Here is a 144,179-nt window from a genome sequence, read left to right on the forward strand (position 1 = left end):
ACTGGCAACACAAATGAAACTAAACATGAAAACACAAGTACAATGAATGAAACTGTAATAACCACTAGTGACAAATCATCGATACAAAGTATAAGCGAGGATATATTATCAGAACTTATGGTTCCTAGTGATAAAAATCACAATTTCACCACAACAAGCAATACAACTAATGAAAGTATTACCAACATTGAAACAACTACTGCAAACTACAATGAAACTTACAACTCTAATGATTATTCAAATGAAACATACCCAAACGCTTGGTACGATAATGGTTTAGTTGATAAAATAAGACTAACAACTCCGTACGAGGAATCTTCGTCCAACAATGATGGATGGCATTTAGAGACAAGTATAAATTCCGTGTCGGGATTTCGTCCTTTAGCCGGGCTGTACTATGATGGATTCTTAGATAAACCTGTCACGAAAAGATCAGGATTCGCACCCATTAAAAGTAAAGTGGATTCGCCATTTTAACATTGAAATAAAGTTATATTTCTGCGTTTTCTGGGTTTTGTTTCCGGTGTGGTACCAGGTAAGTTAATTTGCAATTTTAGTATTTATTACACAAGTTACAACTTCTCAATATGTTACTATAAATATATTGTGTATGTTCGTTTAGCGAATAGCCATTCTATTAAATTACATTAATTACATACTATCGAGTTACATAATTTTACAAAAATGTATTTTAAATCAATATTTACAATAACAAGCTACACCCTTAGAAACTCGTATGCGTTGAGATAAAATTTTATCTATTTCTATTTTCTCGAAAAGACTTGAAAACGGAACGAGTTTATATCTATCGATCACATTTCTAATGTTCCACGCAGCCGTAAATCTGAACAATATCTGTTATAGAACTAGCACTGATCTGGAGATATTTATCAGGTTATAAAATGAATATTATCTATATATATAAAAATGGATTTTCAATTGTGTTAGTAACGCTAAAACTCGAAAACGGCCAAACGGATTGGACTAATTTTAGTCTTAAAATATTCGTAGAAGTCCAGGGAAGGTTTTAAAGTGACACGAAGTTCACCAGGACAGCTAGTATCTTATAAAAATGTTATAGTGTCCTATTAGATAAGTATCGCAACATTTAAATAGATAAAGTTTTTACGTTATGATTTAGACCTTAGAAATAACATTTTGATGTTTTTTTAAATAGCCAGTTAAAAAATACTTTCTTGCTTCAAAATATTTCGTAACCGTATCACGTTTTTTTGGATCAAACTTTTTATTTTCTGAAATATATGTGTCTTAACTATATAGCGTGTCAAAGAAATATGCATGTAACATGTTCACAGTACTTGAAATACACACACTCGAAAAACATAGCCCTCTTAACACAGTTGGTAAAAAATCTTCTTTTATCTTTTTCTATACGAATAACCATCCAGTTTTACATAGATCAGTGGGAGGCGTAACTTTGTATAGCTCTTCAACTCTTCAATTGTCAGTATTCTCGTTAACCAGACGCGCTTTGTGTGTCATACGCGTACAATGTGGATCGCATAGAGTAGGCTGTTGAGTAGAGGACCCCGGTTTTATACCTACGTACGGATAAAATCCATTCACAAAACAAAAAATACGGAATACCATTTGAATTGTATGAGGTAGGTTAGTGGATAAGACGAAATTCTAAAGTTTATAAGAGGTTTTCCGATGAATCTATAATTATAGTCCTATCTCTTTATAAGAGTTTTGTTTCTTTCTTATGTTAACTTAATATATTTCGAGCATTATTCACATAGCTGCTGGACTAGAGGTCAATGACCGCCGATGCCATCTTAATTTATTTTGACTTTATTTTAAATACTGTTTTAAGTATTTCCATAACGAGTAGAATATAAAGACTGTGCGTATTGTATAGTTTTAAATTTATCTATTTTATTATAAACTAATTTGGAATAATTATAATTATATTGTGATATAATAATAATAATAAAAATTATTTATTTGCACATTAAAACATAACTCAATACAAATATTATAAAAATAAAGGACTTGCGCAAATTGGCGGTCTTACCGCTGCTAGCGGTTTCTAGGTTACAACTTATAATCTAAATAGGAAGTCCAAGCATCAGTACAGTGGACATAGATCTGGTGTCACGGTAGTGCATCCACCGAGACGAGCCAAGCGAAGCGCAAGGGCACCTTTTCTCGAAGTATTTCGTCGTTTTCTTGAAGTCTCATAGATTTGGTTGCCGATGTACCAGATAGTTCAGATTCTTTGGATATGATGTCAATAGTAGATTTATTAAACATACAAAGTCTCAATCATTGTATTCAATAAAATCTGAAGTATAAGATATATTGCTCTTATACTTCAGATTTTATCGATATCTAAAATAAGAGCTTAACATAAGAGTTTATACGGGACTGTAAACTATAACTAAAAAAACCTATAAAAATAGTTACAAGAACACTCTGTGCTAGACACCCTCAAAGTCTAATACTTTAAGAAAGTTTAAGGGTGGAAAGAAACTGTCAACAATGTCCGGCACTAGAAGACGAGATTCCTCCACTTACCGCGAATAAAATAAGCTATGAAATTGAGCTTTACTCCTTCTCGAAGATCAGGTAGACCTTCACAACTGGATACCCCCTAAAGTAACCGCGACAGAAACTCCATAGTTGCTGGTCGTTCTTACCTCTGTAAAGAACACAAACAGGACGTAAACTTTCAGCTTTAAGAAACGAAGGAAGGTCTGGCCCTCGTGGGCTCTTGGTCCACTATGCTCATAAGGAATAAACATTCATGGACCTTGAACTGTTGAAATCATAACAATAATATGCTTCTTCTGTTAACATCTTTATTCTGTGGCCGAATCGTTACTAAATGAAGAGAGGTATAATACGACGCCCCATTGATGGTAACATTATATTTGACAATTGACAAGCGCTCAACAGGAATACACCGTTTATATCGGGCTTACGGAACAAAATCACACCAAAAATATTTCTTGTAAAATGTTGCCGAGACGATCACATAAGGTTTACCCTGTGAAAAAGATAATATGAGATCTCTTGTAGAGCCAATCTTTTGAATCTACACGGCCTAAATCTACTGACCCTAACTTAAAAAAAATACTTAACAAATTTATTTACTAGAATATTCATTGGACCTCGCGGCTTGAAAAAATATTCATTGGACCCACTTACCGTCTTTAAATGTCCGTCAAAAAAGTTTCTCAACTCCAAAAAAAAATTAACTATTTTGTCTAGTACTTGAGAGTATTTAATTCGGTCGGGCCTAGCAGATCCATGCATAGACGTGGATCTGTTTGACTCGGCCACCGGTATTTTTAGAAGTATGAAGGTACTATCAGAGAAGTTGATTCCTAGGCAGATGGGGGTCCTACGTAGTTTGGTCGCGTTACGTCAAACCCAGCCGACAGATCACAAATTCACATTGAATTGACATGATCCGACCAAATGACGTTGATCTACCTAGGAATCAATTTCCTCGATGGTACATTTTTGCGTTATCGTTACAGGAGGCCTACAGCGAAATCATTAGGATGCGGCATTCTCGTCCGATTGTTTGAGTCTCAAGACGGTTTCGTGGTTCGGCGACTGGTTAGGATTAAAACTCATGAAACACTAAAATAGACGATTCTGAGCACCGCAAAACCCATCTGAAGTACCTGGAAGCTAGACTTCTAACACGTCTATAATGTATAGATCTCCAGACCAGTTTAGCGAACTCGTAACAAGTTACCAAAGTTAGTCCGTCTTGGCGCTGCGGTGTGTCTAGTTATCTGAGCTTCTTCGGCCATTGATTGACTTCATTTTCTATGTGCTGATTGTGATGAAAAGGATTGAACTTTGATTGGAAATGTTGAATGGGGTGATGCGAGTTTAGATAAAAGTAGTAATGATGAAGTTGAAATGTAAAAGTTTATAATAGACTAGCTATCCCGGCAAACGTTTCTTTCCAATATAAAATATTTCGCCCATATTATTTTATTGAAGTGACTAAATAAGTATGTCACCATGGCAACTTCCATCGCTATCCTTTCGCACAAGTGGCCGTAAATCTCGAATTGTAATAATTTACTATTATTCAACAAATGCAATTATCAATATAAAAAGTAGCCAGTAGCCGATTCTCAGACCCACTGAATATGCATATAAAATTTGATAAAAATCAGTAAAGTCGTTTCAGAGGAGTACGGTAACTAACATTGTGACAATACGAATATAAACATATTTAAGAATATAATATTAAAATTATTTAATCAATAACACGAACGACGAATTAAATAAATGCCATTTTCATAATCCCATAATTTTATTGTCGTTTTTACATTTCTGTTATCATAAAAATGGAATAGGACCCAAAACTGGAACGGAAACGGATATTAACGGTCATTTTGACTACGATTCGCATGAAGAGTTTCCAATAGAAATGACCCAAAGGATTATAATGGTATATTATACTTGGGTAAAGCTTATGACAGTAGATAGTCAACCTAATTGGTAGATTGCGATTATGCTAATAGAATCGGGACTCTTAAGGATTACTTACATTTACCGAGTAGAGTTGCGAGACACTGCACTCGGCCGAGTACATTTAAATAAATAAAAATAAATAAATAAACTTTTATTCAGTAACCTGGACATTAGACAAAGTTCTGCGGGGCTAAAATGGTCACTTTGAAGAATCATGATATGAATCATAATATAAATGATTCATTTTTCTAAAATCGCAAAATGCAACTCTGCTTGCAATTCATTTCTGTATTTTTGTACTGATTTGACATTTGTCAGTTTGACAGTTTTGACAATTCATTTGCTGAATTGATTGAGAGGAATTGCTAAATGTGACCATTTTAGCCCCGCAGTACATTTAAATTTTAAGGTACCACACCTTACAAGTATCAGAAACACACAAACAAATGCGCCAGGAAAGAAAAGGCGCCAGATACAAATTGGTAGGTGGTGTAATGCCCAAACTATTGAAGTGGAATCCACTCAGGTTCATGACTGCGGGCTCCACAGTCCCTGATATTCCGTGGACCCATTTTGGACGCGTTGGACAGACCACGTCTTGAGGCACACAGTAAACAATAATAATATCAAGTGTAATAAATGGTTGTGTATAAGATAATTAATAATTATTATAATAAAACATAAATAAAATAGATAGCATTGATGTTAAATAATGATATTAGCAATATATAATATACGATTATACATAATAATATAATTTGTGTGTGTAATTAAAGTAGAACAAAAAGAAATAATACTTAATAAAAAAATATTATATTATAGTACACTTATAGCTGATAGACTATTGATACTGGTGGTGATTTACTACATGACATTTTAATGTTGTTTTCCCGCAGTAAAATGGTTCTAGTAGTACAATAGATTTGTGAAGTATTTTTTTTATTTAAATCCATACTTCCATACTAATATTATAAATGCGAAAGTGTGTCTGTCTGTCTGTCTGTCTGTTACCTCTTCACGCCCAAACCGCTGAACCGATATTGCTGAAATTTGGTATGGACATACGTTGAGTCCCGGTAAAGGACATAGGAGACTTTTTGTCCTGGAAAAATGTACGGCTACCGCGCGATAAACGAGTTTTGGCGCAACGGAGTTGCGGGCGTCATCTAGTCATTAATAAAATTCGGCGGGGTCATTTCCGCTCGCGCCTATGGTTAAAGTTGCATAAAGTTGCCAACGTACGTCATACAAAATACTTTTTATTTTCAAAAAATAACTTGCATGATTTGATAGTACTTTTATAGGTAAACTAGCTGTCCCGGCAAACGTTGTTTTGCCATATAAATAATTTTTGGTATGAAAAATAGATGTTGGCCGATTCTCAGACCTACTCAATATGCTCACAAAATTTCATGAGAATCGATCAAGCCGTTTTGGAGGAGTATGGCAACGAAAACTGTGACACGAGAATTTTATATATTTGATCGTTCTGCTGCGGGAAAAAGGCCACAAAAAGTCGTATACATACCGAGTGCACGGCCGAGGGCACTGTCTCGACTCTCGGCACTCTCGCCCCAAGAGCCAACGGCAGCTAGACTTTCGTCATTTTATAAAAGCTGAAAATTTTCCTGTATATTATATACAACTGTATGTAACTCTATAGAGGTAAGAATAGAATGACCAACTCTGAAGTTTAATACTTTAGGCGTGTCCTCCTGACTAGTCAAATCCTGACTTAACTAAGTATTCAGTTAACATTGTAACACATAATAAAAAAAAATATTTGAGATTTAACACATAATTTAAAAAAAATGAGATTCCAATTCGAATACAACAACCTAGATCCAACTTTACAAAGGCATTCATACTTTCAATAAAACTTTTAATAACAAAGAAAGTATTGCAACAAAATGGGAACTATAAAAAACGGCTCCGCGGTCCGGACTTATTTCTGTACGGTGAAAATCGAGTTTAGACTGTAGCGTCAGCATATTGCCACTAACCACAGACATAGATTATAAGATGATGAAGCATTTTTTAACAGAAACAGTCACCATTATTATTACGGTATTCTAGAAAAATGCGTATGGCCGTCCCCCGAGCAAACGAACTTGGCCATACATTTGCCGCGTTGCCGAGATCGCACCGAAACCCTATTTTTTTTACTTAACTTAGTTCAAAATTGTCCTAAAAAAATGTTAAACGGGGAATATGTAGTATATGATATTGTCGATCTATTGGCGTGTGTTTCAAATAAAAGTAATTTGTAAATACTAAGGAGATGCTGAATGTATGCTTGAATTTTGATAAATCGGTTTTACTTTGGAAGCTGATATCATGAGTATAATAAACAAAATTAGAAAATTTAAAACGGGGAAAGGAATGTTGATATACTGAAGATTATTGCTGTATTTTTGTTATAACTTTGTAGCTTTCAAATTCTGAGTTTATAAGGCTTTAAATACGGTAAATTACGGAATCTCCGTACGAGAAGACCCTTAATGTGAAAAGTGTATTTACTCATGAATCATGATAGATGTAAATTTTAATAGAAAAAAAAACTTTGTCTGTGGCGACATTTAAAATAATATATTCAGGGTTCTTATGCAATGGAAAATATTATAATGGCTGCATTATGATATTATGAGCATGGGTAGGTTTTTTGAAGTGAACACTTTAACAGCGTTGAACACTTTTTTGAAGTGGTTAAATTTTCTACAATGTTTCCTGATCAGAGATGATCAGGAAAAATCGTAATTTTAATATACTCGCTTTCTACCGTCCGTCGATAATATTATACTTCACTCACTATTTCATTTGCACTTCTGCTAGCAATCCCCGACTCCCGACGTGCAACCCATAATATATATTTTTAATGTTTTGTGTAAAATATTTTTCGTACGTTAGGCGTTGGCGAATCCGCTTTGATAATATGTATCTGTGGCTGCTCCACTCATATTATGAAGTTCTGTTTCACTGACATTTTTCATCACGGCCAACGATTGGATTTTTGAGATGTGTAAATTCGATAGAGGACATCACACAGTAGTCAGTTTGTACAGTCAGGGAATTGTTTAGCAGTTTATTTTCAGATTCGATGGTTCGTAATAGAGTTCGCATCTTTATCATCAGCCTACCACCATCTATATTACAGGCTTGGCCTAGTTTAGACTCCAGATCTCCCACAAGTTACAAAGTTATGTGTAAACAATTAGTTTTTAAGTACCTTTATATATCCTTGTAATGTGTCGAGATTAATAAAATGATTTATTATTATTATTATTATTATGGTTTTTTTTGGTTTTTATTCTCCTTTGCAGGGTTCTACTAAAGTTGCGGGCTTGTGGCCAAACAACTTCAGGTAATGTGATGAATTGATGATTAATTGTTAATGGCTAAAAACTTGCGGACGATGCGGCATGTGTTGAGGATGACAGCTTTTTGTAAGGTGATGTATGTGAGTGGATGTATGTTGAGTGTTTTGAGCGAGGTGTGTAGAGTTTTAGGTATAATGCCAGTGGTTGAAATGACTATGGGTATTGTTTTGACTGTGTTAACTTTCCATTGCGTTTTAATTTCTATTGTGAGGTCAGTGTATTTGGTTAGTTTATTAGTGTGTGTGGTTGTGAGGTTGTGTGAATTAGGTATAGCGATGTCAATGAGGTAAACTATTTTATTTTGTTTGTCATGCAGAGTTATATCTGGTCTATTGTGATGTACGGTCTTGTCTGTCAGTATAGTTCTGTCCCAGTATAATTTGTAGTCAGGTGAGTCCAGTATTATTTGTGGCGTGTATTTGTAATATGGGATTTTTTCTGTGATGAGGTTGTGCTTGAATGCGAGTATCTGGTGTATAATTGCTGCTACCTGGTCGTGTCTATGTTTGTAATCTGTTTGCGTGATGGATGAACAGGCTCCGGTGATATGTTGTATCGTTTCAGGTTGTCTATGGCAGTGTCTGCAGTGGTCGCTACCTGCTGTGTTATCCCGGATGATGTACTTTCTATAATTTTTTGTATCTATGACCTGGTCCTGAATAGCTATCATAAAGCCCTCGGTTTCTGGAAACAGCTCGCCTCTCTTTAACCAAGCGTTTGACGCTACTTTGTCAACGTTCATGTTGGTTAAATCCGTACGATGGCGGCCGTGCAGTGACTTCTGGGTCCATGCGTCTATTTTTTCTTGATTCGTAATGGTTGTGATTGGTTTGGTATGATCGGCTAGCAAGAGTGGTGTGAATGTATCTGACTGGCATATGACGTTATGTATTAAAGATTCCTTAGAGCGGTTGTAAAAGTATGATCGGAGAAGTATGATTTGTTTGTTGTGTAGATTTGTAATGTCTATCAGTCCTCTACCCCCTTCTATTTTAGGTAGTGTCAATCTCTGAATGCAGGCTCTTGGATGGTGTTTCCTATGCTTTGTCAATGCGGTATTGATGGTTGTTTGTAGGGATTTGAGATCAGTTTTAGTCCATTTGATTATTCCAAACGAGTAAGTAAGTATCGGTATAGCAAAAGTGTTGACTGCCTTAATGGTATTTTTCGAGTTTAAATGTGTATTTAATATTTTATGTATTCTATTCCGAAATTTTTCCCTTAATATTTTTTTTGTGTCTTTATGATGTATTGTTTGTGTTTGGTTATATCCCAGATATTTATAGCCTTCAGCTTCGTCTACTGGTCCTATGATTTCGTTATTATTTAATTTGTATGATGTAGTCTCTATTTTTCCCTTATTTACAGATTGGATCTTGCATTTGTCTACTCCGAATTCCATGCAGACATCGTTTGAAAAAGTTTGAGTTATATCAGCTAAGCGGTATAAATCGTTAATGCTATTTGCGAAAAGTTTAATGTCGTCCATATACATGAGATGGGTGAGTCGGGTTTGCAGGGAGTTGTGTTTTATTTTATATCCCATTTCATTAGAGTTAAGTAAAAAAGAGAGTGGATTGAGTGAAAGACAGAACCATAGAGGGCTTAGAGCATCGCCTTGAAATATCCCTCTTCTGATAGGGATAGCATCTGTTTCAACGGTCATGTTCTTATCTGTGCATATCTTTAATTTAGTGTTCCAGTGATTCATAGCTTTTTCCAGAAAGTTTATGATGAGGGGGTGTATTTTATAATGTTTTAGAATGAAAATGAGCCAAGAATGTGGTACGGAATCAAAGGCTTTTTTATAGTCTACAAACATGGTGTGTATATTTTTCTTATTTTTTAAAGCTTGGTTCGCAGCAACAGCGTCTATTGTTAACTGTTCCTTGCACCCTTGGCTATGTTTACGACAGCCTTTCTGTTCCTCTGCTAAGATGTTGTGATCTTGGGTGTGTTTGTATATTGATTCGCTGAGACATGATGTTATTATTTTGTAAATATTCTGTAGGCAAGTAATGGGTCTATATTTAGCTGGGTTTTCAGTATCTTTTATATCTTTGGGCAGCATGTATGTTATACCTTGGGTTATGTAGTTTGGCATATCTTCAGGTGATTGAATGAATCTGTTTATGTGATGGTGTAAAAGATGGTGAGTGCATGTGAGTTTCTTATACCAATAATTATGTATTTTATCTGATCCCGTTGCTTTCCAGTTATGTGTTTTAGCTATTACAGTTTTGAGTAGGGCTAATTCTATATTATCAAATTTCATGTCAGGTATGTTCTCGCAAATTTTATTCTTTTCTTTTTCAATCCATTGACTTTGTTTGTGTTCAATAGGAGAAGACCATATTTTAGACCAAAAATCATGCAGTGCTTGAGTGGTGGGTAAAGGTTTTCTTTCGCTGGAATCATTTTCCTGTTTAGATAATTTTCTATAGAATAGTTTTTCGTTACTGTAGAATTCCTTGTTCTGTTTCTTTCTGTCCGTTGTTTCTCTATACCTTCGTAATCTGTTAGCTAATAAATTTAATTTTTGTTTCAGGGTATCTAGGTAGTGTGAAATTTCCATATTTTGCGTTTCATGTTGTGAGTGTATTTTAAACTTTTGCTTTATGTTTTCTATGTGTTTCTCAAGTGCTGACGATCGAACTCCTCTTTCATATTCAGTGAGTCTCCCTATGTCTGCTCTTAAACTATTTATTCTTCTATCCAACCGTTGCTGCCACCAGGGAACTTCGCGTTTTGTATTTATTCTTACATCATCTTCAAATAGTTTTGCACCGCTAAATTTAGCTGTGGTATAAGCTGCACTATATATAATTAGCTGTAATGTTTGAAAGTCTGTATTTAAATTAATGAACTTTGGTATTGTGTTAGAATTTAAGTAATTTACGATAAGTGTCAATTTTTTCGATGTTCTTAATTTTGGTATATGTGGTCTATTTGTTGGTTCGGTTTCCCTAAATTTATCAATCGCTTCTGTAAACATGGCCTCCAGTTGTAGGATCATCTCAGGTGGTAGATTTAGAGTACGTCTGTTGTTACTATTGACATCTTCTTGCAGATCTTGAAGTTGATCGTCATTGTTAGTTGTTTGAATAGTGGGTAAGGCGGTAACTGCAGTTCCTGTGTATTCTACATTAATTTCAGATGTGATCTGCTCTAACTCCATTCTTACTTCTTCCTTGATGCTTCTCAGTCTGTCTATGGATAATAATTTATTATTTACAATAGTTCTACGTTGGTCGGCAATTCTTTGAATGGATAGGTTTGCGAGGTCCGGGCGTTTGGAAACAATTTCTTGGTGTAGTATTGGTCTGTATGTTGTGAGGTCAGTTTCTAACTTTGTAATTCTGTAGTAGCATTTCATAATGAGTTCGTTGAGTTCGGATGACCACTGCATTCTGTTATTCTGTGTGTGGAGGATACTAGTGTCTATTTGTGGTAAGTGTTGTTGATTTTGTAAATATTGTTTAGCTTCTTCTTTTATGTCTGTAATTTCTTGCTTTGACAGTAAGTTACGGTTTATAATTGCTCGTCTTTGATCGCCTATTCTTTGTCTACATGCTTCCATTTCTGGATATTCAGTGGTAAAAAGTGAATGGAGCGGTGTTAAATACGATCTGGTGTTTGTTTCAATATTGGTGAGAATGTAATAATGACGCAATATGAAAATATTCATGTCTCTTGTCCATGTTTTACGTATGCGTCTAGAGCCTCGGACGGGTGCAGTTATTTCAGCTGCTGGAGCCTTCTGCACAACATCAACGACTCGTGGTGGTGATGAAGAATTGGATGAGTTTGGCGAAGAAAGCGATTTATATGTATCAGCGAAAGATTGGGGTGATGATGTAACAGATGAGAATAATGATACTGTAGGTGATGAACTTGGCGAAGGATGATAGCATTGCACTGCAGCAGCACTAGGCTGGGCAGATTGCCGCGGCTCGTTGCCCCCCCCAGAATACGAGGGGCAGCCCGAGCCCGAAGGCTCGGGGCGGGATTCTCCGTCGCATTGCGCTTCGGTACCCGCCTGGGGTATGTTTCTGTTTCGTAGCCGCATTACATACATTCGTAGTTAAAATATAAACACTAAAGAAGAGTTAACCAAACCAGGAAATATAGTATAAGGAGAAACAAAAGTGATGAAAGACAGATAAAACATAAACCAAAAAGTGTACAAAAACAAGAGTTGTCTTATAAAAAGATGTTGAAAAGATAGTTAAGTAAAAGACAGAACCGATGATCAGCCACTTGAGTTCCTCACCCCACAGTGAAAGGGGGGGTGGCGAACCCAAGTGTTGCCCGGGGACACCAACTAGGAGGGACCGGCTTCACCCCCTTATTATTATTATTATTATTATTATTATTATCTACTGAATATATACCTTGGTATAGATGTCTATGAAACCTTTTTATACACGTCTACGCGAACGAAAGTTATTTATAGCAGATCGGACTAAGGAATCATGATGTCCCATACTAACTTTAGCCCCGTTCTTTACTCTATTAGGAAAGGAATTTTTTGAAAAATCCCTCCTTTATTCACGCTTACGTCACACGGAGAACACTCACTAAGGTGAACGTCACTTAAATTTCAAGTCTCTACGATCAGTAGTTTAGGCTGTACGGTGATTCCAGTTTCGTGTATGTCTTAAATAAAATCCTTTGTCCTAAATGAAGGACAAAGGATTTTATTTAATCACTAGCTGTTCCGGCAAATGTTGTTTTGCCTTAAGATAACATTTTAAACTTTCGCGTTGCATTATAACACGGCCGAAACGTCGAGAAAAAGTATGTACTCGTAGTAGCATTACTACTTAAATAAGTCGCGTGAAGTCCCGATTAAAAAGTTTAGTTGTTTTGCCTTAAAAAGTTTTTCACCCATATTATTTTATTGCAGTGACTTAATAAGTATGGCACCATGACAACGTCCATCGCCATCCCTTCGCACGAACAATGGTCGCCGTCAGTCTCGAGTTGTAATAATTTACTATTATTTATTCAACAAATTCACTTATCAATATAAGTATATCACTATAAGTAGCCGGTAGCCGATTCTCAGACCTACTGAATATGCGCATAGGTAAAAATCAGTAAAGCCGTTTCGGAGGAGTACGGTAACTAACATTGTTACACGAGAATTTTATACAGTGTGTTTGTGTAAACACCGTTATCCTTGAAACCATCAAATAAGACCGTCAAAATGAACAACTTTTTCTATGAGAACAATGCTGGGAACTCAAAAAAATCCGTCTTCATACCCATATAAACTGTCGATCCGGGCATCCGTATGGGTATGAAGACGGCATATTTTTTTGAGCATTGATCTCATAGAAATAGTTGTTCATTTTGTCGGTCTCATTTGATGGTTTCAAGGATAACGGTGTTTACACAAACACACTGTATATGTATAAGATATTAATTTATATTGACTTCACGGAAACGCGGTCGAACGGGATAAAAAGTAGGTATCCTATGTCCGTCTCCTGGTTCTAAGCTACCCCTCCACCAATTTTCAGCGAAATCGGTTCATCCGTCTTGAGTTATAAGTAATGTTACTAGCACCACTTTCTATATCTAAGATATTATATATTACAATTATGTAAATAAATATTTTTGAAGTAAATACAGTATGACATTATAAAGGATAAGGATGTAGAAATCTAGAAGACTAGAAATTCAAATGTCTTTTCTATCGCATGCATGCAACGTAACACGTGAACGTGCCCGCTTTACGGGCTTACAGCACAATATAAATATCATACAGTAGGGTAAATCAATTGTATTCCTGAAGTGAAATTTAAAAAAAAAAGAAAAAATGTCATTCGACGTGATAACGTGATAACACACTTTTTTGATACCTACTTCAACTTATCTGCTCTGATTATATATTTTTAAAATATATTTAAATATTATATATTTTTAAAACAACATCAATTCGGTACGTTTCTTGTTAAAACCAGTCTATTTACTATTTTTTTTAGCTAAATAGTATTTGCTACCGGGCTAGTTCCTGAACCAGCTGTAGGCATCACTTTAGACTTGGCATTAAAAAAATTGTACAATGTCAACTTTGAATTAGGCCATTGTAAAATAATATATTTTTAGGATATTTTTAGTTTTGAACTATCAAAATGCTATTGACGTTTGCTTGTAATTTCATACAAATACCATTTTGTTAAGCGACGACATGAACTAGATGAACCGCATTAGTGTTGCATTAAAAACAGAAAGGAGTACCAAAATGCGTCAGCTGACGAATGCATGACATGCAATACAACACAATGTAAGCTTGAACTACTGTATTTTATGTTCATATTATGTACATCGGATGCGATTTGTAGAAAACCGTTTTTGAATAATCAAACGCGCCTCAAACGGATTACAGGCTATGTAATAGAATATGCAGATTCCAAGCGTTTTTTGCTTGTAGCAAATATAAAGGACGCTTCGAGAATTCAAACAATTTTAGTAAAGAGTATTGGATGTTTTGATGAACGCACGGATCAATTAAAAACAAGATAGCCTTTGTTGTTACTGTAGACCAGTGTTTTTCAAACTTATTTATGACGCGACCCCTGACATGACAAAATATTTCACGATCCCCCATTGGCTCTTTTTATCATGTATGTATCATGGGTGTATTTTTGAAGATTTCCTTCTGTTAAATGGCATTTTCAATCTTTATTGTTTTCTTACTAAAATAGTCCTTTCAACCTTTGGCGACCCCCCTACAGAAGCTTTGCGACCCCCCAGGGGGTCGCGACCCACATTTTGAAAAACACTGCTGTAGACTTTTTTGCGCGCTTACGCACACAATATACTAAAAATGTATCATAATTCATAAGTCATTGTTGACTGCCATGTTCTGAGATGGCTAGCGTGTTAAGTTAGGTTAGGTTATGCATATGCATATTATGCAGGTGCTGGATTCATATGCAGCGGCCCAAACGTAAATACACAGGTTAACAAAACTAAGTTATAATACTGTAGGGTATAAATATTCGGTATAAATGTATCCCTTGTATAGAGTTTACTGTGAAAGTAGCAGCGCTAAAAGACCAATATTTTTTTTGGTTTGTTTGAGCAAGCGTCCCAGCGTGACCAGTTTCCCCGTACAAAAGTGAAAAAATTGCTCTTTCTTCGCTGCTACATTTACGGTGAACTCTATACACGGGACTCATCACCCTAAAGTAATATCACTTAGTTTTGTCACACCCTGTTTAATATTATAATTTATAACGATTTATTTAAATAGCGGCGCGATCGCGCGGTGTCACCGGCAAATCGCGCGATCGGGCGGACGCATATAAATCCAGTGTAATAGCGTTATAGTTTTCGTCACTAATAATAATTGAAAGACCAGCCCTAGTAGACAAGCAGCAAGCGATTATCGTAAACGCTAACAAAATATATGCGATTTGACATAAGTCATCGCTTCGCTAGCGAATACTAATGTCAAATCCCATACGTTTTGTGGCGTTGGCATTGGCGTTTACGATAATCGCTTGCCGCTTGTCTTAGGCCCTCTGACCCACTTTATTTTTAATTGAACTATTTTTACTCTGTATTTATATTTACTCGTTCTGAAAATAAACAAATTTATTGTTTAATGGACCTAAGATACATCTAAAAATCCTTTTGAAAACTATGTTTAAATACTTATTTCATAGTGAAACACGTGATGACGTGACCTTATTTTATTTTCGCACGGGTCGCTTTTAAGAGGTAACATATTTATGTCTAGTTAAATAAATGCTTACTTCAGAAAACAATCATCCCGAGTTACACATGAGTCTAAAAAAACAAAACTTACGATTATGCAAAACATAATCCATAAGTAAACAATAATAATGATTAACATAATTGTTTTTACGAAAAACGCGGTTACCTCATTTCGTATTCACCTAATTCTTTACGGGCGAAGAATTATAACGGCTTTTCCCTTTTTCCCGTAACTCAAAACAGCCTCAAATTGGCTTAAAATTAGAGCCAGTTCATAATTTTCTTTACCACACACAATGATATCAACGAAATAATAATTGTTTAGCAAAATCCGTAATTGAATTTAAATTTTAAACTTGAACAGGTATTATGACACAAAGCGATTTAAATTATTTCATTGCTGCATTAATTGCATGAAATGAAATGCCGATTTTACTATTTTAATGCTGAATTAATGTGGCATTAATGCAGCAGCGGGAGCAAAAGCGGAAGCGGGAGCTGGAGCGAAAGCGGTAGCGGGAGCGGGAGCAGGAGCAAAAGCAGCAGCGGGAGCGACAGCGGGAGCGGGAGCCGAAGCGAAAATAGAAGCGTAAGCGGGAGCGGAGAGAGTATTATAATACTCTCATATATTTTAGTATGTTGCCTACAAATTCATTGCTTCGGAAACGTATAATATTGTTTCTTGGATAAAAACTGTCCTGTCACCTTTTCCGACCTACCAAACATCAAAATACATACAAAGACATTTTGAAATTTACAAGGACATGATTTTAAATGTAAAAGACATGTCAACACAATATACCTCATATAGAAAAGTAGCTGACGATAATGATAAAAATTCCAACGTAAAAAACACTCTAAAATGTAAAAAATGTTTCCCCACTTTGTGAAGGTAGACTTAACATTGCTTTTAGTGAAAATTTAACTAGAGCATCTACTGTCAATAGTGAAATGTCTTTCTAAGCAGCACTCCGAGCTAATGAGCTGGTTCCATTAAGCTATTTCGTAATTAGGTGGTGCGATCGTGGAATAACCGCAGCCAGGAAAAACTTTCTTTTTTGATTTACCTTTTTATGGCTCTTTGTCGTCGTGTTAATATCTGCAAGTTTCGCTCGGATAAGTTTGATTTTGCGTACGCAAAAGATATAAGCCGCAATGACTGCAGACGTGTTTGCAGGTGTGTGTATGTATTAAGAAAAGACTGAAGAATATAGGTGGAGTACCATCGAAGAATCGATTCATTGGCAGATGACCTGTGTGATTTGGTCGGGTTATGTCAATTCAAATAGGATCATAGGCGTGATCTGTCGGCTGGGTTTGACCTTGTTTAACGTAATGCGCAATGTGACGAAATTACGTTGGTCCGCCATCTATATATTTTATTATATAAAAATGGATTTTCAATTGTGTTAGTAACGCTAAAACTCGAAAACGGCTGAACGGATTGGGCTAATTTTAGTCTTAAAATATTCGTAGAAGTCCAGGGAAGGTTTTAAAGCGACACGAAGTTCACCGGGACAGCTAGTTTACCTATAAATCAGCTTCCCTGATAGTACCTACAGTCTGTCTGCGTTAAGATTGCCAAAATAATCATTTTATGACCGCAAAAGTAATAAAAGTTGCCTGTTAAAAAAGTAGACATTAGCTTTTATTTATGCGATATTAGATAATAGTTACAAAATAAACCTATCTAACACACACGGCATTTTAATTCATAAACAAACTGTACGGTGATTAATCAAAACATTTTACAACAAAAACTTTCAATTTACAAAGGCCGTGCAGAAAATCAATGCCGTCCAGAGGACATCAAAACTCCATCAAGTAGAAAAGGGGTCCAGCATTGCTCGTGCAAAATAAAACGACCGCTTTTTGTGAAGTTTCGATGGATTTTGCGATCGATCGCAACTATAAATAGGAGATTTTATCGCGAATTTCGCTTTGAAGGGAACGGAGAAATAGGAAAAGTCTGTCTTTCGCCTTTGTAGCTCCTACTTATTGAACATTTAGTATGTGGTCAGTTAGTTTCATAGAAATGATACGAATCTTAATCAAAATATTGATATAATGTGATTCATTTATGTTACGATCAATATAATATGGGAGACAATGCATTTTTCCGTCAAAAAAAAACAACCCTTTGTACTTTTCCAGGATTGGAAATATTTCTGTATCAAATAGACTTAATAGGTTCAGACACAATTTCTATTTGTAGAATTTAATTAAATTCTACAAATAGAAATTGTGTCTGAACCTATTAAGTCTATTACCGCAAACACATACAAAATATGGATTTAATATATAAAACATGGATTTTATGTATATTTTAGTAACATGAAATCCATATTGTTTTGATTGAAAAATTTTTCGGTCCTAAAACCTCCATTTATGTAAAAAAAAATGAACGAATTCTTCCGGTACCTACTTCTCCGCTTACTTCCCAATAATTATTACTATCTAATTAGATAACAGTAAGAATCTAATTAGATAGTAATAATTATTGGGAAGTAAGCGGAGAAGTAGGTAGGTACCGAAAGAATTCGTTCATTTTTTTTTACATAAATGGAGGTTTTAGGACCGAAAAATTTTTATGCAATCAAAACAATATGGATTTCATGTTACTAAAATATACATAAAATCCATATTTTGTATATGTTTGCGGTCCTTAATTTATGTAGTTATTAAATATCACTTTCATTACTATAGAATCTGAATATTACAATAAAAACCTTTTTTGTAAGTATCATAAAAGTGATGATGATAAACGGAGAACATTTCTTGAAACATACACGGAGTTAATTGTAAATTACGACCTTCCAAGGAATTGTGAAGGTCTTAGAACTGCCAGGAGTAGTCTAATGCCTCCCTATCACGCTACTATACCGCTATAAAATATTATGGCTACTTGAACAGTTATATAAAATTAATTAGAAAACAATGATCATTATCACTGCATGCCAGGTTGTGACGAGGCGATGTATTCTGAATGAGCTATTCAAAACTGAACTTTATTCACTACATCATTAAGGGGCAGCTGACCCAAAAAATCAAATCTCCTTCTCTCTTCACACTCACGCCCGTCTTTCATATGCCAGGTGAAAAAGGACGACGCGGAATCATCACCAAGTTAGTTTGACTATGAATAAAAGACGAAACAACAAAAACAGTAACAATCTTTTAAATTTTATTACACATTCTCTGAGCCTTAGATTTGAATACTATAAAAATAGTCAATAATCATAATATGTTAAGCCTAATGTCCTAAAGTAATTGTTATAATGTAATTGTAAAATGTAACTCTTAAGCCGACTTAATCTTCAGGATGTAAGGCTTATAAGATAAATAAGATTTAAAAAAAAACGAAATATAATGATTATGAAAAAAGTATTTTGAGCAAATTTAGGTTTTATCAATGCCTTTTAGATATTAAAAAATATTAAAGAAAAAACAGCAACTTCGAAGATCCAAGGAAAAATGTGTCTAAAACAAGGTTTTTTGTAAAAAGGTTCTTTTTTACAAAAAACCTTGTTTTAGACACATTTTCACATCGAGATTTTTTTTCAATAAGTAATCGTGTTTTCATCTTGAGCATTTAATCTTCATGAACTGAAGCTCTTGTGTAAAAAAATAGTTTTCTAGACCTTACAGATTTTGAGATCTTGGTTTAAGTATGTATTCAAGTTGGGCTCAGGTGCATCCTTAAGATAGACAATGAATTTATAGACTTGCGTTGGGCGTTGGACTGCCTAGTGCCTATTCGATTTATTAATGCCTTGAATAAACAAAAAATCACAAAGTGAAAATAAACAGCAGGGCAGGCAGGTATAAAGATGACATATTACAAGGCCTTGCTAGTGGTATACTCTACATATTACGGATTCTCGGTCAGGTCACGATATCGGCGAAAGTTAAGAGGATACACCAGGGGCTAGAGAAATGAAAAAAGTACGTGTAATATCTATAGCTGTCTCCCTTACCCCAAGCCTATACCGCAGAACGTGATAGAGACAACTGCAGAAAATCAACGATTCGTTGTCCCCTGATTCCTTCTCCAAAACTTAACCGATTTAAGTACTTTTTTCATTAAAGATTAAAGAAAGGCTTGAGCTGTGTTCCTATGTTTTATTTTTTTGTATAATCTAGCCAAATCTGTTTTCTGGATGTTTGAACACAGCGGAAAATCTGGGCCATTTTTTTGGGTTTTTGAACGTTCATATCTTATTTAATCATTGAATTATGAAAAAAAGAAATCATAGGGACATCGTATTAGTGGCCGTAGATATTCAGGAAAAAAAATATAACTCTACTAGCATTATCCAGGGAGGAAACAGGGGACAACGTTTGTATGGAAAAAAGGGCGGTGTGGACTCCTCTTAAAAGTTTTACCCATCCCAAAAAGTGCATAACGCCGCTAAAGAAGTATTCAATTCGAAAACCTGAAGCGGCACAAATATGAGAACCTCGGTGGAGATCTCATATTTGAACCGTTTGGGGTGGAAACCCTAGGCGCATACAATTTTGTATGTAAATATTGTAATCGTTGATATTTTTGGTATGTAAATATTTTGCAGTGAATCTTTTTACAGGAGCCTAGGTAATTACTATCTTAAGCTGAATAATAACTCAAATATTCTCGTATGGGAAATGATCTTGGTATTACGTTTGTATGAGAATTGCGATGGCACCCGGACTCTTAAGACAGATATCTATGAAGCTTATTAAATCCACCCGAGACCCCAGAGCCGGGAGCTACCTGGCACAGCGGATAGCAATTGCCATCCAACGTGGCAATGCTGTCAGCTTGCTAGGCACTCTGCCAGATGGGGACGACGGGAAGTTTTTTTTAATAGTTTTATACTTTAAGTTTGTATATAATATTTGTATATTTTAGAAGCTAAAATTTAGTACGGATCAGATACTTTGAAAATTACATAGAATAATTTTATCCCGAAGAGAGGTTCTTTATTTCTATATCTATTTTTAAATCAGCTTACTACATGTAACACAATACTCTCAAATACATGTTTGTATGTTCCAAACTTCTATATTTCGCGCTGTTCAAACTTCTTTAAATTTATGAGGCGCGCCAAACTTTAGACATTTAAGTGTATCAACAAAATTTTGCGGTACAGTGGAGTAACGCTAGTTATGAATAAACTACGCTGCTAACTCAGAAATATCCTTAGAAATTACTTCTAAACTTTGACTTTGAAAAAGCAATGTGGCAACTTACCTTGTATCTTCACGGTAGGAGATGATTTTAAAGTAAAATTTGAGTATACAAAACTTGTCTTAGCTTTTTCCCGCGACTACGTTACTCCTAAGGGGGGGGCAAATTTTGATTTCGTATATTTTACACCGCCGGGTGTAATTTTGTAAAATAGATTTTTTGTGATACGTACATTTATTATTTTATATTGTAAAATAAACTTTTTTTTCTAAAACAATCTTCTTTCTTGTTTTTCTCCTATTCATCGCTCACGGTCTACTTCGTCTTTCAGGCTGTCAGCAGGCTGTAAAACAATATGGCAGATTAATTTTGTCACTCTGTCACTTTGTCTATTCTTCCGTAGAAAGAAACCTTTTCTATGGACTATGATAAGCATGATACGACTTAAACAATTCTAGTCATCTATAAAACGTGAACGCCAGTCGCCACCGCTTTTTACTTCAGAAATTAAACAATAATGTACACCAAAAAGCAATTTATCTACCCGCGGAATGTGAATAAAGTATAAAGTGGAGCACAGCGAAGTTCGTAGTTTGTTGCCGGGAATGTTCGTTTACATACAACCGATCAACTATTAGCTTTGTGTAATTGACTATTTCGATACTTAGGGCTTTCACTACTTCCTGATAAGTGCCGGATAGGCTATTTACAACTTTTTTTAAAGATTCTCCATACTTGATCTGTCAAGTTAATTGGTGGATAGCCTATTCTTCACTTATATCAGGAAATGGTGAAACAGTCCCTTAAAATAGTTTTTTTAAATCAGTTTTCTATTAAGGCCATCCCCTGAGAAAGCGACCTTGCCGAGATCGCACTAAAATTCAATTTTTTTACTTATCTTAGTTCAAAATTTACTTTAAAAAAATTCAAACGGAGAATGTTATGTAGTTAATGAAAGTGTCTATATATTGTCGTGTGTTTATGTATCTCGGTATATTTCAGAGCAGTTATATTTCAGAGTTTATCTAAATACATACTATATAATATACCGGAAAAATGTGTGTTTATTGGCACAATGGTTACGAGTACGCGGGCGTCATCTTGTTATTTTTTTTTTACAAAAGTTTATCTTATATCTTTAAACGAGCAATTCTTGTATATAATTGGAATCTCGGAATCGGCTCCAACGATTTTCATGAAATTTAGTATATAGGGGGTTTCGGGGGCGATAAATCGATCTAGCTAGAAATCATTCTCAGAAAATGTATTTTTATTCGTGTTTTATCGATAATCGATAGACTGAAAAATATGACTCTTCCTGACATCTATTGGCGAATAATAGTACTATTATGTGAGCAACTAATTGTTTTAACGACCAGCAGATGGCGTTATTAAGTAACACGAAGTCAATGAGTGTTTGCTATACCGAGCAAAGCTCGGTCGTCCAGGTACTTTCTATTTAATTAAATATTTTATAGACTGCCTAAATGGACTTCATTTTGGCTTTAACGGGTAAAAAATCCTAAACCCATATAACACTTCGTCGAACTATAAATCAAACTATATCATGCCGAGGAATCCGCGATTCATCATTTTTCTTCCCCCAATAAGTCCATTCTCCCCGAATCTCAAACAGTCATCTAAACTTTTATAATAAAAAGATGCGTGAGGCTGCTATTTAAGAAGATTTAGAATAATGTGCCTCCTCACGTTTTGTGGTTTTTGTTATGAAGTGGGTTTTATTTGAATACGTATAAAAAGCTCTTTAGGGCGCGTATAAAGGATGATCAAAATGCTTGTAAAAATATATAATACGATGGAAGTTTTAAACTGAGTACGCCAGAAGAGTTATGTTTTTAGAGTATGTATATTGTATACAAAAGAAAGTGATAATACTGGTGTGTACGTGTTCCTTGTAGAGAGTTCACTGTGAAAATAGCAGCGCTGAAAGACGATTTTTTCACTTTTGTATAGGCAAGGGCCTGAGCGTCACGAGTTTCCCCATACAAAAGTGAAAAAAATGTTGGTATTTCAGCGCTGCTACTTTCACAGTGAACTCTACTTTTCATGAATAAATATATCGAAAAAAAGAACCCTAAAGTATTATCGCTTATTTTTGTTACATCCTGTATAATTGTATACACTACACAGGATGTAACAAAAGAAAGTGATAATACTTTAGGGTGTGTTTGAATTCCCAGTATAGAGTTGACTGTCAAAGAAGCAGCGCTGAAATTGTGGCTTTTTTCTTAGTTTTTAGGGCTCCGTACCCAAAGGGTAAAAACGGGACCCTATTACTAAGACTTCGATGTCTGTCCGTCTGTCTGACTGTGTGTCTCCAGGCTGTAACTCAAAAACCGCTATAGCTAGACTTCTGAAAATTTCACACAATGAGTATGTCTGTTGCCGCTATAACAACAAATACTTAAAACAAAACAAAATCAATATTTAACGGGGGCTCTCATACAATAAACGTGATTATTTTACTTTTTTTGGCTCGATGTTAATAATAGCTTCAGCTAAGGACTTAACTTTCTTAAAATCCTATGTTATATTTGTACTTTAGTAATTGATAATAAAAATTTTATAAATATTTATATGTATTTAAGGGATTTATTTAAATAAATAATAAAAATCACAATTTTTGGGCTATTTTTGTTCTATAACGGTACGGAACCCTTCGTGCGCGAGTCCAACTCGCACTTGGCCGATTTTATTTCATTACCTGCAGGGTAAGCACGATAATTTATAAAAACGAAAAAATATACTAAAGCCTACGAATAATAAAAACTAGAAGCTAAAGGTTTAAATGTGACAAGTAAAAATAATTATTTCCAGTTCTCTGCAAATGCAATGAGTGATTGACAACTTTCATTGTGTCATCGAATCGTTAAATTCAAAATTGGAACTGCTTTAAAAATAGCATGATATCATGAAGTGGATAACAAGGGTGGTGTTTTGCTGACATTTCGAATGCTGTGCGCTCGGCTAAGCGATTACATAATTGGAATATACCCCCTGATTCTAACGGATTACTGGCTAGGGTGACTACCCCAAGACGTGGATACAGGGTGTCCAGAGCAAATAACAATACTAGTAATTATTCAGTAGCTGGTTAACGCGACCCTTTGTTATTGGAACGCATCAGGTTTCGAATGGTGAACGTTACGTAATTCATCCGAAATACATTTTTGATAATAATATGATGTAAATTACTCGTAGTTTGACAATGAATTTTTATAAGATGGGTATTTTTAGTAAGTAGACTGTAATTATAAAGCGATACTTTTTATCATAAAAAATACACGGCTCGCCCAGGATAGGTACTGTATTTACGTGGGTGTACTCACAGCGTCGATTAATATTCATTTCTTTCAAGACCAGTAACAAAACCGCTGACTTTAGTTACATTTTTTTTAGTAACACATAATATCATATTTTGTGATTAAAATAATATACTTAATTACTCTCCAAAGCTAGTTTCAATGTCAGAGTCAGAAATAAAAAGTTATCCATTTTTGATATAATAATACTAGATTTACTCTGGAATGGAGACCAAGCCTGGGAAATCGGGGTGTAGGTCGACCTCCAACTAGGTGGGACGACGATCTCCGCTTAGTTGCAGGCCCATGTTGGATGCGAGTAGCAGGAGATCGTTCATCTTGGCGTTCATTGAGAGAGGCCTATGTCCAGCAGTGGACGACTATAGGCTGATATGATGATGAATACTAGATTGATGTCGAAACTAAAGAATGCAGTATGACCAAGAACTTTGATGTCTTGTGGCTTTTGGCTGCTATATACGTAATTATTCGTCATAAAAAAAAATCATCTACTTTTTGCACACCCTGTACTTGACATTTGGTAATGTCACATGAACATTTGCGGACGTTAACAGGATAATTGATACTTTTGCCCACTCTTTGCCCACTCCTGTCCTCTGGGACGTAATTATGCTCGTCACGTTCCTTCCGCTGGGCCACTCGACCGTGTAAAGATCAAAAGACACGGGCATAGGTAAAGGAAATTGCTTAGTACTTGGGTGCTTATTATTCTTAGCTTTTAGATTATCCTTGAAGGAGTTATAGTTAGGGAGGGAAAGAGGGGATTTCGGGAGTAGCTCGAGCGTGTCAGATTAAGCTTGCATAGGCTTCCGACATGTGTCTACTGTCTAGTTATCATGGTATAGAAATCAGATTTCTCATGTGGTGAGTATTTTTTTTAATGTATAAAACCTACTAGGTCTCCATGACGCTCGAGTGACTACAAAAATAGCACCTTCCCCTCCTCTACTATTACTTTAAATGTTTTTGTGCGATAACAGTAAAGGATTTTGGCAGCTTATATCTAACCAGATGACGCCCGCTACTCCGTTGCGTCAAAATTAGTTTTTCGCGTTTTAAATGCACATTTTTCCGAGATAAAAAGTACCCTATGTCCTTTCACGGGACTCAAAGAATTTACATACCAGATTTGAGCTAAATCTGTTCAGTGGATTGGGCGTAAAGAGGTAACAAACAGACAGGCAGACAGACGGACAGAGGGCGAAAGTGATACGAAGTTTAAGTTTACAATCATCTAGTTAGGAATCAAACTTTGCACCAACTTAACGTACCTACTATAAATTGGCATTACAAGTTTAACTTTTCGCAATTTGTTTCCAAATTAATTTATTACGAATGGGTCAAAACTGCCAAGCAGTACCCTTAAATTTCCGCACCCAAAGTAGTCATTTATCACAATTCTAAAACAAACAGTCAACTTAAATATGCACCCTTAAAATATTGGCAAAGTAAAAATTTGCTACACGATTCCCCCATCTGCGCACATCCGAAACTTTTCAAGAAAACCACAATTTTTCTCCAATAAATTGATTCCTCTTGGCAGCTAAAATATCGTTAAAGCGGCTTAAAAAATGACTAGCCGAACGTAAAAAATGATTTCAACTAGACCAAGAAAGTGCCTGATTTATTCGCCTCCCTCATCGTCTAACTTTACTAATTAAGAACAAGAGTAATTTCCTTTTTCGCAAGAATAATGCCCGACCTTTACGAATTCGATATATTTTTATTGAACTGGATCGGAATGATCTATGGCCTCCGTTGCTAAAATTAAGTGCTTTATATTTCTATTTTTGATGAATATTATGTTATATTTTACATAATATTTTATTTTTATTTCAATCAAAACTTGGAATTATTTCTCACTGTGATCATATCGTAATTGTAACAGCATGTAACTATTGGTTTGTTTACAACAATTTTAAATGCAAAAGTTTGTTTGCATAAATAAAGGCGAAATAAAAATCAAATACATTTTTACGGTGTTGTTTTTATGAAATCGCTATTTTACAGACTTGAATATTTTTGAAGTTAAAAACTATTATGACCAATACGATTTAGCTATAAAATAATATCATAAACTCTATACCACTTTTACAATCTTAAGGCATGGCAGTGCCATCGTCGAATATAATATTACCTATAATATAGGTAACCTTTATTTCAAACCTTCTTTTAGTTTTTGTTTTACCTGCATCGAAGCTCAGTTTTTTTTTTTCAATTTACTTTTGAAGGTTTTCTATTTTTTTTTATTTGAAAACTTACAGCATAATTATAAACAATAACCTTAATTAGGTACATATATAAGAATTTTGAATGCCAATCACAAGTTTCCACTTATAAATAGAGATTTAAAGAAGCTGAGTGTGAATACATGGAAGAGCCATGCCTCGGCACGAATGGGCCGGCTCGACCGGAGAAATACCACGTTCTCACAGAAAACCGGCGTGAAACAGCGCTTGCGCTGTGTTTCGCCGAGTGAGTGAGTTTACCGGAGGCCTAATTCCCTACCCTATTCCCTTCCCTGCCCTCCTCTATTCCCTACCCTTCCCTACCTTCCCCTATTCCCTTCCCTTCCCTCCCTTATTACCCTATTCTCTCTTAAAAGGCCGGCAACGCACTTGCAGCCGTCCATGGGCGACGGATGTTGCTTTCCATCAGGTGACCCGTTTGCTCGTTTGCCCCCTTATTTCATAAAAAAAAATTACAATAATAATTATAATACATACCTATTTCTCTTATTATAACTACCCCAAAAAATATTGTTGAATATTTTAACTTTAGTTTTTTTTAATACACGGCAACCCTATTAAAAGCCCTATTATATTATAATAAAGAATCTTGTGTAAATCTTTTGCTGCTCCGCATGCAGCCTGCAGGTGAGGTACGAACATAACTGCATTGTGCAACTTTGCACCCATAAACAGCTGGAGGGTTAAATCTCAACACTATCAGGGTTCAATTATATTTAGCTTAAAGCTATATTATATTTAGCTTAATACGATCAAGTATTCGAATTTGGCGGTAAATTATCACGCCATAAGCTCATTTGGAGCCAAATATAAGCCCCGCTGTAGTTAGTTTCTCATTAAATACTGCCGTCTCTAAACAAAGCGCAGTGAGTTGTACATTAACGATTTGAATATTTTCTGAAATGTCTGTATCATGTTATCTTATCACTAAAATATAACGCTAAGCCACTGAGATAATAAACATAACATTATTACGATATAATGTAAGGTTAATTATCCATAAACATGTTTCCACACAAAGGAATTTTGAGGAAAACATTTCCAGCTTCAAAAAAAGAACCAAACTCTTATAGTTTTTATGTCAGAAATACGTACGATTCACGTCTATTATCTATACTAATATTACAAATGCGAAAGTGCGTCTGTCTGTCTGTCGTTACCTCTTGTCGCCTTAAGCGCTGAACCGATTGTTAGCAAATTTGATATGGAGGTACTTTGAGTCCTGAGAAAGGACATAGAATACTTTTTAGTTTGGAAAAATTGATGATAAGTAAACAAATTTTGGCGCAAAGGAGTTACGGGCATCTTGCAGTTATTAATATAGCCCACAATGTACAGCAATCGATTTAGTAAGACGAAACGAACTTGCACCAAGAAGTATTTTGGTGTTACATAATTATATAATATTATATTGTGTTCCCTCTTGTAACAGTTTGATTTTATGTTATATTAGCTTTTGCCCGCGGCTTTGCTCGCGTTAAAAAGTATAAGAATACTTAATTAGATATCAATTTAAAGTCTCAGCCCGATCGGTTTACAATTGAAAAAGTTTCATACAAACTTTCATCCCCTATTTTATCCCCTTAGGAGTAGAATTGATCAAAATCCTTTCTTAGCGGATGCCTACGTCATAACATATTATATCTGTATGCCTAGCCTGATCCGTCCACTGGCTTGGGCTGTGCGTTGATAGATCACTATGTCAGTCAGTCAGTCAGTCAGCCTTTGAGTTTTATATATTTAGATTAGTCATTTGTTACTTAGTATGTGGTATGGAAATAGTTTTCTATGTATTAGAATATAATTGTTTAATGCTGAAATTAATAAATAAAAAAAATCGTGAGACACTCGAAGGCTGCCGTGGTAATAAAAGCTATTACATACCATTTTTATGCAATGTAATTTGTGAACACATAAAACACACAAACACCGTGCCGATGTCTGCGGAACTGAAACGACGTTAGACGATGCACGGCAAAGCCGCACCGTCGAAGTAGGGGTGTTAGGTTTATTTTCGTTACGGAAATTCTTGATTCGGTCGCCGCACTCAAGCCCCGCGATAAAAGCTGTACAAAAGCATGAAAGTAAAAACTTGAGAGGTGTCAAGGGACACCCGAATGGAACGAAGTTATTTCTTATGTTCAAAAAATCTGTATACATAATTACATATTATTATACTTACACTCAAAAAAAATTTAAAGAAAAAAAACGTCAAATCTATTGACGCCCAGGAATACAAACATCACGTCGCTGTTTATTTAGAAAAAAAACTAGTTAACGCCAGGAATACTTACTAATAACGCCTTCTGCCACTAACATGCAGGTACTAATAAAAAAGTGTCGAGGTCAAATCAAGGTCAAATATCGTTCTGTCTAGCCTTCAGATTTACGCCGAACGCGCGATAAGGAACTACGTTTAAAAAAATTATACAAAACCTTATTAAGCAACTATGACTGTATACTTTTGTTATATTAATGTTGTAATGATTCAGTCACAATAAGCTCTAACATAATAGAAGTTCGCTTTAGATGGACCGATACGGTCCCCATTATGAAGCAATTTTGGTACTTCCTTGATGTTTCTATCCATCATTTTAGTTGTAATCATGTTTAAAGTGGTATAACTTATTGTACTTTTATTCACACAGAAAGTATTTTTATTTACTTAACTGTGAAGGTAAAAGGAAGGACAGTTTTGGCAGTATCTATCCGTTTGTTTAAACTATGTTATGAGTATTGCGTAAGTATGTGCCCAAAGGTCACACATAAGCTATCTTGGGATCCGCAAAAAAATTGTGTAAATGATTTGTGCACATATTGAGCTCAGTATGTTAAAAATATCATGGTGAAATTAGAAATATTAAGCACTTGCTGAATTGAAAAGAAGTAATAGATTTTGCAATCTATAATATTATATAACTTCGTTCATAAATTGACTATAAATATAGTCATAAAAATATGTAAGAACTATTATTAAAAGTAAAATGTACACTTCCAATCCATTTTATTCGCAATACATCTGTATTACTATTTCTACATCCACAAAAGACATTCGGTAAACGTTTTTGAATCTAAACTTTCCGTTTGTGAATAATTTATTTGACGTAATGCACAATACGTGTTCACTTTGGGCTTAATTGGGGGATCGCAGACGGGAATCAGGTACATTATTGATTTCTCATTAAAATGCCATAGACGCACCGAGTCTTTTGTTCGCAAGTTTTACAAAATGTTTAATTTTATAGTATCTGTATGGAAAGAAATATATTTTAATTCTACTCATATTGATAAATTCTAATAACTTATGAATTAAAGATATGAGAAGATATAACATGAACAATAATATAGGACACAAAGCTTTAAGATCGCTTAGCGTCTTCCAGGTATATTTTGTACTAGATGATGGAATTCGTTTATCACGCAGGAACTGTACATTATTTCGGAATAGGTAGCAAATGAAATGAAATGAAATATATTTATTGCGATAATGTAGTACATAACATAGGTCAAAATATTATTATTACGTTTTTTAGAGTTTCAAATATCATTCATGGTGGATGAATGATACTTATTTAATGATATTTACAATAACATTCAAGTTTAAAAACTCTATTCCACGCCAGAATAATACAAATAATCGACCAAGTCCGAGTCGGACTCACGTACGAAGGGTTCCGTACCGATATAGAGCAAAAATAGGCCACTGTTTTTAGTATGGGAGCCCCCTTAAATTTTTATTTCATTTAAATATTATTATAAATATTAAAGTACACAGAGAATAAAGGACTTTGTGAAAAATTGAAGTGCCTACCTGTTTCCATTATTGATATAGAGCCAAAAAAGACCGAAAAAATCACGTTTGTTATATGGGAGGCCCCCTTAAATATTTATTTTATTTCGTTTTTAGTACAGAAATACATAATCTGTGAAAATTTCAGAAGTCTAGCTATAGCGGTTCTTGAGATACAGCCTGGAGAAAGACAAATGGACAGACGGACAGACATCGAAGTCTCAGTAATAGGGTCCCGTTTTTACCCTTTGGGTACGGAACCCTAAAAATCTAGTTCTCTAAGCAAACAACAAAGAGTAAACTCACAATTAGACACAATAACATTTATTACCGAGAGAGTCTTGAGCAAAAGCACATCCAGGGCATGAAGATAATCAATACTTTCAATTAATACTGGTACAAGTGCAATTTGTAGACGTAGCTTCATAAAGAGATAACGGAAAAGACTCAAGTTCCCACCCAACTGAAATATTAAATTGGAATTGCAGTTTTTTCACTTATAATTTTAGATTGAAAAAGAAAACCAATTTTTCAAGCTTGGTAATTTCGTTGCTGTATATGCATATTAAATATATTAAAAATGATTGAAATAATACTAGCTGTCCCGGCAAACATTGTTTTGCCTTATAAAGTATTTCGATTTTCGCCCATATTTTTTTATTGAAGTGACGAAATAAGTATGTCACCATGGCAATACAAACAATGGTCGAAGTCAGTCGACTCTCGAGTTGTAATAATTTACTATTATTTATTCAACTAATGCACTTATCAATATAAAAAAATAGATGTTATCCGATTCTCAACCCTCGCCGATATGCTCGCTAAGATTCACTAAAATCGGTCGTGCCGTTTCAGAAGAGTTCAACCACGCACCCCGAGACGATTTTTGTAAATTACTAGATGTAAAAATTATCTACTCTAAAAGACTGACCGACAAGTGACTACTGCATACGATGGGGTTTAAGATATTTTATATTCTCTTATCTATATATATAAAAATGGATTTTTAAATGTGTTAGTAACGCTAAAACTAAAAAACAGCTGAACGGATTCGGCTAATTTTAGTTTTAAAGTGACACGAAGTTCACCGGGACAGCTAGTATAATATGAAATCCTCGTGTCACAATGTTAGGCCGCGTAATCCTCCGAAACGGCTTCACTGATTTTAACTAAATTTTATATGCATATTCAGTGGGTCTGAGAATCGGCTACTGGATACATTTTAATTTTTATATTGATAAGTGCATTAGTTGAATAAATAATACTAGGTAAATTATTACAACTCGAGAGTCGAGGCTGACGGCGACTATTGTTTGTGCGACGGGATAGCGATGGACGTTGCCATGGTGCCATACTTATTTAGTCACTTTCATCCCAATTTCATCACAATAAAATAATATGGATGAAAATGTACTTTATATGGCAAAACAACATTTGCCGGGACAGCTAGTCAACGCACAGCCTAAACCACTGGATTGATCGGGCTGAAATTTGTCATGCAGGTAGATGTTATGATTTTGATCAATTCTACCCCCAAGGGGTTAAAATAAGGGATGAAAGTTTGTATTATATAATAATACTTCTTAACGCAAGCGAAGCTGCGGGCAAAAGCTCGTATATAATAAAATACAAACACTGGCCCTAAGGGGCCAGGTACATAACACTTGCCTATATTTATGCGAGTTATAATTTTGATACAGATAAAAAAATCAAAGTTTTACGTACAACTATTATATAGTGCGACCGACATCCGAACTGAGAAGATTAAACGCCCATAATACGTTACAGATGTTCTCAATTTAAATTACATCAGTAACATACATTAAACTCTTTCGATGCGATAAACCAGCCCCTGATTTCCTGACGAAAGTTCCCTTATCTGAGTGAGGTCGTTACGTTAGGGTTGTCGACAGATAGTTCCTAGAGTTGGTTATAACCAGGTATAAATAATCGGAATGACGAGCCTAAGTGTAAAGTTTCATAAATTTTTTTACGACTTATGTGAAACTTTTCGATTCGCCATTTAAACTTTAAAGAAAGTAAACTAAAAACCAGCTTTATTTAGTCATACTAAGGGTCAAAACCGAACGCGACGCGTGGATGCATTTATAAATTTGTACTGAATTGACATATTTTAATTGCGTGAGACGTCTTGCGAATCTGTCAAATCCATACAAATCTACGCGTCGCATTTCGGTCTGAATTGACCCTGAAACCACTCAAATTCTCACAGTAAAAGCAAGTGCCAAAATTTGAAATAAAAAACCAGGTTTTTCATTGCCAAATTAATCTTAATAAAACAAGTCTACAGCTTGTAATTTGTAATATGTTGACTCTTCTATGTACTAGCTGATTAGCAAGTCTGATTTAATTTGTATTTTATGTGTCGCAGATAAAGATCAGTTTTGAGTGATTCGTTTAAAAATGCATCCCATTGCATCAATGCCTTCACGTAGCAATGTGTACAATTACTGACCTTCACAGCTTTTGCTCCATAATGGTCGACGGTAGTCACGTCTTGTCTCTCACTCCATTTATTATTTATAACTAGCGGCTGCACACACATCAACACTCACAATCGCACACATAGAGCTGTCCATTTTACGGGGATAAAAAGTATCCTATGTCCTTTCCCGAGACTCAAAGTATCTGCATACCCAGCAAAATCGGTTCAGCGGTTTGGGTGTGAAGAGGTAACAGACAGACAGACAGACACACTTTCGCATTTATAATATTAAGTTAAATTAGTAAATAGTATGGATTAGTGTAGATGGGCTTATCATTATGTCAAAATCTTCATTAATTACAATTAAGTAATTAATATCCGTCTCTATATACCTACCTGTGTCCGTTTTTAGGTGGCAGCCCTAACTGGAGTTATGGCGGCGGCGGCGGTTACATATGCCGCATTACCGAAAGTTCTCGTCACGGTCGAACAACACTTAATGTACAGGGTGTCGAGATAAATTACACGAGAAAAATTAATGGGGCTTAGTTTAGTTTGACGAGAAATATCTTCCCGAGCCTAATAGTGAGGTTCTATTGGTCAATGGTCATTAATTCGACTCTAAGATGGAATATTTTATATTACGCAAAGTTACAATATATTTTTTTTTTTTATGAAATAAGGGGGCAAACGAGCAAACGGGTCACCTGATGGAAAGCAACTTCCGTCGCCCATGGACACTCGCAGCATCAGAAGAGCTGCAGGTGCGTTGCCGGCATTTTAAGAGGGAATAGGGTAATAGGGGAGGGTAGGGATGGGAAGGGAATTGGGGAGGGTAGGGAAGGGAATAGGGTAGGGGATTGGGCCTCTGGTAAACTCACTCACTCGGCGAAACACAGCGCTAGCGCTGTTTCACGCAGGTTTTCTGTGAGAACGTGGTATTTCTCTGGTCGAGCCGACCCATTTGTGCCGAAGCATGGCTCTCCCACGTATAATCCTTTGCTAATATAAAATAATATTAGTTATTTTATATTAGCAAAGGGCGCTAATAGCACTTACAGTAAATAATCGGACCAAAATTATAATATAACTATTAAGAGGATTCCACACCGCCATTTTTCCCATACAAACGCTGTCCCCTGTTTCCTCCCTGGATAATGCTAGTAGAGTTATAATTTTTTTCCTGAATATCTACGGCCACTAATACAATGTCCCTATGTTTTCCTTTTTTTCATAATTTAATTATTAAATAAGATATGAACGTTCAAAAACCCAAAAAATGGCCAGATTTTCCACTGTGTTCAAACGTCCAGAAAACAGATTTGGATAGATTATACAAAAAAAGCAAAACATAGGAACACAGCTCAAGCCTTTTTTTAATCTTTAATGAAAAAAGTACTTAAATCGGTTAAGTTTTGGAGAAGGAATCAGGGGACAACGAATCGTCGATTTTCTGGATTTTCTGCAGTTGTCTCTATCGCGTTCTGCGGTATAGGCTTGAGGTAAGGGAGACAGCTATAGATATTACACGTACTTTTTTTTCATTTCTCTAGCTGCTGTGGTATCCTCTTAACCTATTAATTAAACATAAAAAAGTTCGGGTTCCGTTTCAGGGTTCTATAATCAACAAGGACTCGTTCACTACGGAACCCTAAAAAGGAACCCGAACCAGCTGTTTTTTTGTAATTTTTTGCTTGATAGTAATAAAAAATATTCAGGGAATCTGTACTATTCATAATAATATACTCTAATAATTACTATTCTAGTTCTAGATCACGAAACGAATGTTGCTAACAAGTCCTACAGCCAGCTTCACTCCGGCGCCATTTAAATCAATTATTCAAATATCATTAGATTTCGCATCGGAATCACCTGAAAGGTTGCGGCGGGGTATTGTTTGGCTACCTTCAGGGAATAGTTTTCGTAAATACCCATGGTATTGAAAAGTTTATAATGAAATACCTCGTAACGTTTAGAATTTCAATTTTACCGCGTCCATAGATAATTAAATTTGATGGGGTAGATTCAAATATTTCGTTATCTTTCGCTATACAAATGCAAGACTCCAAAGTATATTTTTAGTGGAATCACCACACATGCTGACCACTGTAATTCCTGGAAGTCAGCATGATGAAAACCGGTGTCCGAGGAAAAAGTTTAAGATCTTGGGACCCGCAATGAAAGCAATCAGAAGAAATGTAGCTAAAAGCAAAGTTGCTTGATCAACACGCAAAACAACTTGGTAATAAACCTGCAGAAAAATTTAAAGGGCTCAAAAACTACATACCAATTTTGACCTAATTTAGCGATGGGAAAGTGTAGATCTCATAGAAAATTTCCTTGTTATTTTAAACGGAGATTTAGGAGATATTACGTGGGAGAGCCATGCTTCGGCACGAATGGGCCGGTTCGACCGGAGAGATACCACGTCCTCACAGAAAACCGGCGTGAAACAGCGCTTCCGCTGTGTTTCGCCGAGTAAGTGAGTTTACCGGAGGCCCAATCCCCTACCCTTTTCCTTTCCCTACCCTCCCCTATTTCCTTCCGTACCCTCCCCTATTCCCTTCCCTACCCTCCCCTATTACCCCTTAGAAGGCCGGCAACGCACCTGCAGCTCTTCTGATGCTGCGAGTGTCCATGGGCGACGGAAGTTGCTTTCCATCAGGTGACCCGTTTGCTCGTTTGCCCGCTTATTTCATAAAAAAAAAATTAACGCACACATAATCACGGGAAACATAATATTTCTTGGAAACATTCTTCACAAGCGTCCTGATTCTCGAAAGTATTTTAAAATACTTCTTCCTTCACAAATGCTATGTGAGAGGGTAAGCTTAACTCATGAATTACTACACGCGGTGTCAGGAACGCTTTTGTGAGACGAAGTAGAGCTAAGATCGAGCAAAAAACTGCTTGAAGTTAGGTAAGATCTCGAGAGGATAAAGTTCGAGGTTTCCAAGATCTTTTGCTATAGCCTATTCGTGTTGGGAAGGCAGTGAACTGCTCACAGACATAGATTAAGATAGATACCGCATGTGTATGTACTTCGCGTGCCATATCGCGTTCCCAAACGATGAGCAATGCTCGTCTTTTGAAAGTCTGTTCTTTAGTCTGCTATCAGAATCGGACGTCAATCGGAATTTTAAATATGCCTAAATGCCTAAAAGTACCGTATTGAGCTGTAGAAATTCAAATAGAAACGTTGGCCAAGATAATGGACACGATTCTTATCATCTCTACATCACAGTCGGTAGGAAAAAAGTGACACGCTCGTTTTCATACAAATGGAGAGACATGCGGTATCTATCTTGATCTATGTCTGTGGAACTGCTCCATATTATGTAAGAATTGAAATAAGTAAGTAAATGAATTAATGAGAACACAATTTTAAAGTCACTGCATTCTTTTAGTAATACCTATTATAATTATTGCAAAAGTGCGACAATCTGTCTGTTTCCTCTTTAAGTCTTAATTGTTGAACCGAAGTTAACACGTTCACTGCGTTAAGAGGCCTAAAGACCTCCTACGTGTACGTTCGCACGGTGCGGGGAAAAATACTGTGATCTCCCTCTGGTGCGGAGGCCACAGCTTGTAGATTTCTTAATGTGTGACAGAGATAAATATACGATTGTGTTTTTATTTTGATCTGGAACTCGAAAACACCAAAAAATATACGAGAGGTCTATAAGCCCCTTACCGCACTACAATATAAAAATCATCGTTCAGTGCGGATAAGGGGCCTATAAACCTCTTATGCTGTGATAGGCTTTTCGATCCCCTCCTGCACCTGTTCCTGTCTATGATTTTTTACCTATGATCTAGTGATGCGCGTGCATTGCGTATGAATAAACGTTGCAGTGTAATATAGGTGGAGTGTGATAATTACGATTGCAGGAAAAATGTCTCGCGAAAATAAAAGATGTCGGAAAATGCTCAATTTAGCTATTAGTCAAAATTCATGCGATACCGGGGAGACACTTCTATTCCAAATATCGTCGTGTTTATCAAAGAATAAACGCTGAGAATCAGGCATCTAATAAAATCAAAATTTTAGAAAATGTGCAAATCTATCCCCCAAGTGTTACAGCCTCAACAAGTGAATACTTTTTAACCCCTAAACACCGTAAAGTCTTTCATTGTGACAAAGAAGAAGGAAATCCTCAAATTTTTGTGAGCCCCAGTACTTCATCGAGTTATCATGTATTACAAAATGCTGAAAAACCAACAACTCCTGGTTCAAAACTGGGTGTAAACAATATCTCGTCAACAGTGAGTAGATGTAGTTCTATTAGTGATTTATCTTGTATACAATATTTGACATGTCCGTTAGGTGCGGAACAAGTAACCGAAGTACTATCAACGCCCACAAACGATTCAGTTGCTATTGAAAGTACCTGCGATGAATCAATAAGTGATGCCAACACAGATAATTTACAACATAGCAATGTTCCTGAAAATGCCTGTGATGAAACAAGAGATGCAAAATCAGATGATATTATAAATAACGTACAACAAGGCACAGAATCATCAGAAGAAGTCTTGCACAATTCACCTAAATATGATTCGAGTAATGATGAAGACGAAGACTTTATCCCTAGCAGTGTCGATTCGGATAGTTCCGTATCTGAATGCAGTAAAACTTCTGATGATAGTTTTATAGAAGATGAAGATGTTGAAGATGATGCTACTGACAATTATACAGAAAATGCTACTGAAACAAGTGATAGTGATGAATGGATAGATATAACAGACGCAATGCCAAATTTTGTGGAATATGATGGCGACCCTACAATAAATGTGCCTTTGACTGCAGAAACTCCAACGGACTTTTATAAATTATTCGTTACAGAAGAAATAATTGATAAAATGGTTAGTGAAACTAATAAGTATGCAGAAAATTACATTAACGACAGCCAGGCTAATACAAAGCCTAAATCACGTCTTAAGGCTTGGACCCCTACCGATTCACAAGAAATGAAACGTTTTCTAGGAGTGCTTATGGTAATGGGGCTGGTGAAGGTGCCACATATCAATGACTATTGGTCAAAGAAAAGCGTATACAAAAATGACTATATAATATCTATAATGAAGCGAGATCGGTTTTTGTTGCTACTTAAATTTTGGCATTTCAGTGACCCCGCGAATACCGGTAAGTTGGGTAAAATTCAAGACGTGTATTTGATGCTCTTAAATAGATTTCAAACCGTCCTAAAGCCGGGAATTTTTTTGATCATAGATGAAAGTATGATTCCATGGCGAGGAAGGTTAAAATTCCGCCAATATATTAAAAATAAATCGCACAAATACGGAGTCAAGTTATACAAACTATGTACTCCGGAAGGGTATACTTTTAATACACTAGTTTATACTGGAAAAGGAGAAAGTGGTCGAGAGAAGGATCATGGCCAAAAAACCGTGATGAAACTTATTAAAGATCTTACAAATGCAGGAAGGCTGGTTATCACTGATAATTTCTATAATTCCGTTAACCTTGCTGAAGAACTAATACAAAATAAAACATTTATTTGCGGTACTCTACGATCAAACAGACGAGGTCTTCCAAAATGCGTAATATCTACTAAGCTAAAGAAAGGCGATATAGTAGGAAAAATGAATGCAAATGGTGTTAGAGTAATGAAATGGTTTGATAAAAGGCCCGTTTACATGATTTCCACCTGTCGACAACATAATGCAACCATTATAGATACTGGTAAAAAAAGGAAAGTTACTGAAGAAGTAATAAAAAAACCAAAATGTATTATTACGTATAATGAAAATAAAAAGGGCATAGATTATAGCGATCAGATGTCTTCTTATTATACGCCCCTAAAAAGAGGATTAAAATGGTTCCGGAAAGTCATGATGGAACTGTTGTTTGGGACAGCCTTGGTAAACAGTTGGGTAGTTTTCAATTGGAAGAAAGTGAAAAAAATATCGAAGAAGAATTTTTGTGAAGCGGTTATAGAAGGACTTACAAATAAACTGATATCGGCGGCAGCTTCAGGTGTTATACATTAATATATTTAGTGTGTGTGTGTGTGTGTGTGTGTGTGTGTGTGTGTGTGTGTGTGTGTGTGTGTGTGTGTGTGTGTGTGTGTGTGTGTGTGTATGTGTGTGTGCGTGTGTGTGTGTGTGTGTGTGCGTGTGTTTGTGCGTGGTGTGTGCGTGCGTGTGTGTTTTTCTGCGCACCACTATGAACAGCCGGGAGGCAAATAAAAAAAGTTAAAAAAATTAAATCTTTTTGTGTTGACTGCAAACAACCAATGTGTTTGAAGTGTTTTTATGACAGACGTTTAATTTGTTTATTAAAAGTGTTTTAAAAATATTGATAGTTTTTTTTCCTATTTCACATCACTAGCTTAACACAATTTTAACATCTAATTCAGTGCCATAGAAGGTCGATGTGCCTCCTAAACATTTTCTTTATTTTAAGGCTTTTCCGAAGTCAGATCTTCGGGCGAACGCAGAATAAGACAGCATGATTTTTCAGCTCCATGACGATATAATTTTTATTTTATTATTATTTGATTTTCAATATAAATATTGCATTTCAAGTATTTAAGTCGGTAAAAGGTCAATAGGCCTTAATCGCACCAGTAAAATGATACATTTAAGGCATATGGGCCTCCTATAGCACTGCGGGAAAGTTTGTGAAATTATTCCCCGCAGTGAGAGTGGATATTTGTAGAATCTGTTAACCAACTTCAGCGCTACGTTGTGGGCAACATCTAGTCTATTTATGATTATATGACCGGGTATATTCGTCTTACAATATTATTATATTATCAGTATCTTGTGATCTTACAATACGTTGAAAGTTTGAAGGTTAATAGATTAATATAACTTATCTCATGTAGGCGTTATATTTAATGTGAGTGCGATACGTAGGCGAAAGTTCAATGGATTTCCTTCGTCTGTTGTTTGTCTATTATTTATACAAACCATTGTCACCCTGATGCTCAATTTCGGGCTGGAATCTTGACGTAAAATGGTATAGATTTCCTTTATTTACTAATTATGGTATGAAAATGATTCCTGAGTTTACTGCGTTTAAACTAATAATCAAACAAACTAACTCTAGGTACATAATATTATTTTTAATTACCAACCATTTGCTGTCCTGATGACTTTTTCATTTGTTCATAACATTATATTATAATAAACAAACGAATAAAATCTACTAAAACTAGATAAGCCTAGTTCCTCTCAATTTCCATCACTCTCTAAAAATAGCTGATGATAACCTCTGGGACATCTTAATTAAGCTCCGACTCAATCCGATAAATCCATTCTAACAATGGGAGATCAAAATTCAAAGAAATCTAATTAATGTCCGTTAAAATCGTTACGGCGTTCCAATTTGGGAACGTATAAAAAAGAGAAGGTACAGGTGCAGTTTTCAAATGGAATGCTACAGCGGAATTGATTGTGTAGGGCCGTTTTCCATTTAGATATGGAAATTCAGGTCGTGTTCGCGGCCACTGCTCCATTATATGTATTGGTTTTTGAGGACAATAAATATCTAGTATCGACGATCTTGGACTCAATATGCATTAATCATAAAAAGGGTGCGCGAAGAGTAATTGCTTAGTCTTTTGTGTAGCATGTTATATTTGTAGGTATATTTATTGATGTTCCGAATTAGCAATAAAAGTACGTTTAGATCAAAAATTGATATACAAAAAAATATCTAAATAACAAGGACGATACAGCAAAAGTCACAGTTTTATTTTTACTTACTTTAAGTATGAAAATTGCTCTTATCCTCAATTGATGTGAACTTTTAAAACAGAAAATTACTTAAGTAAAGAAAAGAAAATATTTACCTTTTTTTGAAAATGAAATGAAATGATTCCTTTGTATGTTTCATTATAATACATTAACATCTGCACCACAACACGATGCATCACTCGCAAAATCCATTACACGAAAACTGAGACATCTAATACTAATTCCATCTCTCCAAATTAGATTACTGCTGGTCGCTCCTTGACGTCGCAAACTAAATTATCAGATGTACTAATTAAGGCTCTGATGGCACAGAACTTGGAAACAAGGGCCCTGCTAACATTGTTCGGAACGGATTTAAATTACCTTATCTCCTGAATCCATACAAAGCAATTTTGGTATTCCAGTAACGAGTAACAAGGTGACAGATAGTCTTTGGAATTTTGAGATTGCAACGGAATTGGCTAGTGTCACTGAAACTTTGAATCTTAACATTTCCATTTATTACATTTGATGTAAAATCTTGTATTTTATTATTTATTTTATTCAGAAACTTCTACTTTATATTGCTTACTGTTTTGAATATAAAAACTTGAATGGTTTAAATAATAAAACACATTTTGAAAAATGATTTTATTCTCCCATTTTGGAAATTAGGTACTTACAGATTTTAAAAATCATTATTCTATAATTTATTTACAGAGATTATTTATTGGTACTTACGTTATACATTTACTCACATTGAAATTAACATCCTTAATTGTAAACCTTCGAGATACATCGTTATCGTTAACTTATCTACATTTTTACAACCTATATCACATTTTGATTTTATGTCTAGATCAGAACGCTCTTTACAGTGTACGTAACATATATGGACGCTGTTAAGCATTCGTGTACTAACCCACAAAAAAATTGTGTATTGAGTTATGAATGCAGTTATGATTTTAGATGATTTAGAACAAGACTGCATTCAAATTTTAACAACAATGTGGGTACAACAAATAAAAAATGTGGGTTAGGACACTAATGCTTAACAGCGATCATATGGCGTAATGGATATTGTATGTGTTTGAAACATATAAGTAGGAGAAATCAGAAGCATTGAAAGGATCAATATATTAAATCGTATTGTCAAGCATTTTATTTACAATCAGATATGTTATTTTGATGAATCGCTAATAGTTACTAGTTACACGTTACAAAACAAGATCTTATACGAAGGCAGTATCAACGATTACACTTAGATGAGTCACTTAGACTTTTATATACAATCAAAGTTTACCTACGTGTAAGTCAAGAATGAATAATTTAGCTAATGTTGGCTTCACTACTCGAGGAAAAAATGCTAAATAACCTCTTTCAACGGTTCAAAGGTTTTCCTTAATAGATTTGCGTTTATTTAATCTAAAGCTTTAAGATTCTTTCGTAAAAGTAGTGAAGCCATTTTTACTATCAACAATACATTAAAAGCTGACGGTGATTTATAGGAGGCGTCAAACTTACCGTTGGCAGTTCTGCCATTTCAGTCTTCATTATAATGTACAAAAACTCGTATCAAGATTAAAAACAATTATGTTATACCGTCGTTTCTATGAGGTCCGGGGTGGGTCAACAAAAGCCGTCCTTCAGGTCGGGATACCCGATATCGGGCATAGGTCGTCTGGAACCGCTACTCCTATTATTTTCACTGCGAATGCTTCGACCTGCTCGACCTAAGCTAGCGTACCTGGTATCGGCGAGTTTATCCCTTTGAGCTACTTCGTCATAGTATCTAGCGTCGTTAATACCGGCACTATACTTTTGACTAAGACTGTATTTATCTATGGTGGCATACTTCTGGACAGTGGCGTACTGCCGCCCCGTCTCAGTTACACCGTTAGTTTTAGCTCTATCGTAGGGTCTATCTTCTGGTTGCAAAGCGCCGTCTAGCCGTGCTTTAAATTCTTTGTCCTTTTTCCTGCGTTTACGACAAGCACAGAGAGCAATAGCTATCGCGCATATAAGAAGACCTACACCGGCTACTACTGCAACGTATTGTGGGGGTAAAGACAGACGGAACGAGCAGTTGGAGTCGTCCTCGTCGTATCCCGATGGACAGTGCGCGCTCCCATCACACCAAAGCGAAATCGGAATGCAAGCGTTCAATTCCGGGCAGCTGTAAAAAATATAACGATTAAAAATGTGAAATTAAAAGCGAGACAATAATGGGAAAATTATACAATATACGTACTGGTAGCGGCAGTCGAGCGTGAATGTAGGTGGAATTATATTCGACTCCATGTCTGAATTTAAAGTAGGCTTTTTCATTATTTCGATCCACTTTATTGCATAATCGGCCTGCTCGTGCTGAAGAAAATCTATAACGTAGCTGCGGGCGTGAGGTTTCAATGAGGACTCTAATGACGTTTGCGCTGATTTCCAGCCGGGCGAATATAGTTCTAACGAGTTGGTGAGGTCAGGGCAAATCTCTTTGTATTTGCTAGTATCTCGTGCCTCGTATAAAAAGAAACGATTCGGCGTTACACAAAACGGCGAAGCTGGGGTTATTTCACGTCCTGGAATTCTTAGATACAAGTATCTTCCTTGCAATGGTGTTACATCGTCCCCTCCGGGCTCGATGAGCCATGGTCTATGAACACAGGCTACTTCTGCTTTGACGCTTTCTGATATAATGTTCCGGTCGTTCAGTATCTCCGGCGCTATAGAAGCCTCTCTCTTATCGTAAAGTCTTATTTCCCCGCTGCTGGCTCTCAGCCTCCTCTCCCCCCAGCCCGAGGAGCAGACGGTTTCGTCGGTTGGTCCGGTCGGGACGAATTTGTATTCTCCCTCGAATGCAAAGTCATCGTAGTCCTCTGTAATATTCATCATGGTCACAGTGAAGTTAATTTCCACGACGGGTGCCGTCAGGGTATGAATAATCAAAGGCTCCGATCTGTTTGTACAGAGACAATCTCTGTGTATCGGAATTCCATCCCACGGATACTCTGTGATTACGAGCTGCGCGAAGCCCTCTCCTCCGATCGTTCTTTTCGCTGGTCGATCGCATTTCCAGCGATTGGTTCTAAAATCTTTATGCGAACTACAAATTTTATTTCCGAAGTAGGTGTTCGTGAACGTCAACTGTATTCTTTCGCCGGCTTTCGCTTCGAATCTGTAAAAAAATAAACCATCAACAAACTCCACTCGAAAAGATTGAAGTTTCGAATAAATATTATTTCAATTACCTTAAAAGGCAGGTGAGATTCTGAGCCCCGCCTCTTCCGTAATAAAAGATCGCTCGGGGCGCTTGAAATCTTCCGGAGTATGTGAGTGCCGATTTAAAAACTCTATCGCACGCCGACGTCGACGTCGTCAAAGGCTGCCCCTGCTCGCTGACGTCGACGAATTCGTATCGGAGCAGAAACGAAACCGGATACAAAGCCGAACCCTGCCGGAGCTCCTGTCAAAGAACAAATTAATATTACACGGGGAACTCAAACGACGTAAGTTATTAACCGCTTATAATAATGCACGAACGAACATAATGTTGATTATATCGTAAATTATCCCCGAGACGTAGTAAAACTTCAAATATTTAGTTATGAAACTCGCTCGCGTCGTTCCTCCGTTGAATTTAATACTGAATAATAAAGCAGTACTCAAGTTGTGACTTTAACTACTCGCTTAAGAGCAGGTTTCCTGAACTGGGGCACGGCCTGCTCAATAAGGTTCAATGGCGTAATCATAACTTATTCAATCAATACTTCAGGGAGATAATCTGTTTGCATCAAGGTTGACGTTTACCTGAAGCCTGTGGCCGACAAAATTTATTGGTTATTACATCGACTAAGCGAACTAATTTCGGTACAGCTATTTATGATAAATTAAGACATTTTTACCACGTCTTGCATACTGGTGTTTATAATAATTTGTTGAACATATTGATTCAATTCTTTACTCATATTCTGAAAAGATCAAAATGTTAGTTACAATAAAAAAATACAAACTATATTTACGAAACAAACAATCCTTATATTTTTAAACGCAAACACTTTTTTAAAAGGACTAGAATTGATCACGGGAACAACGGCGCTGCTCTAAAATTAATGACTTTCGGCTTGTTGTGCTTTTATAAAGCAAAGTCAAGGCTCTATGCATAGCGGAGAGGGTGTTTGCTCTGAAAAAACCTTACAAAGGAAGCCTTTAGCTACAGGGTGTAATGAGCTAGTTATCTATTTTGTACACAACTTAGGGCTCAGCCCTACATTTTTAGATTTTACTTTGATGTTTTTTGCCTTAATTGTGTTCGTGTTCGGGGTTTTGATTCGAATATTTAAAATAATGTGTAACCTTAGGAATGTAATCGTCATCCAAATTATTATTGTAAGCGAATGTGTGTCTATTTCTTTTCTGTATGATACTTATTTACTCTCAAACTACTGAACCTATTTAGATGAAAATTAGTACATATGAAATATAGAAGATAATTTAAATTCAGAAAAATTATAAAGGCTTATAATTGGACGCTGTTAAGCATTCGTGTACTAACCCACACAAAAATTACGTATTGAGTTATGAATGCAGTTATGTTCTGTTCTGTTTTCAGATGATTTAGAACAAGACTGCATTCAAAATTTAAGAACAAAAAAAATTGTGGTTAGGAACGACGATGATGAATTTAATAGATAAGCGAATGTATCGTGCGATATAAAGACGTTGTAATGAACGCAAGATGGATGCGCTACGGATCATCGGATCGGGCGGGAATCTCATAAATCATAGAGCTCCAGGATATTCCAGATATTGATGCTTGCGGTTACTAAACCGTATTGCAATTAGTAATAACTCTTAACGTAGTTCACTTATTATGCTAGATGTTCCTTGCAACATTAATATACAAATATTACGCGGAACAATACTTTTTTAGGGATCCGTGCCCAAAGGGTAAAAACGGGACCATATTTATACGTGGGAGAGCCATGCTTCGAGAGAGAAAACCGGCGTGAAACAGCGCTTGCTGTGTTTCGCCGAGTGAGTGAGTCTACCGGAGGCCCAATCCCCTACCCGTTTTCCTTCCCTACCCTCCCCTATCCCCTTCCCTTCCCATCCCTACCCTCCCCTATTACCCTATTCCCTCTTAAAAGGTCGGCAACGCACCTGCAGCTCTTCTGATGCTGCGAGTGTCCATGGGCGACGGAAGTTGCTTTCCATCAGGTGACCCGTTTGCTCGTTTGCCCCCTTATTTCATAAAAAAAATACTGAGACTTCGATGTCTGTCCGTCTGTCCGTTTCCGTCTGTCTCCAGGCTGTAACTCAAGAACCGCTATAGCTAGACTTCTCAAATTGTCACAGATTGTGTATATATGTTGCCGCTATAACAACAAATACTAAAAATGCAATAAAATTAATATTTGAGGCTGGCTCCCATACAATAAACGTGATTTTTTTAGGGTTTTTCGCTCGTAATGAAGATCAACAATCATTTTCTGAAAATGTCAAGTGCTCAGCTATTACCATTGTAATAGCTAGGCACTTGACGTTTTCACAAAATCTTAACATATATTTGTACTTTAATAATTAATAAATAATAATAAAATGTTAAGTAAGTAAATATTATAGGCTCTCATACAAGAAACACAATTTTTGCCTACTTTCGCTTTATACCGGTACGGAACACTTCTTGCGCGAGTCCGCCTCGCACTTGGCCGATTTTTATTTATTTATTTAATAGTTTATTGTGCACAAGTAACCTTAACAATATCTCGATTTATACATAAGACTACACAAAGGATCTGCTTATTTCTAATAAGAAATCTATTCCAGTAGCCTCACGGAGGGAGATAGGGTCAAGATTTTTCCCGGAACAAAAGCTAATAACTATTCTACGTCCCTTCTCGTCTCTCCATTGCAAAAAAGTTTACCTGAATCGATTCAATATAAAGAGATATTTTTGAATATCGTTTGCGTATTGACTTTTTAAAGCAATTTTAGGAAAGGTGACAGATTATTATAATTATAGTGCTTGTCGTCGCTAATAACCTTGTTGTTCCAAGCGACCTTAAATAAATAGAGAATAAGAAGAAAATGGTAGAATTTTTGGCCGTCCAAAGGTCCAAAGTCTGTATTTACTGCACAGAAATGCTCTAGAACATTCTCGGTCAAACCATATGCAATTAAGCTAAGATTAATTCGCCGTTGTGATTGTATCGACCGCGAATTTGTCAGATTAAACTACTGCGGCTGTAATTTATGATAATGGCCTCTAAAGCGTTTACCTACTCGATGCTGTAGATTAAATTAACCTTAGGCTTATTTAGTCTTCGAATTTACGTGGGTTATAAAATTTGGATTTATCATAAACATGAACGAAGTTTATTAATATTATGTTAACGTTAGTAAATAAATAATTAATTTAAGTCGTGGTTTGTTGCGGCAAAATATTATGCAGAATAAGAGCCTGTTTTACCACTTTCTGATAAAGTACCGAACAGGCTATTTACAACTTTTTTGACAGGCTCTCCATACTTTTTCTGTCAAGTTAAGTGGTAGATAGCCTATTCGGCACTTATCAGGAAGTGGTGAAACAGGCCCTAAGTATCATTTAACATTGCAATGCGACGGTGGTGAAGTTCCATGCATTTTTAAGCCATTGAATGCTATCAATGTTGGGTGTTTTTTTCCATCTAAAGTTTAATTAATGTAAAAGCAAAAATTCAAGAAATATTTTTATTGTCCCAAACACAAAAATTCCTGAATCCCCGCAGTTTTGTTTGATTACTTATAATTAAATACATTTCGTCCCAAAACATCAAAGCCGATGTAACGAAAATATTTGTGAGACCCGTTTAAGGGCTTATCAAATACTTGGTGGCCAAAATGTTGCAATTACGGAAATGGAACTGTCAAGTATTTAATATACCGTGAGGGACCTTATCGCCCTTAGACGATCAATTAACAGAGGGAGAGAGAGAGAGAGAAGATTAATATTTTGATAGCGCATTAATATTGTGTTGCGCGAAAGGTTACTTATTATAGTAAGACCATTTTGATTATCATCATTTGACATTACGTCAAAAACTATGGTTTATTTACAATATTATGGTTTATCTATACAAGAAAACAGAGCTTAATGGCGTAAAAATCCAAAATATTTTTTAATTACTTACCTATGTGAAAAGTTTTTTTGTTTGCAAAATCGCAACCCTGAACCGTTATTTTGAACAATAATTATAACTTTTAGTACGTTTAGGTAATCCCATCTATTTTCTCACCTGCAATATAGTAAGTGCTGGCCCCGTAGTGATGTAACTCTCAGCGGGCGCACAGGGCCGCGTAGCGCGCGTCGCGTTGGACAGCAGCGCGTGGTCGCACAGTCGCGGCGACTCCTCGCGACAGAAAGATCCGAGTAGCGACTTAGAGTCGCTCATCTCCAACTAGGAAGACAAAATTAAAATTAAAAATGGCTGTGACATATGGACGGACAGACGGGCAGACATGACGAATCTATGCTAAGTACTCACATACGGTTTTGCGCGATAGTTTTACTCCAAATCGAGTTATGCTAAGTACTCACATACGATTTTGCTTGATAGTTTTACTCGAAATCGAGTAAAAACCACCGTGTGGACCGCAAAACTCACAGCTCGAAGGCTCGCATCGAGCCAGTTTGAAGGCTCGAATCGAGCCAGCTTGACAATTTTTTTGACACTAGTTTTTATTATTCGTAACTAATTTCCTTCGAACAGGAGGAAACTATCGAGCAATGCTGAGTGTATGGACGAAATCCCGAGCCGCGGGTTTTGCTCGACATTATTGCTCGATCGAGCAAAACCGAATGTGAGTACTTAGCATAAAGGTTTTGTTTTTAACACGCTTTTATAAGCTTGATGGGCTGTTGCATGTAACGGAATCTTTGAACACGATTTTTACCTACCTCCAGTAGTCTAATTAATTCGAAATTTTGCTTGCGTAAGAACCAATGACAATGCAATAATTTGTCAAAATGTTTGCTCTTTCAGCGCCCCTACTTTCACACAACTCTACAAGGAACACATACACATCTTAAAGTATTATCACATTAACAAGGACTCGCTTTAAAAATAATATCTGAAGTTTGATACTATAATATTCGTATGATCATAATAAAACGAGTATATAAAACGCGTACTTCAATATTTCTAATCCATCAGAGGATTGACTTATAATACCTGGAAGCTTGGAAACAACTACTTATTCCTTATTTCACCGGGGATTTCGAACGTAAGCACGACAAAGAAATCTCCATGGAAATATCGAATAAGATGTAAGTAACCATTATGCTGCCTGTCCACGTTGGCGGGTCAATTCAAACCGCAACGCGACGCGTAGATGCATTTCTAAAGGTGCGTCCACATTTGTATCATTTGCGCGATCAGATCTCCGTCTCGATCATCGCGCCGTATCAAGTATGGGTATCATAGTGTGGACGCCTATTAGATCATTCTGCCGATCATGCGCGTATTTGATACGACACGTATCAGATACGCGGTTAATAGCGATCGGGGCGTATCATGATACGCGTATCATAAGCGACGGAGATCTGATCGGAGATCTGATCGCGCAAATGATACAAATGTGGACGAAGCCTAAAATGTGTACTGAACTGACAGATTTCGTGAGTGTGAGACGCCATAGAAGTCTGTCAAATGCATACAAATTTAGAAATGCATCTACGCGTCGCGTTGCAGTCTGAATTGTCCCCTAGGCTGGATTTATATCCGGCGCGAACGCACGTTTTGGCCGTTGCGGAGCGGTTGCGCGGTCGTTTACATACCACGCACAATTCGAGAAGACGTATATTACTCGTATATCGAGCCTTATTGAAGACAACTCCACGTAGATCCAATTTAAAAACATTCTCCTTAAAACATATTCAAGACTCGGCGAACTAAAATATCGAACTCGTTACAACATGCATTTGTGTTTCTGTATTCCGAAGATTTTCTCAATAAAGCAAGACCTACTTCCGACGTAAACAAACTGCTAGTGATTTGCTCAGGTGCACTATTTACTCAGATTCTCCAGCGAACAAGAAAACTTTTCTGATTAAAGCGCCAACAAAAAGAGCGCTCATCCGTTCTTAATTCTAGCGTCAAAATATAAAAAGTGTTGCCATATAATTTCCCCAAAATTCCCCGTAATAACCGAATTTCCGGTAAATATTTAACAATGCGAGTGTAAACGTCGTTGCGAATTTCCGGAAATAAAATTATTAATTTAAAGTAAAATGTTTCGGAATTTCCGTCCCGCTTAAATATTTAATATTTTGACATGGTCGATTAAAGCGTATCGAAAATTTCAAGAATAGTTGCACCTGCTTTAATTCCTTTTATGCACGCTTTTAAAATTTCCTGTAAATAACCAAAACAAAGGTGTATTTTATAAAACATTTACGCGTTTTTACATTCCCTGTTTTAAAATAAACGTTATATCATGCCGATTTTAAGGCTTATATTGCTTGTATTTGACGTTCTTATCGGTAAAATACGTCATAATATGCGACATTGTTTAATACGTTAGAAAAGTGACTTGATGGACAAGGTCAAAACATAACCCAGGGACGAATAGTATAATTATAAATTGTGTATCACTATTTAAAAAAAAGAAAATTAACATTGTGCACACGTATTATGAACGCGTGTGTATGCGTGGATCTTTTTATTCGAGTGTATAAACGTTTACGCGTGAAGACTCTTCTGCCAACGCCAACAAAAACATAACCCTTATGCCAACGAGATAAGAATCATAGAAGATAAAATGAATGTGTACCATTATAGACGAAGCTGTCTGCACAGTTTTCGTCACTCTCGAGGGAATCATTTCATTTCGGCTGATGGAACCTCGTCTCGTCATGTCATCAGTAGGCATATGTTAATTTGAATTTGTGATTTTAGTGTTTAGTTTAACACGTCAAATATTGAAAGGGTAACCCAAACAGTTTAGGGCCCTTCCACACGACGTTTTTACACTCATTTGTATCGATAAAATGCAAGTTGAACGCTCAGCAAACGGAAGGAAGTCAGGTGTTTTAAACTTTATATCTACCAAAACGCGATGAAAACAGGCAGAAGACGAGCGTATCAGAAACGCGCGTCGTCGATGCGCAAAAAATACGTTGTATAAGCGTTCGTATATAAAAAAAATAATCAACTTCTTTAAAATATTAAACTCCTCATCTGATCGAAAATGAAAAATAAGAAATAAGACCGATGCACGGCGTAGGGGGAGGAATTGATAAAAGAATATTCTGTACTACTGCACGTCAAAAATTGTTGTTTCGTTTTTGAATCTGCTGGAGCGCAACCCGTAGTCTTTTTACCAAAATATTTTCACTAGTTTAAAGTACCTATAATGTATCGTATATTGCAGTAAAACTAAAAATATACAAGTTTCAGCAAAAGTGCATGTTAGTAGGTCTTAACCAATTACCTGTCTAAGAAGAAACTAACTTATGAAGTTAGCGTGAGCTAAGAACGGCTTAAAGGTTATACACAATTTGTTCATTTTTACGTTCACCATAGAAAAAGAAGTGAACAAACTTTACTAAGTAAAATAGTAATACCATTATACATATTTAGAAAACGTGTAGTAGATGGAGTAACATCACAAGCACACACACAAGCACTTTCAATTTTAGAATTATTATTATGTATCTCTATTATTAGGGGAAAAGAGGCAGAGGCAGAGGGGCTACACGGTGGACAGCCCGATTGTCAAGGCTGCTGACTACACGTTCCAGGAGGCATTTCATCAGGCCAAAAATAGAGACAAGTGGAGAGCCCTATCCCAGAAAGCTGGTGGTCACGTCCCTCAGCCATGAGGATACGACTAGAAAGATCTCTATTTAACTTTAATGTTTCATTTAAAGAAAACACTACGTCAAACAAAATTCCTATGCCTCTAGTCAGCTTTTAGCAGAATTTCGCAACAAAAACAACAATTGCTCTATTACCATTAAAATTTATTGAAGCGCAAAACATCAATATGATTTAAATGCCCGTAAGCTGGCAACACTCAACCGCAATGCAGTTGAGAAGTTAGTAAGAGTGCTCAGACACATTAAAGAAAATTAATGTTTGGCTGCCGACAGAGGGAGGTAACGTTGGCAGAGAGCGGTGAGAACCCAATTTTATATACCGCATTTGTCTTCCGTGCTAAAGTTGCGGCTAATTAAAAAAACTGGCAACACTGGTTTTGAGTTTCGAATCTCTTGTGGAATCAAAATGGCCGTCTTAAAAGTTCGTTTAATTTTCCCTCATATTTTTTCATTTGACACATAAAATTATGAAAGAAAGATACAAATAGATTTAAGTAAAGTTTTTTCTGGAGTGTGAAATACAACAGAAAAAGTTAATAAGTGTTGCCATGTATAGGTGCACAGTTTTATTCAATATTTCTAACTATAAAGATTGGTGGTCATTAGTAACAAGAAGTTAATTTTCTTACAAAATTAAGCATTCATTGTTTAATTGGTCGGTAAAATGAATTTTCCTTGTAAACTGCGTCGCTGTTTAGTTCGTAGTAGCGGTTAAGCAATTATAAGCGATGGCTCATTACGCTACACCATAAATTAACAATTCTATTATACGTCCGCGGAGCAGGAAAAACCGTGGTAACCATACACTTCCATTATACAGTGTGTAACAAAAATAAGTGATAATACTTTAGGGTGTGTACGTGTTCCTTGTAGAGAGTTCACTGTGAAAGTAGCAGCGCTGAAAGACGATTTTTTTTTCACTTTTGTTTGGGCAAGGGCCCGAGCGTCACGAATTTCCCCATACAAAAGTGAAAAAAAATTTGGTCTTTCGGCACTGCTACTTTCACAGTGAACTCTCTACAAGGAAAACATACACACCCTAAAGTATTATCACTTATTTTTGTTACACCCTGTATATTAAGCTTTCAGAATAGAAAGACTATGATGCGATATTGAATTGAATTATTTTATTGTTTTATTTTACCGTCTACGACGCTTTTCCAGTGGCTGAAGAATAGGAATAGCTGGCGTAATACCATAAGAAGGTCATAGAAGGGGGAGGTCACGACCCTAAGTCATGAGGAACACGACTAGACAAGGAGGAGGATTGTTTTATTTTAGAATTTTTATGTAAATAGAGTATAAACCAGGTGGAAATTCTTAAATTTAAAATGGTATAAATTTTTAATAAATAATACTTACGGGACAAAGGAAATCAATAGGTGCGATATTTTTTCCGTAAAGTACGGAAAAAATATCGCACCTATTGATTTGTGCTTTGATACAGTATGTTTTATTTATATGCAGATGTGTTATCATATAAAAAACCGCCGTAAATATTATTACCACATAGAAAAACGACGTGAGCCCTCACAAAGCTCGGCTATTAGCTAGTTTAACCATAATATTCTGTTTTATACAAAAGTCCTAATCTGCTATTCATAAGTAACGCTCATATGGCGCGTTTTATAAAACAGGTAGGGTTTATACCACAAAAGTGCTCAGGTTGAGGGATATACTAGAGATCGCTTCGCTCGCCCTGATAAAAAAAAACCAAGCATGATATACTGCTATTTCATGTGCTCTTACCTATTTTTGTATCAACGTTGCCATTATTGGCAGTATAATAATAATATTTTTGCAACAATCTTTCCTATTAAAATTCCTTATAAGTACCCCGAAGTGACCTCTCATCTGGTCACGATTGGCCGCATATTCAGTAGCCATCGACCTTCGACATTATTTGACCTCAGATAATTTATTCCTATTCAGTAGTCCACTTACCCTAATTAATCAAGCTTACACATATTAAACCTGGCGATTTGTAAAACTTTAAGAGCGTTATAAGGCTAAAGTTTTATTATATTATTTGTTGGAAATAATATTATCATATATCGATATTGCCCGTTACTTCAGAGTTTTCCACAATAAAATTTATTGTCATTTAATTATCTTAAGAGGGCGAATAAATAAAAAAATATCTCTCTTCACTTTCACTTTCTAACGTTTTTCATATTATGCAAGGTAAAATGGACGACGCGGAATCATCGCCAAATTAGTTTTTTTCTTAATAATTCGATAAATATACAAATTTTTAAAAATCCGTCAGGCCTTTTTTTACAATAATATGTTAAAAATTAACTCAGTTTAATGCACGGTTTTGGATAAATTGCGAAAATTAAATGCATCTTTGTGTTTTTTTATCGAGAAAATTGTAAGATATCGTGTTTTCGATAGATCAGACCTTCAGAAATATAATGAACTATGAAGTATGTATGTTTAAAAAATTAAACAATTTGGGGCTTATTTTCAAGCATAACAAAATAATAGAAATTAATTATGAAATCGTCAATTTTGCTTTAGTCGCCTTCTTAAACGTGAATTGAGCACCCTTAGTCTTTATGTTATAAGAGGTGTTTGTCTCATAAGACGCACAGATAACTTGTAGTAAGAAAACTTTCTTATTTTGTCCCCAAAATATGCGCACAAAGCTTTATGATGATAGGTTTATTGGTTTCGCGTGAAAGCCCAATAAACAAACTTACATTCACATTTAAAATTAGTATGATAAGTAACTTTAGTCAAATGGTATTTAAGCAATAATTGCCACCATTACAGTTATAAAATGGCATAAGAGGATAATTAAATTAATTTTGCACGGTGATGAGCTCATATAGCACCGTTGTAGGCTTGTATAGTTAATTAACTATAACAAACAATGTCAAATATTTTAAAGTGCTTTGAACTAAATGTTAAACCTGACAACTACAGCACACACGTAAAATTCCATACAAGATGGCAAAAAATCACATAGTTATAGGAATCCTGCTTTATAGAAGTCCTGCATCGAGCTATCGAAGTCTTATTTCTACAGGTGAAATCAATAGTGGGCTTCGGCCTGACCGGTTCGGTCGGAAGATCTTCCTCTGGGATTTAATTATCCTCTGGGATTTAATATTTTATACGTGGGAGAGCCATGCTTCGGCACGAATGGGCCGGCTCGACTGGAGAAGTACCATGTTCTCACAGAAAACCGGCGTGAAACAGCGCTTGCTCTGTGTTTCGCCGAGTGAGTGAGTTTACCGGAGGCCCAATCCCCTACACTATTCCCTTCCCTACCCTCCCCTATTCTCTTCCCTTCCCATCCCTACCCTCCCCTATTACGCTATTCCCTCTTAAAAGGTCGGCAACGCACCTGCAGCTCTCTTGATGCTGCGAGTGTCCATGGGCGACGGAAGTTGCTTTCCATCAGGTGACCCGTTTGCTCGTTTGCCCACTTATTTCATTAAAAAAAATCGTCTTATCCTTTGTAAGTCCATACTAATATCATAAATGCAAAAATTGTCTATCTGTTACCTCCGCACAGTCAAACTGCTGAACCAATTTTAATGAAATTCCGTTTTAGGTGCTTTTTGTCCCGATGTTCTTTACATAGAAAAAATCCAGCGTAATATACTAATTTCTACGCAAAAGAATTGTGGGCATTTATAACTTAATAATAAATAATATTAAGTACGAGCTTTTGGCCGCGGCTTCACTCGCGTTAAGAAGTATTATTATATACAAACTTTCACCCCCTATTTGAACCCCTTGGGGTTGGAATTTATCAAAATCCTTTCTTAGCGAATGCCTACGTCATAACATCTACCTGCATGCCAAATTTCAGCCCGATCCGTCCAATGGTTTGGGCTGTGCGTTGATAGATCACTATGTCAATCAGTCAGTCACCCTTGAGTTTTATATATATATATATATATATAGATAGAATTTCAGGTTATATAATACAGTATGATAACAGATAACTACAGAGACGAAGGCGTAGTTATAGGGCGCTTTACCCATTGAGTAACAATTTATATTATTACTTAGTGAAATAATGCAAACATTAGCACATTATTATAACAATTGGACCAATTAAAATAAAGGTCCAAACGTAGGGACGGTATTGTGTAACAACCTCTAATCGTTTAAAATATTCCGAGCGTCGGGACGGCATTATGTAACAAATGACCAATTATAATGGGTATTGCGTATTTTAACAAGTAGGCAACCGAAATCAATTGTAATTTGACCTACGAGTACAATTAATACGGCTATATCAAACGCACAAAAGGTTTTTAGCACATGCCATGTAACCGAATATTGCAGACACATAATGGATGGCATTATGCAAACCAATACCACCATTTAAATATGGAGACTACATATTGTTAAGGTGAAACTACGCTGTGAAATTGCACTGCAGCGGAGCGACGCGACACTTCACTTCCCATATTACTATAGTGCCGCGTCGCGTCGTGCAAACACATGTATGGATGGCATTATGCAGACAAATACTACCATTTATATATGAATGCCCTTACAATAAAAGTGAACCGTACTAAACGTAACAACACTGCAGTGAAGCCACGCGAGTCGCGACGCTCTACTTTCCATATAATGTCATGTCACGTCAGGGTTATTTCAGACCGCAACGCCACCCCAGATGCATTTCTAAATTTGTATGGATTTGACCCACGAATAAAAAAAATTAAAACTAAGGAAGATGTAACTCGTCAAAAAATTGTCCACGAGTCTATAAAATGTGTCTCGAATACAGCCTGTCAAGAAAGTGAAGAAATTAAAAAGTGGCAACATCGTAGTGTCATACCCTTCAAATCAATCTAAAAAAAAGGGATGACACTACGATGTTGTCACTTTTTAATTTCTTCACTTTCTTGAATTGTGTACCGAACACATGCATACTTTTTGCATGTATTCGGTACACAATTTTGTGTTTAAATATAGAAGTACAGTAACTAATGTCAACGGCGTTATTTCGTAAATTTGAGTGTTAGTGTTACGATGCTACTGCCATATTTTAGTGTGCGAAAAGGAACTAAATTCAAAACGGTTGAAGTATGGGAGCATGGAAGTATAAAAAAAGGCGGACGGTCTTGTTATATACAAAACTGTGTCTTCACTTTTCGTCAGGGTCGGCCACGCACACATTCTTACGCCTGTCAAATGGTATGGACTAGCGTAATTATGTGTGCGTGCGGACCGTGTACATACAGTCAGCTGGCCGATTCTGAACGACACAGTTTTGTGTATGGTGGGACTCCGTCCGCTTTTTTTTTTTCGTCCATGTATGGGAGTTGCGTTTCCTTAGTTTTAAATATTATTCGTATGATTTGACAGATTTGCACGACGTCTCACGCAATTTAAATCTGTCAAATCTATACAAATTAGAAATGCATCTACGCGTCGCGTTGCGGTCTGAATTGACCCTCTGTCGACGCATATAGTCCGGTGTTACCTTAATGAAATATTACAAAGGGACGGTATTATGTAAGAAGGATTAAAGGGATTAAAGGGATTACCTTCCTGTCGAGGTCTGCATCAGGTGCGGCTCCGTCCCATATGGTGAGTTGGGAGGAGCAGTCCTTCTGTTGATCGAAGCCGGCCGGCTCGGTGCCTGCCGCGTGGTACTTCACAAATGACACCCACACAATCTCGTTCGGACGACCCTGGATGAATGAGCTTTTGATTATTATCTGGAAGAAACCGCTTAAAGCACCGCAGACTTACAATTTCAAGTTGACCATGAAGCTATTATAGAGCTCTATATTAGCTTCATGACCGACCGACTAAATCGTATAGTATACTGTTAGGTATGGCGGCTTATGAGAGCTCGCACATTGCATCCAACTAAAAGTTGTACAATTTAGTTGGATGCGAGCTCTCATTAGCCGTCATAGCTAACAGTCATACTATACGATTTAGTCGGTCAACTTGAAATTGTAAGTCTGCGGGGACACTAAGACCACCATTATGCACTTTTTGTGATTTTTTTGTTGTTATTTCTTTTGTTTTTGTCTTTTTTATGTGTTTCTGAGACTTTGTTATGTGTTTTCTTTTTCGTATACTGAAAGGAATTTGTTATTATTATTCATTATTCTTAATTAACGTTTTGTTTGAGGATGTTTTGAGTTAGTTCCGTCTCGGATAATTACGTTCAATAATATTATTTCTTAATAAGCCTTTTATTTCAAATTGTTTTTTTAAAACGAATTTGAGAAACTTTTAAACTATTTAAAATAAGGATAACAAATTAAGAAAGTTTTGTACAAATTAAATATTTTGTCGTCTTGAAGAACTGTACCTTTATAGTGATATAAAGTATCTTTATACCAATCTTAAGCGTGAAGTTTCAATACGGACCAACACTCATTTGCAATATCTATTACAATAAATCTTCAAAGTATTATCTGTTCTCTAATGTATTTTTTATTCTACCACAATTGTCATAGAACTTAGAGTTCATCTTCCTTTAGAAATAGTTGTCGTTAATACAAATAGCAAACTCGCAGAATTTCATGCTCCAATTTCAAATTACATCCAAAGAAAATACCTCCGCACAAAACGTACCTCACGTCGAAAAATTATTTCCCACAAAGCTATTCGAAAGCAATCCTTCTCAAGCACAGAAAGCTGATATTATTGACGACCCAATATTTTCTTCGTTATTTTATAGCAAAGGGGAATAAAACAAACAATTACATAAGAAATATATTGGAGCATCGTAACGAGTTAGCGAATTTTATACGCAAGGATTTTTGTAGACGTTTTTGTAAACTCAGGCGTTTGTAATCTGAAGTAGACTACTCCCAAATTAATAATGCGCATGCAAATCTTGGCTAATTGTCGTAATCACGACAACACCCGAATCTATGAAACGTAAGAGCCCCAAACAATGCACTTGCATTTTGCACCTTGTTCAAAGGAAATAGAAGTAAATATCATATAGCCGGTCCGTCAATAAGTGCTATAACTCACCGGGAAGCCATCGCGGCGTTACCATGGTAACGTCTAAGCAACGTCAGGCACCTCTACGTCGCTGCAAAGCGCTGCTTTTTTTAAAGTTAGGTTTTAAACAGCGCTTGCAGCGACGTCTTCCAACGCTCCGGAAATACGATTGTTGCCGAAAAATTTCAAAACTTTATATGCGCATTATCACTTTGGGTCTTTGGGAGCACTGTAGATGTTGCCCATAACTTTGACTATCGCGTGGTAGCCTTACATTTTTCTGTGATAAAAAGTAAAGAAACTCTTTTCCGGGACTCAAAGGATCTCCTTACCAAATTTCATTAAAATCGAGTGAACAAGACGTAATTTAGACAAAAAAGAAAACAGTCACCCTTTGCTATTTGTTTTATTTGTGTAGATTCTTAACTTTAGAACTTTTATTTGAGTTTCGACCGAGCCATATAAGAGTCCATTTCGAATCGATGGTCCTGTTAAGTTTCTAATTTTATAACATTTTATTAATGATGATCAAAACCATCAAATGTACAAAAATACCGAAAGACTTACAAACCAGCAGGCAGCAACATTGTATCGAAATAGCAAAGTAGATTTTATGAACCATTTTAACAAGTTCAGGTAAAGCTCGGAAAGGTAATATATAAAATTTTATACAACATAAAGAGCAATTTTTAGGAAGAAAGAACGAGACAGAAAATATTATTTCTCTTTGAAAAATGGCGAGTGAAAATATGTTACACACCTAATAACGTCGTAGCCGGCTCGTAGCAGAGCTACGTCGTAGCGGTGCTACGCCGTAGCATCGCTACGGGCTATAATTTTAAAATAATGAAATGAAGCTGCAATATTTTACACTTTTTCGCCCTTTTGCTTTGTCGCAGTGATTTTTTTTATTTTTTATAAAAAATCTAAGATAAATTATTGATATCGCAAAAACTACGTTTATGAGTTCTATCGTGTTTTTGTTTCTTAACGCTATGTTTCAAGGCAAACCTCTTTAGGGTGTAACAAAACTAAGTGATAATATTTTAGAGTGGGTATATGGGTAATACTATATCGAGTTCACTGTGAAAGTAATAAAGACTTTACAAAAGTATTAAAAAAGTAACCCTTTCAGCGTCTGCGTTGAAAGAGTTACTTTTTTATTACTTTTGTATGAGAAAATTCATTACGCTCGGACGCTTGCCTTTACCTTTAAAAAATGTTCTTTCTGCGCTGCTACTTTCACAGTGAATTTAATATAAGGGACACACACAAACCCTAGGAAATTATCACTTAGTTTTGTTACACCTTGTACAAAAGATCGTTGTTTGCTGATGATTTTATCTACCTCATAACCAGGTATATTAACTTGCACAGCTTATATTTACCAATACTTAGAGCGATATCAATAACTTAATTTCTCGGAAATGTTTGGGTATTATATCCCGAGTCCACTCACCTGGAAGTAATAAACACATACAGGGTAGGAAGTGCCACTTGATTCCAGGAGGTACACTACTTCACTTAAAATTAATACCTCTCTATTTTTAGATCGGGACCCGGAAAAGAATATTTTAGAGATTTATTTTCTGGATATACAATGTGAAACATATAACAACATGACTAGGCAATGCAATTTTAAAGTAAGTATCTATATATTTTTTATTAAAGTAGTATGGATTGTCTATGAGCTTTTCGCTCATAGACAATGGGGATTGTCCATTTTTTTTAATTTTGCTCATTACAAAAACATTTCGAGGAATAAGGTCAGCGATCATTTTTCTGTATTTAAACGAAAAAAATACCAATTAGTTACTTATATTTTTGAACAAATATGTTTAACCTTTGTTTGACCTTCAATGGCGTTAAATTAGCAATAAATTCGACCAACAATACGTTTCGAACTTTTGGTAAGCTTCTCGTATCAGCTTTCACATAATGAGAACTTGCATTTGACGAACCAGCCATTGTAAATAAGATTGAAAGGAAATTTAAAACATACTGATCAATTGGCCGCCGATGATGACGTCAGAGCGAAACTTTAAAAATTTATTGAGAAAAAACTAGCCAATGAATTTCAAAATTATTTAATTTATATTCTTAAAATACCCTATTTTCACGAAAAAAAATATAAAAAGTTAATGTGATTTTTTTTTTGGACAATGCCCATTCATATTTTTTTTATTACTTTTTTATGTAATTTATTCACGTACCAAGTTTGCAGTTCCTATTTATCTACTTTAAGTCCAAATACGCTATTCAAAACTAAACCTTATTAACTATACAAGAAGGCGGGCGTCATTTGATGGACAGACTTGTCGTTCGACGTGTAGGGCTGCCTATTCTAATATAACATTATTGCAGCAACCGTCCGAGCTTGCGTGTGCGTATTTTGTAGACTTGTATATAGTTTGTTTTACTTGTTTAACGGTAGCTGTTTACTTATTAAAACATAAACGCAACTTGTCTCTAGGCATCGCCTAGTGTGGGGACCCATTATCGCATTATATTATGTTAAAATGTTTTGGCTAATAAATATTTGTATTTGTATTTTGTATGTTCTTGTACAATTTGAATAGTGAAATACGAAGTGACAGTAATTTACGAAGTAAGAGTTTGAGGTGAACTCTAACTACCACTGTCGCTTAGTACTGTACTTCGCACTCGATAGAAATGTTCGTATACTAAGTGTAGTATGTGATTCCCTGTATAGTGATACAGGGTGTAACAAAACAGCTTAGTTATTATATTTTAGGGTGTAGAGGTTATATTATTAAGTTTGGTGTGGGATTAGCAGCGCTGAAATAGTTACTTTTATTTTAACTTTTGTATGGAAAAAGAAAAACTCATGACGCTGGAGCACTTGTAATCGCAAAAAAACTACTCTTTCAGTTTTATATAAATATATTTTTTTTTGTCTGGTTTACATTTTGATAGATTGTGTTTATCAAAACGTGAAATTAGATTAAACTAATTCAACTTGACCATCGAGTACGTGATTTATTCCTCTGCACTTTCCAAACTAAAAGTCGGGCAAGCTTACCACCTCGCAACCCTTTTCAATATTAATAGGTTATATTATAAAATTATTTACCTGAAAGTAGTAAACGCACGAGGTATTAGGGGGCAGCGAGTGTCGCGGGTTGCGCAGCACGCCGCTCGTGCGGTCGGCGGAGCGCAGCACGAAGCGACACCGCCCGTCCGAGCTCACGTACGAGTGGGACTCCTTGTCCACGTATAGCACCTGAGGGGTTGAGATAAAGTTAGGGTTGGTGCATACAAATCAACTTCTTTTAAGTTAAAATTTCTAAACGTACGTTCTTGTGATCATAATGATTAATATTATTATGTTTAGAAGAAAGTACGATTAAACATTATACTTAATATAATCTTATATATAAAGGTGCTTAGATCGGAAATAATTGTTTTAGAAAAAGATCATTCTTTAGATAGGCGATAAATTTAGCGAGGGTCAATCGAAGGTTTAATTTTCTCAGATGATATTATAATACTTATTTTATATTTGTCCTTTACAGAGTAGATTATGTCAGCATTTATTTATTTGTTTTATTTATTTATTTGTTTTTTTTTATTTAAATCTTAACTAAACTATATGTCTAAAAGAAGAAAATATATTGGTGATCTGCAGGACAGGTTCAGCCTAGTGCAGGCGCCAAAGTTATACAATATGTGTAAAGTCTGTTAAATATACTATCCCTCGTATACTACTGTATAATTGTACATAATGTAACAGATGCTTAAAGTTTTAAATAAAGATTATTATTATTGTATCAGCATACTGGGCATTGGCTCCGAAGGTCGTTTACTGATTGTACCACACCTGTCTCCTGTAGTATTTAAGATTTACTGATCATTTTCAACACCTTATTGCTAATGAAAGACTTATTATAAAACATCGTTTTGTTTGCATCACTTCTTCATATACAATGAAATTGTAGGTACATTTACACTACATATAATTTTATCGAACATTCGAGGAAACCGCACTTCTCGCCCGCATTTTATTTGTTTGGTACAAATTAAGCTCCTAGCACCGCAGCTAACGGAAAACAAGGAAAACGGGATATCATAACAATAAAACAGTTTACGACTAACAATTCATTCGCTAAAAAAAGGTTTATGCGTTTAGTACAGTGGCAACAATAGCTTTTTTTTTATGAAAGAAGGGGGCAAACGAGCAAACGGGTCACCTGATGGAAAGCAACTTCCGTCGCCCATGGACACTCGCAGCATCAGAAGAGCTGCAGGTGCGTTGCCGGCCTTTTAAGAGGGAATAGGGTAATAGGGGAGGGTAGGGATGGGAAGGGAAGGGTGGATAGGGAAGGGAATTGGGCCTCCGGTAAACTCACTCACTCGGCGAAACACAGCGCAAGCGCTGTTTCACGCCGGTTTTCTGTGAGAACGTGGTATTTCTCCGGTCGAGCCGGCCCATTCGTGCCGAAGCATGGCTCTCCCACGTATAAATATAGCTGTACTACTTATATTGCACTGTTACATGTATAAAGAAGTTGTTTCATAAGCAGACGGACCTACGTTTTTTGGTCGGGTTATGTCAAGTCAATGTTAGCTTGGTTTGACGTAGCCCGACCAAATTACCTACTCCATCTACCAATGAATAAACTTCTCTAATTGAAACGTAGACATACAATTAAATTATTCTTTGCTTTTTTTTTATTACAGGTTTTTTGTCGTCACTTAGATTGGGTAAAAAGCCTTTAAAATCTAAGGGTGGGTTGCACCAGAGGCGTCTATTATGGACTTTTACTAGGGATTTAACAGTTCATTTGACATTTTGTTATGGTTAAAGTTATAGTTAAAGTAAGTTGGTGCAATCCACCCTTCGTTTACGTTTTATAATATTTTTGTCAGTTTAAAATTTATTTCAGACTACGCCAAATAACAATTAAAAATTCCACGCTCGCATAATACAATATTTTCGCATACAGCCACAGCCTATCAAACTAACTAAACTAATTTTACGATGAAATCGTGCGGAGCGTATATCTAGCAATATTCGTATCCCATTAGTTTTAGCGATAATGCAATTCGATACTTGTATATCACGGTAGACAGAAATATCTCCATTACCATTAGTATTCCGATTGTCGACTCTAGTTTACGCTAAATAGAGTTTAATTTTCCACACGTAATTGTTTAAATTAAGTCAAGTTTTGTGAAAAGATAGACTTTATTGAAGTGAAAATGTAGCTTACATTTTTGGTTTAAGTTTATAACGATTTTGACCTTTTTTATAAGTTTATTTTTCTTTGCATTTGAACTGTGATATATTCAGAATATGTGAGCTAATTTTGTTCAGTATGTCTGTACTGGCAAAAATGTTAAAGGTGTCGGACGTACGTCGTATGTGAACTGATCGAAAGTTCGTAAGACTATCTTGCCATATTTAGTCTTTTTTTGGAGATAGGCTTATTTAAATCTACTTAAATAGCAATTTTTTTGGATGTAGCTTAGGTCTTTTACAAAAATTTTCTCAGTTCATTGATGAGATTTTAGGCTTTATAACCAGGGCCCAATTTATATTTTTATGAGTTTAGGCCACTTTAATTTTGCCTCCCCTATGTTTCGTACATAGGACGCCATCCTAGGACGCCATAGGACGCTGCCGCCGATAGGCCATGGTCTATACTGCCTAGGTATATCTCTACGTAAATCCAGAGCTGTTTTAACCTAGACTTACTAACCTGGACTTCCAGCTCGAATCCCGGGAGGTAGCTCAAAGGGACCGGGTGGAAGGGGTTGTCATACGGCGAGGTGTGGAACTCCAGCAGCATGTGAGGGCCTCTGCTGACGATGTCAGGGACAGCATCCCCGCCACACAGCCGGACGAGTACGGGCGAGTCGCGCGTAGCCCCGTCCCAGACGGTCAGGTAGTCCTGGACCACGTTGCATTGGTCCCAGATTCTAGAGGAACAAGTTGAGACGCTGTAATCTTGTCGACAAGAGTAGGACAGAATGTGGGCATAAATGAACTAAGGCGAATGCTTATTTTACTATATTTTTTTTTTTTATGAAATAAGGGGGCAAACGAGCAAACGGGTCACCTGATGGAAAGCAACTTCCGTCGCCCATGGACACTCGCAGCATCAGAAGAGCTGCAAGTGCGTTGCCGACCTTTTAAGAGGGAATAGGGTAATAGGGGAGGGAAGGGAAGGGAATAGTTGAGGGTAGGGAAGGGAATAGGGTAGGGGTTAGGGGATTGGGCCTCCGGTAAACTCACTCACTCGGTGAAACACAGCGCAAGCGCTGTTTCACGCCGGTTTTCTGTGAGAACGTGGTATTTATCCGGTCGAACAGGCCCATTCGTGCCGAAGCATGGCTCTCCCACGTATAAAAGGAATGTGCTAGAAACCTTTAAAAGTACTTTTGGAAAAAAAATAGTAAAGGGGTGGTAATACTTTTGTGGCGATCTTGATTTTTTTTCAAAATTTCTGAGCACAATAAAAGTGGTATATTTGGATAGAGTACGCTTATACAAACAAAAAATGTTATATAACATGGTATCGCAAAGTGTCACGTTTCCGAGATATTTGGAAGTAAAGATCGCCATTTGTGTCCTTTGGACTCATAATATGGCGATCTTTACTTCTAAATTTGCTCGGAAATTTTGAAAAAAAAATCAAAATAGCCGGCGGCTAGATATGCCAGGCTCCATACCAAAATGTTTGAACCCTCTAATACAATCAAAAATTCCAGCTTTAAAAATCTACGTAAGCAACAAAAAAAATTAACAAAAGCTTTGTTGACTGTGAATGCGTTTATTAGCTCGACGGCCGTTAGAATTTATATTGTGTGTAACGTAGCGTTTGCCGCCGCAGTCACAAATTTTCAGCCGCAATTTCATAAGTTATTCTGCGGTTCAGGCACTGGGACATAATTTTGAAACTTGTATAAGTATGGCCTTACTAGTTACCAGGTATTATACATAGTTTAGAATTGGTGGGAAATTCAACTCTTAAACGCAAACTCATTTTTTTTAATAAAAAAGAGTTTTTTTTTTAAATACACTTTTTGAATAATGAGCTACAATACTTTTATTTATTAGTAACTTGATACAACTGTGACCCGTTCTAAAGTTTCTATGTAATGTGAATCTTAGTTACGCGGTCTTATATAGTTAACATAATATTTGCAATGACATTCAACCGCAGTATCTTTTCCATGCTTTCGAAAAAAAAGGCTTTTGCATACAATTTTTCTTGGGCACAGTCATAGCTCATACCTACTCTTCAAATGCTGTAGTTTCTGGTACATGATTTTAATGTCCGTAAAAGTTGTCTAAGAACGGCATTCCTGCAACAAAGCCTAATTCCGAGAAATAAACAGGTGAATACGCCTTGGACTAACTCTTATGAAAAAAAAATTGCAATAATAAATGACACAGAAGTTATTCTTACTTACTTGAGAACTCTCTGGCTCCTATCGTACTTCACGATTTGATCCTTGATATGTATTTTGTGGCTGTTCGTCTGTCGCACGGCCAGCAGCACATGTTTATCCGCAGGAATCTGCAAGTTCAATCGAAATTAATCCTTGGGTGTGCACATTAAAATTCAATTTCGCCGAGCCTCATACATTATGTGCATCGTATATGGGACTGCGGTATGTAGTGGTGCGAATTTTAAATTAAATATTAATATAAACAACCGCGACCGCAGACCTGTATGAAATACTCGTTTTGATGTAAATTCCTGACGCACTTAACCCATTTTACATATATGTAGTATTTTACATATATAGTATGGGGTAGTGGGTTCGAGTGGGGGAAGTGAGTTCGAGTGGTGTAATATCTAAAACGAGGATGTCATTAGCATTTGTGCCTATGCTCTCGACATCGATTGTTGGTTTTATTTTCAAAATGGTTCTATTATGTGGGTATGCGAAAGGCAATAAATCATCGAAATACCATTTTGTAGAACGGCCGCTCAAATATAGCTCCAATTAGTGTCATAAATACGTAGCTAGGGCAACGCCAATTTCATGTGTGACCCGAGTATGACCAACTAAAAGTATGCCTCCGTGGTCTAGTGGTACAGAGCGCGGCTCTTGACTCGGAGGTCGTGGGTTCGATTCCCGCGTTGGAAACATGTTATTTCTAAGTTTGGTTAGGACAATGGAGGCTGATCACCTGATTGTCTGACAAGTAAGATGATCCATGCGTCGGATGGGCATGTAAAAAGTCGGTCCTGCGCCTGATCTCTCGCCGGTCGTGTCGGTCTTCCGTCCCACTGGGTTATGAGAGTAAAGGAGTAGAGAGTGTTCTTGTGTACTGCGCATACACTAGCTGGCCTGGTTTCAATGAAACCGGCCACCGTCACCGAACCCGGTGTGGGAGCTATTATTATTATTGGTGTGTATTTCGTGGAAACAGTTTTTTGACACAGTTATTCTTCCTAGTGTAGATTCATAAAGAAACTGGGACTGTATGTCTTCCGCATTTAGTTCAAGGATTCTTGCTCTAATTGGCGTATTATATGCGGTTATGCCAAATGCATGTCTTGGGTAATTGGACGAACGTATACGGTTGACCATCCGCCGTATGCGACTGCGGCCGAATAATATGCGGTTCCAGAGTAAGTAAGTTGCTCGCAACGCCATGCGTTGTAAGCGGAGTTGCTTCGTACTAGATTTACAATATCGGCTCGCAATGCGACACGCCTCGTGAATCGAGTACCAGCCAGGGGGTGAGCCACAATCTTTACGTTTTCGCTTCGTTATAGAATCGCCGATGAAAATGTATGGAATTGACATAAGCGTTCGTTAATATGACGTTGAAGTTCGACACGTCTTATGTCAATTCCATACATTTTGATTGGCGATTCTATAACGAAGCGAAAACGAAAAAGTTTCGGCTAAATGGCCTGGTTACACCTCCCGAGTAGGGTGGGACATTGCCCTCGGCCGAGCACATCCATAACAATCTTGCCGAAAGTACTGTCTCGCCTCTGCACTCGGTAGGTGCGTTGCATTCGGCGTAAAAGTCGTCGGTATTTCTTTGACGCGTGCCAAAAAGTACGGTTATTTGACGTGTGCCAAGAAATCTTGCTGGAAGTGAGGGCTACGAGTCGTGAGGCGAGACGCAAGCGTCCATTCACACTCTCGCCTTGTACTTTCGACTCGCCTAGCGACTCGCACGATTGTTTAAATCTGGTAGAGCTTACAAAACTTATTTTATTTTCAGTAGTTACCTTGGTATGTTCTATGCGGTATGTACACGTCGCATTTCTAGGGTACACCCCGGGGAAGTTGGGCGACTGTATGCGGCAGGCTTTCAGGTCACAGTCAGTCAATATGCGGTCGCAGTAGCTCCCCCCAACTCGCTCGCCGCGCCACGCGCCGACAGTGGTGTTGCCGTAGCGAAGTCGCGCTTCGGCACGTCGGAGGAACTTGTACGCGAGTTTGAAGTCGAAGTTGTAGCCGACACCCTGAAACAATAGAGTATATTAATATTGGGGTAACTGTAATCAGTCAGCAAATAATCGTAACTGTCGCATTTTCATAAAGCAGTTTAAAGAACTATTCACGCGTCGATTGAACTGCAACAAATCGCGCAGTATACAATCAAGGTGTGAATGGTTCTATATACATTGTATGCGCCACTATTTATTCGTTAAGACGTATACTGCAAACAAAACGCGAAGGAAACGTGCAGGATTGTGCCGTGTGAACCAAGCCTTATCGTGGTAAAATCTATATAATATATAAAACTCAAAGGTGACTGACTGATTGACATAGTGATCTATCACCGCACAGCCCAAACCACTGGACGGATCGGGCTGAAATTTGGCATGCAGGTAGATGTTATGACGTAGGCATCCGCTAAGAAAGGATTTTGATAAATTCCAACCCCAAGGGGTTCAAATAGGGGATGAAAGTTTGTATATAATAATACTTCTTAACGCGAGCGAAGCCGCGGGCAAAAGCTCGTAATATATAGGAACAAGAGGAAAATCTAAATAAATTTTAATTCTTAGTACATTATATTATTAATATTCTGATTTGTAGTTAAAACCAATTATATCAATCCGTTCGAGTAGTTCGTAAAATATAATATAAACATAATATCGATATATTTTAAGATCTTAAGTATAGACACGTTTAATTCAGATCAATAAAAGCCTAATTTTCATAGATTACACCAAAATTCTTTTCCAACCTTTGCAACGTCAATCCTTATTTCCAAAAATAATTGAATCAGACCCAAATTCATTATAATGATTAGGGGAATGGCGTAATGATAGCTTAATTAATTGATCGTATCCCCCGACGCATAAAGGAGAGCCAGCCAGCCGTTAAACCATGTGAAATATGAGCAAAGTCAGGGCGCGAGCTAGCGGGGGCAGGTCTTAATGAAGATAAATACAGATCATTTGTAAAGATCGACTTGTATTTAGTTCTCGTTGCGTTGCAGGTTTTGACGGGGGCTTCCATTAATAACGTTTTAGAAAGTTTTTAGACCGTGTGGTTTTGACTTACCCGTTACCCATAAGATTTTAATTGTATATGCTAAGTTGGTATTAAAAAAAATAATTTTAAAAACAGTTCAATAGAATGTAATTATTGTAAAGATGAGTACAAGCCAGTATACTAGGTTATATTTAATAATAATAATACTCCCCACACCGGTTTCGGTGACGGTGGCCGCTTTCATTGAAACCAGACCAGGTACGCGGGAGTAATTTTATAGTGCCCAAGTGTGTGCGCAGTACACAAGAGCACTCTCTATTCCTTTTTACTCTCATAACCCAGTGGGACGGAAGACCGACACGACTGGCGAGAGATCAGGCGCAGGACCGACTTTTTACATGCCCATCCGACGCATGGATCATCTTACTTGTCAGACAATCAGGTGATCAGCCTGCATTGTCCTAACCAAACTTGGAAATAACATGTTTCCAACGCCCGCGTTGGAAACGTTGTCCGGAGGTCATGGGTTCGAATCCCGATTCGAACCCACGACCTCCGGAGTCGAGAGCGACGCTCTAACCACTAGACCACGGAGGCGTTAAGGTTATATTTACACCATTACTATTAAACTAAATACTAGCTGTCCCGGCAAACGTTTCTTTGCCATATTAAGTATTTCACCCATATTATTATATTGAAGTGACTAAATAAGTATGTCACCATGGCAACGTCCATCGCTACCCCGTCGCACAAACAATGGTCGCCGTCAGTCTCGAGTTGTAATAATTTACTATTATTTATTCAACAAATGCACTTATCAATATAAAAAAGTGCCCAGTAGCTGACTCTCAGACCCACTGAATATGCATATAAAATTAAAGGAGTACGCGGATATAATATAAGAGATAACTTCAAACCACAGACAATGTCAACTGATAGCAAACTTTAATTGCGGTAATTTGGAAAGGCTTTTACGATAAATAATAGTTTTCAGAATAATGTATGACAGTACAGGTGCAATTAATGTCGAAAACTCTAGATATTTTAATTATACTGTAGGGATGGCCTCGAATTAATCGATGAAAAACACGTGGAATATTTATCGAGTTCATATTTATCTTTCGAGGTATAAAGGTTAATTAATTAATTGTTTAAACTTTTTTGAAGTTGTAGATTAGACAGCTGTTATTTTGTCTTGCATTATTTAGGAAGTATTATTATTGTGCATTTATATAGATGCTTGTGGAATATGATTTGGAAATAATTTGCTTTTTTACTGTAGCAAAACGAGACGTTACCCGCCGCATCACTACTAATCTATTGACACAATTTTAAATAGTTAATAGAATCAGGCGTTATTTTGCGGAAATCCATAGCTTAAAATTTACTTTTTTATTATTTTTAGCGATATTCCGCGAAATAAACCTCAACCTTTAAGTGAATGAGTGAGTGTACGCATAGGCATGCGTACAGCACCTCCCTCCTCTCCCACGTCGTTACGTCCGTCAAGTCATTGGCGGACGTTGTTCGTAGAGTCCACATCCTGAGGATGCTCCGGTGTTGGGGCGAAACGCGCGTCGAGGTTTTCAACCTGCATGGTGGTGAGGGGCCTTGCACGGATTTGCCAACATTATTGCTTGTGTGGTGGTGGTGTTTGCAGTTTCTTGCATGCGAGTGTACGCATAGGCAGTGTGGGAGGAGGGAGGTGTTGTACGCATGCCTATGCGTACACTCACTTATTTAAAGGTGGAAGTTTATTTCGCGGAATATTGCTAAAAATAATAACAAACATAATTTTTTTTGACACAATTTTATTAAAAACAGACCACTAGCTTAGCAACTATATGGCTTAGCATACGTAGACTGCCAAATAATTACCATTTAATCGCTTTATTAGTCATTGGATGATTAAAACGGACATACAAAAGAATGACGTATTTGATCCAAAAAAGTTATCCCTCAACTACCATAACTTTGTTTGGTACATACAAACATTGGATAATAATGTGGGTCCGTCACTATTGTGGGTGTAATTATAGACAAAGTATAGGCCATTATCTGTGTGTATTGTTTATCGTGGCTCTTTCGAGGCCTGATCGATATTACTATTGTGTAAGAATTGCTTTTGGACAAATATTCTACAAATTATTGAGTAAAATACGTGTGGCACTCGGGGATTGCCGCGGTAAAGCTATTGTATAGCTTTTATTATCAATATATCGTATACATCTAGTTGCACGCACACAAACACCATGCCGAAGTCTGACAAAGCCACACCGTTGTTTCGGCGGAGTGGGGGTACTCCACCCGACTCCGACGGAGGTGTTAGGTTATTTTCGTTACATAATTTCTTGATACGGTCGCCGCACTGAAAACCTATAATTCTCCATAATATTATATCCTATAATTTACAGTCGGTCAAGAAAGAGTAGACGCTGCATTAAATCATGTCTGAAAGTATTCATGATTTTCTAGTAGATTTTCTCGTATTTTCACGGATAACGTCGGTGCACCTTTTAAAACATTAAAACTCTGACATATAATTATTCATTTGTGTTATTTTCTGAATACATTTTGTATCATTTATAAATAATTACTAGCTGTCCCGGTGAACTTCGTGTCACTTTAAAACCTTCCCTGGACTCCTACGAATATTTTAAGACAAATTAGACCATTTCGAGTTTTAGCGTTATCTATTTTTATGTTTTTTTTTATGAAATAAGGGGCAAACGAGCAAACGGGTCACCTGGTGGAAAGCAACTTCCGTCGCCCATGGACACTCGCAGCATCAGAAGAGCTGCAAGTGCGTTGCCGGCCTTTTAAGAGGGAATAGGGTTATCCATTTTTATGATACATAAAAATGGATAACCCTATTCCCTCTTAAATATATATATATATAGATACATAGATTATGTGCATAAAAATGGATAACGATGGATTGATTATATTATGTACTGGCATCAATAGTTCCTGCACATTCCTTAATGTATTATTTGACTTTAAATGCACAAACGTAAAATATTACATACGTAATATTCGCTAATAAGTGGATTATACCAATGGCGCCTAACCATTGCGTATTTCACAATTACGCGTCGAAAGCTTTTGTACTTTACCGCAAAACAATTAATTATTTAATGGAATTATTGTAACTAATGGTTAAGCCATTTGCAAAATTTTTGCCTGAATATGAGAATATATTTATCAAATTTTATAATTCAAAAAATTGTATACTTTATATTAAGTATAACGTTAACATAATAATGCTTTTTGCATTATTGTCTTTGGCTTTTTTAAATCTCATAAATTATGACCAACATAATAATTACACCACCAAACACATAATATAATAATATTGTGTTTGGTGAGAATAAAATTGAGTTTCCGATCTAAGTATGGACCTACCCCCCATACTTTTTTTCTATATCACTAATAGTCGGTGGTATCATGTGGACTAGAAATTCCATAATATGACATCACCGTGGTGTCGTTTTGATGGTGTCAAGTGGAAGGAACGGGTACAATGGACTTCCAGGCGTCATCTAGTCATATTCTACGATGCTGGTTACGTCATTCGTTAGAAGATATTACGGTATACGTTGCTACGAGTGTACGACGTAACCGAAGTGCATTAAGTGTATTATTTGAGAGCTAGACATCTTTGATCTAAATGTGCACAATGCTTACATCCATTTTCACCCCTCTTCACCCCTTTTTCACCCACTTTCCCCCTGGCACCTAGAGAACACTTAGGTTGTATAATATCCTGTCATGTAAATATGCTAATGTATTTTACAACTGATTCTTGTATGCTTCTGTGAGTATCCTTTTCATGTTAACGTTAATTTTAGGTGACGCCGCATTAAAGTAAAAAATCGTTTTGGATATGTTTAACATCGCTTGTTTTCTAAGTTACTCCTTATTATATCTGCCAAAAAAAGTCCCGTTAAAATTGCCCCAGCCGTTTCAGAAATTAGCCGGAACAAACAGACAGACATACAGACAGACAAAATTTGTAAAAAGTGCTATTTTGGTATATGTACCGTATGTACATTCATATGCATGTAGTAAAAAACGGTTCTTTCAATATTACAAACAGACACTCCAATTTTATTTATATGTATAGATTTTTTAATTAATTATTTTATTTATGAAAGTTGACCAATCGTGTTATGCTATGGGTAATTCAAAGATAAAGACATGATGAATACTGACAATGAACTTTAATTTCTTAGCTTTAGTCATTGTTGAGAAACTTCGATATCGCTGCAGCCAAATTATCAAGGCGTCACCTTAACAATTATTACTTTAAAACTTATATATCTTAAACGATCATAAATTTTTAACAGTCACAACTCACACTAAAAAACTGACTACATAGCATTACCACGATACCTCCCATACCGGTTTCGGTGAAGTTAGTGTGTCCTAATTTAGAAAAGCTTTCACTCTTCCTCTAATTTTGTAAACTAGTTAGACCGACACGACTGGCGACCAGGCACAGAACCGACTATACAATATACATGCCCAAGTCAAACCGACGCATAGACAATCTTATTTGTCGATCAGATTGCATCTTTATGGATTTTCCATAAACCTGACAACTAAATAAAAATAAAATAACTACGTGAAAAATTTGTCGTTTTTAGTCACAAAAATGAACCAAAATAGCAACTCCCTTTGTTAAATTGACATTACAGTACGTAACAAATATTTTCGTAAATATTGACACTAGCCAAAGAGGGACTTTCCTGTTTGCGCCTGGCAACTACAAATAATATTTTTATTTGAAGTTTAACGTCGGCCTTTGATGCACCAACACAAACACCAAAACTGCGAGTGTTTGCGCACATTACAGGAAAAAATGTTGTTAATTGGAGCCTAGCGATACCTACGAATAAATATTGAAATTATTATAGTTACTGGATCACACCCGCAACTCATTTATAAACCGTACATTTTTCGGGATAAAAATGATCTTAATAATATTATGTCCTTTCCCGGGCCACGAAGTTCATCTCATTTTAGTAAAATCAGTTCTGTGATTTGGGCGTGAAGAGGTTACAGATAGACACACTTCCACATTTATAATATTAGTATGGATTTATTAATTACTAATTACCAGACAAAGTGTATGTAATAAAAAGACATATATGTATATATATATATACAAGAATTGCTCGTTTAAAGATATAAGATATTAGAGCACTGAAATTCAGTCAACTTAACTGTTGTCAACAACATCTTAATATTTTTTAAATATGTATTTTAATAAAGCGTTTACTATATTTATTAAATGAACACAATACATCAAAACAAGCTTTTTAAAAAGCAAAGATAAATTTTATAATTAAATTTAAGTTGATGAAAACTCATGAAAAAGGAATTACAGTCGCAAAGTATATCTTGTATTAAATTTACTCTTATTAAATTTTTACACAGTTCCTTAACTCAATAGAAACATTGTCTCCGAGGACGCCATGCCTGATTTAATAAAACCCGGCTCGGGATAAAAAAAGTTGTCGTTGAATAAAACTGCGGAACGGAAGACGTCCTGTCTATGGCGGTACATATAAATTGAGAGAGACTACTTTATTCTATGGTTGTTCATACATTGCGACTGTCTCTTAAACGAAACAAAATAATTAAACAATTATACACTTTCCTTGCACTTATTCCACTTTATAGTTTATTTTAATAAATTTATTACAACATTATTATATATACGACCGATTTCGAAGAAATAATCATCAGGTCTTCAAAACCGGTCGTGTATATATATAATAATTTTGAAATAAATCTACAAAAATAAAGTGGAATAAGTGCAAGGAAAGTGTATAATAATTTAATTGAACATGAATTTCCAACAAGAAGTGACAGTACATTCAATTTTATATCGAAATAAAATAACATGAAGAGAGTTCTGTCAAGATGCTGTTTATTTTTCAGTTTCAAAAAATGACCATAAGACCATATCGTGCCATATCGCGTTCCCAAACGACGAGCAATGCTCGTCTTCCGAAAGTCTGTTCTTTACTCTGCTATCAGAATCGGACGTCAATCGGAATTTTAAAAATGCCTAAATGCCTAAAAGTGCCGTATTGAGCTGTACAACATGTATACAAATGGAGCGACATGCGGTATGTATCTTGATCTATGTCTATGGGTATTGTAAATAATTAAAATTATATTTATTCGAACAAAAAACTTTACAGTGGTAATATTATGTATTGGCGTTTCAAATAAAACTTCTTTAGCGGCGTGGTAAACTTTTGGGATAGGTAAATGACAAACTCGCTTTAGGATATGTGATCTAATCGAAAATTCGTAAGACGGAGGGAGAGTAGCCGGTTAAGCGTAGGAGAATACCTAGTTAGCGTAGGAGAGTAGAAAGCGTAGAGATCTCGAATTAGTACTCCTTCTTTCTACCGTGAAAAATGGATGCTTGCTTCTGTTGTTTCGTTTTCATTTTTCAGATTTTTGTGAATTTGGTTTATACATACGTTGAATCTCGGGAAAAGATAAACATATTATTCGGACAAAATATTATACCTGCGCAGACATTGCGGGCGACATCTATACACAAAATGGGCATTATCCAAAAAAAAAACATTTTTTTCGTTAAAATAGGGTATTTTAAGAATATAAATTAAATAATTTTGAAATTCATTGGCTAGTTTTTTTTCAATAAATTTTTAAAGTTTCGCTCTGACGGCATCATCTGCCGCCGATTGACCTCTACAGTATGTTTTAAATTTCCTTTCAATCTTATTTATAATGGCTGGTTCGTCAAATGCAAGTTCTCATTATGTGAAAGCGGATACGAGAAGCTAACCAAAAGTTTGAAACGTAATGTTGGTCGAATTTATTGCTAATTTAACGCCATTGAAGGTCAAACAAAGGTTAAACGTATTTGTTCTAAAATGTAAGTAACTAATGGGTATTTTTTTCGTTTATATACAGAAAAACCATCACTGACCTTATTCCTCGAAATGTTTTTGTAATGAGCCAAATTAAAAAAAAAGACAATCCCCATTGTGTGAGTGTAACTGACATTACTTTTTTATTTACTTATAATTAAACTTTATTGTCGATTAATTAACTTAACCCAATACGAACTCGATTACAAACGTACATGAAATTTTCATTTCACTTGCCAAAGGCTGCATCAGCATATTTAAATGCACATAATTTTATTTGAATAACGATAATGAATTTATCGGAAATGTCAAACGTTAATGCACATTAAACTATTGTAGTCCCTATAAAATCTGACCATTAAAATTCCAATTGTGGGCCCTGCAGTTACACTGCTAATCAGAGCACTTGAAGAATGCCTTGTAAGATGAAAAGCAAAACCATTAATAGCGTGCCAAAATATTCACACATACATAATATTATTTTGTATGCGCTCAAAAATCTTAACTTTTCTATCGCAGTAAGGTATAACTGGTGCCTCACTGACAGATTTAATAAATAATTCCTATTTCCCTTGTCCTTTCCTGCATAAAACGGCGGGACTATTTTGATAAAGTTTACTACTGATATAGATTATGCTACGGCAACTCTTTGCCGCGCGAAAAGAAACAGCATCTGCAGGATTTTACAAATAAATTTAGATAGAAACAGCTAGTTGATAATACATTTATGTTAATTTTGTTGTAAAATTTATGATTCATAAATAAGTAATCTATTTGATTCTGAAAGTTAAAATTGATGTTACGTGTATTCTGAGGAATTCAGACGTATGCGTATTAAACATCTTAAATTGTCAAAGTTATATTAAAATAGCGGTTTGAGACGAGACGAACAAGCACGTAAGTTTGAACATTGTCATCAAGGTATGTTGAAAACTTTTAGCTAAATTATAACCTTAGTATTAAATTCTTTTACCCTTATTGTGTTCAACCTATGTACATCTACGTGATAGAATAGAGCTATTCCAAACAGTAAAAGCTTATTTGGACCTTAGGGTTTACGTTGCAACTTTTTTTGAATGAGCCATTCAAAATTGGAATAAGCAGCCCACCAACGCGGTTAGCATGTATCAAGTATTGACTGACATGCTCTACTATAACTCACCTGCTGACTCAATCTATCCAGTCTCAGCGTCATATTGATGGAGTCTGACTCGCTGAAGTACACCGTGTAGCCCCAGGCGGATCCGCACCACTGTCCGGTCGGTGGTGACGGTGACCGCTCCACGATGGTCATGTGACCGTCGGGGCAGCCGTCCGATGTGAAGGACACGAACTTGCCCACGGTGAACGTGTCGAATGTTAGCTGCAACAAAAGTATTTTTTAATAAAATAAGAGGCAAACGAGCAAACGGGTCACCTGATGAAATGCAACTACCGTCGCCCATGGACACTCGCAACATCAGAAGAGCTGCAGGTGTGTTGCCGGCCAACTTAATGGCTTATAATGTAAAGTCTTCGATATGATTTCCAGAAACAAACTTGTTTATATTTTTTTCGTGCATGATCGCGACTACAACAGATGAGTTTTTGTCGAGACAGGGGGTAAAAAAGTTCGATGTTGCTATGCGTCTCCTATGCGCCTCCTACCACAAAAAGAAACAAATCGTGATGATCAATAAAGAATTAGAATTAGAATTTGAATCATTGATTTTGACATAAACGAATTTTTTCGTGGAGGCCTTTTCTTATTCCTGACATTTCCGTTGCTTTCTAGCGGCCGTAGTCAGTGGTGGACTGAGGTGACAGATTTGAACGCGGGTGAACTAATTTGCTAAAATTTAATTTTATAAGTACCCGAAGATTCATCAATCATTATTTGTATTCCAGTCTATGCAGAACGCACTCACGTCATAATCAAAGTACTCTCCACGAGTCCTTGGTAAAGAATTCTAGTTTTCAGACAACTACAATAAGCACTCAACGCCAGCACTCCCATAAAAGTATTGTTAAGATCAAAACTATAGATTTTAATAAATGCCAGTGCAAGGCGCCGACGTCAAAACAATATGGCGTCTTATGAGTTCATTTTGAAAATTTTAGAGCTCAGCTTCTCAAGCGTGGTCATAAAAGTGTGAAATAAGATTTCGTTCGAGAGCTTAATCCGCTAAAGCTTACGTAAGCTATATTAATTTTTTAATTATATTTTTCTGGAGTTATTGTTTTGTTTTTCTTAGCACAACTCTCTATTTCTCTTTCCATACATTTTAATTTTTCTCTTCAACTCTTCATTAAATTCAATATCACTAAATGTAGATATCTGAGTACGGACTCAATTAAACGTCATCCATTATATGGTATAAGCAACGAAAACCAGATGAAAGTTTTATTAATAACTGTTTATATTGTTAACAACGCACGAAATTCTTGATCAAAGAAATTTTAACATAACAGTGTTCTGCTTACAAAATAAACAATGCAATGATCGCGACAAAGAACATTATAATATAATCTATAGCGTGTCCGGAGGGAGTAGCTGGACAATACGTGGAAGAGCCATGCTTCGGCACGAATGGGCAGGCTCGATCGGAGAAATACCACGTTCTCACAGAAAACCGGCGTGAAACAGCGCTTGCACTGTGTTTCGCCGAGTGAGTGAGTTTACCGGAGGCCCAATTCCCTTCCCTATCCTCCCCTATTACCCTATTCCCTCTTAAAAGGCTGGCAACGCACCTGCAGCTCTTCTGATGTTGCGAGTGTTCATGGGCGACGGTAGTTGCTTTCCATCAGGTGACCCGTTAGCCCATTTGCCCCTTATGTTATAAAAAAACCTATTCCCTAATTCCATCCGAAACACACGTTATCTCTATCCAGGAGATAGGATTAAAGGATATGGTTATTACGGATGAGAAGTATTTTTACGGTAACATAAAAATATAATATAAATATAGGATATTGATATTACGGCCCACAGTAAAGTCGTGTATTTACGGTCAATGTAATAAGCTGTATGAATATTTATCTGGCTCTAACTTAAGGGTTTAACCTTTTCGTGGACCCTCGTTATACAAATGCGTCTTATGAAAGGGACTGGTAATTGCTCTAAATATTTTAGTGTCGCCTCCACAGAAATAAATCAAGATAGAACGGTGACGCGCGTGCGTTGCTAAGGAATCGGTCGTGTCAAGTTTTGCTTTGCATTTAGTTAGAACAAATAACTTACCCGTCGAAAGAAATACCTCCTTTTGACCGATTCACTTTCGTACTTCTGTTTTTACAATTAGACACTGCACAATGAGGCATTTTTGCACAACCGCTCCGGTGTAATCAAGTCGAGACGTGCGCGCTGACTAAATGAACGTTCAACAAATTTTGCTCACTTGTGCAAAATTGAAACACGCGTACTCCACCCGCCTAGCCGTTCTATCTTAATTTATTTCTGTGGTTGCCTCTATTCGAGATGAGTTAGAGTATGTCATTAAGCTAAAGATTAAAAAGCTGGTGTCGTTAGCGGCAACGCTGCGTTTCTATTTGAATTTGTACTTCTGTGAAATATATTTTAAAAACTTTAAATAACTGCAAACCTAATTAATCTGGCCTATGAAATTGATAATACATTGTTTTCTAAGGAAGACAAGTACAAATACTAGATGTACTATCAGAGAAGTTGATTCCTAGTCAGATAGGGGACCTACGTAGTTTGGTCGCGTTACGTCAGACCCAGCCGACAGATGACACTTAACATTGAATTGGCATGATCCGACCAATTAATGACGTTGGTCTGTCATCTGCCTAGGAATCAATTTTCCCGGTGGTACATAAAGACCCTGCATTTTTTTGGTATAAAAACAAATATACTAACTCTTTTTTGGTTTTGGGGTTCAAGCTATGTCAACTCAAATCTCCACACCGGATTTTATCGAGATTAGTTGAAAAGTAACCGACTGACAAACTTTCTCGTTAATATTAGTATGAAATCACTTCAGGATTAGTATATGGAAGAGGACATAATGTATCAAATAGCTTTTCCATCGCAAACAAAGGTTACACAAAATCTAAGCTTGAGTAAATAATTTAACTAATACGGGGTTATCCTCACCTGTATGATGTCTCCATAGTTTCCTCCCAGCGCGGTAAAGTTGAGATCACAGAGGAAGGGCAGGTGGTCCTCCCGTGGTCTTCGCACTTCCAACTCGTAGGTTCGGCCCACGTCGCCGAAGTATGTTCTGTTGCAGGCTGTAGACAATGATTATTATGTGAGTTGGGAAGTTGTATAAGTTTTATGAGATGTACTAAATGTTGCCCGCAACTCCGTTGCGCCAAAACTCGTTTACCGCAATTTTTTCGCGATAAAAATATCTTATGTTCTTTCCCAGAACTCAAAGTATCTATACCAAAAAGCAAATGCAATTTGGGTAAAGAAGTAATAGACAGACATATAGATGGACAGACAGACACACACACAATGGACAATATAACCCACCGAATTTTGGGCGTATTTTTAATCACCATTACGCATAAAAGATTTTTATTAAAATGATAATGAAGTATTTTAGTGATCTTATAAAGCGAAAAACGTTACAAATAGATTTAGCTGTGTTATTAGATTTAATGCAATTTTAAATCAAATTAGCAGCATAAAGCAGCTATTTTTTTCTAATTGTTTAATTGCGTCTCAAATAACTTCAATTTTACGTCACAATAAAATTATATAATGTGTCATAAAAGTATTCTTCAAGATTTATGTTGAGTGCGTCGGGCGTCGGGTCTGACCGAGCACAGAGTCCTGACAACCGTATTAATGTCACTAGCAGAATATTATGTAACTGCTGAGTGCTTGGGTTATATTGTAAAGTTAATACAGAATATAGCAAATACAGAATAGTAAACTGAACGACGCCCGCAACTCCGCCAAATTTGCGCCAAAGTTCGTTTATACGAAACCGTACATTTTTCCTATTTCCGTTCCCGGACTCAAAGTATCTCCATACCAAATCTCAGAAAAATTGGTTCAGCGGTTTGGGTGTGAAGAGGTAACAAAGGGACAGACACACTTTCGCATTTATAAAATTAGTATGGGTAGGTACTATAACCCTAATAAGTTTAATTTTAATTTATTCTAGTTGCCAAACTCCTCCAAAATTGATAGACAAATTTTGTTGACATTTTGTCTACCCAAGTAGGTCTGAAAATGTGCCATTTTTATTTAAAAAATGTAAAAGGTGTTATAAAAGATGTTAACACTAATATTTTTGACAAAACTTTTTGTTTTTATTTTGTCCTGATTCATCATAATAATAAATAAAAAGGTAGACTGTACAAATTGTCAAAATCATAATATCTTCTGGTTTGAAAACTTCCTTCACTTCGAGTTTAGGGTATGAATTCACTTTGATTAGTGCGAGTGCAAACGATTAGTGTAGACTGTACGTGATTAGTGATTTGGAGAAAATAAAGAACTTGCACTTATCGGTCACTGTCCACACTGGCTTTCTCCTAATTACTAATCACCTGCACTAATCATCTGCATGTGCTCTAATCAAAGTGAATCAGGACCTATCTTTGACTCCTTTGATATTTCCATTGTTCCCATGAGTGGTTTCTGTTTTCAATTAGGTGTTTGCTCGTGTACCTCAAATTTCTACCACAATGAGTTTTCGTGTATCATCTAATGACAATCACAATAATCCAAACTCGTGACAAAATAATACTGTAACATCTATTCGTAGAACAATAGCACCTGTATCCTCCACAAAACAGAGGAATGAAAGGGAAAATTTAAATAACGCTAAACAATAGGCGGCCATATTTTCACAATCTTTTTAAAAACGTCCTTTGTCTGTCCTGACAGCACATTACGGCTAAGACAAGTGTACTGCCGCAATATTTTCCGTCCAGTTTTCTGTTTTGCTGTTAAATTGAATCAATTTGTTTTAAAATGCATTTTTACTTCCACATCAGTTTTTTCATTGCGTAATGCGTGTGTGTTTGATGTTTAAGGGTGAAGCCAAACGAGCGTAATTTATGAGTTGTGAGTCGCAGAATTTCGGCTGGCAGAAATTCTGCTGCATTCAGTTTCATACAAAAGTTCTGTTTGATTCACACGAGCGTAATTTTGTAAGTCATGATTTATATGAAAAGTAGTTTACGCGACCGAAATTCTGCGACTCACTACTCACAAATCCCGTTTGGCTTCACCCTATGTTAATTTTATTACGCTTAGACCGCTGAACCAATCATTATTATTTTCATGAAATGTTGGTATTACTGTATACTTTGAGACCCAACAAAGGCCATCGGTGATAGGTTATGATAGTTTCCTGACGTATTTAAAATATGTACAGTTTGATAATAATAGTATTTTGGTGCAACTACGTTGCGGTCAGAATCCAGTAGGTATATTTATATTATTATGTTTTTATTACAATAAAAGTAAAAAAAAAAAAAAAATTGGAATAAAACATTACCGTTTTATCCTAAAACAATGACAGACTCTACTCCTAGAACAATGACGAAGTAATTTTCATCAAGAATGAACACTGTACATATTATATGAAAAACACTATCAAAGTTATCCAGATTTTAAACATAAATTTAAAAAACTTGTAAGTAATTTTTACTCGTACGTTTAACAAATGGTCCATTCCACAGAGTAATGGCGTGCTCAGACACAACTTTTTACGTCGGACTCTTGAGGAAGGCTCTGTGTCTGCACAATCTGTATAATGAAACTTGCACAGGATATACATTAAATGTTCAGAAGTTTTTTGATTAAAAAATAAAACTTTTTATATCCCGCTTTTATGGAGCCCAGAAGTGCTGTAAACCCCTTTTTCAGAGATTTTAAAAGTTAAAATTTCATGACGAGATTTTGTAAAGTTTTTTTTTAAGTTTTGCTCACTTATAAGACTTGTTTATAATTTTCTACACTTTCATCACTATGAAACAAATGACGATATTAAAATTTGATAGACAGATTTTTTAACCCACCCAGGGTTACAAATCGGTTGCACTCCGGGGGTGCCGACATAACTAAAAATGAAACGAAACACCAGCCACTAGCATACATTTTCGTCACGACTCACGAGGTGGAAAGAAGAAAGAGTGGAATATTCTCATAAGCTGATCGCACATAATTTATTTTGTCAGTACCGTAGCCGTACGCGTCGAACGCACCGCAATGTACACGAAATGCGGCGCGTACGGTGCGGACGAATGTGCGAGGTTTCACATCGTTTCATACAACGAATGTTAAAATGTCGCGCGTACGGCGCGTGCGTGCTGATGAATATGCGATCACCTGTATTCGCCACTCTGTATACTGCGTGAAATTTTAATGGTTGTTTTCCCGCAGTAAAATGATTCTATCTTAGTAGTACAATGAATTTGTGAAGATTTTTTTATTCAAATCATAAATAAAATTCGGCCGGGTCATAGCCGCTCGCGCCTGTATCGGCATAAAGTTGCCATAGTATATGGAACGTCATCCACACTAATATTACAAATGCGAAAGTGTGTCTGTCTGTTTGTCTGTTACCTCTTCACTCTCAAACCGCTCAAACGATTTTGCTGAAATTTGGCATGAGAGCATTTTGAGTCCCTAGAAAGGACATAGGATAATTTTTATTTAATATAGAAAAATGTGCGGTTCCCGCGCGATAAACGAATTTTGGCGCAACGGAGTTGCGGGCGTCATTTAGTACAAAATATTTTTAATTTTCGAAAAATAACTTTTATGATTGGATCGTACCTACTACTGTAGGTAAATCGTTCTGCTGCAGGAAAACAATCACTAAAATGTCACGTTGTATTCTCCCACCGTCTTTTTCATCAGGTTATGTGTCTTACCGCTAGCTAACACATTTTTACCAATCGCAAAAACGTATACAATTACGATGCTAAAAGTTTATACTCGAAAACTGCTGTTAATAGAAAAAAATAATTGATGCCTCCCGGTGTCAACATGAATTTTATTATTTTTATATAAATTAAGTAAAACCATGGTACTTTAATTTAATTGGAATTACGCGTATGAAATTACAATAATAATAATTATACAATTCATTACAAACGTATGATATTACAGAAACCAATTTATTCCGTGAAATTGTGTTATAAGTTATAATTCATATTGAATCCTTTATGCCCATTTATAATTTATGGCCATTTCTGCGAATTTTTTATTGGCTAAAATATTTTTATTGTGTTAAAATTTTTTTATCGCAGCTTATAATGTATCACACCTTCGTATTTTTTGCAAATTCCCAGCATTTTTCGGGAAATAAACTTGAAGAATGGTTAGTTTAAAATTGTATCATCTCATTCGTTTCGATGCTAACTAGCCCTAAGCAAAACGCGGTGTTATCCATAAAATTGTTCCTCTTTTGTATTAAAAAAAATTAAACGCATGCTTGCGCTTCTGTGTGAACAAACCCTAAGACGTTTTTCAAACAAGCTCGCTCGCCCGAAGCGCTGTGCATTAATTATCATGTGTACATTTCTCCGTCTCGCTGAGATAGCTTATAATGAGTCTGAAAAACGCACAAAAGACGCTTTCAGGTCCGCAAATACTGTCTGGTCTGTCACTGGACGGGTTGAGCCTTAAAAACTTACCGTTTTTAAAAGGATTTTTTATTTAGTTTGATATATTTTTTAACAAGAGTTAAAGTCAAGCGTAAATTTTTCTGTCGATAGAAAGAGGTATGTTTATAGGAATAAATTCATGAAACCAATAGGAGTGAAAAAGCCAAACCAAAAAAAAAAGTTTAAAATAAAAGTTAAAATTCAAATCAAAAACCCGTTTTAAATTAAAAGGCAATAAAACCGAAATTAAACGAAATAAAAAAGCACCACAAAAAGCTTTAAGCGCGATAAGTTGACATCGTAAACAACGAAACTTAACACCTTATTAAAAGTGAGCTTTTTTGGTAATTGCGCCCACATTTCGTAATGAGAATACGTGAAAGCTCGCTCGCGCTTAAAGCTAATTAGAGGAGCTTTGTGCACGTGTTTTGTGAAATGTTTAGAATACCTGGTTCATACGCGTATTGAATGCGCGCTCACAAAAGAAATATTCATTTTGATAATTCCTTTCCATTGATCATTTGCCTAATTAATATTTCTTTGTTCAATTAAAAAGGTGTGAATAAAAGAAAAACGTATATTTTAATTGAGCGTTGCATTGCATTCTTTGTTCAAAGTTATTTCGTAGTTATTTTTCACGTAGCTGTTTGGTTTTCGTGTTATACTTGAAAGTTGAGAATATGAGGAGGCAATATTTGATTGTATTTCCTTCTATTTCTCTAAATCATCGCGTAAAGAACAATGGCCAAATCGTACCAGGTGGGCGGTGGCTTCCCGATATGCCATTAGTAGCAAAAATTCCCTAATATTTTAAGGCATCGAAAATCATTAGAAATGTGTATATAAATAGCCACAAAAAAAAGATCAATATATTTTAGTTTCGTTATGTTCTGACAGCCGGCGATCATTCGCATTCGTTCTATTATTTGGGTAATACTCTAGGAAAAATTGAAATAATTAGAAACGAGATCGCCGAATATACACTTGTAGGCCACACCGCAGTCGGGAAAAAGGTAGTTCTTAAGTCTAACCTCAAAATAATTGTAAACGTTATTAATTATTATAAAAAATCGTGGCTATTTAGACATAATTCTCAAACGGAATTATGTTTAGAGCATAAAAACAACCAAATCTAACTATAGTTTATTTTGGGACATCAAAAATAAAAGTCGAGTCCAGCTCCTATACAAATTTGGCCATGATTCTTTAAAAACTGTACCATTCACGTAAATATGCGAATACAAAATTTATAATATACGTTTTGTCCCGAAAAAATTTACGGTTCCCACTCGGTAAACGAATTTTGGTTCGTCTGTTTAATTAATAAAGATTATACCAAGCTAAATGCAATAAACATCCTGAGTAAACTTCATAATACTGATCACAGGCATTTACATCATAAGTCGGAAGAAAAACCGTCTAGGGAGAGTCAGCTGTTCTATTATCTCTTATATAATATTCATCCCCTGAGTTAGGGAGATGCCAGGGCATATTAGCTCTTATTGTAACTGCCTTTTGCTGTTTATGTTGCGATATATCAGAATTATTTAGTAGGCCACTTATCTTTGGTGTTATTGAAAGTAATGGTTATGATGATGATGCTAGAATTGATTTAAGGCCCAGTAGTCCCTCAAATAAGCAGGTCGATGTCTATCAGTACGAATATCGACGTTAAGGACATTAAAATAACATTCATATCAGCGCGCCTTGTACAGTGGCTGTTGCGCGCTCGCCGCGTGCCTTGATAATAGAAAATAGGTGTAAAAACCATTTGTTTTTAGTATTACACAAATCAAATATATCAAATCGTTTACGTTAGGTTACGACACATATACTTCATTTTTTGTGTTTTTCTAGAAAGTGTGTAATTTAGCCATAAAATGATTTAATTATGAAAAACAGCGTTATAACAGACATCTTTGAGATTTTTTTCTATCGAGCAGAATTTTTCAAATTGTGTACTGATATACCTTTGCGTATAGGACATTTTCTTAATTTTAAAACGGTACTTATTTTATACTTAAATAATGACATTTCCTTTACTAAAAACGTGTTTTAAAAAACCCATTTTACGTAGTTGCAACAACCACAGCGCCTTAAGACAAACGCCAAGAAGTTGTTGAGAGTGTAAATGTTGCAGTACAGCTATATGACGTCCATAAACTTATCTTCAAATTGTAAAAATAAATTAAATCGAATCTGCCTGTTACTCTTTATGCTTTTTTTAATAAAGGACTTTAGCGGTTTTCTAAAGACGATTTAGATGTTTGCTGTAACGATACTTGGAGCCTTTGGTATGAATTTAATGCCAATTTTTAAATCTAATATATAAAATTCTCGTGTTACAGTATTCGTTGCCATACTCCTCCGAAACGGCTTGGCCGATTATCATGAAATTTTGTGAGCATATTGAGTAGGTCTGAGAATTGGCCAACATCTACTTTTCATAGCAAAAATTATTTATATGGCAAAACAATGTTTGCCGGGACAGCTAGTTTTAAATAACTTCCTCGCAATAGATCTTTTAATCTTGTTTTAATTATTTTAATCTTGTAATGATTAATAAAACTATTTTGAACTATTCAAATTCGTAAAATCCATTTTAAAGTATCACAATGGCTTATTATAATCGACTTTCGTTGTAATCGTCATATTATAAACCCGCAATTTATCATCACCCATATTATTTGATCGATCGTTATGGAACGACCCTAATTACTCCCATTCAAAGGCTATTATTGGTTTTTAATCAAAATGTATTTGCTTTGCTTCGTTTTATATAACAGTTACAGAATTGAATTGAATTTAATGTTCGTTCATCAGTATCGTTTGCACGCTTGTTTTTTGTTACTTGTAAATTACATTTTTCTTTTCGTCTGTTTATTTTGATTCAATTTATGAACAAGCAAGTAGTATGTAAAAAATAAAATTAAGTTTAAAAGTTTTGAAACAACCCATTTGCAATGTTTTAATTGAAAAATACTTTTTATCAAATAACCTGCTCAGTAAGGTTATGTTGGGATCATAGAATATTTTTAATGTTATTTATATAATGTGTTATTTACATATCACTTTATATATTATCACTCACCAATGGTGAGTCACCATATTTTTATGTCACTGACTTTCAAGAGTTACCGCCCAAAAAATGAATATGTCGTTAAAAAAAAAATCTCGAATCTCTTTCTTTTCCAAACAAAGAGCCTAATTAAAGCGGATCAGGAGCAGGCGTAACGCTTCAAATACGTTTTTAGTCCCGACGATAATTGTCTTACACAAAAGGCCCCGAGATGTCCTCACAAAGCTCCTGAACTAGATTACTCGTTCCGCGATTCCTTTAGAGGCATTATTTTCAGCGAGTTATGATTTGCAGATTTTATTTTAGATAAGTGGTTGTGTTTTTGTGAAGGCTGTGGTTATGCTTGTTTGGATACTAAAAATAATACTTAATAAAGATTCGAAGAAGAGAAGTAGGTTTTTATCTTTCATTCTAAGACCAGACTTTACTGCATTGTCTTTTGGTTGAATGCAGTATTTTTTGATTTTGTTATTGGGCTATATTTAAAATCTCAAACTCTAAAGTGTTAAAAAAGTACTTCACTCAGTACTCTTAAAATAATGTTTAAATCATCCAAAGTTGACGAAAAGTCTTTATATTTAACCCTTAATTCGACGGAAATTTTTTCGTGATTTTTAATTTTTTTTGTTCATATACCTTTCCTTTAGTGTCTAAAGATGTGCAGAAAAATATTAAAAAAATCCCTATTTGACAATTTTCGAGAAAATGATAGTATAGTATATTATAGATTGCCAGTTTCCTACAAAACAAACATCCAATATATATGTATACGTATACTGCTATGCAACTCTGATTCAGAGCACATTACATTTTTTTTTTAAATAAAATAAATTTAGAAGAATTAATTCGTTTTTAGGCTAAGTTGGGACAAATAATAGCTGTTTCTATAGATTGTTATATCGATTTGCTTAAACAGCGACATTTATTGGGGATGAAACAAGTGAAACCCGCTATACATAGAATTTCGTAGTGTGATTTCAGAGAAAGCGGCAATGTATAATCGGCTAGACGTATACTTTAGGCATAATTATAGGTATGATATGAAAGCAGATTTGTCCAAATTATTATTCAGTCGCATGATTCAGATAGTTGATAATTAATAATTATTGCTAAAGTGTAACTTAGACCATTAAAAATATCTTAAATAACATTATTTAAAAACGTATCCTGCATACGATCGACTTTCTTTTACACTTTTCGATTTTTTATATTATTTTTCTTTCAAACATATACAATAGTATTTTTTTCTAAAAATTAGAAGAGTTTTTTAATAGTATAATAAAGAAACCTCATTAAAATATGGAATAATTTACGAGCTAGAATTTTTTGAAGTAAACGTATAGCCCGCTATTTAGGGTCGAATTAAGGGTTAAAAAATACAATCAGCAGTACAACAGATTACTCAAATAAACATTCTCAATGCCTTGTTAAATTATCTTAACATTTTAGCAAATAATGATCGCTACCCATTACAGGACGATCTAGAAAATTAAATGTAAACTTTAATAATGCGAACATTTCCATAATCCATGACAATAACGAATTCCAAGATAGAAGAAAGCATGGAATGATGATAGCCTATTTTAAAACAGCATTACCACGCCCCATTCCAGTCGTTATGTCGGAAACGAAATCAAGTGGCCAAGTTAGGGTTATCTCTGAAATATAAAGATTAGCTCAGTTAGCCGACTAGTATAAAGCAATGGGGTCAATAATATCGTAGATATACAGTTATTTTTTCCTGGGACCGAATAACTTTAGGGCTAGAAAGATGACATGACGATCCAAAAAACTGATATTTAATAATGTGAAAATTGCGCCAAATCTATAGAGTTTAAAAGTTTTACAGATGGATAATTCAATTATAGCTGGCTTGCATTACAGCGTACAGTAATCATTAGTTGGAAAAATTGACAGTTTTATAGATATATAAAAATCTGTCCAGTTGTCTATTCTTCAGCAGATTCTTTGAAGAAACTAAGTTTATTAAAACTCGATTTTATGAAGTTGGCAACCCTAGTTCCAGCTCTATTACGGTACCGTAGAAATTCGATACGACTCGTTTAAAATTCAAATATTTGTCCAATTGTGGCTTTCTTAATACGCGCTACACAATGGAGCCACGGTACTCGTAGAGATTTCATTAGATATTCCTTTCATAAAATACGCTACCTTCTCCGCTCCGTGTTGAAAATGTGAATAAATCCATTTTTAATTAGATTCTGTTGAGATATATTTTAATTTTTTTTTTATGAAATAAGGGGGGCAAATGAGCAAACGGGTCACCTAATGGAAAGCAACTTCCGTCGCCCATGGACACTCGCAGCATCAGAAGAGCTACAGGTGCGTTGCCGGCCTTTTAAATGGGAATAGGGTCATAGGGGAGGGCAGTGATGGGAAGAGAATAGGGGTGGGTAGGGAAGGGAATAGGGTAGGGGATTGGGCCTCCGGTAAACTCACTCACTCGGCGAAACACAGCGCAAGCGCTGTTTCACGCCGGTTTTCTGTGGTATTTCTCCGGTCGAGCCGGCCCATTCGTGCCGAAGCATGGCTCTCTCACCTATGATAATGTAACAATATTAACATGTTTTACTGATCCAATATCAATATTGTGGTTTAGTGAAATTGGTTTGTTTTGCCATTTTATGATAGTACATATTTTATAATATTAGAGATGTTTGATATCAGAACTTTACTATTATCATGCAACTATATTCCTTGTTCGTTACAGTCCCTTTACCTTCAAACTACAAAATTTCCTAAATATTAACATTAACAAATCAACGTCGAGCTTTGTGATTGGTCAATACTATAATAAAAGTCAGGTAGTATCTAAAAGTTTTATTTATCAGCTGTTTGATAAAAAAATTACTGGATTGAAGAACAAACAAAGATGCATTTTGGTTTCATTAAAACAGCTGTGTACTCTGTGTACTACGATCTTGCAGATTGATCAAAACCGTATATTTTTCCGAGATAAAAATCAAAATGGCAGATATTACACGCATCAATATTATCATGATTCTAGTATCACGCAATTCACAAGTCACTGTGATTCGGCCTATTACACAATGAATATTATCACGGAAATACCTGCCAATAATATTATGTCCTTTCCCGGGATAGAGATACCATACCGAATTTCAGCAAAATCGGCAGGGCCCCCGTAAGGGCTACAGACGCCTGTGTGCAAAAAAAGGATTTTGGCGCCCCTTTAGCAAATTTTTTGGGTCCTTGGTTTTGGCGCCCCCAAAAGATGGCGATTTGGCGCCCCTAGAGGATGGCGCCCATGTGCATTGCACACATAGTGGGGGCCCTCAAAATCGGTTTAGCACTTTGGACGTGAAAAGGTAACAGACATACAGATACACAGACACACATTCGTATTTATAATATTAGTATGGATCTACTATTCCTTAAACCACCATTCCTTAAAAGTTAACTAAGATTACAAAACTAACAAACTCATACTTACGAGAGCAAGACTTGGGCTCGTCGCTTTTGTCGCCGCAGTCGTCTTCGCCGTTACAATATTTGTCCAAAGAAATACATTGTCCCGTGTCGCAGAGGAGTTCGCTAAGTCTACACGGCGCTGCTGATCTCTCTACTTTCCTACCCATCTCATTAAAGTCTTCCGTCAGATCTTGCGGGGAACACAGCTTCAGTGATAGCACAATGATATAAATAGTTCGTACCGTGTCCCCCAAACGTTTTAGGAAACACATCTTAGTTCATTTCGCGTATCTGTAACAAAGAGAAAGAATATTAATATAGATTGGAATAGAGGCTATTTTTGTAGAACATTTCTTTTATGTGAACTTAAGACTTAAGGCGCTGTGGTTGTTGCAACTACGTAAAATGGGTTTTTTAAAACACGTTTTTAGTAAAGGAAATGTCATTATTTAAGTATAAAATAATTACCGTTTTAAAATTTAGAAAATTTCCTATACGCAAAGGTTCACATCATCATCATTCATCAGTACACAATTTGAAAAATTCTGCTCGATAGAAAAAAATCTCAAAGATGACTGATATTACGCTGTTTTTCATAATTTACTTTACTTTATTTTAATTATAATAATAAACATTTACTTTATTTTAATTATAATAATAATATCTATGGACGCTTCACACCACGTCAGTCTGGCCCCGTGCTAAGTACCTAAAGGACTTGTGTTACAGATACCAGACAACGGAAATATATTTAATACTTTTATACTATACATATATTATAATTAAATCATTTTATGGCTAAATTACACACTTTCTAGAAAAAAAAACAAAAAATGTAGAATATGTGTCGTAACCTAACGTTAACGATTTGATATATTTGATTTGTGTAATACTAAAAACAAAAGGTTTTGACTCCTATTTTCTATTATCAAGGCACGCGGCGAGCGCGTAACAGCCACTGTACAAGGCGCGCTGGTATGAATGTTATTTTAATGTCCTTTACGTCGATATTCGTACTTACAGACATCGACTTGCTTATTTTAGAGACTACTGGGCCTTAAGTTCACAGAATTTTCGATTTAAGCTCAATCGAAAAAAAAATCTTATCAATAATAGATATCGCCAGCGACTCCATTGCACCAAAGTTCGTTAATCGCGTCGGAACCGTAATATTTTTCTGTATCAGAAACTATCCAATGTCCTTTCTCGTGACTTGAAGTCTCTTAATGCCGAATTTCAGAAAAATCTGATTAGTTTAGGCATGTAGATTGTAGAGGTTACAGACTGACACACTTTCGCATTTATGATATGCATAACGTATTAAGAACAAACGCAGAAACACATTTAGTTAAACTAAATCAAATAACAAGGGTGAGATTCGAGATAAGAAAGGTTAAGTATCAAAACTAAATTTGAACAAACTTCATATCAAAATTTACGTACTCGGGCGAGAAGTTGGGAGTTTATTACACTATAACTTTAAATTTGATTAAAACTTATTATTTGTATCCGTTCCGTTCCCTTCGTTTCACCATTTTAACTTTTCTATTAGTCTCGTTGGACTAATAGATGAGTTTTGATGGGGTTAATAAATTTTAGCGGGGCTACCCTTGTAACTTTCAAAAAGAGGAGGTTCTGTATTTGATTTTTGTAGTTTAAAATTAAATAATTACATTTTTATTTCTATTTTGGCAACTTGGGGTCACTTGCGATTGATCGTTTCGATCATTTCCGCAAGGAGGCAGACCTAACTCACCCAAAGCCCTGCGTGGAGGAATGGTGTTTTGAAAAACTGACGAAAATAATTTTCTGACACTTTCCTACCAACCAACTGAGGGAGCTATGTAGCAATAGGGTCTTTTAGTCAAACAGATGTCTGTCTGTCACTTTATTCATATACTACTAGAACATTAAATATATTCCTGGTAATAAAGATTACATTATATACCTTACCGCTATGGCAAAATGAAAGTAACGCACATTGTTATACGGGCCATATTTGAACGAACATGAAACCTTATGTTACCCAGAAACAGGTTCAATTAGGGATAACGATTATCCCCCAGTAAATATCCCTGAAGCTTATCTTATAAGAGAACTACTCGTACAAACAACATTCAATATAATGGTAGATAGAGGATAAGATTTTCTTTAGATTTTCCTTACTCGATACTATACTGGAAGACCGCATTGTGAATCATTGTCCATCGCAAATAAACTGGTATAAACTGGTTTTTAGAAAGCAAAATGAACCAAAACCGACCAACCAGAATTTAGAGACAAGTTCATAAGTATGGATCGTATCTTATTCATAAGGTCTCTCATAATCCAGTGGGATGGATGACCGACACGGCTGCGACTCTGACGGCGACTTTTAGTTCATAATGCGGACTCTACACTCGCGGCACGAATTGCGGCCGCGATTTGCGGATGCTACGCGCCGTGAACACGATGCGTACAAATACGAAGCCGCGAAGCGCAAACACGAAGCTGCGAAACCCTCCACACTCGCGGTTCGCGGCCTTCGCAGGCTTTCGCGCCGCGAGTGTAGAGCCCGCATAAGACAATTAGCTTTCTTGTCATACAGGCTGATCGCCTAAACCAATCTTGGAAACAGCATTTTTCCAACATATAGTAGAACAAAAACTCAAAGAGTCACGCTCCAAGCAACTAGACTAAGGCTGCTTGCCTTATACAATATATTTTTTTGTCACACTGGTGTGTGAGACAATTAATACAAAAGGTGCTCCCTGACCCACGAGCATTCACGTGTAATAATAATAATAATCAATAAAATAAATAGTCAAATCTTAAATGTTACATTAACGTGTAATATAACATTAAAGATTTGACTTTGAACATAACATTACAATACCTCCCTGACTGACAAGCATTCGCGTGTAATGTAACATTCGACTTTGAGCATTCCAGCGCATTGTTTACATTGTTCACAATATGAAACAAGATATTATAAACTGTATCATTACAAGGTGCGCATTGTTATGCTCGGCTCTCCTCCCTCACAGATGTAATGCTCGACTCTGTTACGTTACATTACAAGCGAATGCTCGCGGAGCACCTAAAGACAAAACATTATTTTTGGGGGTGCGTCAAAAATGTCAATTCCTAAAAGGGTTTCGTCACCGAAAAAGAGAAACTGCTGAAATAGAAAAACGGAGGCATTACCTCTATAGAATATATAGCACAGATATAAACATGAACACATAAACCCGTGTGTCGTCCGCTATAAATAGACACGGAGACATTTACATAGGTTCTCGGGACACAAATGGATATCCCACTTTTTTGGCACACAATTTAATACTGCGGGTTATGTCACACGTCAGGTGTTTTTTAATAGGATACCATACATACATAAAATTCGGGTCGCGTTGTTTGTTGCCAAGACCTTTCGAAACAGCTGGATCAATTTTAGTGAAATTTATTTTGTGCTTTTGATAAACTTATTCACTTAATTTAAACCCCTGAATGCTATGGGTGGTCCAAATGGTCCAATGGTCCAAAATGTATTTTTGCACAAACTTTTTTGTAATTTTTTTCATAATCAAAACTAAAACATGCAGATATTAAAAAAAAATTACAAATACTATCAACCCCCATTTTATGTTTGATATATACAGTCGTATACGTATATACAGTCCGCTTTTTATTAGAAGATTCTCACGCAATCATTATGTTAATACATATGTGCTACTTATGGCATAACAACGTTGCCGGATCAGCAGGGCTAAAATGGTCGCTTTGAAGAATCATGACATGAATCATAATATGATTCATTTTTCTAATATCGCCAAATGCAACTCTGCTTGCAATTCATTTCTGTATTTTTGTACTGATTTGACATTTGTCAGTTTGACAGTTTTGACAATTCATTTGCTGAATTGATTGAGAGGAATTGCTAAATGTGACCATTTTAGCCCCGCTGCTAGTAAATCTGCATTTCTTCATCAATTCAATCACGATAACAGATGTGTCACATGTGTGCGGAATGGACGAAAGACCCGAGCCGCTTACGTATTACATGATCTACCTTATGTTATCATTGAATTAACATAAATCTACTCGTATCTGGATTAAATACGATATTGTCGAGATAAATTATTATGGATTAGATTAATATGAAAAAGTTTGTCGTATTTGTTTGATAAAGAAGTCGGTTAATAACAACGCGTGTTTTCCGTAAGTGCTGAAAGTATAAACTTAAAGTTATATAACCTCCTCGTTTTTAGAAGTCGGTTAAAAAAGAAGGAGATATTATTTTCTCTCCTAAACTCTGCTACTTATTTAATTATTTACTCTCCCTCAGCTTTCCAAATTTTCGATCAGGTCACGTGCCTAACAAGAGAACATGTTTTTTTTATTCTAAAGCAATGCACTACGCTGTCAAAGAAGTTTACACTTCAAATGCACATTTTGGTCTTTTCGAAATGATACTAGATGATTAGAGTTAAGGTGACGCCGCGTTAAAGTGAAAAACCGTGTTGGATATGTTTTAGATTGCTTGTTTTCTCTGAGAGGCCGGCCCGGCCTCTCATAGAAAACAAGCAATGGAACAGCAAAAAATGGAAAAGGCGTAAACGTCAAAATGGTTTTTGTCGCGTAATTTAAAAACCATAAATACATTTCAAATAAGCTATGGGCAAATTAAAGTGTATGCTTGAACCAATTTATGTACAAATTTTGGAAGCTTTCACTCTCCTCAAGCAAAATAGGAATCCCTTTTTACAGAGGTATTTTGATTGATTATTCTGTGTTATAAAAGTTGACCAATCGTGTTATGCTATGGGTAATTCAAAGACAAAGACATGATAAATACTGACAATGAACTTTAATTTCTTGGCTTTAGTCATTGCTGAGAAAAATCGATATCGCTACAGCCAAATTATCAGGGCGTCGCCTTAAGTTGCAGTCTTTTAAGTTACTCTTTACAAGATGGCGGTGTCAGTTGTGGTTGTGATAACCGGTTTACACTATTCCAATCCAGTGATCCAGCGCTGGGGGTTACTACTGGAATAACGTAAACGGGTACTGGAATGCACCAGAACGCAATTCAGTGCATTCCAATGCATTCCATTTTCCGTTTACATCATTCCAGATTGTATTATTGGAGTTATTTAAACTGGCTGTAAGAATACTGTAACCAAACTGTGCAGTTTTAACGTCTGTAACGGAAATCATAAAAAGCGATTTCATTTAACGTAAAATAAACTAACAGCTGTGAGTTATAATTAATGCGAAAACTTCGCCATATTGAAACGGCGCAAAAACCTATCAAACTAAACCAGTCAAACTATCCGGCGGTTTCACATTTTAGCGTATTATGTGCAGGGCTGCCAAAAAGCAGGACATTTTTATCCGGCTTTTCCAAATTGGAGTTACAGTTTTTGTAAAATGGCTTGAGATGTACAATCAATCGCATCTTTCCAATGCTTATTATCCGGTTTTTTTTAATTGATCATTTTTGGTTCCGGTATTTTATAAATATGTACTTGATAAGCACTGCACGTTGTCTACGTGTTTTTGCCGTGTGTACGTTGAATTGCATTTTCCCCGAATCTCGGCAAATCCGATTTTCGGTCCTAGCAACCCTGCATGCATTGCTTTTATGATAGAATTGCAAATTTAAACCCTTTGTAAGCGCTTCGCATTTGGACACAAATTCGCTTTTACGGTCATTACCATGTTGCTGTCACAATTGCGACTTCCGAAACGCCAAATTGCGCTTTATTAATATGAAAACAGCGCCTTACGTGCGGGCAGCGGTTATAAAATTGCCGGAATTGCGACCGAGCTAATTTAGAATAAAAGCGGAGTCGGTAAACGTTGTTTTACCATTCACATTTATACGTGGGAGAGCCATGCTTCGGCACGAATGGGCCGGCTTGTCCGGAGATTTTTTTTTTTTTTTTACATATATGGAAATACCACGTTCTCACAGAAAACCGGCATGAAACAGCGCTTGCGCTGTGTTTCGCCGAGTGAGCCAATCCCCTACCCTAATCCCTTCCCTACCCTCCCCTATTCCCTTCGCTACCCTCCCCTATTCCTTTACCTTCCCATCCCTACCCTCCCCTATTACCCTATTCCCTCTTAAAAGGCCGGCAACGCACCTGCAGCTCTTCTGATGCTGCGAGTGTCCATAGGCGACGGAAGTTGCTTTCCATCAGGTGACCCGTTTGCTCGTTTGCCCCCTTATTTCATTAAAAAAAATCGCTCTAGAGTTTCAAAAAAAGATAGGAGTGAGCAAGAATTTCATTTCTGCCGTTGTATGTCTTCCGCCGATCTCAGAAACTAGGCGCGATAGGATTGTGCGCTGTTCAGTACGCGGTTACCGTGCACCATGGACATTCAAGCCTAAGGCTGCCTTTCCACCAGAGCTAAGCGGAGCTGTGTTGCGAGGAATGTGTTTTTGAGAACCAATAGCATCGCAATAGCAAAAAATAATTTGTTCTTAAAGTGGGCAGTAGATAAAATAAGTTTGGAAACCTCTGGCATTGAGCAAGATCAGAAACCCTAAACATGGTACATGGAAATGTATAGGAAATAATAACTGTTCACAAAAAACATTTAAATATTAATCTCTATTGACGATTAATCTAGGACCTCTACATTAGGCAAAAGAACGTCTACCAAAGAAACTATAGTTTTGTCTACTCTATGTAGAATAGAAACTTTGATCGCCATGCAAAACCGGCTATAGTAAAAATTTGTAGGTATCATTCTGTAGATTAGAGACAATTTAAATCCTATAAATAAATTAACAAAAGATTTTTTCGGAGTTTAGTCCCCGATTTTAATAGACAGTGATTAATGCTAGGGCGAATAATTTGTTTGGACAGAGACAAATCGTTGGTTAAACAAGTGATAATGATCAGAAGAAAAAATGTCCAGGCGGCGACGACAAAAGTATTAGTAACAAATGAATTGAGTCAGCCTGGTTCCGAGGTTAGTTCTTTAAAGCCTTAAAGGAAATAAATTTAATATTTTTTTCAAAAAATGTACATATTAAACACAAATATTTCATCCTTATGGACGTGTAAACTTTATGACATTTTTTGTCTCCTCGGCGGGATTCGAACCCTCAAAATCCGTCTATAGTGTCAACACACTATACAACTGACCCACATAATATTATGAATACCATGGAATACACATTGTTTATCAAACCACAAAATGATTTACGTTTATATAAACGTCCAGGATACATACTACAACAACGACAACGATATACATTTAGGCTGTACGCATTCGTTATCAATTTTCAATTCTATTTTAACTACAGTTAGAAAGAAGGTGAAATGATATAAAGCACTGTTTCTAATCTTAATAACAGTTCAAGCACACATAAAATGTGAGCCTCCGATTGGTTACAAAGACTATAAAAAAGCATATCATTTACTGAAACTTGTACACAATTGAACACAATTTGCGACACGGGCCACGTGGCATGACCCTACAAGACAATCGGTCTTACTACAAAAGATTTAAACACCCGTTGAACAGTTGATTAGAGAAAAAATCAGTTCAAAATGGTCTTAAAACAACTGTTCAACAGATGTTTAATCTTTTGTGGTAAGACCGAAAATCTTTTATTTCTAAAATCTATAACTTTACCCAACGACAAAACATAGTAAAAGGAGGGGATGTAAGTTATCTTCATACAAAGCTTGTATGTTGCGCGACAAAACCAACTCGACATTATGATGTACCCATTACCCAGTAACATGAATTTCGCAACAACTCTATTCCCTCACCCGTACCTAAAGCTCCTTAAGGAAAACGAATCGCCCGGGGCTTACAATAATCGTTAATTTCTATTGCGCAATATAACAGTTAGGGCTCAGACGTGGATGGACTTAATCCGAAGATTATTCAGATCCGTAATGACTGAGCTAATTTCGATTGGACTTTAATTGAAAAGAAGGTTAGTTCGCAGCGAAACGTGGGGAGTTTTAACTACACCATTGACAAAGATGACACGTTGAACATATAGTCCGGTTAACGAATGACTCAAAAGAGGGTAAAGAGTACGTGAGCGGGAACCTAAGCGATTTAAGAACTTATTCAGGGTGATTAGGGACAAAACATACTAAAAGTCCTGACGTACCTATGAGGTGAGCCGGAGGGAGGGGAGGGCGACAAAAGTCTAAATTTTTGTTTTTTTTTGTCAATAACTAAAAAAACTATGCGTTGTAGCAAAAATATTCTATGACGAAATTAAAGCTTAACATTTTATTGGCAAAAATTAACCTGCAGGGATTTGCGTTGGGTAAAAAAAGTGACACGGCTAATGAACACTCTCTCATTGCCATCCAAATATCATTGTGCATCGAAAAAAAAACTAACGCTGATCTTATTTGAGAAACATCTGTTCTGTTAATCCATGCAGTGTACTCATGACAAAATCATCCTCGCGCTCAAACATCTTCATAGGTCTTTCCGCGTTTTGCGGACGATTTTAAGGGTCTTCTCCTACGGAGATTTCGTAATTTACCGTATGTAGAGCCTTATAAACTCATAATTTGAAAGCTACAAAATTATAATAAAAATACAACAATAATCTGCAGTATATCAACATTCCTTTCCCCGTTTTAAATGTTCTATTTTTGTTTATTATACTCATGATTTTAGCTTCCAAAGTAACACCAATTCATTAAAATTGAAGCATACTTTCAGCATCTCCCTAGTATTTACAAATTACGTTTATTTGAAACACACGACAATAGATAGACAATTTCACTAACTACATAATATTCCCCGTTTTAAATTTTTTTAGATCAATTTTGAACGATACGTAAAATAAATATAATTTTTGGGCGATCTTGGCAACGTGTCAAATGTATGGTCAAGGTATTTTGCTCGGGGGATGGCCTCAAGGGTGGCGACTAATTGCGATTGATTCTTTCGATCTATAGCAAAGAACTCTTGGTAAACAGTTTTCTTAGAAAGCAAACACAAAATTATATACTAGTTTATTTGTGATGGATCGAAACTATAGCAAAAGAATGGTGCCTTAGTAAAATTAAAACCAACTTTCAAAATACTAACTACCCACTCCAACCACTACTTTAAATCCCATTCATTTCCTAGCAAAAAAGATGAACCTCTGTAAAAGATAGTCACAATTTGAGTCGTCTAATTAATTTAAGTCTAGCACAGTCTCGCTCCTGCTTATTAATGTACTGCATTATTCAAACACAGCCACAAAACATAAAACACTCTAGAATTATATTCATCTTCCCTAAGAGTTGACTTGGTAACTGGATTTCTTTATTGCATTGGGTTTTAATGTAATCAGTGATGAAGAAGCGTTTTAAAAATTCATAATAATACATGTGTTTTCCCTGATATATTTTTTGAATATTATTTTGCTTCGCTAAAATAATATTTAAAGTCAATCAATAATAATGATTAATTATTTAAGTTAGACTAGGATTAGACATAACCTTTTAAACCTGTTACCTTCTTACACCATACTGAATAGCCATACTGAATTTAATAATTGTAGAGTTTTATGACTGAATTGAATTTTTAAGAAAAGAGCAAAAGGGTGATCTAATAAAAAGTGATTTACTGTTATAGGAAGGCTACACTTTATAAGGGTCCGTAGTCGTAAATATTCCTATACCATACACGTCTTGAAAGTCTTGTCAGCGTAAGTTACTCAAAACACATTTTACTAGTAGTATATATGGACGCTGTTAAGCATTCGTGTGCTAACCCACACAAAAATTACGTATTGAGTTATGAATGCAGTTATGTTCTTTACATGATTTAGAACAAGACTGCATTCAAAATTTAACGACAAAAAAAATTGTGGGTTAGGACACTAATGCTTAACAGTGACCATATATAGTATATAGTATAATTACAAATATATAAAAGTCTGATAAAACATATAATTTACAAAATTTACAAATGTCGCAACAAAACATTATTATTTTATCCAAAAAAACTCTATTTTTTGGATAATTGGATTTCTATGTTATATTTATATTACCTACAACTTTTATCATGACGTTAGTAACGAGGTAAGACAATATTTTTTTCGCTAAAACTTTAATGTTACGCTGAAATTTTAAAACTATCACTGGCAAATCCATACCGATAATCTAATTATGTAATATGTCTGTTACCTCTTCACGTCCAAAACGCTGCGCAGATTTTTCTAAAATTTTGTACAGATTTATTTTGCGTCCCGGGAAAGGACATTTAGGATACTTTTTATTCCGCAAAAATGTACAACTCCCGTGCGATAAACTAATTTCATCGCAACGGAGTTGTGGGCGTTATTTGGTAATAAATAAGGGCATGGTATAAAATCTTATAACATAATATCTCGTATCAATTTATTTCGAAATCCATCAAAGAAACAGACACAAAGAAATCGCTAATGACGTTTGCTGATCCGAAGATTATCTCTAAACGCAATAGGGAAAATTAATAACTCAACTGATCTCCTTATCTCCATGTCCTGATCCTATTAATTACATGTAATACAAGTAATATTTAATGGAGGTTCAGGGGCTTAGAGCGTGGCTCCTGACTCGGCATTCGCAGATTCGATTCCCGTGTTGGAGAGATTTTGTTACTGAATTTGGTGAGGACAATGCAGGCTGATCAACTGATTGTCAGATAAGAAAGATGGGATGGGTGGGCTTGTAAAAAGTCGGTGCAGCGCCTGATCTCTTTGATCGTTCATCCCACTGGGTTATAAGAGTAGAGGGAAGAGAGTGTTCTTGTACAAGCACACAATAATTGGTCACCTTAAACTCACTCTTGCGTAAGTCTAGTTTTCTGGTTTGAATAAAACCGGCTACCATTATAGTGAGATTATCCATACCTACTGATATTATAAATGCGAAAACGTGTCTGTCTGTCTGTTACCTCTTCACGCCCCAACAGCTAAACCGATTTAGCTGAAATTTTGTACAGAGATACTTTGAGAGAGATATTTTGGCATGACGGAGTTGCAGGTGTCTCTAGTCACAATTAAGGATAAGATATTCCAGAAGTTTAGATACACTACCAATAGTGTAGCTAAGCACCCGAAGTCCACTCTTAACTTGTAAGCTCGGAAGCCACAATTCCCAAGCGTAAAGGAACAGATTTGAATCTCATGGATTATATTATGTTTCTACGTTTCTAGAGCTAGTATTTGAATTTAGTTATATAGAGAACATAAAGACAGTCCGTAATCTAGTGGGTTTTACTGTTATATACTAAAAAGGGTTGTCGTTTGATGGCAACCTTAAAAAGTTTGATGGCAGCTTGACTCAAAGTACTACTTTGAGTCAAGCTGCCATCAAACTTTTTAAGGTTAAACACAACACTCGCATAAAGTCTATACTAATATTATTATAAATGCGAAAGTCTGTCGGTCTGTTACCTCTTCAAGCTTAAACCGCTGAACCGATTTTGTTGAAATGTATGGCATAAAACTTAGTACTTATAATATTATTTTTACCCGCATAAAAGTTCGTAGATCTAAAGACTTATTTCAGTCTTTAATACCTTAAAGTTGTAGCCGATTATTGTGATCACATTGATGATGATAATGCCTTATCATCATCAATGGCTCAATCAATCAACAATAATCGGCTACAGCTTTATTTTGACATTTCTTTTTAACCTCATTTAAATATAACCATCATCACCATTAAGATGATGATAATAATTAATATGATGTACACGTTCACATCACCATTTCACCATTGTTAAGGACGCTAAGCATTTCGGTAAATGCAAGTAATCTTCCACTCTTATTCAGCTTAATTACTGTTTTAAAAAATCTAGGCCACAGACTTGCGGACATAAATATGAAATAAAATTTCCTTTGAATGTTTGTAATAAAAAGAGATTAATAGGAAAGTATTTTTCCACTAAGTTATCAAGCTTTAATGTTCAGTTATTTAATTTCTTGCGAAAGAAGGTTTTTGGTCATCATGAGCACACGTATTCGTAGATGCTTTATTCAATTATTACTGTGTTAAATATTATTATTTAATTTGTACCAGCAATTTGGTTAAATCGTTTCTTGACTTTTGATGGATATAGCATTTTTGACGGTTTTGTAAAAAATGCTATGTTATGTACTCCATATCCATACTTCCATACTAATATTATAAATGCGAAAGTGTCTGTCTGTCCGTCCGTCTGTCTGTCTGTCTATTTGTCTCTGTAAGTGTTAACTCAACACGCTAAAACCGCTAAACCGATTTTGCTGAAATTTGGCATAAAGATACTTTGAGTCTCGGGAAAGAACATAGAATAGTTTTTATCCCGTAAAAATGTACGGTTCCCGTGCGACAAACAAATTTTGTCGCAATGGAGTTGCGGGCGTCATCTAGTTATGTTATACGCAAAGTTACACAAATGATGTGTCCACATTAAGGTGACGCCGCGTTAAAGTAAAAAACCGTGTTGGATATGTTTTAGATTGCTTATAAAACAAGCAATGGAACAGCAAAAAATGGAAAGGGCGTAGCGACAAAATGGTTTTTGTCGCGTGTTTTAAAAACCATAAATACATTTCATATAAGCTATGGGCAAATTAAAGTGTATGCTTGAACAAATTTATGTACAAATTTTGGAAGCTTAAATCACTCTCCTCTGTTGGCAAAATAGGAATCCCTTTTTTACAGAGGTCTTTTTGATTGATTATTATGTGTAAAACACATCAAGTTGACCAATCGAACACGAACCCATAGTATAACAATACTATGGGTAATTTTTGAATTACCCATAGTATTGTTATACTATGGGTAATTCAAATGGACACAAACATGATGAATACTGACAATGAACTATAATTTCTTAGCTTTAGTCATTGCTGAGAAAAATCGATATCGCTACAGCCAAATTATCAAGGCGTCCCCCTTAAGTCGTCTAACGCTGCGTAAACAAGTATTTTCTTTTGAGGCTAAAATCTAAAGAACGGACTAGGAATACAGAGACTACGACTCTTGGGCACATAACATTAAATTACTATATTTTTTACTCCAATAACACGACATTAAATTCGAGTGTAAAACAAAAAATTGGGGTAAGTATATGTTACAAAAAGCATTTTTAAAATTTTCTCCACACTTCTTTTGAGGCTAAAATCTAAAGACCGGACTAGGGATAGAGAGACTACGACTCTTAGGCACAAAACATTACTATATATTTTACTCCAATAATACAACAGTAAATTCGAGTACCAAACAAAAAATTAGGGAATATTTTACAAACAGCATTTTTAAATATTCTCCACCCGTGTATATAGCAACATTCTTCAGCAATACATTACTGCAAAAAGTGTACAAGTGAAACAAATATAAAACAACATTTAAAGCTATTTCGAGTTGCTAAGCTGACAAATCACGGGCGGGACAGGCCATACATCTTCGCCATGTGTTGGACGTACAGCGCCAGATTGTGAACGCAGCCACAGCGTTAATATAGTAGACCAACTTTCTAGGACTCGCAGATAGATAACAGAAAAATGTCTTTTTACAAGATGGATCATTGAGTATGAATAAAATTTCTGACCGTACTGTATATGGTATGCGTTGTATTAATAATTGCAATCAGGATGTTATTTTTTATTTTTAAAATAATCAGTCATCGATTACTTTTATTAACGGACGTGATTAGCCACCCATAACCATGAGTCCTCTACTCAAACCACGTGGTCATATTATTTTAAAAGGGAACATAAATAACACTCACATTTAAATAAAATTGTTTAAACAAAATCGTTTATATCTGATATATAAATAAATACACAAATGAAAGTCTTCTAAAGTACAACCAGTTTCTATGTTTTGTTAGTTTTATTGTAAGGCCTTTTGACTCTACTGTATGATGTATATACTGTACACACTGAATGGACCAAGCAAAGCACAACTTTCGTGGAATTTATAAAAATACTGACCATTAAAATATACCTAAATAAACGGCGGTCAGGGTATTGTAGTCGTATACTTAGAATATTAAAGACGAATTTATGGATCAATGGTATAAGCCATAAGTCGAGTCAGAACACTCAAACGTTGTTTTGCCATATCCGATTATTCGGGTGTGAGAAATAGATGTAGGTTAATTTTCAGATTACAATACAAATGGCGTGTACCGATTGTAATGAAAATATTTTGTTTAAAAATGGTATTCAGGAGGCAATTCCTGGCAATTCACACAAAGTGTGAATGACAGCAAGGTTATTTGCAGAATAGACAGAATATTTGTGTGAATGACAGCAGACAAACAGACAAAATGTAGACTTTCACATTTAAATTATTAATATGGATTTCTGCAGTAACTAACTAACCTAAAATGTAAAAAATTACAATTTAAAAAAAAGCTTTTATTTAAATAGTCTAAAAAGTAGACAATAAATTTCTCTTTAAAAAAATTAACTAAGTATGAAGTTCTAATCATCAATATTTTATACAATTTGCATGATAATAAAAGCTTGTCGCGACTCGCGAGACTTAACAATCTATCAGTACTTGATAAATTTATATTATTCAAGAACATACATACATAGCAAGTTATTTTAAAGCTTTTAATAATAAATATATCTACTTCAAAATTGAAGTCCGAAATTCCACCGTAACATACATACTTACATACATACAGAGCAAGTTAAATAAAAGCTTTTAAAAAGTAGTTCACGGGTAACGAAGTTTATAGCATTCCTAGAGTTAAAAACAGTTCGCATTTGCATAAACTACGCGGTAATATTTTTAAATTCTAGGAAGTAGCATTAACTAGTACTTTCATCCTGCCTGGATTAAAAGCTGGAACTAAATACCTAAGATTTTTTTTGCGTCTACTTTTAGCTGTGACATTGTCTAAAATTCCTACATTTTTCTAAAGTCCAATGCTACTTTAAAGGCACGGCCCGTCTCAGTGTGCTCACTGCACACTGAGACGGGCCGTGCCGGGGCTCAGCGTGCCGGGGCTTATCGCAAAAATCCGCCTCCATACAATTTGTATGGAAGCGGATGCGCGTATCGCACACTGTGTCGGGGCGCAGCGGATTTCGCTGAGCCCGGCACGCTGAGCCCCGGCACGGCCCGTCTAAGTGTGCTCACTCCTTAATAAAACATTAATGCTGCTTCATTCCTTCCTCGATCCGTTTTCTATCAAATTACAATATAGTATTCTAACAAAATGTCAAACCAACCGGGTCAAAACTCCAGAAATCGTTTCAGGTTTTTTCGACGTTACTGTACTCCTCCGGAACGGCTTTACTGATTTTTTATGCATATTCAGTAGGTCTGAGAATCGGCTACTGGGTACTTTTTATATTGATAAGTGCATTTGCTGAATAAATAATAGAAAATTATTACAACTCGAGACTGACGGCGACCTTTGTTTATGCGACGGGATAACGATGCGATGGACGTTGCCATTATACCATAGCCCATACTTATTTAGTCTCTTCAATAAAATAATAATATGGGCGAATAACTTAATATAGCAAAACAACGTTTGCCGGGACAGCTAGTATTATATATAATACTAGCCTAGGTATTAAATGAAAATGATTGGATCAGATTTCAGGACAACGTCATTGTATTTTTTAATTTATAATCTTACACATAACCAGCGTTATTAACGTAAAGGTAGGGTACCTTTACGTTAATAACGCTGGTTATGTTGCTATGCTGGTATGCACCGGGAGCATTCGCTTGTAATGTAACGTTAAAGAGTCGAGCATTGCAATGTGCACCTTGTAATGATACACTAGACGTGTGTAATATCTTGATACAACTTGTAACATCAACTAGCTATGGAATGCTCAAAGTCGAATGTTACATTACACGCGAATGTTGTCAGTCAGGGAGATAAGTAATGCTCAAAATCGAATCTATAATGTAACATTACAAGTGAATGCTCACGATGAGGGAGCACCTTAACTATAAAAAGTAAATTAATTACTTGAAGGAAGAATATTAGACGCAAACTCTAAAATATCTCGGAGAGATTCAAAACAATTTATAGGCTATAAACTAAGAAATTAATTAAGATGAAATGTTCTTAGACGTAAAATTAATTAAAGGTAAAATATTAATTAAATTAGGAAGCAAATGATTAGTAATTTATAAGCAGCAGCGTTAATATTCGTCATTTATAATAAGAGCTATACATTTTGTAGATAGACATCTATAAGTGTACTCTAATGTTAATAATTAAGAGGATTGATTAGATTTTTCGTATGCTTTAAATATCCTTTAAAATTACTGAACAGATTTTGACATTCATAAATTCACACTATAAAGTGATATATGTAAGGTTCTGGATCTCATTTTATCACACTTCAAGTACCTACTAAATATTATATTCCTAAGTTAATAAGCAAGTATTTGAATAAATAATTGATATATTGATATCAAACATAAAAATTATAAAAAAATGTACATCGATAAACAAAGCGAATATTTTCCAAACAAATAGAATATGTTGTACATGCTTCAATTGTTCAAGGCAGTATTGTATGGGCGAGCCTTTTTCGCAATCCGACACGATACTCGCATTAGATTCTGGTAGATCGATAAAGATTAGAGTTTTGCCGATATTTATTTAGAACAGAGATTGGATACCACGTCCTTGTTAAAATAAATATGACAAGAGTCGAATAGTTTCAGCAAAAGTGTGAGCAAACGACTTTTGATTATTAAAACGTATAAGTAGTAAGTAGTAAAAGAGCAAAGCAATTTTGTTGATACATCTATCTTCATTTTTCTTAAATCTAATGCAAAATTAAATAAAGATACTTAATATTTGACTATAAGTTACCTAATAACACAATAGACATAACTACCAGTAGTTCGATTGCAAAGAGACGGACAGGTTTCAATATCTGTCAAATTCGTCGGGTTTCACTAGGATTATGAACGGAATGTGCCTCGCGCTGGCTGATATAATAAATTTTTAAATATTAAAAATAAAGTTTTCAAAATTGGATTCTGACAATTTTAATCGCATGTGCCAAAACACAAACAACAATACGACCAAAGAGGAACACGTCCATCGAATATGTCAGTTTTAAATTCGTAGGTAACAAGTTAACAACCCTAGCGACGATTTTCGTCATAATACGTCAAATTTAAAAATTTCAACATCATTTCTAAGTCGGCATACTCTATCATTCTGTCTACTCTGTCTATATACTCCACTCGGGCTAACTTGTCGCTAGCGGTCATTGACTCCCTGTCAAAACCTGTCATTTTCCATATAAACCGCGATTGATAATGAAGTGTCAGATATTGTCAATCGTGGTTTTATATGGAAAATGACAAGTTTTTGACAAGGAGTCAATGATCGCTAGCGACAAGTTAGCCCGAGTGGAGTATAGCACTGCCGACATTCAAAAACAAATGCGCACGACGCGGTTTCCTCACCATAGGCTATCGGACGATGTGAACTCCCTCGAACTGCTATTATTGTGAATTCGAGCATTCATTTCCTTACGATGCGGCAGTTAAGAATATTTATTGAGTGAACTTGCGGCGTGAGTCGCTGTTTCGATTGTCGTTGCTCTTATATTTGTGTATATTAAGGACATAAAGCCTTCAGTGGCAGTTTCAATGCAATCATTTCTCCATTTAGTCGTCGTACTCAATGATCCTTGTTCGACTTATGAAATAAAAAATGATACAGTATCGTGTTTTATTTCGAAACTTACGGCATTGGGTTATAACTTCGCAAAAACACTAAATAGTATGAAACAAGCTTTCCTCCATTATATGTTATATTATTGTATGTTCAAATCTTTAACACCATGCAAACAATGTGTATTTTTAATTGCTTAAACATACCACTGTCTATGTCCGTCATGTGAGTTTTCCCCTGTACCAGACAAATCCAAGCACACTACTAGCAGTTTTAGTAAACGTAGCCCATTTACTAAAACATGTTAAAGCGTATGTTTTTACACAGCGTATACCGGTGTGTGTATATTTACCGTACGTATATTTTCATTTGTAAGATGTTTCATAAGTTATATAAACTCAATCTTGAAAGACGTTTTACAGCGGGGTATAGACATTGGTATCGTAATAGTCCCCACATGGGTTATTATGACATAGGCTATATCGTGTAATGTGCTCCTCATTCACCGATATACTCTGAGATAATGTATCTTATCCTCGAAGGTCCTTTTCGTCCCCTGGGAGACGAAAAACAACGAACGTTACACCAAGTATATATTTTTAAGAAACGTTGTGTCTTCAAAAAGTTGTCGGTCGTAATAAATACTACGATAGACTATATTGAATGATCATTCAATATAGTCTATTGTAGTATCATCAAACATACTTAAAGTTTATCGAAATCGGTGTCGTATTCATAATTTTCGTGTGGATAATTTTTTACTGAACACATTATCCTTGAATGCAGATACTAATAGTCAGTGCCGTAAATAGCCTTTTTTGCGCCCTGTGCGAGCTTCTATATACTTAACTGCACCTTTGTTTTTTAACCGACTTCCAAAAAAGAGGCGGTTATAGTATGTTCGGCTTTGGATATTTTTTTACTACATTGGGAAACATCAGCTCTGGGGCGGAGCGGGAATTCGAAAAATAAGGATCTGTCTGGTCTGGCCATTCTTGCGCCCCCCAGAGTTTACGCCCTGTGCCTGGGCACCGGTGGCACCGCCCTATTTACGCCACTGCTAATAGTATCAAATTATTATTATCCTTACTAACATCATGAATGCGAAACATATTTTGATGAAGTTGTAATGTTGACTTTTAGTTTCAGGATAAAGCATATGACTTTTTTTTCATAACATATAATACGACACCGGCATCATAACTTAGGGTCTGCGCAAACGAACAACATCTAGTGTTGATGTTTGACGACCTCTGTGGCTCAGTGGTGAGCGCGTTGGTAGCTCAAGCCGAGGGTCGCGGGTTCGAAACCCGCCGACGGAACAAAATGTTTTGAAAGTTCCTGGGTCATGGATGTGTATGAAATATGTGTATCATATCCATACTAATATTATAAATGCGAAAGTATCTCTGTCTGTCTGTCTGTCTGTCTGTCTGTCTGTCTGTCTGTCTGTCTTGCTTTCACGCCAAAACTACTGAACCGATTGCAATGAAATTTTGTACACAGTTATTCTAGAGTCTGAGAAAGGACATAGGCTACATTTTGATGTGGGAAAATATCTTATTTCCATGAAAATATCGATGAAAATGAATTCGCATTGCGCGTGGCCAGCGCTCATCCCGGGGGTCCTGGGTTCGAGTCCCGCAGGCGGAACAAAAAGTTTTCAATGTTCCTGGGTCTTGGATGTGTATTAAATTAAATTTCAAAAATCTTAAACATATTTTATGTATAATATTATAAAAAATCCAGAAATACATCGATGCAATTTCTAATACGAACATTTTAGTTCTAATACGATTCAACAGATGGCGCTTTATTTTTTACTTTATTCTAACATAGAACTAATCATACTTATTAGTTAGTATGTTTTTGTTTATAGTTTTTAATACGTTAGAATATTATGTTTAATAATTTAATCACTTGGTAAAATAATAATCAATCTATCTTATCTTATAGAACTCCTACTGCATTTCTAATCCATACTATCCATACTAATATTATAAATGCGAAAGTATCTCTGTCTGTCTGTCTGTCTGTCTTGCTTTCACGCCAAAACTACTGAACCGATTGCAATGAAATTTTGTACACAGTTATTCTAGAGTCTGAGAAAGGACATAGGCTACATTTTGATGTGGGAAAATATCTTATTTCCATGAAAATATCGATGAAAATGAATTCGCATTGCGCGTGGCCAGCGCTCATCCCGGGGGTCCTGGGTTCGAGTCCCGCAGGCGGAACAAAAAGTTTTTAATGTTCCTGGGTCTTGGATGTGTACTAAAATAAAATTTCAAAAATCTTAAACATATTTTATGTATAATATTATAAAAAATCCAGAAATATATCGATGCAATTTCTAATACGAACATTTTAGTTCTAATACGATTCAACAGATGGCGTTTTAATTTTTACTTTATTGTAACATAGAACTAATCATACTTATTAGTTAGTATGTTTTTGTTTATAGTTTTTAATACGTTAGAATATTATCTATACTAATATTATAAATGCGAAAGTATCTCTGTCTGTCTCGCTTTCACGCCAAAACTACTAAACCGATTGTAATGAAATGTTGTACACAGATAGTCTAAAGCCTGAGAAAGAACATAGGCTACTTTTAACTGGAAAAGGGGGTTGTAAGGGGGTGAAAATGCGTAAATTTGGTCAAATTAAGTTAGTTCCAAAAACTTAAATTAGATGGCACCAAGAGTCCCCTAGATCGCGCTATTGCTTGCTCATGCGTATTTCTATAAGAGGTGGTACCATATCTAACTAAGTTTTTCGATTCTTTCGATTGTTTTACACGTCATTAACTAAGAACTCACCTACCAACTTAGATTAGATATCAAATTCAAAAACAACAGCACCAAAACTACTGAACCGATTGTAATGAAATGTTGTACACAGATAGTCTAAAGCCTGAGAAAGGACATAGGCTACTTCTTACAGGAAAAAGTGGTTGTAAGGGGTTGTTTATGCGTAAATTTGTTCAAATTAAGTTAGTTCCAAAAACTGGAATAGATGGCGCCAAGAGTCGCCTAGATCGCGCTATCGCTTGCTCATATGTATTCCTATAAGAGGTGGTACCATGTTGAGTTAATATTTTCGATTCTTTCGATTGTTATACATGTTATTAAATAACTCACGTACCAACATAGAAATCAGAAACAACTGTCTACCAATAATAAATACTAAGGCCCGATTCGACCAAATTTGATGTTACACGAGTATAACTATCATGAGAATAATTTTACTCCTTTAATTTACTCTAGGGTATAATCGTTTGCATTTTACCAAGTTACTCAAAGAGTATGAAATAAAATGTCAATTATAGTTCACAATGACACCGACCGTGACAGGTGAACCCTGTTATTCTCAGTTCTCAGCAACTATTCTCAGTTTAATATTTATTCCACCAAAATAGCCAGTTTAATTATTTACTCCCGTTACCTCATTCTTGGATTAGAAGTTGGAAAAACGCAAAACCAGCTTACTCTTAGATTAGGAGACAGTTATACTCGAGTAAAATTTTACTCCAGTTTGGTCGAATCCGCCCTAAATAGTTTAATGGCCTATGGGTATTGGCTATTGAACAAAGCTAAAGTTGTGTAATGCATTATGCAGCTAAGTTGTGTAAAGCTAAATAAGCTTTAAAAGGTATAAAAAGTTTAATTAAAAAAAAATCATATTATGTGCACACTACACGGCTGTTTTGGGTATTTTGATTGAAGGGGTACCAGGGTTTTAAAAAGCTTTTGACACCAATTTTATTGACACCGCGCGCTATAAACTGAAGTCCACGCGGACGAAGTCGCGGGCAACAGCTAGTATTAAATATATGTATAAGTATAAAAGTATTAAATATATTTCCGTTGTCTGGTACCTGTAACAAGTCCTTCAGGTACTTACCACGGGGCCAGACTGACGTGGTGTGAAGCGTCCATCGATATTATTATTATTAGAAGTTTCCAGAGACACGTAGCTTAAATAAAATCTACATTATTCAAGCACTGCTAAAGGGTCGCCAAAAAAGAAAATACAAGCATGCTCCAAGCAATATTATGAGCTCCCATCGATCCCAAGTGAGGGACGGAACCCCGTAAAAAATGCAACATATTATTTTAGGATTCCGTACTGATAGGAAAAACTCAATTTCTGAGATTTCTCTTTTTATTTGTCAGCCTGTTGCTAGACTGTATCTTCTGGATTGAGCTAAACTGTTGTAATTCCAAATATATTGATAGAACTGCTATAACGACAAGAAAATCTTAAAAAAATGTAATTTCTTGCTTATTAATTTAAGCTATCATTGTTATTTTCCACCTTTTTGGTAAAAGGTGGCCCCGTGCGAGTTTCTTGCGCCGGTTCAGGGTTCTTCTCGCCGGGCTAGTTCCCGAAAAGGTGGTAGGCCTCATGTAGACGCGACGTTCTAAAAGTGTTAACATAACCTATTTAGAAATAAATAATATTTTGATTTTGATCTTGTATTGTATCCTTTCCTCCTTAATTAAAAAAACAATTTTCTACGGAACTCTCCTTGAACATCTCGCACTTGACCAGTTTTAAATTCAAGACAGTTCCCGCCATCTGTTACGCCGACCGGAACATTGCTTTTATTTACGTGTGGTCTAAAAACAAGCCGCCATAATCCGTGCACAATCTGCCCATTTACATAAGTCCCTACAAGCCCTGTCCATTTGTGAGGATTCCGAAACTAATTATGAATTCAATGTCCAGTTCAGAAAAAGGCGATTACGCTTCCTTTGAAGGGACTAATGTACTTATTAATTCATTCATTTACAGGTTTTGTTGTTCTAAATAGTATGTTTGTTGTAATTTGTGTCGTTTATTACTTTGAAATTCAAAGTAAAAAATAGGAAGTTATTTCAAAGTTTGAAATAACCTTCAATACAATGTCTTAAAAAGTATTGATCGATATACATTTTTGAATAATTGTTTACTGTTTACATAATGTATATTTGTCTATTGTTACAACAATTCACACGTAATATAAATTCAAATTAAAACAAATAATACATTGTAATTGATTATTATGTTATCGTTGTTATAACTAAACAATATTATTCAAGTATATCAATTTTATTATGCTCATAAACATTTACTTTGCTTTTACCGTCAATTAAATATTTGATAGTACTCAATTGTATCGTTATTAAGTTCAAAGTGTATTTTGGAAGTATCAAAAACATGTTCTATTGTCTATAAAGATTTAAAGACCGCGGGCTCATAAAATGTATAAAATGAACGTTGCTTTTACAAAATACATCCAGCTTTATGGGGTATTTTCAGGATTACTTTACAAATTTACATAAAATTAAGTGCAGACGTAAATTTATAACTGTAGCACCCGATTTTGTACGCTTTTCCAAGCGTAGCTCATTTTAAGTGAATATTCTTATACTTTCTCAACAGCGGGGCTAAAATGGTCACATTTAGCAATTCCTCTCAATCAATTCAGCAACTGAATTGTCAAAACTGTCAAACTGACAAATGTCAAATCAGTACAAAATTACAGAAATGAATTGCAAGCAGAGTTGCATTTTGTGATTTTAGAAAAATGAATCATATTATGATTCATATCATGATTCTTCAAAGCGACCATTTTAGCCCCGCAGAACTCCAGAGCCTTTAGAGATAGGCATTTGAACATTTCAGCATTGCTTGATGAACTCTAAGCATATTAACAGTGGTATATGCTTGGAGTTCTTTAAGAAATTCTAAAGTGGTAGTGTACTCAGATAATAAATTTTCATAGAATTTATGAAAGTTTGGGGGTTTCATCGTTGTTTTAAGAACTGAAAGTATGCTACTATGCAAATTCTATTCATCATAATTCAGTAAGTAATAATATTATAATCAATAAGTAATAAGTAACGTATTATAAATGATCAAACGAACTTACCAAGTGAAGTTCGATCATTATTATGTGAGTCGCTTCATTCGAAGCCATTCGGAGACATTAACCAAAAGTAGTGTTTTGCTTTCCGATAGGCAAATCGCGTTTTTTTTTCTTCAGAGTATGTGGCTACTCGACTGGGTACTCGCTCGTGTGCGCTTTTCATTTTGTTTAGAGAGAGATAATGCAAAAAATCTTTCTTTCTATCTTTGGGTACTCAGAGAGTTTCAGACTCCTATATTTCCTAAAAGATCATCACCGAGGCTACTACGTCGGGATTCGCCTCGAACACACTCCATCAATACTTGTTGTACATGTTCAGGTGTTCCACATAATGCACAATTTGGAGAGTCAACCTTACCCATCATAAATTTAAAAACGTTTGATGGAATGTGGCCGGAGCGCAATCTTAGCATTGCTACTATATCTTTTCTAGGCATAGATAATCTATCAAACCACGCGTAATGAGGAGGCTCCCGTTGTATTGTTTTGTACCATATTCACTTACTCAGCGACCGCTCATCAAAATATTCTTGCCATAGTTGTCAACATTGTACTTTAACTTTACCTAGCAATTCATTATGCAAGGGAAGACAGCGATGAACGATTCCCTCAGTCAAAGCCTGTTTGGCCGCGCGATCTGCCTCCTCGTTTCCCCTGATACCATCGTGCGAAGGGATCCATTGCAGCGTTATACGACGGTTATCTTTTTGCAGATTACTAATAAATTCTAAAATGCTATAGGCTATAGGGTGACATCGAAAACTCGAGGTTAACCTAGCCAGGTGTAACAACGCACTCTTTGAATCAGTAAATAAAACACATCTATTAAACTTATTTCCCTGTTCTAAGATTAAAACCCTTCGAAAGAATTTACCTTACGGCTTCAGTAAACCATTCAGGCTTCAGTTTGACCCATCAGTAAAAATTTTATAACATTCATTGTATTTCTTATCTATATACTTAAGTAAACCTCCTTTGGAAACCTGACGTTTTTCCAAGACCAAAAGTAGCCTATGTTACTCTTCATCCTTTCAACTAAGTCTACACTCTACGCCAAAAATCAAGTCGATTGGTAGCTTGAAGGAAGTAAGAACAATCAAAAATCAAACAAACAAACACACTTTCGCATTTATAATAATATAAGTATGGATATTGGATAGTCATGAAAGGCAAGTAGTATAGTAATACTGTATACATAATGATTATATTATTATTAATTGTAAGTTTTATTTGTTTCTTATAAAAATCGTTATTGATATTTACAGTAGTAAAAGGTACCAAAAAGGAGAAAAGTAAGACTCTACAAAAAGAAGTGAGATCCCATCAAAAACATCCTGTAAAAAAACCAAGTCTCGCAACTCAGTAATTTTTATACCGTAAAAAATTATGAGATCCATGCATTACCAAGTCGGTTAATTTATTCAGTCCCTACCTAGGGGACCTTCTGTCTCAAGTTATTACGTGAGTTATTATCATATTAATATTAAAAATCTTTTACGTTTTAAATAAATAAATCGACTTGGACATCGCATGAAAACACAATTTTTACACAATTATTATATTATTAGATTGTTTAGTCTATTGCGCTCCAAGCAATTAATGCAGGCCCGTAGTACGGTGGGATACTGTATAGTGTTATACTAAACAATCTAATCATGCGATGTCCAAGTCGATCTATTTATTTAAAACGTAAAAGATTTTTAATATTGATATGATAATAACTTACGTACTAACTTGAGACAGAAGGTCCCCTAGGTAGGGACTGCATAAATTAACCGACTTGGTATTGCATGGATCTCATAATTTTTTACGGTATAAAAACTAAGTTGCGAGACTTGGTTTTTTTACAGGATGTTTTTACTTTTTGATCGGATTATGTTTACCGGTAAGTAAATAACTAAAAAGAGTGAATTTATTATTTTTAACAAAATATTAAAACCGAATTTCAGAATTCGTCTCAAATTTTTCTGTACATAATATCATAAGTCTTCATTACTTTGAAGTCGGTACCAACTAATTTAGTGAGTGAGTTCAGTCAATGACAGAATATCTGAAAGTTTTGGGACTGGTTTGGGAAAAGTTTTCCAGGTTTGCTAGCCTAGATCATTGATTTTCCACCAAAAAATGTTAGTAGTTAGTACAATCCTTGTCAAAAAGTGTTTCATTATATAAAACTAGATGGCGCTGCCAGTCGTCTACATCGCGCTATTGGTGTGTCGAGATGTTTTTATATGTATTATTCGTTATGCGCTCGTTAAACGGTAATTCTGCATTACATGCATTACGTGCTGTAATGCACGAATTATCGTGGATTGCAGTGAATGATGCGAATTACATGCAAACTACGTGCTGTACAACGTGCTGTACATTGAATGACAACTTCTTTAATTTTTCAGCACGACATGAGTTACGTGCTGTAATTCACGCATGATCGTTTATTGTAGTGAATGACGCGAATGACATGCAAACTACGTGCTGTACATTGATTTACAAGTGGTTTAATTTTTCGTCATGCAATAATGCAGCGGATCGCGCGATCGGCATGTCATCGGCACGCCCATGGGGCAACTCAGTTCCAGGGTGGTGCTCCCGAACACTTAAAAAAATTATGCGTTTCTTTGAACAGGACATACAAACTGTTAATGTGCGCAAAATTAATAAATCAAATAATATATTTTGCCATAATATAATATTTTATTGCTAATAAATAACTTTTGGACGAATATAGGCTGATATGATGATGATGATGATGAAATAACTTTTTCAATTTAATTTATACAAAAAACGTCGGTAAGTATTTACAAGAACGTATCGTGATCTCCGTGGTCCAGTGGTTTAGCGTGGTCGTGGGTTTGATTCTCGCGTTGGAAACAATATTTTATTTCCAAGATTGGTTAGGACAATGCAGGCTGATGACCTAATCGTCTGACAAGTAATGATCCATGCGTCGGATGGGCATGTAAAAAGTCGGCCCTGCGCCTGATCTTTCGCCAGTCGTGTCGTTCTTTCGGCCCACTGTGCTAGGAGAGTAAAAGGAATAGAGAGTATACCTACTCTTGTGTACTGTGCACACATTTGAGCACTATAAAATTACTCCTGTGGGATGGTCTCAATGAAACCGGCCACCGTCACCGAAACCGGTGTGGGAAACCGGAAATATTTGTACAATAATTTATTCAAGGTACAATGAATAAGATTATCATCATAAAAAACTTGAGAGGTGTCAAGGGACACCCGGATGGAACGAAGGTCCAGTTTACATATTATACTAGTTACTTTAACAACTATAGCAAAAATGCTAAATAGTTGTAAGCCGTGCGGTAGTGCTTGTTTCTCTCCCCCTCTCTGGCATTGAACAGTGCGGTGAAGCGACGTCTATTTTTGAGTGTAGGGGAACTGCATGCAAAACGGACCATGCAATCAAAACGGAACGGTCAAATTACTTGAAACCTACTAGGGCCATCTATTTGCTAGGTAACGCTAGTACTAATTACTCGGGCCCTTTCCGTTCTCGGTCATTGCCGGCGAAACTGTCATACGGAACAGCGGATTTTTATTGCGGTTAAATATTTTTTTCACATTTTGATGTAAAAAACACAATTTTTGAGCAGTCCGCACTTTTGTTGTAATTAATATTTTCTATTTAATGATATGACACAGTGTTCTGCATGATTTTAACTTTAATATAGTATGTAAAGAATGAAAGGGATAAAACGGTTAACTTCAAAATGTGACATTTATTCATGAGAACCTTAAAACAAAAAAGACGGGTGCAGTGCATGATTTGTCTCCTCTAGGCACATTGTAGTTTAGATGTACACAACATTTATTTGTAAAAGGTATTCCCCAGATGACATATGCATTGGGACCATTTTGCCCTTTACCGTGGTCCATTTTACCTTCACACGCAGGCAAAATGGCCTGTGTGATTAATAGGAATTGTAGAGTGATTAATAATAAAGATATTCTATAAAAATTTAATAGTAAAGCTATATTTATTGATGTAAGACAAGTTTTGCCTTAAATATACAATTTTGCCTTCAGTTCCCCTATACAGGTTTTTATTACTTACATAAGAAATAATACCTATCTAAGCCCGGGTGTCCTTTGACACCTCTCAAGTTTTTTTTTGTTTATTTTCCGTTATTAAGGTGTGTGAAATATTTTAGTGAAATTATACATTTATTCGAGCTAATTTTTTTTTTAATTTTTGGCAGTTTAGAGTTTAGACTGAAATGTTTCTTAAAATGTTTTACCTATACTTGGTACTACTAATATATATTCTGTGCCTAAACATAAATTAAAAAAATATATAAGTACTTATCGGATATAATAGGTATGTGTTTTTTTTTCTTCTGTTCTGAATTTCGAAATTTAATAATAGAATAGAGAAGGAGATAATTTTCCGAGATAATTTTAGTTTTATTGTTCAATATAGTGTTTTAATATGTAACTTCTTTCAATACATATCTTTATCTATCTAATATCACAGCTAATATATAAAAACTAGATGTCCCGCGCGGCTTCGCCCGCGTAAATTAGAAATTTTACAGAATCCGTAGGTACATTTTCCCATAAAAAATATTTCCCCCGTTTTTCCCACATTTTCCTGAGTTTCTTCTATCGTATTAGTCTTAGAGTAATAATATAATATAACCTTCTCGATAAATGATGAGTCTTACTCGATAAATGATCTATCTAACACTGAGATAAGTTTTTAAATCGGACCTGTAGTTTCTGAGATTGACGCGTTCAAGCAAACATACTCTTCAGGTTTATAATATTAGGTAGATATAGATTTTTTTTAATTATCGCTTGACAAACTCGAGTCTCGATCTAAAAGACTATGAAATGGTATAATATGGTAGTGATGATGATGATGATGAAGAATGTAATTTGCGTAGTAGCATATGCTTTCTGTTCTTAAAACAACGCCGAAACTCCCAAACTTGTATCTATAAAGAATCAGGAATTCTCTCAGCACCTTCCGAACCACGGTATACCAAGTATATCTCGGTGCAAAATCTTACTTGTTGGTAGCATATGCTTAGAATACTTCTCACGAAACCGAAGTCACCACATGTTTCCCTATAAGTTTTGAGGAGTTCCCTCGATTACTTATGGATCCTTCATCAGATCACCACTTTTCTGAATATAATACCAAATTGGGATGATACCCTATATACCAAAAGAAAAATTTTGAAAATCGGTTAACAAACGGCGGAGTAATCGTTGAATATAAGAAAACGAACATAACACCTCCCCCATTTTGAAAGTCGGTTAAAATTGTAGCCTATGTGTTATTTATTTAATATTTTAATCAGCACATGAATTGAATAACAAAATTTTTTTCAAATTAATCGTACCACCATCTGTCAGGACAAACTAAAATTGAAATAGAATAATATTGAATGCGATGATAGCGCCGTCCGCCGGATCTAATGTAAAACATTCCAAAATCAACAACTCCTTATAAATAAGAAATTAATTGAAAAAACATTTTCCAGTAGACCAAACTGTAAATCTAAACCATTCTCGAATCTCCACGAACACACACACAAAATTTCATCAAAATTGGTCCAGTCGTTTAGGAGGAGTTCAGTCACATACACACGCACACAAGAAATATATATATTAAGATAAGTCGGGGTTTCCTTCCTGACGCTATAACTCCAGAACGCACTAACCGATTTCCACGATTTTGCATTCGTTGGAAAGGTCTCGGGCTCCGTGAGGTTTATAAAACAAAAAAAAAATCAGAAAACCTCAAGAGAAAAGCAGGAAAACTGGGTAAACAGGCAAAACAACATTTGCCGGGACAGCTAGTACTTATTATAAAACAAAGTCGCTTTTTTTCCCTCATGTCCCTTTGTTCCCTTTAATCTTTAAAACTACGCAACGGATTTTGATGATTTTCTCAGTGTTAGATAGCCCATTTATAGAGGAAGGCTATAGGCTATATTTTATCACGCTAAGACTAATAGGAGCGACGAAATAGATGAAAATGTGGAAAATTATTTGAAAGGGCTAACTTAAACGCGCTTATCTCAGGAACTACAGGTCCGATTTGAAAAATTCTTTCAATGTTAGATAGTCCATTTATTGAGGAAGTCTATAGGCTATATTTATCACGCTAAGACTAATAGAAGAATGCGGAAAAAACGGAGGAAATGATTTGAAAGGGCTTATCTCGCGAATTACTGCGGCAATTTTTATGTTATTTGGCACAGATAAGAAGTAGCCCACGTGAAGGATCATAGGCTATCGATTTTAATCAGTTTTTTAGTGGCTATATATTTTATACCTACCCGTGCGACGCCGGGGCGGGTCGCTAGTTTTAATTAACTTGTTAATAACACGAGTGTGTTTATTATGACAAAAGCCCCGCCACCCGTGTACAGACACCAGCACTAAATTTTAATTATTATTTTTAATAGTTTATAACATAAATTATAATAATTAGTTTTTAATAGTTTATAATATAAATTATAAACTATTGGGAACAATTAAAATTTTGTATATTTTTTTAATGAAATAAGGGGGCAAACGAGCAAAGCAGTCACCTGATGGAAAGAAACTTCCGTCGCCCATGGACACTCGCAGCATTAGAAGAGCTGCAGGTGCGTTGCTGGCCTTTTAAGAGCGAATAGGGTAATAGGGGAGCTGCAGGGCCGTCTCTAGCCCATGTGGCGCCCGTGTGCAAACATTACCCTAGCGCCCCCTAAGAAGCGCGCGCGCTGTCAAAATGAAATGGGTACAAAGTAAAAGTACAGTTTGTCCGGCCGTTTGAGGGTGAGGACTCTAGGCGGTGGCTTCCTTCGTTCCACCAGACGAACTATAACAGCACATCAAGTTAGTATAGGTACTGTCAAATTTCTCCAATATAAATAGATAACAAACTCTATTGTTATTTGTTTGTAGATTGAAGTTTTTTTCGGTTTTGACCATGATGTCTTGACTGACCCTAACAAGCTTAACCCCAAAACATAAATTTTATATCGCTTAAGTACTTCAATTTTACTTTAAATTTCATGTTATATATACTTATTAAACATCACATCATCACAACATCGGTATTAATTCGATTTCATTATTCGATTTCATTGAAGAGCTCTAACTTCTCTACATCCGAAGAGCCAGCATGGCACAGTTTGTTTTCTAAATTAGAACACTATGCTTTTCACATTTAAGGTTCATTTCACGTTGAAAAATAAAGATTATAATATTTATATTGCAAAAGCCGAGCCGCTAATGGCGCGCCTTGCTTTGCTGTAATTCTACAAATATAAGAAGAGCTTCGGATATTACACAAAAATTATGCTACAAATACCCATTCTGTTTAGGACTTGCAGATTCTGTGAAGAGGAGGATGAAACACCTATTCACCTTCTCCTCGACTGCCCTGCTCTACTACAGAGCAGGAACAGGCACCTTGGTCGCCACGAATACTCGTCCACAGAGGAAATTCGTGGCACCAACCCCAACCATATCGTTCAATTTATGAGCAGTATTGGGTTGGGGATGATACTCTAGTGCGAAGGAGTCACAATAGATCCTCATGGGTCGCAGTGACGTTAGGGCTACAGAGACCTGCCTTCTTTAAAAAAAAATACCCAAAAATGTTTTCAAACTGGAGTTCTTTTTACGTTGGTCAATAAAGCGTGGGCCGTGGCGGCCGGCCAGCGCGGGCGCGCGCCAAGTGCGAGCGGCGCTCAGTGCCCCTAGGACCGCGGCGCCCGTGTGCACCGCACACGTTGCACCTATGGGAAAGACGCCCCTGAGGGGAGGGTAGGGATGGGAAGGGAAGGGAATAGGGTAAGGGATTGGGCCTCCGGTAAACTCACTCACTCGGTGAAACACAGCGCAAGCGCTGTTTCATGCCGGTTTTCTGTGAGAACGTGGTATTTCTCCGGTCGAGCCGGCCCATTCGTGCCGAAGCATGGCTCTCCCACGTATTTTTTAGTTTAGTAAATAGCATTATTTTTATACTCTTGAATTATCCTCCTGAATTATCATGCTGCATGATGAAAAATGAGCGTTCATCATGCAGCATGTAATTCACGTAAATGAATGGTCATGCTAAATTACCGTGTACGGGGTACTTTAGAGATCTATATTTTAATTACACAATAAATTATACTCGTTGTAACTTTACATAAAGAATCCATCATTTTATATACGAATGATGTAATAAATTTTTCGTTACCTGCCATGGTTTATGCCATCTGGGCAGGTGCCAATATCTATACATATAAATAAAAGTGAAGTGTCTGTTTGTAATATTGAAAGAACCGTTTTTTACTAGATGCATATGAATGTATGTATATAGGGTACATATACCAAAACAACATATTTTACAATTTTTGTATGTATGTCTGTCTGTCTGTCTGTTTGTTCCGGCTAATCTCTGAAATGGCTAGAGCGATTTTGACGGGACTTTTTTGGCACATTGCTGATGTAGTAAGGCATAAGTCATAACTTAGGCTACTTTTTAACCGACTTCCGAAAAGGAGGAGGATATATTTCACTTTTTTTATATTGGTTCATGAACAACTCCGTCGTTTGTAGACCGATTTCCAAAATTCTTTTGTTGTTGTATGAGAAGTAGCCCGAATTTGGTAACATGATCACAAAAGTGGTGATCTGATATCGCAATCCATGAGAAATTGACGGGACTCCTTAAAATTTATATGGAAACATAATATAGTGATTTTACATTTTTCTGAAGGATTTTAAGCTTAAACTACCAAAAAAATAAGAATTTGCGACGAAGTACACCCTGGTTCCGAAGTTGCTGTACAGAACTCTTGAATTCTTATAGATAAATGTTCGACAAGTTTGGCGTTGTTTTGACAATCAAAAGCATATTATTATGTCAATGTGTCAATAATACTAATTATCATCATCACTATAATTATGCCATGAATTATCACACAATTATCAAAAATCTTGCCTTTGATTATATTATTATTGTTCCACCGTTTGTTGACTGATTTTCAAAACTCTTTTGTTGCTATTTAGTGTTTACAGAGATACAATAACCCGAATTTGGTACAATGCTTACGAAAGTGGTGATCTGATACTGAATTCGTGAGATATAGAGGGAACTCCTGGATATTTTTGGGACACACATAGACGCGTCAACTATTTCTGTATTCAATCTTCATAATTTTTTACTCCGTAGCAGCTAACTTTAGCGCAACAAACTAACTTTATGTACAATTTACTGTTTTTTTTTTGTAGATCTAGATTAAATTAGCTAAAAAGTATTAAATAATAATTCATATTCTGTACTCAGTATTTCTATTCTCAGTCTTTATCATTTTGAAGTCGGTACCAACTACCAGCTAACCTAATCGCAGTTCTATGACAAAATTTAACTGCAACTTATGTGACTGGTACCGACTTCAAATTATGAAGATTGAGAACAGAATACTGAGTACAGAATTATTATTATTATTATTATTATCAGCCTACAGTGTCCCACTGCTGGGCAAAGGCCTCCCCTCTCTCTTTCCAAAGTTCACGATCCTGTGAAGTTGTTGGCCACTCTTTATCAAACGCATCTAGTTCGTCGCGCCACCTTTTCTTGGGTCGGCCTCTGTTACGCCGACCATGTAGCCGAGTACAGAATATGAATTATTAATTAATACTTTTTACTTACTTCATTTAAAAAAAATTCTATTGTCTTTACCTTGAAAGTCGGTTTCAATTTTTGTTTAAAAATAATAATTTTACACTTATTCGTTATCCTTAAGATTTTCTATACAGTATTGGCGTTTTTATCTACAACTTCAGGTTCATGAAAAGTGATCAGATCAACTACTTAACAAGATCCCATTTTTACTATTTGAGTAAGGAAGGGGAAAATTTCTCTCTTTTTCATTTTCTTTTTTTTATCACATTTTGTTGACGCGGACGAAGTCGCGGGCAACAGCTAGTTAACAATAATTATAATCAACTTTCAAGAAACCTCACTACTGTCATTCGTGCAAGTGTGTCTGTCTGTCTGTCTCTGTATGTTAACTTTTCAGGCTTTTCACGTCAAAACTGTTGAACCAATTTTGCTGAAAATTGGTATGACGACTATGAAGTATATAATGTGGGTCCCGGAAAAGGACATATTATAGGATTTTTATCTCGGAAAATTTGCGTTTCCCGCGCGAACGGTGTTGTGGACGTCATCTAGTACCTGCTCAGAATCGTGAATTCCATGACAAACTATTTTGGGACTGGTACCGACTTCAAAATTATTTATTTATTTTATTTTATTTATTTAAACTCAGGCATCTTGGCCCATATTATAAATACCTTATGTACTAACATACATACAATAATTATACTAAAACTAACACTAACACAACAAATTATGAAGATTGTATACAGAAATAGTTGACGTTAAGGAAAATTCTGAAAGATGCGCTACTAAGCCCGGCCGCACATTGTCCGAAATTTCTGATCAGAAACAGTTGAACGTCCGCGCTGTCTCTTACATTTTGTAGTGAGCCGAGTGAGCTCGAACTCGCCGGAAGGATATTTCGGATAGTGTGCGGGGGTGGCGGTCCGGCGAAATTCAACTGTTTCTGATCAGAATTCGAACAATGTGTGGCCGGGCTAAAGAGTAAGAATTATTTAATTCTATTTAGTTCAGTTAATAAAAAGTAATGTTATTGTTTTTACTTGGAAGTCGGTTTTAATTTTTTGTTAAAAATAATAATACTCCCCACACCGATTTCGGTGACGGTGGCCAGTTTCATCGAAACCAGGCCCGGTTACACACGAGGAATTTTATAGTACCCGAGTGTGTGCGCAGTACACAAGAGAACTTTATTCCTTCACTCTCATAACCCAGTGGGACGGAAGACCGACACGACTGGCGAGAAATCAGGCGCAGGACCGACTTTTTACATGCCCATCCGACGCATGGATCATCTTACTTGTCAGACAATTAGGTGATCAGCCTGCATTGTCCTAACCAAACTTGAAATTTGAAAATAACATGTTTCCAACGCGGGAATCGAACCCACGACATCCGAGTCGAGAGCCACGCTCTTGACCACTAGACCACGGAGGCGTTGTTAAAAATAATATACCATGTAGTGATGTACAGCTGACCACGTGGAGTGCTGTTGTGGTACATTGAACACCCTATTACGACAGAAACTAATAGCCTACCAGAAAAAGCCCTGCCCGTATAATATTCAAACGATAAAACAAGCGAAAACGTATATTAGGCTATACAAACGGCCACTTACAGCCGGCTTAATCCGCTTTAAGCCAGTTTGAGCCAGTACGAACTAAGTGCTCCTAATACGGCCACTATTTCACTGAGATAATTGCCCGGTTGGCAAATGGCGGATTAAAGTCGCGAACGAAACTATTCTTATAACGACCAGATTTTGAAATTATTTATGAGTTTCGTATGGATTTATGGCTGGGCTTAAATTTACGTATTGCGCACAAATTGCCTGAAGTGAAGTTTAGGAATTTGAGCAGTAAAGTGGATATTTTGTAGAGTTTTTAGGGTTCCGTACACAAAGGGTAAAAACGGGACCCTATTACTAAGACTTTCTTGTCTGTCTGTCTGTCTGTTTCCAGGCTGTATCTCAAGAACCGCTAAAGCTAGACTTCTGAAATTTTCACAGATTGTGTATATATGTTGCCGCTTTAACAATAAATACTAAAAACAAAATAAATTTAATATTTAAGGAGGGCGCCCATACAACAAACGTGATTTTTTTGGCCTTCTTGCTAGGTAACAATAATGGCAACAGGTAGGCACTTAAAATTTTAACAAAGGTCTTAATTTTATGTGTACTTTAATAACTAATTAATTATTAATCATATTTAAATAAAATAAAAATTTAAGGTTCCCGTACAAAAAAAACTCAATTTTTGGCCTACTTTTGCTCTATAACGGTACGGAACCCTTCGTGCGCGAGTGTAACTCACACTTGGCCGATTATTTAAAATACGTTTTCTCGCATCCAAAGTTGTAAATTAATAAGGTTTTGAACTCGTATGGGTCAGTTTGCAATTCACAATATTTTGCATATCTATACTAATATTATAAATGCGAAAGTATCTCTGTCTGTCTCGCTTTCACGCCAAAACTAATGAACCGATTGTAATGAAATTTTGTATACAGATAGGCTAAAGCCTGAGAAAAGACTTAGGCTTTTTTACTGGAAAAAGGGTTGTAAGGGGGTGAAAATGCGTAAATTGGTTCAAATTAAGTTAGTTCCAAAAATTAATAAGAGATGGCGCCGTGCGTCTCCTACATCTTGCTGACGCTTGCTCAAAAGTCTTTCTATAAGAGGTGGTATCATTTTACATTCAAGTTCCGATTTTTTTCGATTGTTATTTTTAGTTTACGTTCTTAAATAACTCAGTACTTTATCTACGCAGTGACGTAATATTAAACCTATCAATGATAAATAGTTTATGGGTAAAGTTGTGTAATTGGGGGCTAAATAAGATTTAAAATTTGGCATAAAATATAAAGTTTAATTTAAAAAAAAATGAAATATTATGTGCACACTGCGCAGCAACCAGGGTTTTTTTTATAAAAGCTTTTGACACCAATTTTGTTGACATCGCGCGCTATAAACTGAAGTCCACGCGGACGAAGTCGCGGGCAACAGCTAGTTAGTGTATAAAGGTTATTCAAAATTGGAAAAGGCAGTCCAACGCCGCAATCGACTTTGTTACGCAAGTCGGAGCAGAGGGCCCTACTAGTATATAAAGTAAATAATCCGACCAAAATCTGACATGTTGTACACGTCATAATATTGTCAAAAGTCGAACAAAACTTTTTCTTTAATGTTTATGGATTATGCTAGTGCTGCCTCTATTTTTGTACGAAAAAGGATTAGAAGTTATCGTTTAAAGCTACACAACCTAAAAATTAGATTTATAAAGATAACAACCAATCAATCCCCAATTCTATTTTGTATACGATACCCGCGATGGAGGTGTTAACAATGTTGTAGATTGAAAGATAAACACAAAATCTTCAATTACGTAAATGTGAATTTCAACTTGGAAAATTATCGCCATTTTTAAATAGAAACCCCCGAAGACTCCATTATTAAGTACAAGGGCTCGAAATCTTAAAGACACCTGTTCAAAACACAAGGTCCCTCGAGAAATGCTCTTCGAAGCTTTTGTGTTTCGAGGGCCGTGTACATTTAAATTTAGAACATTTTTTCGGGTTCCTCTTTTGAAATTGGTTTTTGGGACCCTTTGTAGGTTTAGAAGTGACGACCTCTGTGGCTCAGTTGGTGGGCGTGTTGGTAGCTCAAGCCGGGGTCCGCGGGTTCGTCTTCCGCATAGGGAAGAAAAAGTTTTCGAAGTTCCTGGGTCATGGATGTGTATTAAATATGTGTATCATATATTAAAAATCTGAAATATATGTAATAATATGTATAGTATAAAAGGATTAAATATATTTCCGTTGTCTGGCGCCCGTAACACAAGTCCTTCAGGTACTTAGCACGGGGCCAGACTGACGTGGTGTGAAGCGTCTATAGAAAATATTATTATTATTAAAGTATTTGCTTGACTTTAAATCAACGTTATAGGCTAAGAAAAAAGTGAGTAGAAGTAAATATTTCGATAGCATAGACTATAAACGATCTAACCAAAAAAAAAGTGTTTTTGACTATTCGTCTCAAAATTATTATTTTTTAATGTTTATTATTCTTTTTTGGTAAATATGCCTCAAGGAGACACTAAATAAAGCTTGCAAGTTGCAACATCAAAATATTTAAAGAGATATTATATTATTTATTTATTTAGATTAGAAAGTTAAGATTAGAAAATCAAGATTCCCAATAAAATCTCTTCTTCTTTTTCCAATCTAAAAAATATAAGACTGCCAACAAAAAAACCTCCCCAACAAGCCAAGTGTAAATATGTAGAGATCAATGAGATCTCCAAGATAACGATACGGAACCCTATAGTACACGTCAGTCTCTTTCCCGGTTTTTATTTAATTCAAAGCATCTATTCAGCTCGAGTTTTGAATCTAATTTTCTATATTGGTCGAATTCAGAATATCAAATTAGAGTGCCAGTTGCATGAAAATAAATAAAGAAATTAAAATAAAGTCTTTAAATAATAATATGGTGACGCGCGTGAGGTACACTTTGGCACGAATCGGCCGGCCTTAACACCACGGCCGGAAGAAACCAATCGTAAGACTTTTCGATTGTGTGAGTTGCCCTGACCCAAAGAGGGATTTTAAAGAATCAGAAATGTTATTTTTTTCTAAAAATATATAAAAGTGTTACTTTTGTGTAGTTGTAATTAATAATAAATCCACGGCGGCAATAAAAAATAAGACAAGAAACGGCTGGAACAATTTTGATTAAAATTTGTGTGCCTGAAATTTATTCTGAGAGTCGGCTTAATATACATTTAGTGCTATACCTGAAATAAAGTATACAGCAAAACAACGCTCGCCGGGTCACCTTATACGCAAAATACAAACACACTCGTGTATCGAAACTAATTCCAAGTGACAGATGGCTCACAATCGTTCGATATTGGATTAAAAACTCATCCAAACTACATACCTCCACCCCGTGTTTAAAATTCTAATAAACTTCGACTCATCCCCTTTGATTACTGTAACGGGTGAGGGGTTGAAAGGGGGTTAGAGGGGGTTAGTCACAATATAAAAACGACACAGTACTGCGACTGCGACGAATCGGCGCTCACCGCTCGCGCTGCTCTGAGCGCAAGAAACGTAATGTCACGTCCGCATCGTGCTCTGGTTGATATTGTTGTTTATTAATTGTAAACTTTATCTATACCACCTACGGCGGTTGCTAATAGCAATCGATAATTTTACAAGTCACTTCATAATTTATTCTTACAAATAAAGCAAGTACATATTAAACATTTTTAAAATTTATTAACTAAATTACAAATACCTTTAAAGTGGCAAATCAACATAATGTTTTATTTCTTTCTATATGCCTTAAATAGGTAATACGAGTACTTTTATATTTTGTTGGTAACTAACCTAGCGACGAATTCAGTCAAACGTATTCACAACGACACGTCTGACTCAGATTACTGTGTCGTCCTGTATATTGTGGTTGGTCATCTGATCGATTATGAACACGCTGTATTCATTTGAGTGTTTTTAATGATCAAAGCGAGATACAGAATGATTTATGTTTGTTTGTATTACACGGTCTGCTGGGTATGCAATTAATTTTTATGTTTGTTCTGCGGATTACTCTTTTAATGACGTAGAATAATTAGCAGTTTGAATTAAGTTGGGATTTATTAATTTTGTCAACTGGCTTAACGTGATTAACCCTCTGCGACTGACGTGGTAGTCCAACAGACACCACGAAACATAAAATTCTGTTTATTTTCATTAAGTTTTAATTTGCGCGCTGCTGGGCTCAGTACCTTACGGTGATGACCTCGCGGGCCGGTTAGAGTGTGGGGGGCGGCTGCAGCAAGTGCAAGCTTCCGTGGAGGAGGGACGGTGTCTACGGTACTACCACGTCAACGTCAACGTAAGCGTCTATTATACTACCACCTCAGTAAAATTGTTATAATATTTCCATAGTGTCTCCTAAACAACCACGTCAGTAAGTTTGTGTTTACGATACGGTATTTTTTGATTATTTATAATTGAGGAAGAAGAATTTGATTTTTTTAAACTAGATTTTTTACAAAATGTTCCTAATCTATTTATTTACTCATTTTTTAGATTGGCAGAGGCATACTCAAGCAACAACCCTACTCGTAAGATAACATCGACTGTAACATTAGTTACAGTCGAAGTTCTCTTACGAATATATTAGACGTGGGAGAGCCATGCTTCGGCACGAATGGGCCGGATCGACCGGAGAAATACCACGTTTTCACAGAAAACCGGTGTGAAACAGCGCTTGAGCTATGCAAAGTGCGAGTCCGAGTGAGTGAGTTTACCAGAGGCCCAATCCCCTCCCCTGTTCCCTTCCCTTCCCATCCCTACCCTCTCCTATTACCCTATTCTACCGAATACGCCTTGAAAACAAGAGTATATAATAAAAGATTGCCAAGGGAGCTACGCATGCGGCATGACCATCGCTAGGGTTTTAGGTAAGGATACCCCCCCTCCACCACCAGCAGTACTATCATTTTCTGCAGATGGCAAAAAGCTATGTTATATTTGTCCGTCAAAAATAAAAAGATAAACTAGATAAAGGTGCTGTGATTGTTCGAAAATTTGTCTTCAGTGCTCCAAGACACTGTTTATTATTGTCAAACAAAGCTATGATTTTGAAACTGTGTAATTTTTAAATTAACCAATGAATGTTCCTAATGTTTACTCGTCTGATTAGTGTAATTGTTAATTTCTAAAATACCTAATGTTAAATATTAAAAAAGTTAATTTTGTATTTTTTTCTATGACAATAGTGCCTAAGTAAAAATTTATACGCTGATTTGTGTGATCTCAATAAACACTTTAAAATTTGTTAAATAAAAGTGTTTTCTTTTATTTATAATGTATTTAACATAACAAATTTGTTTATTTTTCAAATAATATAAATAAAATTGCTATGTAATTTAATTCTATAAAAATATTCAATGTTTAAATGGTGTCTCGTGTACTACCACGTCAGTATAATTGTAAAAATTGAGCCACGTCAGTTGCAGAGGGTTAACTATTTACTTTTCTCTAATGTTAAAGAACATCCATACTTATATTACTTATAAAGGTCAAAGTTTGTGAGTGTGTATGTCTGTTATGTCTAAATAACTGAAGCGATTTGGTATGGAGTTAACTCCTGATACCCTGGATTAACAGACTAGCGTTTTACAGCAGAAAAATGTTTTTTTTAATTTACTTTTCCTATCAAACCACGGGTAACACCGCGGGGAACTGCTTCTTAAATATAAAGCCCACAATAATAATTTGACTGTCGCTTATTTTATGAATATAAAAATGTAATTTATAGACTCAATAATGTTAATTTTACTAAGTCTTCCTTAGAATATAATCATCGAATGATGATTATTGTCCAAAGATATCCTTTTTATCTTTTAAAAATAGTACTTTCGAAAAACACTCATGTATTTTTTAACCTCGTATGCACTTAACACATTCGCAGAACAATAGCAGGCGGCAATAGAACGCCACAGGCGAGATTTGCATACAGATAACACATTACTGCTAACACCTACTAACACGGAGAAAAGAATTGTTTATTATAAAGAAATGGTGAGGATTTCGGGGAAAAATTTGCCCGAAAACGGGGAAATGGGGAAAGGTTACAAATAAATTGAAAAATTGTCGATTAAGATTATAACATTCTCTAATTTGTATTTTTTAGCATAAACTGTATTTTTGCCATAAAAATAGACGATGAATGATTCTCAGCTTAAGGCGCTGTGGTTGTTGCAACTACGTAAAATGGGTTTTTTAAAACACGTTTTTAGTAAAGGAAATGCCATTATTTAAGTATAAAATAAGTATCGTTTTAAAATTGAGAAAATTTCCTATACGCAAAGGTACATCAGTACACAATTTGAAAAATTCTACCCGATAGAAAAAAAACACAAAGATGACTGTTATAACGCTGTTTTTCATAATTATATCATTTCATGGTTAAATTACACACTTTCTAGAAAAAACAAAAAATGTAGTATATGTGTCGTAACCTAACGTAAACGATTTGATATAAGTATTTGATTTGTGTAATACTAAAAACAAAAGGTTTTACTCCTATTTTATATTATCAAGGCACGCGGCGAGCGCGTAACAGCCACTGTACAAGGCGCGCTGATATGAATGTTATTTTAATGTCCTTAACGTCGATATTCGTACTGACAGACATCGACCTGCTTATTTTAGGGACTACTGGGCCTTAACAGTTAATAAAAAAACACACAAAATTTCAACACAATCGGTATAGCGAATCGGTATAGTTTGAAAGTCTTTGGCAACAAATACCGGACCACTTAATAATTATTTTATACTTGATGACGCCCACAAAATTTGTTTATCGTGTGAGAACCAATATACATTTTTCCGGGATAAAAAGTATCCTATGTCCTTTCCCGGGACTTAAAGTATCTCCATACCCAACAAAATCGGTTCAGCGGTTTGGGCGTGAAGAGGTAACATACAGGCAGACATACATTCACATTTGTAATATTAGCATGGATAAGAATACTGATATTAATACTGAGTTTGTCTGCAAATAAAGAACAACACATATTATCATCATCCCATAAAAAATTACGTATTGAGATATCAGTCTACTCATTTTCTTCGTTTAGAACAAGACTGCATTTTTATCGCAAAAAAATGTGGGTTAGCACACAATTGCTTAACAGCAACCAACTAAATACTAATATCAGTTTAGTTATTCCAAGCGGGTAAGTTAGATATTTGTAACATCCAAAACCCCTCTCATTGGCTGGAAGTTATCAAGTATGTACACCGCGCGCTTAATATTTTATGTGCAAGCAGCAGCTGCAGCCAAGTGCCTTCCAACTAAATAAATCAACGGAAAAACTCCAGAATACGGTACGTTACTATGTTGCTGAATACAATATAATATAGTAAGAAAATTTTTGCTATTGTTTGTGAAGGAAGAAGTTAGGAAACCAAAGAGAAACCAACATGAACCTTCAAGTATTAATAAAATAAATAAAAGTTTTCAGAAAGTCTACATGGTGCCCACCATCGGTTCGGGAACTAACCCGGCGAGAAGAACCGGCGCGGCGTAAGAAACTCGCACGGGGCCCACTTTTTAACAAGATTATTTTAGTCAGTCCATTAAAAGAACATTTTTACTATTGATTACACTTAAATAAATCAGATTCTACATCTGCTGCTTACATAAAGATGCTTCGGCAGAAAAATCTTTAGTGATACGGGCGAGATTGCGTTGAATGGAGAATCCACCCATACATGGGATGAAATTTTTACTTTGTGCAATAAAGTTATTTTTCTAAACACCTGTTATTGTTCATCATTAAAACACAAAATATCTGTAGTTATTTTTTTTACAATACACAGCTTAACAATCATAATACACAAACCTTAACATAATAACATTAAGTATGAGCTGTGTATAACATTTTTTTTAAGTAAGTAAAATATCCATATTTTGCTCCATATACACGCACACTACCAAAAGAGTTATAAGTGTGTTTTGGGGCTTTGATAAAATCGATGAAGCGTCGCACTCCCTTTGGTGAAACGCAACAAAAGGACTTTGTACTTTCTGTAAGTCTTTGGTATCGTTACAGTCGATTTGTTTCGTGCATGGCATGACTATATTGCCTATACTATTACAGTAAAGCCATAATATCAACTAGTTCATGCCCACAACTCCGTTGCGCGAAAATTCGTATATTGCGCGGGAACCGTACATTTTTCGAGATAAAAAGTATTTTATGTTCTTTTTCGGTCTCAAGGTTATTCCCTGTTTTCCTGTTTTTCTCTTGAAGTTTTTTCTGGATTTTTTTTTCTATAGACCTCATGTACTTTAAGTATGATTTCTTCTCTCTTCTGAAGTCTGTAAGTACTTTAAGTCTGATTGTATACCCATTTTATTATGTGAGCAATAAAGTGTTTATCTATCTATCTATCTATCTATCTATCATGGAGCCCGAGATGCATAACCGTAGAAATCGGTTCGTGCGTTCTAGAGTTTTAGCGTCAGGAAGGAAAACCCGACTTATTTTTATATATTAGATTTTATAAAAACCATTCACAAGATTATTGAGTGTAAATAGATAACAGACAAACAAGTCGACAGATATACTGTTATTCTGTCGGTTTGACTTGGCAAACTCGACAAAATAACGTAAAATGAACATAAAATCAATATAACTGCCTAGGAATTAAAATATCTCATAGTACTTGCATCAAAATATGCGCACGGGAATTTCACTCCATTCTAAATAAGATAATTTTTTGCTGAGACGACCACACAAGGTTTCACCCTGTGCGGTAGCGTAACGGCGATGCCGTACATATTTACTGGTATGTAGAATTTGTTTAAGTTAGGGTCAGTAGAGTTAAGCCATGTAGATTCAGAAGCTTGGCTCTACATGAGATCTCATATCTTTTTCACAAGGTAAACCGTAAACCTAATATGTGGTCGTCTCGGCAATATTTTACAAGAGATGTTTTTGGTGAGATTTTTTATTACTGATTAAGATAAAAAAATGGGGCTAAATTTGCCGCCCCTCTAAATCTGCCGCCCTAGGCTCCAGCCTACTTAGCCTATTGGTAAATCCACCACTGAAGGTAAGGTGATCATAGGATCCAAAATTGCATGAAGTAGTCCACTGGAAGGGATAGTAATTAAAAGTGGAGCGAAGTTTCGGGGCCGAGTCAGACAAAAGGCTTACCCAAACTAGGCTAGATTTAACAGAAGTTTAAATCAGAATAACTGATCTGCTCACTTTGAATGCTAGGAGTTATTTTTGTCCAGATATTATTTAACGATAGACAAAAGTAGTATTCTAATAATATTTGTCAGATTTAGCTAAAAGGAAGAATAATATTATTATTAAATTTTATACGAATACTAGCTGTCCCAGCAAACGTTGTTTTGCCATATACGACCTCTGTGGCTCAGTGGTGAGCGCGTTGGTAGCTCAAGCCGGGGGTCGCGGGTTCGAGTCCCGCCGACGGAACAAAAACTTTTCAATGTTCCCGGGTCTGCATGTATATTAAATATATGTATAATATAATAAAAATCTTAAATATATGTATAGTGTAAAAGTATTAAATATATTTCCGTTGTCTGGTACCTGTAACACAAGTCCTTTAGGTACTTAGCACGGGGCCAGTCTGACGTGGTGTGAAGCATCCATAGATATTATTATTATAAAGAATTTCGCCCATATTATTTTATTGAAGTGGCTAAATAAGTATGTCACTGTCGCAGCCGACTGGCGTAAATAGCCGTTCAATCAAACAGCTAGAGCCCTTTGACTGAATAACGCCATTCAATCACACGGTTATACGTCGTTTAGCCGACTTGTTGACTACAACGTTCAACACTACAGCTAGACGACGCTTAGCCAACTGGTTTGTTTTTATTTTGGCGGGGGGCTGCGCCCCCCGTGTCCCCCTTTTATTTGACGGCGGTCGCCGGCTGCTGCCGCAGCACGCTCGCTGCGCTCGCTCGGCTCCCTCTGTGTTGTGTTCTAAGTTCTAACCTAACCTAACCAACTTTTGGACTTTCTAGATTGTGTTTGTTTTTGTTTTGACGGGGAGCTGTGCCCCCCGAACCCCCCTTTCGGTGAAGGCTGCATCCATCCATTTCATAATCCCGTAATTTCTCCTCGAATATTTGTTGAAATTTTAATTCACTCGTATGAGCCGCCACAATTTTTGTCTCTTTAATAACACTTGTAACTTTTATTAACTACTTTCTTTCCGAAAAACAACCACAAACACCAACAAACACCTGTTAGTTGACGCCATATTGTAAATAAAACGCACCTAGCGCCGCAGCGGTGCGCGCTGAACTACTTCAATTATACGGCGGCTTTTGAATCAGCTGTAGTGTTGAACGTTTTGCGCGACTAAAATATTCAATATAAAAGCTAGACGTGTGATTGAATGGCTTGTTCTGTCAAAGGGCTAGCTGTTTGATTGAACGGCTATTTAAACCAGTCGGCTGCGACATCACCATGGCAACGTCCATCGCTATCCCGTCGCACGAATTAATATCAGTCCGTTATCTGCCTAAGAATTAATTACTTTGGTATCTTATATTTTCTACACCCAGGTGTTATACAACAAAAATATACCCCAGTATACCAACATATTTAAACTATTCCCATTTATCGTGGCGACGCGTTAATCTCCGCAGTTTGGATCTAAATTCATAAACAACGCACCGCTATGCTATTACTGCAGTGCTGTCAGTGAGCTCGTGTGCTATCGGCTATGAAGCTGTTTGCGCGTCAAACATGGCCGACCGGACCGTCAGCAAAATGCACCATCAGCAAAAAAGTAATTTGGTACACACATACCTAATTATTACCTAGCTACCTTATGTGCGTCACTGCGGCACCATATCTAACGGCATGGCACAGAAGTGACGCTAACATTACAAAAAATTCGGTGTTACTAACATAATTTATAAGCGTGAGTCTTAAAGCTAAAGAGTTTGTTTGACCGCACTAGTCTCAACAATTATAAGGGCCCGATTTTCATATAATATGGCACAAATATAGAACACGGGAAAGGACAATGAATATTTTTTTGGGAAAAATATTCGATTCCTGATGAATTCTTTACTTACGCGACCACTTAAGTCTAGTAAAATATAGAGAGATGTTGCCTACAAGTTACAACATCCTTGTATCGAACTATGACGTGTTGCCTGGTGCTTAGTTTGTCGAAGTTTAAGCGGTTACGGATTCGAATCCCGCTTATAGGAAACAAAATTCCTGGTATTGGTAATGGTAAAACAAGTTATTTGAGAACTTAATACAATGGCAGATTGACGACTGACGAGTGTAAAGTGTCTTTAGTGATTTTTAATAAATTAATTAAGAAGCTTTCGGAATTTCTGCTCAGCGCAGCGGCTTAAGCAATGCACATCCATATTTATATTATAAATGCGAAAGTGTATCTGTCTGTCTGTCTGTTACCTCTTCACGCCCAAACCGCTAAACCGATTTTGCAGAAATTTGGTATGGAGATACTTTGAGTCCCTGGAAAGGACATATTTTTGTCGCGCAAAAATGGACGGTTCTCGCGCGATAAACTTATTTTGGCGCAACGGAGTTGCGGGCGTCATATAGTTATTTATTGTTACAAAATGCTAATATTTAGATCAATATAATAAATCAGAATGAAACATTATATTTATACAATACCATCCCGCACAATCACAATACACACAACCATAGACTGGTAACACACACATAATTTACATTATATAATAAACAATCGTTTCACAAGTTCACTGAATAATACATAAAACAATTCCCATGGAAACATTGTAACTTTAGTTGAATAAGCATTGCCAAATTTCAATATTATTATGGCCGGATCGCCGCCAAGAAAATCTCTTAACCGCCATCTTAGGTATATTGGCAGCCGCCCATAGCAGACCAATAACTTTCATCATAATATTGAAAATAATTATCTTTGATCATCATGAGCATAAAATGGCTTCAGGTTAATTAAATTCCTGGAACCAGTAAGATACACTCGGTACTAATGATGTAAAATGTGTATGTTTGTTACCCCTTCACGGCTCATTTGCTTTAGTGATTTTGATGAAGTTTGACATGGAAATATTGAACAACGCGGAAATCTAACCCACGACTTCCAAGTCAATAGCTTTATTCACTAGAGCATTGAGGGTTTTAATAATACCGATGACACCATCAGAAACATTGATTCATCCTATTCACTATTCACCTACGTAATTCGGTCAGGCTATTATATTGACTAGCATTGACTTGACATAACCTGAATAATTAACGTAGGTCTTATCTGCCATGGAATCAATATCTCTGAATTTAATAATTTCTTTTAGGTAATAAGTAATAACCATTAACGAAATTAATTGTTAATAATAAATGAAAAGCTATGGAAGGAATTTATTTTTAAATGTCATTATGTAATGTACGGACGAATAATTTAATAGTAATTTTGATTACCACTTTACATTGAGCTCTCGGATGATATGAGCAGCTGAGCTCGGGAAACCCACTTACACTGGTTGTTTTACCAATGGAATATCACACAATTAAGCCTTTTACGCGTAAAAGTTTTATTTTAATGTATTGTTTATTTTAATCTTATTATATATTTAAACGAGCAATTCTTGTATATAATAATAATAATAGCTCCCACACCGGTTTCGGTGACGGTGGCCGGTTTCATTGAAACCAGGCCAGCTACGCAGGAGTAATTTTATAGTGCCCAAGTATGTGCGCAGTACACAAGAGCACTCTCTATTCCTTTACTCTCATAACCCAGTGGGACGGAAGACCGACACGACTGGCGAGAGATCAGGCGCAGGACCGACTTTTTACATGCCCATCCGACGCATGGATCATCTTACTTGTCAGACAATCAGGCCTGCATTGTCCTAACCAAACTTGGAAATAACATGTTTCCAACGCGGGAATCGAACCTACGTCCTCCGAGTCAAGAGCCGCGCTCTATAGCACTAGACTACGGAGGCGTTATTAAAAATAGGCTAGGTGTCCAAAAAAGGTTAAAGGAATGTATTTTTATTTATTAATTGTTAAATCGATCTAGCTAGGAATCATTTTTAGAAAATGTCATTTTCTCCGAATACCGAGCAAAGCTCGGTCAAATAGCTAGTTTCTATTAAAATGCATGCAGTATTTATGTTTTTAATGCAAAAGTATATATTATAGAGTAAGAGCTTGCGATGGCAAGGCCTTCCTCCATGTCGTAAAGTTTATTTGTTTGTAGCCTTTACAGTGGTAAGAACGACCAGCAACTATCGAGTTTCGGTCGCGGTTACAAATAGGAGGTATCCAGTTCTGAAGGTCTACCTGACCTTCCAGAAAGAGTAAAGCTCAATTTCATAGCTTAAATTCTTAGTTGTTGGTCGTTCTTACCTCTGTAATGATCACAAACAGATAAACTTTAGCTTTACAAAGCGGAGGAAGGTCTGGGCATCGCAGGCTCTTCGTCCAATATGGCTGTTACATCTTCACGCTTAAACCACTTAAGGCGACGCCTTGATAATTCGGCTGTATATCGATTTTTCTCAGCAATGCAAAATTTCATTGCTGAGCATTGTCAGTATTCATCATGTCTTTGTCTTTGAATTACCCATAGCATATCACGATTGGTCAACTTTTATAACACAGAATAATCAATCAAAAAAGACATCTGTAAAAAAGGGACTCCTATTTTTCCAACAAAGGAGAGTGATGTAAGCTTCCAAAATTTGTACATAAATTGGTTTAAGCATACACTTTAATTTGGCCATAGCTTATATGAAATGTATTTATGGTTTTTAAATTACGCGACAAAAACCATTTTGTCGCTTACGCCCTTACCATTTTTTGCTGTTCCATTGCTTGTTTATAAAATTACAAATAGAAAGCAATCTAAAACATATCCAACACGGTTTTTTACTTTAACGCGGCGTCACCTTAATCGATTACCATATTTTGGTAGCAGATAGGTAGGTAGATACCTTATCCAATTGAAAACGCCAATAAATAGATCTTGCGACATTAAATATTATCTTCAGTTTTATTCTGTTAGATAGTTAAGGCACTTTTTATTTTCCTTTACAGATAGAATTATAAATTAACTTTATAAGACTACCGTTTTATCGATTAGAGTAAATAGTGCTTGCATAATAAAAACTAATCTGATTTCACTTGAGTTGTTAGCTTAAAAGCTTTCCCTTTCACGTCTTTTGAATATTTATAATCTCTATTTACTGCACTTTTATAAAAGTGAATAATAAGAAAAATGCATGATAAAGACTAGAGCATGCGTGCGGTTCCACCCGGGCTAATACAGGAATCGTACATTTTTCCGCCATAAATGTAGCTGTAGTAGTTTCGGTGATTATTTTTCCGATCCAAATATCGACCAATAGAATTGCACCATTCGACGTCACGTGGTACAACCTACATGGTATTATACTGATAATTTTTTGAAAATTTTCTCTGGTAGTTGCTATATATAAAAAACAAATTCTAATTCTATTGGCCGACATTTGGGACGGAAAAATAATCCCCCGAATACCACACGAGCTTCAAAATTATCTGGCATTTCCCTCAAGGTTCCCTGCAAACAAATAAAGTCGTCAAGTTTTTCAGGAAAAATCACTCGCGCTTCGCGCTCGTGATTTTTTAACCTGAAAAACTTGAATCCTTCATTTGTTTGCAACGAACCTATCGGGAAATATCCGATAATTTTGAAGCTCTTGTGGTATTATAAGTGAAAATTCGATACAAAATTTAGAAGTAGCAGCGTTACATCGCGAGCTTTAATTCGTTCAATTCAATGTGTATCTTCTTGTAAAGTAAAAAAGTTCAATTTTGAATAGCTTATTAAATCGCATTCAATCGACACGTGTTTGGGAACACACGCGACGCTGATTCCGCGCGCGCAAAAAAGGCGCTTGACTCAACTGATGATATTGACTGACAGCTGACGATATGAAATTTCAGCAAAGTGTCTCAGGTTTCTATGAATTTCTATGAAACTCACACTGTTATTAGAATAATGAAACGACAAGCTAGCGAGAGAATTACATAGGAATTTGCAGAATAGTAGTGTATGTCGGTATAGTTTGCAGTTTCATGTTCAACTTGTACCTTTAAGTTACTGTATTTATATTATGATGAAGTTAAAGCTTCTATGATCCAGTGGCTTAGAGCGTGGCTCTCGAAAGTCATAGGTTCGATTACCGCGTAGGAAAAATATTATATCCAAATTTGGTTTGGAAAATGCTGATCAACTGATTGTTCGACTAAAGGCCAGCCCACAACACTGCGTTGCGACGTCGTATCGCAAAAATAACCTTTGAAAAACAATGTATTTTTTTGCGATGCGACGCCGCAACGCAGTGTTGTGGCCTGGTCCTAAGAGACTCTAGTAAATCCGTGCTTTAATTGGGCTTGTAAAAATCGGTCCTGCACCTGATCTCTCGCGTCTCACCAGTCGTTCCAAACGTCTGTCCTATTGGGTAATGAGTGTAAAGGAAAAAGAGTGTTCTTATGAACTGTTTTCACCCTCGGGCACTATAAGTTACTCCAGCGTAGCTTGTCTTTCCAATGAAACTGGCCACCGTTATCGAAACTAATGTGGAATCCATTGTGCCCAAAAATTAGCTACCCATGGTAACATTTCCCCGTATTTTTTTTTATAAAATAAGGGGGAAACGAGCAAACGGGTCACCTGATGGAAAGCAACTTCCGCCGCCCATGGACACTCGCAGCATCAGGAGAGGTGCAGGTGCGTTGCCGACCTTTTAAGAGGGAATAGGGTAATAGGGGAGGGTAAGGATGGGAAGGGAAGGGAATAGGGGAGGGTAGGGAAGGGATAGGGGATTGGGCCTCCGGTAAACTCAATCAGTCGGCGAAACACAGCGCAAGCGCTGTTTCACGCTGGTTTTCTGTGAGAACGTGGTATTTCTCCGGTCGAGCCGGCCTATTCGTGCCGAAGCATGGCTCTCCCACGTATATATATTTTTCACAAATTGTAATGTTCCAGCGTCTATTGTGAGTTTACATAATTGAATCTGTAGCGGCCATGAGTAATAGCGGCTATTTGTTACCGCCGGCTGAAACATTGATTTTAAATAATGGGTTTCAGAGTTATTTTATTGAAAAATGGGTTTCGAAATTATTTTATTTAAAAGCAGGTTTCGAAATTATTTAATTTTTAATGTAACGAATTTTTAAAGTTTTTGATATGGTTTCACAATATTGTAAATAAAAGTTCTTAAATACGTATAATTTGAATTAAACGTTATAGGGAGACATATTCAGAATATAATACTTAATATTATGTTACAATATAAAATCTTAATATTAAAATCATTTGAAATATTTTCTTTGCAATATAATATAAAGGCGAAATGACATTCTCTGATTAATCACAAAATCTCAGAAATGTACTTCAAATTTAGTCAAAAGGTTTTCAATATATTGTAAAAATCTGCTACATACTGATTTAAAAAACTCTACTCCTAGGGGGGTAAATGGGGGTTGAATTTGTTTTTATTAATTTACGCGGGCAGAGCCATACGCAACAGCTATAAGTTATGTATATATATAAAAATGGATTTTCAATTGTGTTAGTAACGCTAAAACTCGAAAACGGCTGAACGGATTGGTCTGATTTTTGTCTTAATATTCGTAGAAGTCCAGGGAAGGTTTTAAAGTGACACGAAGTTCACAGGGACAGCTAGTAAAATATAAATGCTTAATATAATTGAATATAATAAAATCAAGCTAACAAAAAAGACCCAAAAACATGATGGCATAATTTTATTCAAACTTAAAGACTTCTCTATGCGATTATTCCTATCAAACTTTCAAATAAATATTACATTTAAAGTGGAAGTCGCTGTGACTCGCACTTGGCCACTTTTCTCTATCAACTACGATAAAATACGTGACAATATTCGGTGATCAATGTGAAATTGCTCTTCTTTGCGACGAGCAGTCAGATAAAAAATATGCTAAATCCGTTTACATGGTCCAAATATCTGTAACTTTTTTACAATTCGTGTAAATTATTTAAATAAAAAGTAAGTTTTTAAGTTACATAATTAATATAGTAAGGAGAATAAAACGAAAAATAGGAGAAGGTATGTAAAATAAAGTTCACATCAAAATCCAAAACTACCGAAAAAAATTACCTTGCATCCATGGTCTTATTCCATCACACACAAACGTCACACACACTGTTCACAGTACTGTCAATCCGGTTCCCGGCGCTGTCAACCCGGTTCTCAGTTCAAACTTGACAGACATAGAAACGAAGTTCGTAGCACGCGCTACGCCGTAGACTCGTCGTAGACCCGCTACGGACGGCTCGCTACTGGCGGGGGCTACTCGCCCGGACGGCGCACACTTTCGCGGTGTTGCACGCACACTTACATCCTTACAAGAGCCGGGAGTGTAAGCGGGAAAGTAACATTTTTGGGCTTATAAGTACGGCACACTGGCGCGCGCTCGCTCACACGTACGGCACACTAGCGTCCTCCCACTCACACATGCGCTGTAAGTATGGCGCATGTGTGAGTGTTCGCTGTACGAAGGAGCGATTTAAACTTGTAATCCCTAACGATGATTTGAATTTAAAGGATTTGGCTAATCACGAAACAGTGAAATAAGGAAAGTAAATTCGCATTGACTACAGGTATTTGCGTATGTTTCGAATTACTTTTTACTGGATATTCTAATTTGTCTAAAATGTAATTGTCTTAACGTAAATCGCTGATACTTTTTACAATTGAACATAATATTAAGATAAAAGTTTTTCTAGTTACAAATAAATTATTTTTCGTAACAATTAATAAATAAAAATACATTCCTTTAACCTTTTTGGACACCTAGCCTATTTTTAATAACGCCTCCGTAGTCTAGTGCTATAGAGCGCGGCTCTTGACTCGGAGGTCGTAGGTTCGATTCCCGCGTTGGAAACATGTTATTTCCAATTTTGGTTAGGATAATACAGGCTGATCACCTGATTATCTGACAAGTAAGAATATGATCCATGCGTCGGATGGGCATGTAAAAAGTCGGTCCTGCGCCTGATCTCTCGCTGGTCGTGTCGGTCTTCCGTCCCACTGGGTTATGAGAGTAAAGGAATAGAGATTGCTATTGTGTACTGCGCACACACTTGGGCACTATAAAATTACTCCTGCGTAGCTGGCCTGGTTTCAATGTAAACCGGCCACCGTCACCGAAACCGGTGTGGGAGCTATTATTATTATTTTAAATATTTTCAATTAATATCTATATATTAATATGCAAGCGAAAAACTTTGTATCCCTTTTGACGAAAAATTAAATTTTGCACTGTTATAGTTTATATGGTGAAGGAGTACATCGAGCTAATATTATTTTAAAATTATGCTTTTATCACACATTTTTTAACAAATAACTGTAAATAAAATTACACACACTACAATACGCACACTCTAGAAGATGACAGATTTTTTAGTGACAAACCTATGCAGACTAATTATACTCTTTTATTAATTATGGTTGAAGTCTGTTGATAAAAAGTTGACAATATGGATTATAGTTTTTTTTTTATTGAATCTTATTCTATTAGCACTAGACAATGCTACGGCCAGTTTGAGATCAGCTGAGTCCCAGAGACGAGAGTTGAAAAAAAATATGATAAAGTCAATATCTTTTTACAAATTAAACGTAGTAGTCCTAATGTCGTTCAAACTAAGGTCGACTTTCGACCATTGGGCGATCTCTAGTAATATTAATAAAACAATTACTATGAAATTGAATCATTGAAATAATAATAATATTTTTAATATTTATAACAATTATTGACAATAGCAGAGTAGACAGAATTATAGAGTATATGCCG

At 36.0% G+C, this 144,179-nt stretch overlaps 1 protein-coding gene across 1 annotated transcript; it reads right to left on the minus strand.

The window, feature by feature from the left end:
- Positions 1–41,282: 41,282 nt before the first annotated feature.
- LOC121733259 lies at positions 41,283–90,838 on the minus strand. Its single transcript, XM_042123476.1, has 12 exons — positions 90,588–90,838; positions 79,550–79,686; positions 76,616–76,816; positions 67,315–67,551; positions 65,528–65,634; positions 63,811–64,030; positions 61,182–61,331; positions 56,662–56,808; positions 47,556–47,717; positions 43,530–43,744; positions 42,536–43,456; positions 41,283–42,460 (listed from the first exon to the last, which is right to left on the minus strand). Exons 1-12 carry the CDS (start codon positions 90,835–90,837, stop codon positions 41,914–41,916), a joined length of 3,294 nt encoding a protein of 1,097 aa, XP_041979410.1. The 5' UTR covers position 90,838; the 3' UTR covers positions 41,283–41,913.
- Between the last annotated feature and the right edge of the window lie 53,341 nt (positions 90,839–144,179).

This window comes from Aricia agestis, chromosome 13 (genome assembly GCF_905147365.1).
Source record: "Aricia agestis chromosome 13, ilAriAges1.1, whole genome shotgun sequence".
NCBI classification, from domain to species: Eukaryota; Metazoa; Arthropoda; class Insecta; order Lepidoptera; family Lycaenidae; genus Aricia; species Aricia agestis.

Bases quoted from the DNA above. Each gene is read 5' to 3' on its own strand.
- LOC121733259 (XM_042123476.1), bottom strand. From the start codon at position 90,837: ATGTGTTTCCTAAAACGTTTGGGGGACACGGTACGAACTATTTATATC. The intron at 76,817-79,549 runs GTGAGGATAACC...CTTTTGTTGCAG, and splicing joins ACTATGGAGACATCATACAG to CTAACATTCGACACGTTCAC. The intron at 47,718-56,661 runs GTAATCCCTTTA...TTGTCTTCCTAG, and splicing joins ATGCAGACCTCGACAGGAAG to TTGGAGATGAGCGACTCTAA.